The following is a 103091-nucleotide window of genomic DNA, read 5'->3' as shown; positions in this document are numbered from 1 at the left end:
ACTTCATGACTCATGTAGGCCTAATGTTGTTGCGCTGAATTGCCTCTATGTGTCGCCAACTGACAAAATGCAGCAGAAATGTGCGTAAGACAGGCATTTAGTTTGCGTGGAGAACCGCACTTTCTGACGAACGTTTGCGTGAGAAGTTGTTTACGCAGCCTTTTTTGTGCGTAGGCAAGCTTTGTACCTACATGAGGCCCCAGGTGCGTGAGTCGTTTCTGTGTCATTGTGGAACTCAACCATGTTTTTAATCTTCTCAGATTTGAGAAAGATCGCTCGGAGGAGGCCACTGAAATAGGTAGGCTACGCATATCTCGTGGTATGCATAATAGTCAGAGGGACGGAGAGCGTTTTTGTTTTTTTGATAGGATTTTGCTCCAAAACACATCTTAACGTATACAGACAGACTTTCGTTGACCAGTTTAGCAGCACTACAGAGATATTCTATACTCACATTTACCAGTGAGGCTCTGCCTCCTTTTTCTCAACCACGGTTATCACACAATGGCTAAAATAATTATTTTTCCATCCAACTAATACTGTTAGCGTGCAAGCTATAGGCATATGCTTTGAAATCTTTGCTAGACTTGAATCGTGTGCACAAAGTTATTGACAGCAAAGGGTTATGCTCTTTCTCTTTAGGTTTCTCTGATAGGTTAGAAGGAGGGGGCTTTGTGGTAAAACATTAGAACTCAGTGTTTCTAAGAATTGCAGTTACTAACTGCAGATTTAAGGTTTGCTTGATATGATGTATCAACAAAAAAACTTGCAAATAAACACAATGTACTTTCTGATGTAAGCTACAATATTAGGCCCAATTACTGCCAATAACAGTCATGTTTTGAATAAATGTATGCAAATAGTGCTTTTAAAATGGAACCATCTTGTATGGTTCTTCTTTTTTTTTTTTTTAGCTTCCTGTTGCCTTACATTAGATCCAGGAGGGCCTGATCAATCAGTCAGACACAACGCACGGCCCTTGGTGTTCTTGTTTCGGGCGGCATCACAGTCCGTCTCCGGTGGACTCTGTGTGGGGCTGGCCGGCAGCAGACCCGGTAACAGGGCCTGGGGCTGGGCCCCCTCCGGCACCAATGTCTGGCTGACATTGCCCCCGTTGGCCGTGCTCGGGTTCACCAACCTGAACTTCCTGTTCAGCGGCTTCACGGCCCTCAGGAACTGCCTCTTGAAGGTCTCGCTGAGGGTGATGTACAGGAAGGGGGTGATGCAGCTGTTGGCGTAGCCCATGCTGATAGCGATGTTATAGGCGTAGGCGAAGGCTGCGCTGGGCTTCTGCACCCCCAGGTGCACCAGCTGCAGGATATAGTACGGAGCCCAGCAGGTGAAGAAGGCCAGGCAGATGGCCACAGCCATGCGGGTCACCTTCCTGGTCCTCAGTCTGAGGCTGCGGGGGGGCAGGGGAGCCACGTTGGTGGCCATGTGCTGCAGGATCTTGAAGAACACCAGGCAGATGATGGCCAGCGGTAGCGCAAAGGCCAAGAAGAACTGATAGAGTGTGAACCAGTAGGTGGCGGTGGCAGGGTTGGGCAGCAACAGGGCGCAGCCCACCAGCCCGCCGGGCAGCGGCATCAGGCCCACGTACATCCACACGGGGATGATGGTGACCAGGGACAGCGCCCACACCAGCCCGATGACCAGCGAGGCCGCGCACGGCGTGCGGACGTAGTTGAAACGAATGGGATGCACCGTGGCGAGGTAGCGGTCCAGGGTCATGGTGGTCAGGATGTACGTGCTGACGATCTGACTGTTGGAGTCCAGCACCGTGATGACGGTGCACATGGTGGCCCCGAAGTGCCAGGCGCCGTTGCCCAGGAGCTGGTGGATCAGGAAGGGCATGCCCAGGAGGAAGAGCAGGTCCACGATGGACAGGTTGAAGATGAAGATGTCGGGGACGGTCTGCTTGGCGCGGCATTTGGTCTTCTTCAGGATGGTGTAGATCACCATGCAGTTCCCCAGGATGCCCAGGAAGCAGATGATGCCGTAAATGGTCGGGAGGATGGCGCTGCACTGCAGGGCCGCTTTTACAACTAGATACCAAGGGTCAGAGGTCAGATTCAAGGTCAAATGATAAACAGCTTATTCAATTGACTTTGGGTGGAATCTGATTTTCAAATGTCCACAGTCACTCTGTATGAATTGATCTGTTATTTTTTATTTATCAATGTATCGTTCATTCTTTGTTATTCTACAAAAAAACGTATGTTAAAAATCCAGTGCCATATGGGTCAGGTGTTTTATTATCCGTGCTTTATGGGTTGCCTCAAGGAGCCAGCTTTATGGTGCGTTATTCTCAATTTATTTGTAACCTTGTATGTCTTATTAGAAATAATGTGAGGGTTAGGACATGGTTAGAAAAATAAAGATAAATTTACACGATGTATGAGTGCTTATTTAAAAGCATTCTCGTGGAATTGATAGCGTTGCTGCTATCAGTAAAACACAGTCAAGAGAACACATTCTTGAATTTCCCCTTGGGGATCAATAAAAGTATCTATCTATCTATCTATATACATGGCACTAAGACTATTGCTCAAGGATACCTCCTGAGTAATGAAATAAGAAAACGGAATAAAAACAAACAAACAAATACATATAGGCTAGGCCTACATTATTACATAAATGGACAACTTCACTCAAATGTAGGCTATGTCCTATATTATACCTTCAGGGTGCAGGATGATATACAATTACATAGAAAGCATTGTTTAATATGAAGGAATTAAATAGTAAGTATTGAAAAATGTATTTACCCTGCGGCGAAATGGTTGTGTGCGACTATAGCGATGTATATGATATAGATCTAAATGAATGCTGAAATTGAGAGAGACTTGCTTGTCTCTATAACCTACCTGTGGTCAAATTAGAATATCGGTCAGATATATTAACCGAAGAATCGTTGAAGAAATCCATCAGTATTTCCAGGCAATATTTCCAAGACAGCATAGGAATCTATATCAATAAGTTGCCCCAGAAAACGGTGGTTGAAGAAAATGTTTTAATCTTTCCCTCTTCGGAACAAAGTTATTCTGGTCGAAAAACCTGGGAATGAAGTTTATACGGCTCGGTTGTTGTGGCGAGGAGGAGCTCCATCTCAAATTGGCACAAATGTTGCTGAGGTGACAATCTCGTCCTCAGAATGAAAGAGAACGCAGTTGAGTCTGCGCTTTATACAAACTGGGTTTCTTTGGCGCTGCCTGAAGATGTCAAATTTATTTTCTTTCTAGAACCACTTGCACTTATACAACCTTGTTTTCATTTGCTACTTCTTCGGATCTAGCCTAGGCTACATTTGAAGAACACAGAACATAAATCCGTTAAACTATCATACCACATGATCTAGGGATGTCTATGATCACATCTCATCCCATATGGCGATCTGGCTCCTGTGGATTACAGCGCGTCTGAAGGTCTTCCATAACGTGCGTTACCGCGCTCTGCCATTAGATGGCCTTCATGCCCTTCATGTCTACAGACGCACCTCGTTGTTCCCCGCGACCATATTCAACCGGGCCTTGTGAAACAGACTGCTCTGCTCATCTTTGAGTCATTAATTTACTGATTCTTTAACAAAACATAACTTGGCTGGTCAAAAGCCTTACATAAATAATTATTAATTATTATTATTATTATTATTATTATAAAGGCATTCACATCGAACCGTAGATCCATCTAAAAAAATCCCCCTGATTTTGACAGGGTTTCTATGTCGACCCTTCTTCACTTAATGGCCTAAGGCAAGGGCCTAAATAGCTTTTCACTTCCCCTCGAAATTGAGTGTCATTCAAAACCGAAACATGTTTTTTAGGGAATAACTCTTGCTCAGTGAAAATAAATGTCATATTAATGTGATTGAATGTAATTTTACTTAATTCACAATTAATTAGACTCACAAATGAACTCAATCAGCAGATATAATATATTTGCATAGATACTTTTGCCGCACTTAGCAACATGTTCATATCTGTGTGTTTATGTTGGAGAGCGAGAGAGAAAGAGAGAGAAATGTTAGGGTACAGGAATGAAGAAAGAGAAAGAGTAGAAAGAGTCTGAATGAAAAGATTATTGACTAGCAATGAAAAGAAACCCAGGTTGATTTGACAAGCCCTAGGATCTCAGATGCACACCGTGGACCATGGGCACCGCACTCAGCCTGACACCAAAGATAGAAATGATGATCACTGATACTGGAAACACCTATTCAGCCACATAAAGTGGCTGTATAGTGGATGAGTAGGGTGGTGTTCATTCAGTCACCTATCTCAAGTTTTTCTGTCACCATGGAAATACTATTAATCACTGCAATATTCTCAAAACTCGGGTAGTGAAAGTTGCCTATTTTCTGAAGCACCCGGCCATTACCAAATAATCGTTCATATACAATCCGTTTCCTGTTCAAATAAATCATAAGCATAAGATATAATTCAAAATATTTGTATATGCTACGTGAAATTTCCTGTTATTGGTACCTATTCAATTTCATGCATTAAACACAAGTTATCTGTAGCCCAGTAGTAGGACATACCAGAGTGCTGGTATCAGGATCTGTCTGGAACACACCAAATGGGCCATTTCCATATCCATATCCACCAAACACTATGTTATTTTGTGCATGTTTTTTATCTTCTACAAACAAAGGACACATATGAGATGTCTCAAAGGTCTTACATGTCATGACAATCATTTTTCAGGCCACAAAGTTTTGTTTCTGAAAGTTTGGTTTCTGATTTATAACAACTATATAAAGCTAATAGCTAATAATAACAGCAGCCCTATTAACACCAGTATAATAGGTTTCATCTGCTCCACATTGCTGAGCAAGTGTACCATAAGCACTTATTCTTAACGTGACCGGCCACATTCACAATGTTCGATGCTTGTGTTGCAAAACTTGATCTGAGTGATGGAGGGCAGAAAAGGAATAGGAATCCTGTTATCTTGTAACTAGCCTTTTCGAAGGAAACAGACAGCAAAGAACCTTGGTCTACAGCAGTTTAATGAAACATTAAACTGCTGAAATGAATGAAACACTTGAAAGTAAACATTTGCCAGAACAGTAGGCTATGTCAGAAGGCCCAGGGGGAATGAGCTACAAGATGTAACTTTTAAAAGTCCAAGGATGAAAAAAATCTATACTGATATGTACGTAGTCTTCACTTTTGATTTGATCTTGAAGAGCAACTTCTTTCAATTAATTTGGGTTTTCACAGATTTTTTTCAACATGGTCTTGAAGTGTGCATTCAATAAGTTGGATGAAATTGACTGGAACAAAGCTTAGACTATCAATTTGACTCCCAACACAGAGGCAGAGGCCCAGCCTTATGTCTTTGCCTATCAGATATGTTAAGTTAGGATTCACAGAAAGCTGATATATCTGTTGTGGAACGATGAGCGGATATGCTTGTGATCAGCCCACCCATGCCGGGAGTATCTTGCTGTCCGAACATGATTTATACTATCTCTGGGTTAAACAAACATACTTTAATTAATCAAGAACAAGTATATTGAAAAAGTTGCAGCTGACTAGAATGAGATTCAAGCCAATATAAAAAAAACATTTCAGAGATGGCATTAGTCTCCCCAGGTAAGGTCGACTTTTATCAGAGAGCTCTCGACTACCCTGACCTCTGACCTGTGTGTGCATGCTTCTGGTCCAATGTCAGTATTGGAGACTGTTGGTTCCACAGTGGATTTGAATAGAAACAACTTTGTTGTACCATTGTGTGATTTTTAGATTTAGTGTTTTTAGAATCCTGTTCGTTGCGAGTAGTGTTTGATGGTGACAACAGGTGTTTCACGGTAGAACAGGACATTTATGTTTACATTTAGGAGATTTAGCAGATGCTCTTATCCATAGCGACTTACAATAAGTACATTGTTCAGAGGAAAGAGAAACATTATATTGCTGTCGGAACAGTAGGGATGTTCATAGAACCAAGTTCTATGACAAGCTCAGAGGATTTTAACCGATCCGTCAGATGTACTTAATGAATACTCACTTCTGCCGTCTGGTAGGCAATACAGGGTTCCACTCTGTAAACTGAACCGTTTTAAAAAGTAAATTGGGGTGGGTTGAGCAGGGATCTGGATAGTACCATTGTTGTCATCAGTCGAATTCGATGTAATTTAATGGGCATTTTATTTCTGGATTCCTGTCGTGTTGTTTCTTAAATATGCATAATCTTCTTTGGTCTTTAACAAATGTCCTCCACATGTCGTATACCTACTTTTCCTCTGCATCTGACACAAATTAAATGATATTGCCATCATATTTTCATGTGCTAATTAATTCAGAAAGATGTCAAAATAATCATAATGTAAAATGTTTTTGATCAAAATGTGTGATCAAAACAAAGAGCAGGTTTAACCAGATGTTTGGCCCTCTAGCTTTAGTTACTCCATCAGTAGATTTTTCACAGCTCATCCAATGGTGTTCTGTTCAGTGGTGTTCTGCTGACTGAATATATATAATGAACATTGAGTAAGCCTAATATATGTCTATATAGGGCTTGCGCGCTACACCACGACGTTAACTTACATGATCGCAATGGATAGCATCAGACCACACACACACACACACACACACACACACACACACACACACACACACACACACACACACACACACACACACACACACACACACACACACACATAAAATACGGTCTATGCGTTTGATCCATGAATGTTCCTTCCTTCATCCCATAACAGGCACCTCTCTTGTAAAAGAAATTTGAATCTCAATGAGTCTAACCTGGTTAAATAAAGGATATAATAATTATAATAATCCCTTTCCATAATAAAGCGCACGAGGAGGGCGTGGGAGTGGGGATGTGTCGTCACAGGTCACGCGGTGTTTGCCTCCACAACAGCAGAAGTGTGCAAATATGGCGGGCGACGGGGAGTCGCTTGAGTCTTGGCTCAGTAAGTATATCTCTAAAATGATATCTGTGTCCTATTGCATGACTACTTCATGTAATGTGTTCCTTTGCCTGGTTTAAAACAGTATTTTAAAACGCTTGGACTGGCACCTCAAGGCTGTCACGGTCAGATCCAGTGATTACCATCACTTGTCAGAATGGGACAGACGCGGCTAGGACCGCAAGCTCCTCTGTGTGAAAACAGAAAGATGCGGCGATGCCAAGTGATGGTCCACGGTGTCGGTCCTATTGGCCTTTTAGATATGTCATTACAAGTCGCGAATGTCAGCTAGCGATAGCAAGCGGGGCTAATCTGGCTGACATGGGTGTGTGATCCCACCAAAGCGTCCGCCTAACGCTCACAGTAAGAGCATCCGCCGACGTTTGTTTAGGATAAAATGTGGAGGAACCAGAAACTGGGTTGACTTGATGGACATAGACGAGGTGCCTGTAGGCCTTTACTGAACAAAGAACAACCATTGGGAAGTTGAAGAGCTATAGGGACATCTGACGGGAATGACAGTGTATGATGCTTTTATTAACTTCTTATCTTAATCATTACGGGTTGTGTCTGTAAGTGTATATGCGGGAGAAACAAAGAATGAGGGGCGATTTTTAAAGCATTGCCTTCTGTTGGTCAATAGGTGTCCTGTCTGATTTGTTGGCCGTTTCCCCTTTTTATTCAAAAAGCCCCAGTCAAATGAAAGCTACATGATGAATAACCCTGTTTGATTATTTCCAGACAAAGCCACCAGCTCAGCTAACCGACAAGAAGACTGGGAGTATATTATGGGATTCTGTGACCAGATCAATAAAGAGCTTGAGGGGTATGGGCATCTTTTACTTTATTCATAAATAATGTGTCAGATGCTTCCTTTTCCAGCAGAGAAATAAATGGGGAAATAAACATGAACTATATTATACATTTCCCACTAATTGTGTGTATGTTACCTGAGGTAACAAGTTGTGGAAGAAGTTTTTTTTTTACACTATCTATGCTGGGAAGCTGATATAAAATGTGCTTTGCTCATTATAAAACAATGTCTTCCCTGTATGTCATTGTACAGTCCACAGATAGCTGCAAGGCTGTTGGCCTACAAGATCCAGTCTCCACAGGAATGGGAGGCCATGCAGACCTTGACGGTATGGAGCCTAACTGCACTCACATGGTCTTCCTGGGGTCACTGCCACTCAATCATGTTATGGTGGTGTGCTAGCATGGGGACAGCTGCAGGAATAAGGACATAGTTGTTCTAGACAAGTCCCTAGGGTGGCTTTTAGGATAATCGATCATAAATGAGTCATTGCTATGACAACGTAGCCTATCTTGGTCATGTCTCATGCATCGTAGTTGTTATTGATGTGTTCATACTTTTGACCACCTGGTATTCTGCAGGTCCTAGAGGCTTGCATGAAGAACTGTGGTGGAAGATTTCATAACGAAGTTGGAAAATTCCGCTTTCTAAATGAACTGATAAAGGTAGTTTCGCCCAAGGTGAGTCCCATTGTTCAGTTTTCTTTAATTATTTCCAGCGGGAAAAACAACATTCAATGGGTTTCCAATTGTTCTAAACAAAAACGCTGGCTGCAGAGAAAATGAAGCCTAGAGCAGTTTATATGACAAAGGTTTGATTGTTTTTCTCCTTTCAGAAAATTAAAAAAAAAAAAATTAAAGTGAACTATTTTTCATTTTTATTTGTACAAGACACTTGGACATGCTTAATCTTGGCAAGCAACATTTTACAAAGCAGTTTATAAAAAAAATATTCAGGTTTCCATGGTTATTGCTGTGTTTTATCATGTTAGCAGAGCGGACAACTTATTCTCACCTTATTTCACTGTGCAAGACCACAGCTATTTGACTCAACATCAGCTCAAGCATGTTTGCTTGATCATGCACAGATTTAAAAATATCTGTGGAAAAACTGACTGTGTAATACTTATATGTGCTTGATCAATTGAAAGACTAGGCAAGACAAACTTTTGTCACAGTTTCTTAAGTGATTTTGTCATACAGAAATAACTAAAAGTAGGTTTTCATGGCCACTGGAATCATTTCCTGAAGCTATTTATAACAGTGTTATTCATGTCCATGTTAAGCACAGTCATAGATATAATACTGGCGACGCTTTCTCATCCTTTGATAGTTATATTTCTAACCCTTCAAATTGTTATGTTTTTTTCAGTACTTTGGTGACAGAATATCGGAGAAAGTGAAGAATAAGGTCATTGAGATTTTATACAGTTGGACTGTCTCTCTACCTGATGAAGCAAAGATCTCAGAAGCGTATCAAATGCTAAAGAAGCAAGGTAAGCATAGAACGGCTTTAACTAATTATTATTATTATTATTAACTTTGGCAGTGTTTTGATTATATTTAAATTGCGTGGGGAAGTGGACCTGTTGTTGTCAATCTTCAACTGAATGAGGATGTGTTTTGATTTCAGGTATTGTGTCAGTGAACCCAGAACTCCCTCATGACAACACACTAATACCTTCACCTTCCCTGCGGCCCAAGAATCCTTTTTTTGAAAATGAAGAGAAGAGCAAGGTAGGAATTATTTTATCAAACATAACCACATGTGCACATTACACATGGATCCAGTTGTATATTTAAAAGTTTACATGTGTTTCCCTCTGCAGTAATGAGTCGTTTTAGATTTATGTAGATGGAAAGTCTCTCGTGGGCTCATTTGTGCTACGGTTACTGGCATGTCCTGACCTAAAGAGGGCAGACCGATGGTGGGTTAGGTTTGGATCAAGTTGATGAATAGCTCATTGGTTGTTTTCTGTCAAGGCGTGGGGGCAGAATTTAGCTTGGCTCTGCCTGAGCATAGTTTCTGTGGGAAACAGGCCATGAGACTGACCTGACCTTTGATAACCCGACTTGATGGCTTGATTGATTTTGCTGCCTTCTATAGAGATTAGCAGAACTTCTCAAGAGCAAAAAGCCTGAGGACCTGCAAGAGGCCAACCGGATCATCAAAAACATGGTGAAAGAGGTCAGCACTGGCATCTAGCTGGTATTAAAATTCTACTCATGATTGCTTAAGATTTTTCTGTGTAACTCCAACGAAATGGCAGATAAGGCGATTGAAAACGATGTATGTTACTTTAGAGTGTCTGTCTGGCTCTAGTTAACCTGCCTTTTAAATGATAAAAACAGGCAGGTGAATGAATGGATGAGTGAAGGGTATCTATAAGTTGAAGTACTAGTCTCCTGTGGGTCCTCCTTCCAGGACGATGTACGGGCCCAGAAAGTTACAAAGACGAACAGAACACTGGATGAGGTGGACCACAGAGTGAAACTCCTCAATGAGATGTTGAATCACTTCAGTGAAGATGTCTCCACAGATGGGGACAAGGAGATCATCAGGGTTGGTCTCCAAATATAATTATTTCACTTCATCTGTATTTTTTTTTATTATTTGTAGACAAAGCAAAAATGCTTAAAATGTTTGAAAATGAGGAGGCTCACAGGCCGCTATTGTAGTGAAATATAAACCCCATCAGAACTCATTTATACACATCACATTTTACATGCAGACACTATCATTGAAGTCATTATTTTTAAAGGAATATTCTATTTAGTATTGTTTGTCCAGTTTTAATTGTCTGACTTGGCTCTAAGATAGTGCTATTGGGAACATGTCTGATTATTATTATTTTTTTCTTAGGAGTTGTATGGAGATTGTGATAAGCTAAGGCAGACCGTTTTCAAGCTTGCCACAGAAACGGAGGACAATGACAATAACTTGGGTAAGGAATAGGGGAAATCCCCCCTTTTTAATGACTATAGAATAAGATTAGTATAAATTGTCCCAAATGCACAACACAAGATTTACAAATACTTCAGTTAACTCGATAAATGCACATTGCACTCATACCTCTTTTAGGCCATGGCATATCGGATTTACTCATTTAAACAAACAACCAAAGCAACAATAAGAGCATACAATCGGACCAGGCTATTGTCAGTACAATCAGCGCGAGTGTGTGTGTGTGTGTAACAATGTTTTCTTGGAGTGTTTGGTGGCTCGGACGCTTGTCTTCACCCTGTTGCCTTCACCCTGTTGCCTTCACCATCAGGGAACATCCTGCAGGCCAGCGATGACCTCTCCCGTGTCATTAACTCCTACAAGAGGATTGTAGAAGGACAGATCATCAACGGAGAGAAAGAAGAACATTTGACTCGTATGCACGTTTTCGGTCCTAACTAACATGACCTGAAAGGTGGTCCTTTGAATGGCACAAATTGCTGTAGTCGTACATTATGTACATTAATCTGCGGCAGTTGTATAACGCTACACTTAAACCAGTGCTTTTGGCGTGCGTGAGTGCATAAGCGCATGTGTACATGTGTGTACGCGCACGTGTGTGTGTGTGTGTGTGTGCGTGTGCGTGTTAGGGATGGGTCAGAATATTCGATTATTCGTTCCCAAGGGTCAAAGCCGATTTTTAACATTTGGACTGTTAACATTTTTTTCAAATAAACAAGAATTAACGGACGGAACTAATGTTGGTTCTGTAGCACTATTTTTTTTTATTATTATTAATCATGTACAGAAAAACAATATACACAAGCATAAATATTAATATATATGCATACAACACAAACACTGATCACTGTTAAAGTTTGTTTTTTTGCGATATTAAGTGATTTCTTGCCGATGATCCATGGCTGCCTTTGTGAATGTCAGCACACATCGAATAATCGATTATTCTTTCATACCACCCACTGATTATTCGACCATGAAAAATTTGAGTTATTCACATCCCTAGTGCGTGTGTGTGAGTGCGTGCGTGCGTGTGTGCATGCGTAAAAACAACCTGATGTTGAATCTCATGTCCTCTGTGCCAGGCCACAAGGCAAAACAGTCGGAGGTCCTCATCGATCTCGCTGGCCTGGACCCCCAGGGCCCTGTGGCGGCCACCTCCAGCCCTCCGCAGGCCCCGCCCTCCTCCCTGTCCATCCCTGCAGACCTGCTGTACGGGGCCGCCGCCAGCCCTGGGCCCCAGGGCTCCTGCACGGCAACCTCCGCCGCCCTGACGCTGCTCGATGAGGAGTTGTTGTTCTTAGGTGAGGACAAGCGAACCTGAACTGGCTGACCACATTGAGAGAGACTTGGCATCACTAAATGGACTGTGGTGTTTTCTACTTTGGCTTCATGGGATGTGTGTGTATGGAATTGTTGGCAGGTATCGGTGACCCTGCCCCTGTTGCAAGTCAATTGACCGGGACTAGACCTGAAGCCCTGGATCATCAACTGACATCCTTACAGGTTGGTTTAGGTTTATTTTTCAGTGCCCATCGTCTCTTTTAGGGAATCTTTTAGGGGATTAATAAGGTTGTAACCTTTCTTTGCTTATATGTTGTTATATTCAGTATTCATTTTTATTTGTTTCTCTCCCAGGACTCCAGTCAGGATTTTGATCTCTTCGGCCCGGTCTCACTTCCCGCCCTGCCCTCCTTCTCCACGTTCCCAGTGTTTTCCACCAGCCTCTCCCCAGGGGCTCCCCCGGCCCAGTGTTCCCGCACAGCCTCCACCTCGCACCACTCTGCTGTCTTATCTGCGTCGCCCTATAACACCCAGTCGGCCAACACCGTCCTCAGCCTGCAGACCTCCTCAGCCGCCACAGCATCCCCTGCTGGCCGCCAGTCATACTGCAGCACCTCGTCTCTCCCCAGCTATGCTTCAGCAACATCATTCCCATCGCAGGTCACAAGTGTGCCTTCGCCTCATGCAGCAAGCGCTTCCCTGTCTCCCCCAGGCTCAAGTAACGGCATTCTGCAGGATTTGGACCTGCTCGACCTCAGCAGTCACAAAACGTGAGCCATTAAAAACTAAACGTATTTAAAATATGTATTTAAAACTCATTGCACAGTTTGTAAACCGTTGCTGTCATCCAGAGGCCAAACGCCAAGTTGTGTGTATAAAGGTGCTAGGCTGTTCAACAATGCTGCATTTCCATTAGGGCAGGAGTTCCAGCCAGAACCTTTTATTTCTTCCATTCTATATTTATCTTCTTGTCTTCCACTGCGCTCAGTACAACTGGCATGCTGGATGTCGCGGGGTTGCTAGGAGCAGCTCCCACATCCTCCTCCCCCATGCCTCTTCTCCTGGGAGGGGTGCCAGCAGGACCTCCTGTTCTCCCCCCCGCTAAGAGTCAGGCCGACGACAGCCCACTGTTGCGCTCACTGTCTCCGGTCCTCACCCCGAGTCAACCCAGTCCAGGGAAGGGCCAGGAGATCTCCCTGTCCAGTGTCAAGGTCTCTCTGGAGGCAATCAAACCAAGTGAGTCATGCCTTGGGTTTCTGTTCAATGATTAGAGGTGAAACGATTCTCTGTATCTACGTTTTGTTCAGTCAGAAAATGAGGGAAAACATTTCTGGGTTATAGTAAAACGACTACAAAGAACACTAAGCACTATGAAGGAACTCTTCTTAATTTACTTTCATTAACTAATTAAACTCCAAAATATGCGTTTTGGGTTGACCGTTGTACAAAGGAGAGCAATGTTACGATATGTAGTGCGCTACATATCGTGTCGTTGTACTTTAAGTTTTGCAGACGCTAAACCCTACATAGACTTGGACATCAAGATAATCTGCTGCTTCACCATCCACACACCGAGTGTGGAAGAGTGGAAGAGTGTACTACAAGGCACTTTCAAAAATGTAAGATTTCCCGTCCGGTACACCGAAGACTGGGGACTGGGGTCCGCGACTGGAACTGTGGACGTTTGCATCGCGGATTCGGTCTCGGTTTCAGAACCATCACAACTTATCAATGATTTTTGTCCTTGCCCTGACTTTGCTTTTGTCTCCTTGTTTATTTCGGCATTCAGGCAAAGTGTGCCCGGTAACTGCTTATGACAAATACGGCATCCGAGTTTTGCTCCACTTTGCCTCCAACTGCCCACCAGACAGACCTGATGTACTTGTGATGGTGGCATCCATGCTCAACACAGCCCCGCTGCCCGTCAGCAACATCGTTCTGCAGGCTGCCGTCCCAAAGGTACACACAGGATGTGCACATCCACATTTCATTATTTGTCAAATAATAAGATATAGACGAATACATGGCTGGTACTGTGTGCAGTCTCTTGATTTGTTTCGTCCTCTCTAGTCTATGAGGTTGAGACTACAGCCTCCATCCGGGACAGAGCTAGCGGCATTCAACCCCATTCTACCCCCTGCTGCTATCACCCAAGTCATCTTGCTGGCCAATCCACTCAAGGTACTGGAGTCTTTCATCCATCACTTCACCTATGAATAGGCTTTGTAACATAAGCCGTTTTCACATATGTCCTCATTCACACTTATTCATACTTGATTCCCGATATGCGGACATCGGTGTCGCTCAGACATCAGTAGAATCTCCGGCTGGTTAAGGGAGGCGGGCTTGCAAGGGGCGGGATATGACGTAGGGTTGAGGTTCACAAGAGGTGGGATTGGGTTTGTTTTGGTTTGACCATAGACAGCACGCAGGCAAAACAGGCAGAACTCATCGCGATCATCTTAAATGTTGCTGCAGCGATGCATATATTCCGTTGCATCCACAACATCTGCATCGATCGATGAAAGATTGGAGCATGAGTGAGACAAATAGAAGAAACAACGAACAAGAAAGGCGTCGCAAACGACTGCGTTACCGGAGAAAGAGAGCGTCTTTTTGGCATCATTTCACATCTAATAAACACTGGGACAAATGTAGTTGTTTTCTGTGTTTAACTGAGAAAACAGGGAGTGGAAGGACGGGACCCTATAATGTTCAGCTAACTGTTATATATAATTGTTACGAGTGTGTGTGTGTGTGTGTGTGTGTGTGTGTGTGTGTGTGTGTGTGTGTGTGTGTGTGTGTGTGTGTGTGTGTGTGTGTGTGTGTGTGTGTGTGTGTGTGTGTGTGTGTGTGTGGACGAGGGAGGAGAGCGAGCGGTAGCGTGAGTTTAGTGAAGTAATGAACAAGTCCGGTTGTGTCTGTGCAAACGTGTACTGTAAAGTTAGTGAAACTAAGAATAAAGTACCCAGCCTGTCAAGAATCGGTGGCCGCTTCATTCGACCATATTCAAACCTATAAGCAGACCCACTGCCGTTACCCCCGAGAGAATATCGACCCTGGAGGGAACGTCTCCCCTGTGCTCCTCAACTACGGTCTGGGAGCCGACAGCCGGAAAGGTGTAACATAATAATAAAAAAACATTTTCTATGTACGCGTGCAGCTGTGAACTCATGTATTGTAATTTATTGTATGAAGTGTACTTAGAGGTTACAATAAGACCTATCATTTAGCGTTCACCACGAATGACTGAAGAGCAGTGCCACATTAAAATATTTTTTTAACCATTCAGCTAACAGGCAATAGGCTGATTATCTATTAGGGTGCGGGTGTCACTCAATCAATGACATGCAAACGTAGACCGAAGCGTCATCAACACGCCCACTCAACTGGTGTGAAATGCCAATATCCTACTGCTCATTCACATATAAGGTAACTAGCATTTCCGCCGGCTAAAATACTACCACAGGGGTAGTCTTTTTTCAGGAGGTCCAACGTCAGGATATGTCATTCACATAATACGGCCCGTTGGTAGAATAGCGGGAGAATAGACGGTTGTACGTCCATATATGAAAGCAGCTATATATTCTCGCAGTGCATTTCACTCACAAGCTGATTGCGGGCTATGCCATTTATTTTAAATCACCCTCAAATGATACTAAAATCATACCTACAGCATTTTTTTAAGTTAATGAATACTCCATTGTGCGCATCTTTTTGTTGTTGTTTTTGCAGGAGAAGGTGCGGATGAGGTACAAGTTGGCGTTCACGCTGGGCGAACAGCCGTGCTCAGAGGTCGGAGAGGTGGAGCAGTTTCCCCCTGCTGAGAAGTGGGGTGCTCTATAGCCCGGCTCTGTGTTAGAAGGGCTGCATTGTACCATTCTGGAAACCCTAGCAAAGCAGAACTATAATCACAGCTTAGAAGTTCAAGACCTTTGTAGGCTCATGGTAGTGTCCACCTCCACCTCTGGGAGGGTCATTCGAACAGATCATTGCAGTGTTTTAGACCTGCTTTAGGTCCTTACTGTGGACTTGATTCAGATGTCACCACAGTGCCAGTGCAGTAGTTACAGTGGCGAAGATCCACTTTGGGAAATGGCTCAGGCAAAAGGTTTCACACAAAAACAAAGCTCATGCTGGACTTCAGTTTAACTTGTTACGTTATCATTAGGTATACTGTATCATCCACTTGGCTAATATTCAAATGACATCAACCATTCATACTGTAGGTCATTTATACCCTTTTTTGTGACCAACCTTTGGTCTAGCGCATCTTGGTTCTTTTAACCAATAATTGGTAAGAGAAGAAATGGTCATAAGCATGGGAAAAGGCAAGACGTGAAAACTGAATTTGCACATGTTTCTGCTAATGACATCAGAAGTCACTTAAAAAACTGTGATTCAAACAGACTAAGCTCTTTTTTACTGACAGTACTCAGATGAAAATAATCAATAAGCAGCAAAATTGAGGTCTGAAAAACTACCATTCTTACTTCCAGCACTGGACCTTCGGCGGAACCTGTATTTCTGCAGTGGGAAGCAGGACTTTGATATGACTCATGAGGTGCGTTGTTGGGTGGGTATGGTAGGGGTAGGATGGCTGGATCTTGATAGTTTTGGAGTGAGGAATATCACCCATTAATAAACCTGTGCTTGAATTCATTTTTACCTTGTTACCGTATGACTCAGATTGTGGGAGACTTTTGTCCTTTTAACAATGATGGCACAAATGTATTTAGAACGTTGAGAAGCTGAAGAGCAAGTATTTATTTGTTTTTGTGTGAGGATTGTGAAATGTATTTTCTTTTCTTTATTGATAGTATTGTTTGCTCAATTCTTACCTAAATGCTTGTGTCACTTTTAATATTACGCTCATGGCAGATCTGGTGGTGCTCAATGTCGAACAAACAGGTCAATGAGAAGTATTTGATATTATACAAATCAACCGGATTTACCTGACTTAATTTGTTTGTTCAGCAAAGAGCTTGTTGCCAGACCTCTAACTAAATAATGTGTATAAAGTCCTCCTAAATTGCCCTTATTCAATATGCCCTCTCTAATTGAAAACTTTCCTCTGTCGAAGAGTTATTTTTTGTGCGAATAAGCCTTGGTTTCATGTCATAACCTCGGATAATTCTTCATGTTGTGGCTCTCCTTTCAGACCTGGCAAATTTAGAATTAAAGATAAAACTGACATTAGTGTTTTTCTGACATGCGTTTGTAAGTTATTGATATATATATAATGAAAGTTATTACAGTATTTATTTCCATAGGCCTACTCCTTAATTTAACATGTGAAGTACATATTTTTTTAAAATAAAAATGCATGGACTATAATGTTTGGTTGTACAATCATTTTTAAAAATGCATTTTACAATTAACACGTAAATTATAGTTATATCATCAAATGTAAACATTAGATTCTCGGTGTCGTGAAAAGCTCCGCCAGGGCAGGTCGGCGCAATTAAATGCTTTCACTGCAAGTCTTGCACCGAAAGCAAAGTGGCGCTCATCACCACAGCGCAGCCGCATCAGGACACGCGCAAGCACAACAGCAGCCATGGCAGACGAGAAGCCCAAGGTGAGGAGATGGTTTCCTTTGAGTATTGTTAATGCTTTAGATTGGCTGTACTAAAGAGTGCATCGAGTGCGTATGCTTAGTGGCGTTTTAGGACAATGGATTTAATTTCAACAATTTGGTTTTTGGGAAATCACCAAACATTGTGGGCCAGATCTAGCTGATGCTAGCTAGCAAGCGGGTTAGCCGAAGGGGTGAGCTAGCTAAGCTATTGCAGCTACTATCCGATCAGCGTGCTGGTAAAGTTCCTACGGTACTTTTCTGAAGTTAAGCTCCCTGGATTCAGGGGCAATTTGTTCAGCCTGTTTCATTGCATCAGTTGGCACTTATAGTCGCAGTCAAAATGAATGAATCTGCATTAGGAAATGGCTAATGAATGATACCAGGCCATGGCTAATGCTAAAAGGCTATAGCTAATGCTACCTGGCTAATGGTACAAGGCCAGCAGTGTGCTGCCATCCTCCCAGTCTGGAGAGCGATCATTGCATTCACTGTAAGGTCCCTTTTAGCGCTTTTGCTGAGATTTGATCTATTCGGACGCAGGTATGCACTTTCTTCGTTCTTTGTCCTGCTTGGATATTTTCGCTTTCCTAATTGTCTTTAGACCAGACACTTTCTTCTGTTCGCAATTAAGAACACGCATGCCATGCCTAACGTTAAACCTATGTTGTGTTCCTTGCAGGAGGGAGTCAAGACCGAGAACAATGAGCACATCAACCTGAAAGTAGCTGGACAGGACGGCTCTGTGGTTCAGTTCAAGATCAAAAGGCACACGCCTTTAAATAAACTGATGAAGGCTTATTGTGAACGTCAGGTATCAAGATCTGTTATATATGTTTATATCTCCGTCAATTAACCATGGAGTTGCATTTGCAGATTTGAGCTATTGTAACTTAATTAGTCACAGGTTAAAAGTTTTACTCTATGCTCCTGGCTAAGTTTGAATCTAAGTCATTTGCATGGCGTTTGCTTCTGTTAATGGATTCATTCACAGCATTTCTCTTTTCCATACAGGGGCTGTCATTGCGACAAATACGGTTTCGATTTGATGGCCAGCCCATAAATGAGACAGACACACCTTCACAGGTATGTGTACCGTGTAGAAGTAATTCTCTGATGGGCTGGTTTAATTTGTAATGAATGTTGTGGTTAGGTTGGTGATCTTATACTGTTAAGTCTATAATGGGCAGGCTTCCCCTGATGCTGGTGACATGCTTTGCTCGGGTCCTCTTTAATTTTACCAGCATTAGCGCCAGTGCCACACTCACACAGAACCACAACTCTCCTGTCAAAGTCTTGTCAAAATGGTACCTGATTGGCAACAATCAATGATGCATTCAATGTACAAGCCAAATAGGAGAAGGAAGGGGGGAGAAGAAGGGGACAGGGGGGTAAATTCCTATAGTCAAGCGGGTGAATTTCTTCATGTGTCTTTTCTTTATTTCGATAACTTGAGCTCATTACACAGCGTTACAGTAGCATCCAGGGAGACTTCTAGAAAGTACATTGTCTCTGTCCGATTTCTAGACCTTTTTTACTAGGCCAAACGTAGGTCAAAGATGCAATGGGTCGGTTACTTCTGTGTACCAGGGCACAGGGAGCAGACCTACCTGCACTAGTTTAGTCCTGTTCCCTGGTACAAAATAGCAGACACAAAAGAAGTGTTATGAGCCCTTGTTTGTACTAAAAAGCAGCATAGACTACTGGCATCAATGAGATTATACTATACAGTACTTTTTACTCCTCCTACTGCTTTTTAGATGTCAATATACAGCCAAATGCTAGGGCAAAGGGCACCTTAGTTTGTATTCTGTTAAGTGTCTTAGTTGGATAGGTATGCTAGTGAGAAGTTGTCCCATGCTCGTTGTAGATTGTTGTATAAATAACATTGTTCTAAAACTGCTTTAAACTAAATCATTCTTCTTGTATACACTCCATCTTTTCTTTCAGCTTGAAATGGAGGATGAGGACACAATTGATGTATTCCAACAGCAAACGGGAGGCTCTTCTATTTAAAGACTTTCCCCCATCAACAAACACCCATGCCTGCATTTCCTTTTTTTTAATGCCTCTTCCTTTTGTCTTTAAATCTCCATGACCAGCTTTTCCATGACCATGCGTTGGAATCCTGTCACCGATACTCATAGGCTGCAACACGGGTGGATGCATTTCTATTGTGATTTTTTTGTAATGATAGTGGATAGTGCACAACTTGTAAGCTGCATTCAATGTCATGTGCTGAACATCTAAAAAACTTTTCTTGGTGACATCAAGCATAGACATTTTCCTAGATTTTTTTTTTAACAATACTACTCATGCCATATAGCTGTTGGTTAAATTTAATGGTGTTGCTGTTCTATATGCCTGCGTTTCAATTTACTCACATTGGTGGTTGTTTTAAAAAAATGTACAATTGGAATAAACTGATTTTTTTTAATAAAGTTACTTGTTTGTGTTTATTTAGATGTTTAGTCGTTGAGCCTTGCTCATCCTGCATGACACTGCATTTAACGTAAATGGAGTAATTATGTCATTTCTCAATTACCTAAATCTTGTCTGTTTTATACTACCAACATTAAGTAATTGTCATGCCTTCCATGTAATTGTAATAAATGGTATATCGGTCACTTGATGTCAGTATTCTTGTCTATGGGTTTAAAAGCATTCGCCACTAAACTCATTAGACCTCTTTTGCGACCCTAAATAAACAATCCAATCAGAGCCACGCTTGAGGCAGCGGTGTCCAATGAACTCTCCTCACCGCGTTCTGGTGGGCGGGACTCACCGCAACACCCTCTCCACGTTGTCCTTCGCCCGAAAAGCCAGACTACGCAGCAGGTTGATGCGTTTTCAGTGCTGTCTGCCAGTGTAGATAATGAAAGGCGGGTTATGAAATTTTAAATCACGGTTATTTTATCTTTCCGTTTCAGAGCTCTATTAAAAAATTACGACAGAATGACGACGACCACGACATTTCAAGGGTTGGAAGCCGGTACCAAAAGCAGCTCCAGGTATAACGATATTGTGGCACAGACATGTTTGAGACGGTAGTCATCGAGATTAACATGCTGTGCTTTGAAACGTATTCTCGGACTTAACTGTTGTGACTTAAAGGCCGTTGCTATAGCTCAAACTGCATTGCTAAATGTTTGCAGTCCGGGATGCTGGATAAAAGCTTGCACCGCACCTGCACTCAGCGCGGCGGGCCACTGGTCTCGCCTAGCGCGCCTCCATGCGTCTGCTCTCCTCTTTGTGGTGCATGGACATGGAAGTTGCACAGTTAGCTTGCGTTTGCTAACTGTCCGGGTGCCAAACGCGTATTAAACCATCTACATCGCATGTCTATGGAGCACCTTTCAACGTTTTGGTGATGGTCACATTGCATGTGATCTCCATCATCTCACCCATCCTTATAGATGTGTAGTAACGTCTGCAGCTAGCGCCTGCTAACATTGATTGTATTGTTGGGTGGGGCCCCTGTGGATTTCAAATCAGTTTTTGTTGCGCGTTACTAGTCCACTATTACATTAATAATCATATTATTATAATATACACTCAATACCGTGTTTGCACCATAAACCAACACATTAGGTGAATTTATTAATTCACGTAAACATCCCGTTGGGATATATTGGCGTTTGTTTGGGTTGATTATTGGTTGTCGTGCGTCGTTAGGGCTGGAAGTTGTATCTGCACCTGCTCAATGTAGATTTGTCATCCATTTATATTCCTGAGAAGAAAGGATCTGTGTACATTTTTAATTGTCTTCACATGCAGACCAGGTATACCCCCTCAAATCCGAACATGGGATGCATTTGCAGTGACTGTATTCAAATGGATCAGGTGCACAAAAATGGCAGCCCCTCGGTTGAGGTTCTTGGGTTGGGCTCTTTCTGTATGTTCCCAAGTACAGAGGGGGGGGCATACACATTTTTGTTTGACATTAAGTTGTTGGTAGTCCCAATATTTGAAGATCAGCTCTCAATGAGTGGATCTGCTGTGTGTACCACCAGATTGAGATTGAGCTAGCAACCAATTCTCACCATAAATCTTTCAAAAATACTGCACTTCTCCAGCCCTCACGTTCCTGTTGCTGTACATGACTAATGGTTACACATAATGCCCCTGACACTAAATTTGGTCTTAAGATTTGGTTATGATTTGGAATGACCTGTAAAGTGTGATCAGTTTCCCTGGGGATGGGACTGTTTACTTGAGTCTACACTTGGGAACCACAGGTGGTTTATCCTAGGTATGATTGATGATCATTTTGATGTCTTATATTATTTGCATGTTATGTGAACTCAAGCGTTTAAACTAAATCACAACCTATTGACTTGCCCCTAATGAGGCCAGACCTGCATTATGGACCTTTTCAGTCACTGCAGCCATTAGTTCTGTCAAATAAAAAAGTAACTTCTTCTCCCACCCTATGTGACAAAATGTACATTGAGATTATGAACCACACAACCGTCAACAAAAGAAAAGCATGCATTGGCTTTGTTTTATGACTGAAGCCAAGATAATGTATTGCAGGAATGATAACATTAAAAGATTCCCACAATGGCTATTCCAAAAAAGTAAATGAGCGCAAGTAAATAAATAATACTAAATAAAATTCCTGACACTGAAGCACTGCTATGGAAAGAACACGGATAATGGCAGGCAGCCTAGACAAAATATATGCTACAGTCCAAGCACTAGTGCTGTTCCTCATTTAAACAGCAGGTGCTGCATGGAGCCCGCTTTTGAGATTCTTATGGCCATTGTGTTCCTCTTACCTAAAGAGAGATTTGATTGATTACAGCTTTTACTGTACGATGAACTTGTCGGACTGAAATTTGCTTGATAAATATGTACAGTCTATTTTACTAAGCTCTAACTAAGCTCAACCTAATGACCCCCGCATTGTGTGCCTTTCTCTCTTGATTCTTTCCCTATTTCAACCTCCAGAGTTTCAAACCCTCCAGGGGGCGCGTCAAACATTTCTTTCGGCACAGATGAGGACAAACCACCTGTACGGAAAAATAAGATGGCCTCCACTGTGTTTGCTGAGCCAGAGGACCCCTATGCCCATCGAAGGAACAACCCACCCGGTACCCTTTCTACGTGTGTTTGTGACGTCTGTGTCTGTAAATGTGCCCTCTCCTTCATTGAGTTCCAGAAGAGGGATTAGATACAAATAAAGGGTCACCGGCACCGCATAATCAGCATAGTTTGTTTATTTCTATTATTTTCTCATTTTGAAGAACAGGAAAATCTGTATCGCACTGATTGTACACTTATGTTTTTGACCAATTTCAAAATAAAAGCCAACCAGTGCATTTCTTATTAGTAATTTCAAATGTTTGCAGTCAACAAGCTGATACATAATATTCACTAACGCAATCATTTTATTGAACAGATGTTACAGTTTATAAGAAATTCCATGGCCTGCATTTGGCAAGTCCCTCTCCCAGCAGGAAAGCACTGGCTCGTAAAGGGGGCACGTTTGTCGGTCGGTAATTCCTGGGAAATATGAAGCACAGCTGGGATTGTCCTATGAACTCTATTGTATCATCATGTATCATCATGTATCACCAGCGATTGTTATTTCCGAAGCCTCTCCTTGGTCATTTATTAGAAACTGACGGCGTTTATGAGAAATGGATCGAGAAAGAAGTAGTATAAAGTAGTATATTAGTATAAGTATTTAGCAAGTCAACATTTTCAAGCAAAAACTTTTCCCCTTGAGCTCTGTTAACTGCTGATTAACAGTCAAATATAAATCAATTGATCAGATAAACAATCAATAGAAGTTTGAGGCCCTAATTTGGCCTCAAACTTTAAAGCTTGGATCAGACTACATCATTTCAGCCAGATTTGTTTTGGACAAATTTCCAGCATCAAAGCCGACTACAACTTTGGGAAAGACTAACGTGGTCCTTACCCCTTATAGTGGGACAGTTGAAGAATACCCTGATGGTGTCCAAATCTTGGTATTTTCCTGCCTAGTTTGAAAACACCAAGAAGTATTCCTTGACGTTGACCATTAGGATGGCCAAGGGCTCTCTGGTGATATGTTAACATGGCGAAGAGGAAGAGGGATGCCGTCAGGTGGAGCAACAAAACCAAAGAAAGGACGCCCCATACTGTCCTCTTCGTGACCGCTAGAAACAGGCTCACAATCCTGAATCACACTGCCATAGTCACACGTAGCGCTTCTGTTGCCATGGTCAGCAATTTCTTGGTTCTCCTCCCTGCTGACCTATGAAAGGTTGTGAAAGGCAGCATATCGGGGGTCGGGGTGATACTTGTAGGGTCTCCCGGCCAAGACTCTAGTGACTGTAGCAATGCCAACCGCGACCCCTAGGTAGCTGCCAAACTGCACCTAGGCAGCTGCCACACTGCACCTAGGCAGCTGCCAAACCCCACCTTTCTTTAATAGGTGGGGTTAATTACCGTTTAAAAGACAATGATACATGAGCTGTATTGTTGCCATGTAGGAGCTCTTTTTGAGTGAGTGCGTTTTGATGGCTGGTTTAACCTGTGCACATAGATTAGTCAATGCACAACAGGTAGGCAGCCTTAACCAGCCCTAGAGTACAATCAGTGTGATTTGGGCCAGGTGAGGCTGCTCAAACCAGCCATCTACCACACACAATCCACAGTGACCATTGTGAAAGGAAATAATAGTGTAGTCCAGGGGGGTATTCCATCAAAGTCGCTAACGAAAGCGGCGATTAGTTGATTAAGCCTGGTTAGAACTAGCGCCAACTTCCACTTGAGACTAAAGCCGTTCCATCAACGCAGTTCAGCCGCGCATTGCTCAGGTTAGTTCAAACCAGGCTCACATTATCGTGGATTACACGCGTTCACGAGATATGTAACCAGCCCAGAACCGTGAATGTCGAATCATGGCTCAAATGTCCGAAAAGGACCGAGCGGGATCTTTTCCAGCGGCGAACAGAAGCTGCTTGTGGAGGTCTATGAGGAGTACACGCATATAATAACTCAAAAAGGGAACACCGTAACCATTAATAGAAACAGGGAGGCTGCCTGGCACAAAAATCGGCGATCTGTTGAATGCATAAGTAGTATTAAGCGTAACATATTTTAATTTAATATTGACCATGGATTTAAAAGCAGGGAGATAGTCTCGAGTTAACGTGTCGGACTTGTACCCGGTCGTCCGGGGTTCTATCCCCACACAAGTAGGCTAATATAGGAAGCATTACTAGAGAAATCAAATAACTTTTCATGCCATTTATTTTCCATTTCTTTGAATATTCTTAATTAGGTAATTAATCAAATTAATCAAATTAATAAAGGGAATTACAAAATGAAGCCAACGCCAAGAATACTACACATTAGAACTCGGGTCGCACGTATCACAGGGCAAGTGCTAGACCATTCACCCAGCCGCTGATTACTGATAACGCGATAATACATAGATTTGTGTAAAAATGTGTTGAACAAATAGCCACAGTAATAATAGATAGCAATTCATTGAATTATTTCATTTGCGTCATTTAATCTTAGACCCTTAGTGAAAATATACGCTGTTTGTACTTCATATATGTACATTTATGACAAAATTGTGAGGACTGGGCTTGGCGGAACCTTCTGATGGTACAATTGTTGCTGACAGATGGATTTCTCTGAAACACCGCTCAAGTTAGCCTGACAGTTAATCTGCTCCCGACCAGGTTAGTTTGGTCGGATAAATTGCCATGGTTACTTAGCGGAGATTCCCTTAAGTGACGTTCATGGAACGCAACTCCAGCTGAAAGAAGCCCGGCTTTATGTTTAGCTTGATGGTTGTTTGGTCGGATAAGTTGCCATGGTTACTTAGCGGAGATTCCCTTAAGCCACATTAATGGAACGCAACTCTAGCTGAAAGAAGCCAGGCTAAGCAAAATAAGCCCGGCTTTGGGTTTAGCTTGGTTGATGGAATACCCCCCAGGCAGAAGAGGTATGTATTTGTCCCTTGAGTCAAAATCACACTGTAAGAAACCCCCTTCAGAGCCTCAAATAATATTTGTTTGCATGATGTCAATGGGAAGAACACAACAGCCTCTGTTCATAATGATATTAATTAGTGCTGTCAAACGATTACAATATTTAATTGCGATTAATCGCATTAACGTCATAGTTAACTTGCAATTAATCACAATTAATCACACATTTTTATCTATTCTAAATGTCCCTTGATTTATATTTGTCCCATTATTTTTTCTCATTTTAATGTTCAACATGGAAAAGTGGATTGGCTTGCTTTGTGCAAATGTTTGTTTATTGAAAACAACATTGTAAATAATCTCTCAGACAATGTAACACTGTCCATCAATAAAAGGGTAAAAAAATCGATGCCGTTAAAATGGGTTTGCGTTAACGCCGTTAATAATACGTTAAACTGAGACACATTCTGTGACACATCTTTTTTTGACCAACCTGTGATTCAAATCTAATCATTTAGAAAACACTGATGAGCTTTATCATTGCACCATTTTCTTTTTACATAATACTTTAGAATTTACTTTCATAATTACAATGTAGGCTTTTTGGGAGTTGTTGTTTGCTCAGGGTAGCACACAATGGTCCATAGATAATGGTGAGCAGATTATAGCTGTAAGCCGTTGCCAAGCGGCATTATCAAAAATGACGGTACGATGACGGAGGTAGACAAGGTAAACAAAAGGCTGGAAACCCCATGATGGTGTAACATGTCGGTGTTAATAGGAGAGGTAGGACAGAACATTGTAAAATCATGTCATAATGTTATAAGGACCGGTTATCCAAATAAACAAATGCTTATCACTCCTTAGCTTGAGGGCATTTTTCTGTGCGATCAAAGTCTGCAGCTTTAAACAACATTACCACAGGTTTATAGTTAGTTAGTTAGTTAGTCTGATCAGTCAGCATTTCAGAAGAAATTTTAACTACACCTTTGAGCCACAATCAGTACGTTTACATGCACAGCTTAATTTGATTAAAGCCATAGCTTGACTATGCTCCTCAATTGGACAACTGCAATTGTCCGCGTATACATGGCGGTGAGTAAATCGATTCATTGGCCGAAGCGTGTCATGCCCCGGTACGATAGGTGGCGCTGTGCCCATTTCAACTAGTGGTAGTAGAGCCACCGGTTGACCTCTTTACGTCACCAGCAACAACAAACTCGGCATTCGAGAAAGATGTTTTCAGTAGAAAGCTGTCAGCTCACTTCGGGTCCATATAATTTCTCTGACGCTCCATTGTTCCGACCTCTCGGTCGTATGCCGACTCCTCCGGCTGCTCTGCCAGCGGAGGAGTCCGCATACAACCGAGAGGAACAATGGAGTGTCGGAGAAATGATATAGACCCGAAGTGAACTGACAGCTGTCTGCTGAAACATTGCTTTCTTAAATCGAAGCGTAGTGTGTACTGAATGCATGTTGATGATGATACACTCCTTATAGGGGGTAACTGCATTGGCACGACACCGGCTTCCTCCATCTTCTGCGCCAGCTTTTTAAATAAATCGCCGACCCAAACTGAGTTGACAGCTGTCTACTGAAAACATATTTCTCCCGCCAGAGAAGCCCCTCCGCCTGTACGTATACGGCATTCTCCGCCGCGGCGCAATGAATGAATAAAGATCGTAAACACGTCGGGAGAAAAAAACATATATTTTGACAGATGTGCCTTTGACAGATGTAAAGTTACTACTTTACAACCTTGTTGATGACCCACATTTAGAAAAACATGTACTTTTAATTCAGCCTTGGGTGAAATCGAAGCGTAGTGGTTGTGTGCTTCCACCTTTAATGAATGCATGCCATGCGCGCTCCCGCGGCCGGGACACAATTCTTGTAGAGGGTAACTACATTCACCGGCTTCCTCCATCTTCTGCGCCACCTTTTAAAATAAATCGCTGTTTCTCGTTATCCCTTATCTGACGGCGACAACAACAACAACACGACTATCGTCTCTGTCTACTTCCGGCTCACGGCCCCGGGAAAAGATCTCGAGCATGCGCAGAACGCAATTCAATGCATAATCCAATTCGACTCCGTACATGCACACTTAGCTCGACTATGAATCGCATTATCTAGGGGTCTTAATTCGACTATGAGTAACCCAATTCGATTCGAGTATAGCTTGACTAAGGTGTATACATGCATTTTAGTAATCCAATCATAGTTGGACTAAGCCAATAAGTTGACTTTCTTGAGTGTCATGTAAACGCACTGAATGAGTTTCATTTGACTTCACTTGCATACATTCAGCCCTCAGTAGCCCAGTATTCAATCTAGTAGAACAACCAACAGCTTTAAGCCTTGCGTAGGTTTTTTCAGTGACGCAATAGATTGTAATTGTGGTCTAGTTATACAATCCAGACTGTGTTTTTGGGTGACATAAGATCACCAAAATGTTCCCCCCATTCCTGTTGCCCTTTCTAACTATGCACCCTCCCTCCCACAGGGGGCAAGCCCACGGGGGTTCTGTGCGGTGAGTCCTCTGCCCCATTGAGAAGAGGACTGAACCACAACGCCAACCACTCTGCAGATCCAGCCAGCATGGTATGGTCATGAACACAAGTAGCTGTTTGTGAACCACTGGGGATGGGAAAATTAAGTCAAAATTACCAAATCTTTTGTAACATGACACATAATCAGGCCTGGGACTTAATTAAAACAGCACATGGTGGCCCACCAGCAGTAGCTTTTCAAATCTTTCAAATTTCTGGGCTAAAATACAATGACATCAATCACATCGCATTCTTTAAATCTGGGTTAAACTCTCAGCTCTGTTAAATGGAACCTTTTAATGTTTAGTTTGTGAGGGCTGTTGGCATGTGGTATGTTTATGTTTATGTTTCTCTGAAAACAAGTATTGTCTCTGTTTTAGGATGTGGAGAATAATGTTGGTGATGCAGGTACAAATTTTTATTATATTTGTATTTCTTTTTTTCTAGGTGTTTTCACTTGTGGTTGGTTTAAGCCTATGTACACTAAGACTATCGGGCGTGTTTTTATTTATCTGAAATAGGTTCAAACGTAGTCTATTGTTAAAGTAAGTGTTAACACTAACAAGGTCAGGGTATACACATTACATAATGAAAACGGGTTGCACCACTCAAACTAGTTCTTCACACTAGTTACTAAATAGTTCTACCTGCCCCTAAGCAGGTGGCAGGCAAAAAAAAAAAAAAGGTACCTGTGTGCACTGTGCAGAACCAAGTGGCGGCTGCATGTTTCAACATAGGATACCTTGAAGCAACTTATTACTCTGATTTTTGACAACACAAAGCTTTTCTACACCACACAGTCCAATCCGATTGTGCCATGTAAATCAATGTCCTCTCCAGTCTCTCAAACTGCTATTTTGAAGAGAACTAATAGTAACTCAGGACTTAGTATGTACTGGGACTACCTTCGTATGAAACCTGTCACATCTGATCCCAATGTGACATAGACCTGACTATCCTCACCTGAGAGTTACTGTGTCCTGGTGAGCTCACATGTCAAAGGTTAAATGGAAATGAAAAGATGCGTCCACGTGTACACGGGTCAAATATTGTGCAGGGTTCAGTCTGCTGATAGTCTTGACTGAGCTTTTATATCTTTTAGCAGAGCTTACAGTATGAACACTGACCCCGTTTTACGCCTGGCATTAACAACATACAAAAATAACCTGGCATTTAATAATCAGGTTGCTGAGACCAACCTGATTATCTACTTAACTTTATGACATGGCAATTGCCGAAGAATGCACACTAGGTTATCAGAACATTGAAAACAATAAAGTAATTTCTCTACGGCCTGCCATCCTCAGATCTTCAGATATTTTGCAGAGAATCACCTTCTAGCATCCAAGCTTAAACTGCCTCAATCTAGCTAGTACCTTGGTAATGCGTCCATGACAAATGCTGCAGGTTTGATCCTGTTGTGCTTGTGTGCAGTCCACAGTACAGAACCCGAGGCCATCTCGGAGCCGCCCAAGGAGGAGCCCCCGCTGGCAGAAGCCCCCGCAGCTGGAGCCACGTCTGTCCGCAGGAACCCCCCAGGAGGGAAGTCCAGCCTCATCCTGGGTTGAGCCACAGCCCGCCGCCCTGCCTGGCCTCGTCTCAGACCCCTCGTCCCGCTCTTTATTTCATATGTATATGGCCTGCTTGTTTTGATACGAACATGTTGCAACCCCTTATGTGTCCCTCGGAATCTCCCCGGATCCCGCATCCCTTCCAGAACCATGCACCGCGCTCAATGTTTTGATACCTCCTTTTTACATTTTTATTTTGTATTTAGTTGTTATTTATTGATATATTTTCAGAAGCACTTTATGTATCTTGATGTGTGAAGCCTGTCCTCACGGTGCGTTAGAGCTACTGGACAGGGCCTGGGGTTTACATTACGCGTGTCTTCTGCCAACTAACCCCAAAAACGAACCCCAATATATTTGTAGTAACTGCACAAGAGCCAAGTTAAGTCATGTCAACCTGCTCAAAACGTAAAGAAAGAAAATCGACCACTTAGTCCATTGCGTTTTTGCTGTTTTTTTGCACCATGTTTAAACTTGTTCCAACCTGCATGCGTGCGTGTTATGTTGTGTATGAATGTGAGAAGAAGAAGAAGAAGAAAAAACTGTGACAGTTTAATTTCAACTGCTGGATAACTTTTGTTGTTTTTTTGTTTATAGTGCATCTATGTGGTTTCATTGCATGAAATGAGACTTTTCTACTGGTGTGTGTTCACACGGTAGCAAAAAAGACATTAATCGCTGTCATTCTGTCCTCCGTTTATTAGGGCCCATGTAAAGTGGGGAAAGGGAATTGGCCTTTTGTATTTTCTCTTTCCCCTAGAATAGCCTATTTTAACCTCAGTGCCAGTTGTTAATGACATGTGTTTTTATAGGTGTGCCCTAACTATAACAATTGGTGCCAGGGATGTGTGGTATAGGCTACAAAATCAAAACTGTGTTGGGTTTCCCAAAAACGCCCTCAAAACAGCATTACAATGCTTGTCCCTTCATCACAATTAATTGAAGGAACAATCTGCCAGAAATGGCTGAACGTTTCTGGAAAACTTAGCCCGGATTTGACAAGTGACCTTATGACACCTCAGCCTTTTTAAGTGTTTTCCCTCGCCTCCAAGAATGGTCTTTTGTTCCTCACCAACCCAAGCTCATTGTTGGTGCAACACTACTTTGGTAAATTGTCTGTGATTTTTATGGTACGTTACCTGAGGCTTACAAACCAGAGGTCGTTTTCATTCCAGCTTGTGTCAGTCTGTCACGGGCCATCAGTTAATCACGAAACGCAACAGGTTAATAATGAGGGGTAAATGAAATGTGGCGTAGGTAAAGAAAAGTACTGTGGACTCTTTGCATCCTATGTCAATTCAATGCTGGATGTGATCATTACAAAAAAAAGATTGGCACGTTGAAAAATAAATGTAATTTCTGATCAGCATTTCTTTCATCATGGAGCGTTTTGTGTTATAATGGTTTACGACAATCCCTCTGCTAAACGGGGGCAGGCTGGATGTGGGTGGATACTACCGTGTTCATAACGAAACCAAAAACAAAAGGTTACAAAAACATCGGTCATCGATCTCCACACGAACGGCTGAGCGGGTGAGTAATGGTTCTACTATGCAAATTACACTCCAAATTCATTTTTGCAGGCAATACGCGCAATATGCGCAACTTTAATCTTTTATAGTATTAGACATACTGAGCGCCGTTTATGGGAACTTAAGCCTGCACACAATATTGAGCCACAAATGAAAGAATGGTTGTATTCTAAAGTAAACTTTAAAGTAAGCTCTCAACGACTGCTCTGGCTTTTCCTGGCTTACTCACAAACTGCATGGGATTCAATGTAGTGGTCAATACTCAGCCTAAGGGCATACTTATGCATACTTATACCGATATGACTAATCTGTCCATAGAAGGCATACCTTTGTTGCAGAATTTCCGTGATATTTACAGTATATATGTTATTTTCTATCCCAGTCAAACACATTGAGTGGATTGGTGGCTTGTTTGTAGAAATGGAGAAAGGGACATCGTGCCACAATGTAGAGTAGGGATTGCGTAATATTTGTTTATGAGATCCATACAACAATCTATCTGCATGATACATCTTTTTATTATTGTTGTCCTTTTTCCAATGCCAACTTTTAGTCTTCCAGCATTGCCTTATTATTTTATTTTATTTTTTTACAATTTTTTCACTAATGTCACAGTTAGATGTGGCTGCAAATAATGGTACAATGTTGGTGGAGAGAAAAATCCAAAATGCCTATTAAGATTTATTGTTTCAATCTAGGAATACTGCTTCTATTGAACAGAGATCATGGCCTCTTGGACATGCTTGCTGTTCTTGACCCTTTTCTGCATCATTTCTGGTTGTGATTTCAGTAAGTTGATATATTTCCAATAAATAACTTTAAAGGTCCCATGGCATACTACTTTATGGATGCTTTTATATAGGTGTTAGTGGCCCCTAATACAATATTTGAAGACTCATTCCCGAAACTCAGCCTTGGTGCAGAATTACAGCCACTACGAGCAAGTCGTAGTGGAGCTCTATATCTAAATAATATCATATTATATATAGATATAATATATATTATCACGGCCAAAAGCTGTGTGTGCCTCCGGATGATATTATGAATCTCAAAAGACTGCGCCGAGTTCTCTGACGTCTCTGGTACTTCCACAACGAGACTCGTAGTGGGGGTTATCTCGGCCATGGTTGAGAAGGAATTGGGGGAAAGGAAGCTTGCGCCATAACACTAACAGCAGAACGGTTATCCAAATAACAAAGAAGTGTACAACACTTGCGTTACAGTGTGTGTATTCACACACACATGTGGTGCTCGCACGGTCGTAGCTCATTGTTTCATTGGCGGGCCAAATTCTAGTCTATATATAATTGGCTCATTCATTAATTCCCTCACTCTCCTCCTCAAGCTGGTGTGTGGTGAGCGTTCTGGCGCTGATTGGCTGTCGTGCATCATCCAAGTGGGTGCTACACATTGGTGGTGGTTAGTGAGGTCCCCCCTTCACTGTAAAGCGCTTTGAGTGTCTAGAAAATCGCTATATAAATTCAATTAATTATTAGTCACTGGGGGACCATAGGCAGGCTAGGGGAACTCATATTAATGGTCAAAAACCTCATAAAGTGAAATTTTTATGCCATGGGCCCTTTAAATATGTTCAATAAATGTGTATTAAAATATTTTCATGTATATAATGGATTTATAATACTTTATAATACTTTATAATACTAATATAATATGTGTTCTAATTTGAAGGTGTTTTTGTACATCTGGAGTGTAACAAGGACAGCCACGGACGGTTAGGCCAGCAGTCATTACTCGAGTGCATTGTGAAGGGAAGTGTACAGATCGAGAGGGTCGAAAGGATCATTTGGAAGAAAGAAAAGACAGCTTTAATAGAATACAAAAGAGGTATTAACCTCACATCTAAACCAGGCTTTACATTGGCTGAGCCACGTTGGAATGAGACCAACTTGAATGTCTCGATGCTTGTGGCCAACACCATGATGGCAGACATGGGAAAATACACATGCATAGTGGTCACCAATCGAGGCCATTGTTCCAGCTCAATCACCCTCGGGCTCTCAGGTGGGTCTTATCACTGAAGTATAAATATTGTGTTTTTGGACGACGAGCTGTGTGACTTGAAATTAAAAAAAAAAAATCATAAAAAGAGGCCAAAAAACGTCCAGGTCTTTATTTGTCTTGAGAGAAGCTCCTTCATATAGTGGCTCCATAGCAAACTGAAAACAGCATGAGGATCAGTGCATAGTTTCTGAGCAAGAGTAAAAAATACCCTCTTAGAAATGTGCCACACATTTTGTTGTTAGAGATATTCATACCAGACTAAGCAAAATCATGGATTCACCCCATTATGTTTTCTCTCTTCAGCCACCGATAGCAGTCCGACCACCGGAGTGACTGAAAACCCCCAGAAGGATATGAATCAATTCTGCGAAGATGGTATCTGTAACATTGAACCTTACTATGAAGGTAACGTTCTCTCTGAGGTCTTCTCTACCCTAATATTATGTTTACCCTTAAGCAGAGGCGTAGCCACGGGCGGGCCTGGACGGACCTAGTCCCGCCTAATTGTCAGTCTTGCCCGTCCAATCAGAGGGCTTTCCTTCGTTTATGTTCACCATCTAAAAAAGGTGCGCAAGTCAGCACTCCGCTGAGAGCTCAAGAATCAGTCAAATCGCGAACAACCGGCAGCTCCTCCCCCTCCCCTCCTGAACGTTTCTGTGAGAGCCCTCCCACTATACAAATATAAGAAATAAAGAAATATAGCCATTATACATTAGGCCTGTCTGTCGGTCGAGGAGGACTCTATCTCTCTCTCTCTCTCTCTCTCTCTCTCTCTCTCTCTCTCTCTCTCTCTCTCTCTCTCTCTCTCTCTCTCTCTCCCACTCTCCGATGCATGGGTTCATGCAGTTTTGCACGAGTTTAAAATGTTTCTGCGTAATTTGTCAGCTGTGATCAAATGCCTTTAATAAATTCCACCTTTATGTCATAAATATAACATGCCTTTGATTAGTGTTTGTATGGTGCATCTAATCTAGGCCTATCTTATGTTCAATCAAATTGGCTTTGCCCGCCTGTTTTTTTCTGTGCCCACCCATGTCGGCATTTCTGGCTACGCCACTGCCCTTAAACCAGATTTTTATTACCAATTACACTCATGGGTATGTTTCATGAATTAGCTGAGGGCTGAAATAAATACAACTCTTTGCAGGATTTATGCTTCATCATTTAAATGAATAGGGTGCTAAAAAATGGTGAGAAAGTTACATTGCAGGTTGAAGCTATTGATGAGAGGAGTGGGACAACAAAAGAGCATGTCACATACACATCTTAATCTTTACTTTCTTTCAGCTCCAAGTCCAGATTCACGATTGGCCTCCAAAGTAGTCCCCCCTGTGGTCGTGGTTTTAGTGATCATAGGACTGCTGTTCTTCCTGAAAAGACAATGCAATAAACGTAAGTAGCCTACTCTTCTTGGCCTTTCCCAGAAGCGCGTCACAGGATAAACAGCTTGAGTAGAGCTATCAAGCATAGATTGGACTTTGGAGCCAATTACAAAAAAATAAATAAAGGAATGAATGTTTGGGTTGGAATGGAGTACAAGGAACACATTGTTGCGGGTTATACCTTAAAAATATGTTGCCCAGCCAAAACAAGTCCTGTTATTGTTGGATGTCTGCCATGAGAAAAGCTTTGAGACAAGTCAAGCAGCAGATAGTTGGGTTGTTCACGGAAACCAAAAGTAAAGATGTAAATCTTAAAGAAAATGTTGTTTATATATCATGGGTTGACTATGTTGATGGTCTTGTGTTTTTATAAAGTTTTTATATTGAAACACTGAGATTGTTTGGGGGTGTGTGTGTGTGGGGGGGGGGGGGGGGGTATTTAATGAGAGACTGATATAAGGTATAATTGGATTTCCATGAAAATGTTAAACCTACTTTTAAAATTGGTTAAACTATTGGTTAAACATTTGAATGCTTAAGCACTATACCACTTTCAATATAGCTACCTTCTGTCTAAAGAATAAAACATATATTTAGAGCAGAAGAGATGACATCAGTGTATAAAGTGCAGATTTCATCTCCAGGAAAACCAAACCAATGAAAACCTACAGTTATTAATTTCTGTGATAGAATACTTAATATGTAATGTCTGATAAATGCGATAAAAAAATGCCACCTCTTCAAGCAATCTTTATAAACCTGTCTAGTCTATTATCTGAAGGGTCACTGTGAAATTTCTCACAAATATCGGGCATTCATTGATGATGTCGGTAATTTTATCACCATGGGTGTATAATAACAATATATTTTGTAAATATATGCCTACTGTATCTTCCCTTTTTCATAGGTACACATGCAGAAATTCCCACAGACAACAAAGTTCTATGTAATGGTGTGTTCATTTTTCATTATTATTGTTTTTATCACCTTTATTTCTTAACATTTGGTAAATAGATGTTTATTTGCATATGATAATGATAATACACAGACTAAATAATGAAAGTTTTTTAAGTTTTCAAACAATAACTTCACAAAGACAACAATGAATAGCTTTTAACTTTAAGATCAATGGATCAGGAAGATCAATGGGCAAATCTGTCTGCAGATGATGTTATTCACTTTCAGCAGTGGAAAAAATACGCTATTGTGCAGTTAGTTCTTCATTGTTCTAAATAGTTGTGGTTTAGCATGAATGGTGCCCAACCGGTATCAACTGCCATCTGGCAGAAAGTGAATTGCATCACTGCTGGTAGTACTGGTTTATATTACTTAACATAGATAGCCACACTACCTGCCTAGTTCATCTGAACAGGATTAATGATGGAAGATTTGCTCAGACATATATGTGCTCTTTGCAGGCGAACATCAACCAAACATGGTCTGAGGGACTGTGCCAAACTGTTGTCAATTGAAGACAAAGAGAGAGTGAGAGTTCCTGCAGGAAGAGTTACATTTAATGTGATTTTGCAAATCAAGCTAATTTCATGCAGCATCCAAAGAAATTCCTCACTTCTACTCAACTAACTAATTGTATAGTGTTCTGCCTTTATAACACTGCCAACATCCCAAGGGTGTGTTGACACGGCTTGATAGCACAATAAGACAAGACAACCTGCTGGAATCCATCAAGCATTATTGTGGACCTTGTTTCCTGATTCGCCCCAAACCAGTCCCAAATCTTCTAATGAAATGATTAAGCTAAGTTGAAAATGATCTCTTTAAGCTAAAGAGGATGTATGTTACGATGAAGAATTAGAGAGATACAACATAAATGAACTGATGATGACATCTGCACATCTGCATCTGCACAATAATTATTTTTACTAACTACTTTCTACAAATCTTTAATAGGCCTACTAAAATACCAGACAAATAAGTTTGTATAATACTAAATGTAAATACTTAGTAGGTACAACGTAACATCAGTCTATCTACAAAAACATTTGCACTTTTCACTTTTTTTAATTTTTTTTAAGGATTTTGTTTGGATGTAAAAGGAAGCATTTGATGCTATTTTTAACACTGTGATACTATTTTAACACTGTTTTAATGCCAGCGTGTGTAGCAAGCTAAACGCCTGGTTTGACCTTCCAAAACATTGGCCATACGTTTGTATAATACTAAATGTAAATACTTAGTAGGTACAACGTAACATCAGTCTATGTACAAAAACATTAGCACTTTTCACACATTTTTTTTATTTTTTTTAAGGATTTTGTTTGGATGTAAAAGGAAGCATTTGATGCTATTTTTGAAACACTGTTTTATTGTGAGATGACCTTTAAGGACAGAGATGTAAATACTCCATTCGCCACAAATGCAATAGCTTATCAGGAATAATGAATGGCATGTGAAATCAGTTTCTGCAAGGTTAATTAGATAAAAACAAATCACTTGACAAATGACTTTTGTGAATGTTTAATTCATTAATTAAACAGATGTAAATATTTGTATATAGGGTTTATGATAATGATGATGGTAATCCCGTACCTCCCCCCCCACCCCCCCTGTCAACAATTCCGCCCGCGGACCCTGTTATAATGTCCCCAATTAATGTTGCATTTCAGCGTTAACGCGTTGACGTGCGTCTTGGCGCGGTAACCCTGGCGCATCAACTCCGGCAGATCGCAATCCCGCAACCCCCCCCCCCCCCCCCCCCCTCCCCCCGGTCAACAACTCCGGCCCGCGTCTTTGTCCAGGTCTTCAATTTTGGCCCACTGTACAGTTTGAGTTTGACACCCCTGGTCTAGGGGTTTTGATTGCTCTGAAATGATAACCTTCTCAAGACTATAGTTACAAGAGGATAATTACTATTATCCGAATCCGAGAATCCGACTACACCTACACTAGGCTACGTCAGTATGCGAAGAATGGATGTTATGGACCTTCGTCTGCTGTGATGGAACTATAATGTTCAGAAGATGGACTACTGTAGAATGCTGTATCTGCATTGCATTGACAGGTTTTGATTGGCCCAATGAGCCACGTAGTCACGTGAGCATGAGAGCCCTGTTGGTTAGTTGGCTAGTGATGTTGGAACTGATAACATGTAGGTCCTACTAGCTGTGCAATGATTAATAAACATAAAACTCCATAAGAAAGCCTTCGTCTGAGCTATTCAACAACTAGGCCTACTAAAAGAGCATTTTAGATATTTTGCCACGTGCGTGTTATTATTACTGTGTTGTTTCATGCAGGCTGGACAACCCAGTGAAAAATACCACTTCATTACCATAGTTGGAATTAAAATAAAGAATAATTTAATAAAGGCTCCCAGTCACAAAAGTGAAACGAATTAGTTTTCACATTGTGAATGGTTGCTCACACTCACACTCCTGTCCACTTATATTTATGGACAGAGATAACAACATATGATTGTATGATAATAATTGTCATGTTGATCATTTGTTGTGAACGGGCGAATTCTGCATCACTTTAAATGTTCCTGCCGCAAGGAATTGTTGGAGAGTTCCCTGCCAGTCCAGTGAAACTCATCGGGGCAGCTTCTTCTTCTTCTTTGACGCTGCCTCATCCTGCTGGTAGAGAGCGGCCAGAAGCAGAGGAAGCTGGCGCCTGACCTGCCTAAACCTTTTCTTGGCCCCCTAATAAAGATATTAAAGTCTGTTCGATTGAACGGCAGAAATACCCTGGAAATCCAGAGTTCTCACAAGAGCACAATTTGAAGTTGCTCAGCGAGTCACTCTGGGAACGAGTAATATACTCACTCCCCGATTCCCCTGGCCCCATTAACCAATCACATCGGTGTGTATCTGATATAGGCGGGCCAAAAGCGTTGCTGTTTTACCGACCGGATACGGCAAGAGTCTCTCCAAGGTGTAGAAAGTGATTTTACATTTCTTTTACCTGGTGTGCAGCCACCACGTTCTGATCAGAATAGACAGAGGGTCAGCGGTGGCTTCCATAAACAAAAAGGGTGCAGTGAGCTCCTCTGCCCTCCACTGAGCAGCGGTCGAGCTCGGGCTTTGGGCTCATCAGAACCTGCTCAGCCTAAGAGACCTCACCTGCATATCGCATGCGCCCAGAACTTTGGAGCGGACCTCGTATCTTGCGGTGGTACCTGCCGAGGCGAGTGGCGGATACATCCCGACGTTGTCAGACTGATCTGGCAGAGGTTCAGGGGGATGGCTCAGGTGGACCTATTCGCGTCCAGAGAGAACCCTACTGTAGGACACGGTTCTCTCTCAGCGAGCAGGACCTTCCCCGTTGAGGGTAGACCCGATGGTGCACACGCCGTGGCCACGGGCTCTGTGGTTTGCATTCCCGCCGCTTCAGCTGATTCTTTATTTGTTTCGTTGTGCGTGCACAATGAATTGTGGATCCTCTCCCGTTGGACTTTAATCAGCTTTCACTGTAGAGGGAATATTGGAATGAATCACTGTGTCACGTTTGTTGGACAGGGATAATACCTTGTTCATTGAGGAATTGCAAATTCATACATAACTGTGCGTTATGGAAGCATATATGTAGTAAAATTCAAATGGCAATGCAATTTGCAATTTGCAATTCAATAAGTCATTACATTGTGCAATTGACAATTCATTATGCAATTTAATAATGTAATTTGTAAATACGTTATTCAAAGTGTATTTTAATATGCAAAGTGACAATGAAATCCTCAATAAAATTTGCAAAAGTTATAACAATAAAAATAGAATAACATTTTGTCAAATTTTTTGAGTTCCTTTATTCAAATTGAAAAGCTATAGCGTCCCCGTGATTGCAATGCACTTCGCCACGCTCCGTGTGTTGCAAAATTCAAATGACATTTCAATCCGCAAAACACTTTGCAAATCGTTTTGCAAAACGTTTTGCAAAACGTATCAGCCAATCGCGTCTGGGGGGGAACTTACGTCACTTGCTCGTCAGACCAGCTGATCATCCACGCACATTGCAATTTATTTATTTATTTATCCCGCAGCAGCTGCCAGACCGTCTTTTCCGCCATTTTCAGTTATAATTACGTAAACTCAGGTAAACCATAGACCTATTAAGAGTCAAATCTGGCACAATGCTAGGCATAGAAAATAAATTGCAACGTGCGTGGATGACGTCACTTCATGCGTGGATCAAGTGACGTAGTCCCCCCCCCCAGACGCGATTGGCTGCAAAAAGTGTTTTGCGGATTGAAATGTCATTTGAATTTTGCAACACACAGAGCGTGGCGAAGTGCATTGCAATCACGGGAACGCTATAGCTTTTCAATTTGAATAAAGGAACTCAAAAAATTTGACAAAATGTTATTCTTTTTTATTGTTATAACTTTTGCAAATTTTATTGAGGATTTCATTTTCACTTTGCATATTAAAATACACTTTGAATAACGTATTTTCAAATTACATTATTAAATTGCATAATGAATTGTCAATTGCACAATGTAATGACTTATTGAATTGCAAATTGCAAATTGCATTGCTATTTGAATTTTACTACCATACGTGTATGAGGAAGTTGAGTTGTTGTGGAAGTCCCGGAGACGTCGGTTAACCCGACGCAGTCTATTCATAATATCATCCGGAGGCGCACACATCTTTTGGCCGTGATATATTATATATAATTTATATATTAGGCCTATATTATATAGACATTTAATATTATATGGTATTATATTGTATATAGAACTCCAGGAGTCGCAAACGACAACGATCACTCTCCTCTGTTCTCCTCCATGCTGCGGTTCACTCTGGACTGCAGGGAATGGTTGGCCGGTTGAACGCTGATTGGCTGTTACGTTACGGCACCCAGGGAAGAACGCTGATTCGCTGTCATCATGCGAATTTCGCAGCAAAGTTCAACTCGAGCGAAAGTGTCGCGCTGCAAATCCTCGTGAACGTGCTCGCCCGTAATAATCTGTCGCTGTGCAAGTTTTATCAGGCAAACTTTGTCGTGCCACATCTTTTGCCCGCCAACGGTGCTTCATGCCCATTCATTGTCAACCATGACCGAGATAACCACCATTGCATGTCTTTACCTGTTGTGGAAGAGGGAGAGACGTCGGAATGCCTGTCGTTTATGGGTTTATAATATCATCCAGACACACAGCTTTTGGCCGTGATATTATATATTATATTATATAGATATTTATATATTATATGATATTATATAATATCATATAATATTATATATAGAGTCCGGGAGTCGCAAACGGCAGCTATCACTTTCTCCTCCATAGACCTCTGAAGAACCGCCTCCGAGGCTCCGGTTCCCTCAGTCAAATGTCTATGGGAAATAACATGGGGTTTTTGAATGATCGTACATAACAAACTCTGTAGGTGGCGTAGAAGTAAAAGCTGCATCACGTTTTGAACTACACACATTTTCCATCTAGTTTCGACTGGCTTTTTGGATTGTCGGTGCCGTTAAAGTAGTAAACGATTATAAATGCTATTTTAACGGCACCGACAATCCAAAAAGTCAGTCGAAACTAGATGGAAAATGTGTGTAGTTATAATGTGTTGTTATGTACAATCATTCAAAAACCCCATGTTATTTCCCATAGACATTTGGCCGAGGGAACTGGGAGCCTCGGAGGCGGGACTTATTCTTCAGAGGTCTATGCTGCGGTTCACTGCGAGTGCAGGAAACGGTTGGTCGGTTGAACGCTGATTGGCTGTTACGTTACGTCACTCAGGGAGTGAACGCTGATTGGCTGTCATCACGCGAATGTCGCGGCAAAGTTCAAATATTTCAACTCGAGTGAAAGTGTCGCACATCCTTGTGAACGCGCTCACCCATGACAGGGTGATGCCACGCCACAAGTCAAATCTTGCTGCAGGTTTTTCTAGTGACAAATCGCCTGATTCGCGTCTCTACGTTGACTTTCTATGGAGTCGTGTTGCCCCATCGCGTTTGGTGTGAATGCACAGTTGCCGCAGGTTTTTCTAGCGACAAATGTCGCGTGTTACACGTCTCTTGCGGTCACGTGACGGTCACGTACCCCGCGCATGGGGTGTCGCACCGCCCTTTTTAAGACGTGTCTGATGGCTCAGATCCGCACGATTTTTGTCACTTGGCGTACGAGCGGACAGACAGACCGGAAAAACCACAGAGAGCAAGTGTGCAAGGCGGCCTGTGAGTGGCTGGATGATGGTGGAGAGAAACAGCCAGGTTTGGGATTGTGGACCAAAAAGGTGAAGTTTTATTTCCTCCAAAACCAAGGTCCCAAAAATAACTAAACAAAAATAAGTCCATTAATTACAAAAATAAAGAAATGTTCCAAAACACGAAAACGACTGTAGCATTTAATCAGCCTAGCAATCGTCTAACAAAACTACCGTGTTCTCTCGTACCTTTTCCCCCAGTCACAAACTGCGACTCCCCTTAAATAAGACCACTAATTGGTTGCAGGTGGACCAATCAAGGCCAGTTAGGCCATAACATTTACCAAAAGGGGACGTTCCCTGGCCAGTGGCACCCCTAGTGCTCCGGAAGTCCAAATATCACGTTAAAATATGATGTGAGGGGAGAGACAGGGAGAAGGGATGTTCCCCTTCCCACAGCAAGAATGGATGATTTTGAAGAAAGAGTTGCTGAACAAGTGCGCCTCTACAGGAGTCTGTATGATACGGCGATGAAGGAACACAGGAACACACTCAGGACACAGAACATTTGGACAGAGATTGGGAAGACGTTGCAGAAAGATGCAGACATATGCAAGAACATCTGGAGAAGAATGCTTTTTCTAATTTTGCACTGTGTATTTTGTAACTGTGTGGTTGATTGGACATTGCATTTTCAACATTGTCTTTTTGAACTGTGCGTCTACGTCTATGCACAAAATAAAAACATATTTTGGAATGTAGGCCTACTTGCTTTTGTTATATTAAATTTACTTGTAGTAGGCTGATTACAAAAACGTTGTCTAAGCACAGGTGGTATGTGTCTGGTGATCATACTGGCTATAGAATCTATAACTACAGGCCCATCAACTATTGTAATGTAATGTGGCCTCCGTAATAGCAGATTTAATATTGACTACGCCACTCTTGATTGCAAGGGTGAGAGAGTCTGGTGATCATACTGGCTATAGAATCTATAACTACTGGCCCATCAACTATTACTTAAGCACAGGCGAGACAAGACTGCGCCTACTGGCGTGTCTCAGATCCGCAACTATCATTAAACTTTATGAAAGCAAGCGCAGGTTGTTCGGTCAGAACAAGACAGCAGGTTTGGGTCTGCTCAAAATGGTTTTATTATCACTCTTCCGACGCAAATGTAGGCATTTGGTTTCTACAAACAGATTAACTAAATAATGAAGAAAACAAATCAACTGATATGTTGTCAACAAAAAATCAACAAAACTGAACCCCGCAACTGACCCCCACAAATCGTATCAGCTTTCTTTTAAATATGGGCTACCTTTAAAGTTAAAGTCCTGAGCAACACAAGTTGTAGAGAGAAAAATAGAGAGAGTGACAGTTAACAAGACAAAGTCTCAGACGGAGAATAATTGCATGTAGTCGCTGTGGACTTTGTGCAAGTCTGAACAAATGTTATGTTGTTGCAGGGCGGGAATTGAAAGTCATTTACCGGCTTATCAACAACAAGGTTGCAACTCGTTCAATATGCCATTCAGTCACACTTACTCAGTGCTCAACCACCAATGCTTTAATGTGCCCGAAACCCCCGGGGGAAATTTGTAATATATTGAAAAAAAGATCGTATCGATCGTAGTCATAACGAAACTTAAAAAAGGGAAGTAAAAACGTGTTGCGCTGAAAGGGAACGCTTGGTTCTTACAGAAGGAGACGATAACTTATTTGACTGATACTATTCTAACTTGAACTAGTTTGTTTGTTGTGATTGCGTGTTAAAATGCTATGGGCTTGAGGCTTTAGACCGGACGACTCTACGTTTTATGTAGGATCAACTGAGTGAAGAGGTAACATTTCTAAAGTGTGCTCTTTAGTGGGGTATCGCCTCCAGCAGCCTTAGGCTGGATTGGGTAACATCGGGCAGTTGTATTATATTCAACAGACTCACAAATACACATAAGGTGTGTAAGAGTAGCCTACACTAGAGATGAAGCAAGGTTGAGGTTAACAGGCTGTGTTTGTGAAGGTAATAGCCTACTTTATTATTTATATTGCGTACAAGTCATGCTATATGTCCTGTATTCATAGGCCTACCTACTTTACAAAGTTTGGAAATGGACTCGTCTAATATTCAGCTTATATGAGTTTGAGATTGTGAACAATTCTTTCATATTGTGCATATCTATTTAGTATAGGCTATTCATATTCATACCTCATAGGCTATTCATAGCCTATTCAAACCTCATTGATATCAGATGGTCACTCGTTATCTGTTCATTCGACGATGTGTTGCTCAGAATCGTTATCGGTAACGATAAAGTGGGATCAGTGCAACCATAAGAGATTTAAGACTTGACTTGGACTTGTGAGCATCTCTGGCTGTCAATCAACTTTGTCAACGCAATTAAAGGCTAAGTTCTCCTTTTAAAGTATATAGCTTGCTATATACTAAATAGCTGGTTAGAAAATCACTTCTTTGTGTGATAAACGTTGTGGGGGAAAAAAGACGGTACCTTGTAGACTGAGTGTCCGTGTACGTCAAGATATGTTTTCGGTCAAAATTACTCTACTCTCTAAATTACACTACTTATACCGATTAATGAAATGAAGTTGTTTTTTTATGTATCAATATAACCATATTCCATATTCCATATGTGTTGTAAACAGTGAGGGCAGGCCTAATTGATTCAAATGTTAAACGTGTGTATCTTGTTGACCAACAGATGGTAGAGACATAAAGAAGAAGGCTAAGAGCTGTGTGAATAACCCTACAGGGATCATGGCCTCCTGGGGTGTGTGCTTGCTGTCCCTGATCCTTATCTGCAATATCACTGCTGAACAGGGTTGCGGTAAGTTGGTATATTTACCAGAACTAACTTTAATAAATGATATGTGATATATAATATTCATATATATAATGTATGAATAATACTCTGATCTAATTGGACCATTTATCTTTGCAGAATTTGTAAGTCTGAAGTGTAATGATAACAACAATGGACGGTTAGGCCAACAGTCACTATTGGAGTGCATTGTGGTTCTTTCACAAGAGGCACCAGATGTACGGATAGAGAAGATCATATGGAAGAAAAAAGGAGCCCCTTTGATAGAATACAAAAGAGGTGAAAACCTGCCAGGTAAACCCGGCTTTACATTGGCTGAGCCACGTTCGAATGTGGGCAACTTGAATGTCTCGATGCTGGTGACCAACACCAGGATGGCAGATGTTGGAAAATATACATGCCTAGTTGACACCAATAGAGGTCCCAGCTGTCCCAGCTCAACCACCCTCAGCCTCTCAGGTGGGTCTGGCCAATCGGCTATAAATAAATATATATTGTGTTTTTTGACGTCAAGCTGTGTGACTTTAAGAGAAATGCAAAGGAGGAGAGAAGATATTAATAAAGATATGCCAAAAAAAACGTTAAGGTCTTCTTTAGTTGTTTTGAGAAGAGCTCCTTCATATAGTGGCTCCATAGAAAATAGAAGATGAGAAGAGGAAAACTGAAAACAGCATGAGGATCAATCAGTGCATAGTTTATGTTTGAGCAAGAGTAGAAATACCCTTTAGAATTGTGCCACACATTTTGTTTTTAAGAGATATTCATACCAGTCTAAGTAGATGAAAATTCATGGATTCACCCCATTATGTTTTCTCTCTTCAGCCACCGATAGCAGTCCGACCATCGGAGTGACAGTAAACAACCAGACGGTTTCGACGCCTTCCTGCAATGATGGTCACTGTGAACGGATAATCGGTGGGGTTGACAAACACGGTAATGATTTGACACCTAGCCACGAACAGGACGCCATTGTTGTGGCATTTCCTTTATAAGATATTCCATTTAGTACAGATGAGACTTCTTAAAGCAAAGAAGCACACAATAGTTGTAGAAAGTACCTATTTAATGTATGCATACACCAGTCTCCTTTCTAGCAGAGTGAGCCCTGAGCACAGTTTCACAGAGCCTTTTAAAAGTTCACCCCCTCCCCACAATACTTTTTTTATGGCCCTTGATTATGACAAGCAGTTTTTAATGGCAGCTAATGCCCACCAAACATTTTGACAACCATGATAGTGAGTCAGATCATATGGATGTTGTGTCTACTGCACCAGCCATTTGGACTCCTTCCAACTCCATACTATTCACATGTGTAGACTACAATAGCAGTGGAGGCAGGGAAAGAGAAGACCATTATAACGTTGCACTTTACTATGCACTTTACTAGGTAAGGTAGGTTTTTATTACCAATTACACTCATGGGTATGTTTCATGAATTAGCTGAGGGCTGAAATGTGTTTGAAGAGAATGTCACATGCACTAAAAACATCTTAATCTTTACTTTCTTTCAGCTCCAAATCCAGATTCGCAATTGGCCTCCAAAGTTGTCCCTCCTGTGGTCGTGGTTTTAGTGATCATAGGACTGCTGTTCTTCCTGAAAAGACGATTCAATAAACGTAAGTAGGCCTACTCTTCTTGGCCTTTCCCAGAAGAGCGTCACAGGATAGGTGAACAGCTTGAGTACAAAGAGTCATGTTGCATGCTATCGTTTCTGGACAAACTAGAGCTATTCTTCTCGAGGAATGCATCTGTGGGTTGGAATGGAGAACACGGAACACATTTTTTTATCTGCTGATTAACCTTAAAAACCTGTATGGCAACTCGGCACAGCCTAAGCAGAAGTTCTTTGTTCCTGTTATTGGTCTGCCATGAGAAAAGTATTGAGACTAGTCTCAATAACAACAGATAGGCGGGTTGTTTACCAAAACAAAAGTAAAGATTTATGTCATAAAATATTTACTTTTATGACATAGGGGTCAATTGGATTTTATGACATCACGTATCCTGTGATTTATTTCTGTGATAAATTAGTTGAACTCAAAATTTTGGCAGAATGCATATTATGTAATGCCTGATAAAGGGTCTTCAAAACATCTTTATAAACCTGTCTTGGGGGGTCTGGTCTATTATCTGAAGGGTCACTGTGAAATTTGTTCCAAATATTGTGCATTCATTAATCAAGTTATTTGACGTGTCATCTAACATTTTTTTTGCCATGGCTGTATAATAATAATATATTATGTACTCTTACTGTATCATCCCTTTTTCATAGGTACACATGAAGAAATTCCTACAGACAACCAAGATCTACGTAATGGTGTGTTCATTTTTTTACTAACCCTATTTCTTAATAGTCAAGGAATCATTTCGTATAATTTGGTAAACAGATTCTTCTTTACATATGATACTAATAATACACAGACTAAATTATGTCTCTGTAAATATTTTATAGAAAATACTAAACTGAAAGGTTTACATTACAATATGTTTAAATTGCTTCTATCCAAAGCAAATTACATTCAACCATGAAACATTCTTACAATGTACATTTAACCATGAAGATACTACCCAGAAAATTTAAGAAGAATCATGCAAGTACATTCAATTCATTGAATAAGCTAAGTGATTCACTATAGAAACTGGAGATAAAGAAAGTTGTATTCGTTTTTTTCCATGGTGCTGTGTGGTAGGAAAGACAAACCAAAGCTCCTTGCTGGCTGCCGGTATTACATGTGATATTACACAGTGTTTAAAGACCTCACTAATAATGCATACAATACAAGACCAGCACATGTCACGCACACAATGTATTCACAAGGAAAATTAAAGTGTGTAGGCATACAATTACAATAGCTCAGAAGTACAAACAATAAAAAAGAATGGATTTGGAAGATCAATGGGCAAATCTTTCTGCAGATGCTGTCATTCATTTTCAGCAGTGGAAAAAATACGCTATTGTGCAGTTAGTTCTTCATAGTTCTAAAAGGGAGGTTCTGGTTTAGCCTGAATGTTGCCCAACCGGTATCAACCGCCATTTGGGAGAAAGTGAATTGCATCACTGCTGGTAGTACTGGTTTATATTACTTAACAACATAGTTAGCCACACTACCTGCCTAGTTCATCTGAACAGGATTAATGATTGAATATTTGCTCAGATATATATGTGCTCTTTGCAGGCGAACATCAACCAAACATGGTCTGAGGGACTGTGCCAAACTGAGAGTGAAAGTTTCTGCAAGAAGGGTCAAGTTGAATGTGATTTTGAAAACAAAACTAAATTCATCAGTCATGCATCCAGAGAAATTTCCTCACTTCTACTAAACTAACTAATTGTAAAGTGTTCAGCCTTTATAACACTGCCAACATCCCAAGGGTGTGTTGACACGGCTTGGTAGTATAGTAAGACATCCTGTTACAAATCCATCAAGCATTATTGTGGACCTTGTTTCCTGATTCGCCCCAAACCAGTCCCAAATCTTCTAATGAAATGATTAAGCTAAGTCTAAAATGATCTCTTTAAGCTAAAGAGGATGTATGTTATGATGAAGAATTAGAGAGATACAACATAAATGAACTGATGATGACATCTGCACTTAAAATGAGCATAAGGATTTTTTTAACTTAACTACTTTCTACAAATCTTTAATACTAAAACTAAATACGTTTGTATAATATTAATTGTAATTACTTACATTGTGATATCAGTCTTTGTAAAAAAACACAAACACAATGTCACAGTGAAATCAGTTTCTGTTTCTGTTTGTTGTTTAGGTACAAACAAATCAACTGACATTTCTGAATGTTAAACAAAATGCTTTGTACGTGTATGTGTGTGCCTTTCTGTCACTGCATTTATTTGTTTGCAATAATAATAAAAAATATCTATTAAAAAATGTATTTTGTAACGAGACATCTGTGTAAGAAAGGGAACATTTAATGTTCCCTCATTGGTCATTGAAACAGTTTGTAAAAGGCTTTCAACAGGATTGAGTCCAGACCGATCCACAGAGAGCAACAGAATTTGAACTTGCAAGATTGGGATGGTCTTACAGGGATACACATACAATGCTAGAAGTACACATTCGCCCCTGCTTACATACATTCACACACAGAGGCCGGTCACAACTCACTCTTCAGGATCAGTAAGATTATGTCTCAGTAAAGTATACCTGGTGCTGACCGCCTGAGCTAGCTTCACCCAGGCCACTGTATCTTCCTCCTGTATCTCTCTCTTCCTCAGGTGTGCCATCATCTCTGATATCCACAACTTCTCTCAGATCGTGCAGTGCATGGGAATGGAAGGATGGTTTATCACCAGGCCAGTCCTATGATTTGCATTTTGAAGTTGAAGTTGTGTGATTAGGTCTATCTTAATTGTTGAGATAGACTTACAATTCATTGTAAGGGTACAAATGCAATTTATGGTCAACGTTCATTCGTGCCTCCTTTACACCTTTCATGACACTTATTATTTGTAAACAACCACAATGAGGGAAAATACCTATGTCTATCATATTCATCTCTCCTGGCTTCACTTAAACATTTGTTCCAAATTTGATTTAATATTAAATGTATATAAATATACACGTATTCATATGGCGGACAAATGGAGAACACAAATCGTGGACTGATGATGACAATTCTCTATTCTATTCTGTGATTTTGTTCTGTTTTTCTTATTTTAGAAAATAGCAAGCGTGACAATTCTGCGTTACGGGAGCTGGATTTTCTAGCAGTTAGCGAGGATTCCTATCTGAGAGGTTGTGTTCCACAGCTCACCTTACTTCACCCTGAGCAAGGTACCTAATACCTAGTATCAAACCAGTAAGTACCTCTGAAAAGAAACATCTGACAATTTATTAAACAGTCAAATTGTTTGCAGGGATTAGAAGTGGAACTCCCCTGAAACACACTGTGCCCTCTTTTGTTTTCTCGGAGTTGGTGCCTCCTCTGTCACACCTGGGGGATGGGAAGGAACGTCACAATGGTGGAGAAGCAGCTGTGCTGGTCAGAAGCCCTGTTCTACTGCAGAGGCTTTCACTGGGACCTTCTGAGCCTCAGGGCTCCAAGGAGCATGCAGCTGGTGGCTGATTGGCTGATGCCCACTAACCAGCCACCCTTGGGTGGGCCTGAGTAGGTTTTCTGGTGTTGTCCAGCCCTTAGGTGTCTATCAACTAAATTAGTCTGTCCTTATGGTCATCTGTCCATCCATCTGACCACCTTATCTTCTCAAAAATAAAAAAATAAAAAAATAAAATTAAAAAGTGTAATATTTGTCCACTTTCTACCAGGTAACTCTCTTCTTCTAATGGATGAAAGGCTCATAGTCCCCCAGCTATCTGTATATGTTTTATAGGCCTAGTGTCAGTTCTACATAGTTTTGTTAATGTTGTGAGCTTGTGGAATATATCGTTGTGCATGTCATCATTAGAATATAAGGGGATAATATCTAAGAACTCAGTGCTATAACTTGATTTCTAGTTGCTATTGTATAACCATATATGGTGAACTCAAGTTGACAGAACAGACGGAAGGTTCTACTCTCAAGGACACATACTTCTTCATACAAATACCCAGCAGCCAACCAAGCAAATAGTGTCCATAGAGATTTGAATATCCAAATGGAACCCCTTTTCAGGAGGGGCTTAAACACCAGACAAACGAAACCCTTATCACAAACAATTTCTGCCTTATTGGTCACTCTGGAGATTGACAGGTTAAATGATTTTGCTCTGTGATTACGTAGTATAATAACAATAAACAAAATAATATTTATACATGTTTCGTCCATCTTGTCTTCAACCAAAGTGAAGTGTTCTCCAGGCCACGCCACTTTATGATACAACATTTATTTAATATGAAAGTATTCTGTTACTGCTTAATATGTTGTTGCTGGACTGGCACAGCAAAGTAGGAACAGGATTAAAGAAAACCAACGCCGTAAACTCCTCTCCACCTCTCTCCTCTCCTCTCTACCGTCGGGAAGTTTGGAAAGGAACGAACGCTGTTTTTTTGCCGTGAGAAATTGGATGTGTGGCGTGTGCGTGTGTAAACAGGCAAAAGCGTGTGTCACACGGTGAAACCGTGAGAGTTGGCAGCTCTGGAGCAGCTTGTTTCGGTGCAAATGGGAAATCCATGGAGCGTGAGAGTGAGAGCAAGACCTCTGGGACAGTCAGCAAAGATCGCATCTGTCCAAAGCGCGGCTGCCTGAGCAGGAAGCTCAGTCGTTGTCATTACGAAACCGAAACGAACAACAAAAAGTTTCAGCTTGGATCATACCGAAGGCGAGCGAGACGACGAAGGTAATTTATTTGACTGATACACTAACTTTAACTTTGTTTAGTTTTTTGTGATTACGTGTTAATAAACCCTACTTAATGTTTTATGTAGGATCAACTGAATGAAGGTACTTTTAGAAATAACATGTCTAAAGGTCGCTCTTTAGTCTGGTAGCCTACTATAGCCTCCAGCAGCCTTAGGCTGGATCGGGTAAAATGAAATAGGACTAGTAGCCTACACTAGAGATGAAGCAAGGTGAAGGTTTACAGGTTGTGTTTGTGTGAATCACCTGTAGGCTGTGTCCGGGTTCACGTACGCAGGTGACCGCGTTCACCACAGTAGATTTTCGGGCGCCATAAAGGTTGGGTAGGCCTACTATTAAAAGAGCGGCTGTCAGTTTCTCTTGTTTGCGCATGTTGATCGCAGACAGAGCGTATCACAGGCGAAACGATTACAAGTGATTATATGGATGTGTATTATCCATACAGTCTACGGCAGGGGTCAGCAACCTTGTCAACATGCAGTGCCAGTTTGACATTTTCTCGTTAATGAGTGTGCCATAAGCAACAATTCTAAGTATTAAGTTGAATTATGACACCGTGACCAAAAACATTTACAGAAGACCTGGAATTGTATTATTTCCATATAGTCCACAATCATGCATCAACATTTGAAGTGTTTTTGTTGTTGTTATATTTGCAAAATGGGCTTACAAATTATAATTTCATAGGCCTATATTCCATCTCAAAACACTGCTTTCAGAAACTCATTCAAAAACATATTTGCACTGTAAGAAATGTAAAAAACAGAGACATTATATGAGAATGGTGGAAACATCCACATCAATATCTTTAAGACATGTACAGCTTTGCAAAAACCATGTGAAGGCCATGCATACAGGCCACTTGCAACAATATTTTAAATATTTTCTTCTCTATTACTCGCAACATATACGTTTAATAATTATTAATTTATCCCATTTCAGAACACTGCTTTCAGTAACTCATTTAAACATATTTGCACTGGGAGGAAATGCCCAAAACAGAATAAAGTGCAAAAAAAATCGGTAGTAGCCTAATGATTATGCTGCCTCATTGTAGCGGTGAAAAAAAAATAAAAATACGATTTTTATTTTTGATTATTATTTTTTTGTGTGTGTGCCAATGATTATGCGGCCACGTGCCAGTGGTGGCACGCGTGCCTATTGCCGACCCCTGGTCGACGGTATTATGCGTTATTGCTCATTTGATTAACTAGTCCAAACTAAACTCTGTAGTGCTCTGTGTTTGGGGCCTGGCAAATTCTGTTACAACTTTTTTTAAAGGCACACAACGCCATCAGATCCGTCAGCTCATAATTTGCATATCGCGGAAACGAAGAACCCTGATATAATCAACTCACTTTGATTATAATAAAGAACTTCAGATTAATACATTGAACAAACATATTGTAGCATTTGCGGCCCGACACTGCAGGGCTAACTAGCTAGAATGAGGAGGACACAGAGTGGCTGGCGTTTAACCGGAGAACCAGTCTTTATTATCCTTTCCGTACAAATTAACTACGGGGTTGGAGGAGTACCCAAAACCTGGTGATACCGAACACTGGCTAGCTGTTCCCGCCCCCTCTCCCCACTGGCCTATCAGGCTGAACTAGGGCAACTCCTTCCCCCCACAAATTCCCCATCAATCCCTCCATAGTCCTGCTGGGTCGCTACAATATACTGAAAATACACACAATTTATATTTAAAGGTTAACTCGGCTCCTAGAATTTTAATTTTTATGTGTGTCAGCCTGTATTTTAAAGAAGGTTTGGAAATGGGCTAGTCTAATATTCAGCTTATATAAGTTAAATTGCATACAATTCAGGTATGTTGTAGCCTATGTATCCATTTATTGTATTCATATTTCACAAAGTGTGGAAATTGGCTATAGCCTTATATTCTGCTATTTAAAGGGGTAGTTCAGAATTTTAGACATCAGACCTCATTTCCAAGTGAGCCAGTGTGTTATTTATCATTGGAGACCGTTTTCAACACTTTTCGGATTCTGCTAGCCTGCCAATGAAAACAGTCTTAGTATCCACTCCACAGTACACTGGTGTACTGTGGAGTGGGTAAGACTGTTTTTATTGGCAGGCTAGCAGAATCCCGTCAACTTGCGCTAGCCTAGCACCAGCGATCTATGCAAATCGAAGGACTGAATGAAAAGTGTTGAAAACGGTCTCCAATTAAGCAATCTTACACAAGATGGCATTCTTGAATGTCATTATTGGTACGCGAAGCACAGCTGTAGGAATGAGGCGCTTGCGCCGAGTTCCGAAGTCCTGTGCTTCAAGTATTAATAATTAGTATCAATTTATTAGTATCAATAATGACAATGACATTCAAGAATGCAATTGAGTGTAAGATTGCGATTCAATAACACAAACCATCTTCATTATCAACAATATTGTAAAATATTTTCATATTGTGGGTTAATTTGCCCTCAAATTCAAGCTTTCTGCCCGAGTTCATCTCCATCAGAAAATAGTTCCTATAGTAACGATAGCCGACTCTTGGTCAGTTGAACGTTGTTATGGAAACTAGGCTCATGAAAGTAGTTTCGGCTAGTTAGCGTAGCGATACTTTCTGTAATTAGGCACAATCTTTTTGTCCGTTCTTTCACCAGGCATAAAACACGCTCGAGAATGGGAATTGACCAATCGGAGTGCTTGCTTAAACTTGCGTGTTATTGAATGACAAATAACACACTGGCTCACTTGGAAATTAGGTCCAATGTCCAACGTGACTATGGGGGAAGAAAGTCTAGTACATCCAGCTGAAGCACTCTAAAAAGTATATCTTTGAAAAGTTGAAGTAAAGCACTGTTTTGAATAAGTCTGATTCCGATTTCTGCTTTAGCGACGGCACTGTACTTTTGTGTATTATTATATAAACTTGAAATTGTACTTTACTACATTGACCTGCTATTCTTATGCAAATGAAAGCGCTTCAATTAGGTTTTCCCGTCTAACGTCATGACGTAGACGTTTATTTGTTGAACGTCAACGTCTTTTCCAGCAAGATTTTTCTAGCTGAAGCTGCCATTTTTTCTCCTCGTCAATCTCATCGTCCATGCGGTCAAGGTCACTCTCAAAAACGGTAAGTTTAATGCAGACAAAGTCATGTTTTACAAATTTTAATTGTCAGATAACAAATGTTCTGCCTGTATGGGTCGAAAAATGTACGTCTTACAGGACAGTGAGAGTAAATGCTAGGTGAGTAACTTGTGCAAGTAACTTGCACGCGGGGCTCTCGTGGTGTACAGCGTTACTGAAAGTAGTTTTAAGCTAACGTATGTCATACTGTGTACTGGTTAAGCTGCTTATTTGCACATTTGCGCGGATACATTTAGGCTTACATGTGTTTGGAACTGTGCTGCGTGCACTCGCAGTTCTGTTAAGACGTGGGTGGGGGTGGGTGTTTGGGTGTGTTTCTGCCGCCACCATCTCCGTTAACGTATTTAGTGAGACACAGGCGATGAGAGAGGGTGCATGAGAGTGGTGAGTCTGGCCGCTAATTAAACAACACCACTGCTCTGCTGCTATTCCTTTTAGCATGTTTGCTAGCGGACAGTTGGAGTAAACCTTTGGTCAGTACCTTGCGCGTGGTAGTCTTGTGGTGTAATACCGTTACTGAAAGTAAACGTAAGTCATGTCGTTTACTGGTTACGCTGCTTATTTGCACATCAGCGCGGATACTTAAAGACATTTATTTTACGGTCAATCGAATTGGAACTGGATTTTGCGTTCTGCGCATGCTCAAGATTTTTTCCGGGGGCCGTGAGCCGAAAGTAGAAGGAGACGGTAGTCGTGTTGTTGTCGCCGTCGGAAAATGAGAAAAGGCGATTTATTTAAAAAGGTGGCGCAGAAGATGGAGGGAGCCAGTGTCGTGCCAATGTGGTTACCCCCTATAAGAAGAGTATCCCCGGCCGTGGGAGCGTGCATGCATTCAGTGCAGGTGGAAGCACACAGACATTACGCTTCGATTTCACCCAAGACTGAATTAAATGTACATGTTTTTCTAAATGTTGGTCATCAACGAGGTTGTAAAATAGTAACTTCGGGCACATCTGTCAAATTAATGTTTTTTTCTTCCGAAGATCTTTATTCATTCATTGCGCCGCGGTTGAACTGACGGGGGATATTCTCTGATATTATGAATCTTAAAGACTGCGTTGGGTAATCTTGGCCATGGTCGAGACATGGTGGTCGGAGCGGAGGGTTTGTTAATTTTTTCCGAAATAAAGTGACGTCGGACTAGTGGGATAGCGTCAGAGAAATGACATGAATCGATTTTCTCACCACCATGTATACTCAGACAATTGCAGTTGTCCAATTGAGGAGCATAGTTGAACTATGGCTGTAATCGGATTAAGATGTGCATGTAAACGACGAAGCCCTGAAGCAGCTGTGTTGTGCCAACTGTGTCCCTCTTTCCCACATTTGCGGAAATTAACCTGATTGTCAAGCTTGACACTGAATTGAAACATCACCACTCCCTTAATATTAATGCATTTCTAATTTGCTTTTCATGATTCTTTCCCTGATTGGTGGTGGTTACATCAGCCCAGACACAACTCATCAAATTACCCAAAGGTAAGTTAAACTGCAGAATTAGAGTGCTAAAGACAGTGGTTTTATGGCTTTAATGTGACCGTGTGTACAGGACAGTGTGTTCTGAAGGGCACCAAATGTTTGGTCATACCATCTGAACTGAAATCAATTTCAACAGTTAAGGTGGAGTGCAGGTGATATTCAAACATGTTGTTCTACAACTTGTTTTGTTAATGTACTCGTAGTAATCAGGGTAATCACAGACAAAATGGCTTGCATGTTTGCCTACAGACAACAAGAGGTGGTCAACCAAGAACCCAGCATTCAAGACTTTAAAGCCAGGTGGCCTGCCCTGTTCCATCAGAAAGAGGTATGGTAACAATGGAACTGAAATGACTCTTGAATTGAACACTGTTTATTGACAGAATTTACATATTCAGTATTCAGGCTTCAGTGTTTACGTTGTTAAAACTGAGATTGTATGTGAGGTAATTTGCATTTCCTTTTTATTTATTCACTGTCATTTGTTTTAGATCAATGCAGAGTTCCTGAGGCTCATGGCTGTTCCTCTTGAGGATAAGTTATTTTCCCAGTTAGACATCCACTCAAGTCAGCTAATCAGAGTCATCCGTGCCAAAGGTGGATCAACACGCCAAAAGACTGCTGACATCATGGACATTTTGGACCAGGTACATCTAGAGCATCAAAAGTAACAAGTTTCCTTGGTTGCTTAGAGGGTGTCACAGTACCCCTATCTATTAAAGATGCATCATCCGGGTTATCTTAGCTCCAGCGCCGGTAGCTAAGGGGAGCAATAGCGTGCCTCCGTTGGCAGCAAGAAGATGAACTAAACTAATCACTAAATGCTCCTGTTTATTTACCAAGTTATGTTATGCTCATTATTTCTGGCACGTGTTATTTTTAGAACCAAATGCATACCGGTAGGAAACCGCATGGGATGTAAACAAGACGTCAGTGACTATAAGGAGCAGAAGAGAGGTTGCTGTGAAGATCCAGAACCGTATAGATTTGAACCAGAATAAGCAGAGGAGCACCTAGATGTTTTGGAAGGGGAGCTGGTGAGGAGAGAGGCTGAGGCTGCTGTACTGAGTGGATACGTGGGAAAAAGTTTCAATAACTGCCGGTTGAGTGACAACAGCTGGAAAATCATCACTTGTTTTAACACAATCTGTTGTACTGTCCTCTTCGTCAAGGCTTCCAATCGATGGCAGCTCCCAGTCTACTCAAAGGCACTGGTTTTCTGTCGGCAGGTTGACTAGCCCCACACCGACACCGCTAATGACTCTCTCCACGTCCCCAGGCTGTTAACCAGCCTCTCCTCTCCCGCTCTCCTTCCAAAACATGTAGTTTCTACTCCGTGGTTCAAATCCATACAGTTCTGGATCTTCACAGCAATCTCTCTTCTGCTCCATATAGTCACCAACGTCTTGTTTACAAACTGAAAAGCCCATCTACGTAAGTTTGTGTATGCCCGCTGTGCTCTCCTACCGCTATGTATTTGGTTCTAAAATGACACAACGTGCCAAAAATCACGAGCGCAACATAATGTGGTAAATAAACGAGCACACATGCGTTTGGTGATTGGTTTAGTTTTATCTTCTTGCTGTAAGCGGAGGCAGGCTACATGTTCCCCTTAGCTACCGGTGCTGGAGCTAAGCTAACCCGGATGAGCGACCTCTGCCCCTAACTTCATTAAAAATGCACACACAGTTAAAGGGAAGGTTTTGTTGCCTTATATTGAGCCGGTGAGTGAGGCAAAGTGCTAAAAATTTAAAATATTCCTTTAAGTTTTAGGAGTAAGGACACCTTCCTTCAGAGATTTTGAAGATTAAATTAATTAAGATTTTATTGTCCTAGACTGAGTACATTCATCTTCGAAGGGAGTGTGTCCTGAAAGCCCTCATCTTCCTCGGCGAGGATGCAGATGACTTGATCAAGGAATATCGTGTAAGTTTCTACAGCAATTTTCATGTCAGCTCCTCTCATCATATTAATCCTGTAAAACATACAGACATTTTTGTCAACTAGAGCTACTAGTTGCGTAGAGCGTAGAGCTACTGGTTGCGTAGAGCTACTGGTGAAAAGGTTAGTCTAGTCCTGCAAAACATCAAGACACAAAGTACTTTGACCCTGTCATGATACCACACACACACACACACACACACACACACACACACACACACACACACACACACACACACACGCACACAAACACACATCAAAACACACAAATTGACACATCTAAACACAGACACATCAAAACATGGAAAAAAGGCTGCCAGAAACATGGAAAAAGGCTAACTTTCATTTCACACTGGTATTCTGATTTTTAAACTGTGAAAGTGGTGCCTTATACATTTATTTTCATTTCCGATGTTCAATTACAGTGTAACTGTCCACTGGCTATAGCTTTTTGAAACGTTTTTCAAAATACAAAGTGGAATGTTGAGATACTAAGTTGTTCAAGTAGTTAATTGTCATTACAAAGTTGAAATATTGAGTCTTGAGAACTTACAGGATTTTCTTTTTTCAAAAACTGACGGCTGCCAGAATCATTGAAAAAGGCTAAAGTACACTACAAACTGGTTGCCAAAACTGAAGAAGGGCCTTTTATTTATTTTATTTTTATTTATTTTTTTGTTACTACTGTGTCTACTGTTACTACTACAAGCTTTTGCTGGTAAAAACAGGTTCTATATGGGAAAGTTTTTGCTTGCCAAAACTGTTATGCACTTTTTATGCATTAGTCTTGCAATTGTTAAAATGCATATTTGTTCAAATGGAATTGTCCTTTAAGCTATCCTGGATGAGCGACCTTTGTCAACTACTGCATCAAAAATGCATGCAGTTACAGGAATGGTTAATTCAAAATGTCTAAAATCTACATTTGTAGTCTAAACTGTAATGCATGTTGTGCATATGTGTTCAAAGAAAAAAGTAAATTTAAACTGTATGCATTTAATGTGAAATGTGTTGGAAGATATCGGCATGTTGTGTTTTATACTTTAATATAATAAAGTATATTAAAAAAAACAGATTTGAAAATGATTTTTTCAAAAATCTAATCAAATATCAAAAATTGATTTTATTATGTTGAACAAACTTACATTTCACATTAAGGTTACTATAAAAATATTTTTAACCTCAAGTCAGAATATTGGGTTCTAAGGAAGCAGTATTTTACTTTAGGGTATAGCAAAAAATTTAGTTGGAAAACAAGGACGTTTTAATTTGTTGTGCATTCATTTTAAGTTTGATTGATGCAAATTGTTTATTTGAAAACTGACATATTAGTAATTCGATCTGACTTAAAATAATTGGGTTAGTCTAACTTGCTATTTCTATTTGAATAAACTTAATTCATTTACGTGTTACCAATTGAAGTGATTCAATTAAGTTGATCGAACTATTTTCTTTTTACAGTGAAGAAGGCTAAGAGCTGTGTGAATAACCCTACAGGGATCATGACCTCCTGGGGTGCGTGCTTGCTGTCCCTGACACTTATCTGCAATATCACTGCTGAATCTGGTTTTGGTAAGTTGGTATACTATAAGTTAACTAACTTTATAAATGAATAGAATAAATATATCTAAATATCATATTTTCAAATATATAATGTATGAATAATACTCTGAACTAATTGGACCATTTATTTGCAGCATTTGTAAATCTGAAGTGTAATGATAACAACAATGGACGGTTAGGCCAACAGTCGCTATTGGAGTGCATCGTGGTTCTTTCACAAGAGGCACCAGATGTACGGATAGAGAGGATCATATGGAAGAAAAAAGGAGGCGAGACCGCTTTAATAGAATACGAAAGAGCTTCAGGCCTCAAATCGAAACCACGCTTTACATTGGCTGAGCCACATAACATCCACTTGAATGTCTCGATGCTGGTGACCAGCACCATGGTGGCAGATCATGGGAACTACACGTGCATAGTGTTGACCAATAGAGGTGTTTGTTCCAGCTCAGCCCGCCTCCGCCTCTCAGGTAGGTCTGGCCTATCGCTGATAATAAATTCTAAGTGTTTTTGGAGAACAGACCCTGGAGCTTTCAGGCCAATGCTTAATCTGAATATTTATATAATGTGAACAAACTGAAAACAGCTTGAGAATAGTTAGTGATTTCCCTCTCCATTTGCTTTATAAATAGCTCAACTTTTACTTTCAGTTACTTGAGCCATAAACAAACAGATAAAATACTTGCCAAACAGCACTTATCTGTGTCATAGAAATGGTACTAAGTGATATGTAAATGCACTAATAAGTAAATTAATTCACCCCCAACTTATGTTTTCTCTTTGCAGCCCCATATAGCACTCCAGCACTCAGCCGCTTCAGTAAGAGCCCTAACCAGAAGGTAGCCATGACCCTTTCCTGCAACGCTACCGGTGGTTATCCAGAAGGGAAAATCCGTTGGTTTGACGAATATGGAACAGATTGGACCCAAAGCTCCCAACAGAACGTTATTAAGACAACAGATGGATGTTTCAACCTCATCAGCCAGCTGGACCTGCTTACAGGCTCTGTATTCTCCAAGTACAAATGTGTGGTCTACAACATCAAGGAGGACAGGGAAGGAGAGGCTCAGTATAGCGTTTTGGTTGAAGACCCTCAGTCAATCCCGCATGAAGGTAACCAATGTTTCTCTCAGAGTCCTTCTCTACCATAGTCTCACATATCAGATTTAAGATTAATAATCTAGAGTCTGTTAATAGTAGCTAATAACTTGGTGGATGGGGCTTTTTACTTTCCTTCACTATTTCAACCAATCATGTTGCTGGATGTGGGGATCTGTATGCAGACAGTAATAGGCTTAAAACAGAACAAACTTGGCCAGCACTAGTAGACTTTTTCCTGGTGGGAAGACAAGCGTAAACATCCTGTGTTCCTTCAAATCTATCTATAACCTCATACCATTTGTAGGACAGATGGGGTTTGTTGTGGCAGACAGATCTCTTCCATGAAATAATTTCCCATGACCCTCATGTTTTTTTTCCTAATTAGCTTATGTTTGAAATTAATGCAACTGTTCATACCTACACTTAACTGCAACTGTGGTTGGATGGGTTTTACTGTGCATTCACACTGCACTTCGCCCCGTGACACGTTTCAATGCAAAGTGAACGTAGAGACTCGTATCGGGCAAATTTTTTTGTCGCCGAAACCCGTGACAAGATTTGATTGACAGTGCAACATTTTTCCACGTCAACGGCGAGCGCGTTCACGTGGATTTGCAGCGCGACAAATTCGCTGAAGTTGAAATATTTCAACTTTTCCGCGGCATTCGCGTGAGACAGCCAATCAGCGTTCACTCCCTGTGGGTAACGTGGGTGAAGTAACGTAAAACAGCCAATCACCATTCAACCGGCTGGGCCAACCGTTCCCTGCACTCCGCAGTGAACTGCAGCTTGGAGGAGAAAGTGATTGTTGCCGTTTGCGACTCCCGGAGCTCTATCTATATATATATAAATATCTATATAATATAAACATATATATAATATCACGGCACAAAGCGGTGTGCGCCTCCGGATTATATTATTAACCCATAAACGATGGGCATTCCGACGTCTCTCCCTCTTCCACAACAGGTAGAGACACGCAATGGTGGTTATCTCGGCCATGGTTGATAAGAATGAATTGGCATAAAGCACCGTTGGCAGGCTAAAGACGTTGTCAGACAAAATTCGCTGCGCGACAAGTTCGCCTGACATAACTGCACACATAACTGCACAGCGACAGATTTAGATTTGTTGCGCAGCAACGTTTCGCCTGTTCGTGCGAACAGGCGAAACGTGTGTCTTTTGGTGTGAACGCGTTATTCTTTCGATGCAATTCATTTAAAATGATGGTCTTATGTGTTAAAGAAAATGCTACGCACACTAAACTGATAACATCCCTTTTTTTTTTTCCAGGAAAAACACAAAAATCTGATTTGGCATCCAAAATCGTCATCCCTGTGGTCGTCGTTGGAGCAGTGATCATAGGGCTGCTGATAGTCCGTCTTCTAAAACCACACTGTCAAAGTAAATACTCCTGTTTTCCAGAAGCATATTATAGGCTAGACCAACGGTGTTCTGCTCAACACTACATATATTAACTATAAGGCTTGTAACCTGTGATGCGCCGCCTGACACATTCTATTCCATCGCGTTTGTTGCTTTTATGCGCTGTGCGTTTCTTCCTCATGATATTATCCAAACTGCAATGGACAAGCTGTCAAGATTAATTCCAGAGTCAGTGTGTCTCAACATGCTGACTCTTGCGCCTTCACAGACAGGCATACAACCGCCTTTACTTGCTCTTTTTGCTTCCCACGGTTGATTCAGCTTTATACTAACAGCCAGTTAAAATAGGATATTGTGTGTTGTAAAGGGACACATATACACAGACACATACACCAGAAAAGGAATCAGATACTACCATAAAATAGGCGCAGAAGAATAACTTCCTTTATTTATTTCCTGAAAAAACTTTCCTGTTCTTGGTTGAGAACAACAAGGAACAGCTTGTTCCTTGTTGTGCTTCTTTAGTGAGTTATATTATTCTGGAGAAAGAAATGCATGAATAAGAATACATATTAGTAAATCAATAATAAGAATGCTATACTATGTTGACTTTTAGGACTAATATGAGGCTCAAGTTATCCGTTAATAAATTAATTACTGAATAGCAATATGAACACGAAAATAAGTATTGTATACGTTAATGATGCATGTTTGATTATATTTAGGATCATGCAATTTTTGGTTTGTTTTTTGTCTTTGTCTGACACACATTAAAATGTGGTTGGTCATTTCCCCCTTGTGACATAGACTGGTAGCTGTCTATGAATCCCTGTTAGAAATGACAATACAAAAAAAGGAATTTGAGAAATAACATGCTTACAGTATCTTATCTTGTTCACAGGTTCCCATCAAGCTATCCCAACAAACTACGAATATGGTTATGAAGGTGTGTTCGTTTGATTTGATCAACATTTGTTTTATTTCATTATATAATATTAATGTCTAAGAAGGACTTAAGACCTCACATAAAATACCTCTAGTGAAAGAAGGCATGTGACAACTAGATACTCTTTGTTTTTAACAAACAACCCAAGACCAAATAAGCTTTTTACTGTGTGGAAATTTTAAATAAATGGGGTAAACTTTCAGCAGTGGAAAAAATATACTATAATTCACTAAAGTTCTTCGTCGTACCAGCAGTGAAATTCATCACTGCTGGTATAAACAACACTATACATAGCCGCACAAACTGCCAAGTTAATCACAACAGGATTTCTGGTTGAAGATGTATGTGCTCTTTGCAGGTGAACTTCAAACCAAAACCATGGCTGAGGGAGAATACAGCAGCTGTGTAAGACCCCAACCCTCAAATGTATGTAATGTATAGTTCAATTCTATACAGTACAAATATCATTTTGAAGTAAAATCAAAACACTTTCAGATCCATGGGTTATTTACACTGGCTGGATTTCCCACATGTCTTCCATGAAGCAATGAATGTTCATGGATTCAAATAAACATATTTGTGATGTTATGTCAAATTAATGAATAATCTTACAAATAAGCAAATGCTAAACCACTTACTCCATGGAAGCAAATCACTGCCATAATGTTTGGAATTTTATAAGCTATTAAGTTTTCTATATGTAAATATATACACCATTGAATTCATAAAATTGTAACCCTATACTTTGAAAACAAGGTTTGAATGTATTTGTTTTGAATTAAACTGTTTGAAATTCAAACATGGAATTTCAAGTTGGACCATTTCAAAAACACGATAAAAAAGAAGAAGAAAATGTTCACTCAAAATACGATATGTATATACTGCCGGCCTATCAGAGTGTGGTCTGTCAGTCATGTGATTTAAGAAAACTGATGGCCTACAGGCAGAATAACAGGGCTCTGGTAAATTGTCAGATTGACATATAAGACAACATGACAGCTATGATGACAGCAGTCGGTGTGATTCCATTCAGTCTTGAATGCTGAGGCATGTCCTTAGAATTCCAGGCTACTGCAGTTCGAATTTTCATGGCTTGAATTTTCTGGTCAGTATTTTGACCACTTGAATATGAATAATGAATATCTTATTTAGAATATCTGCAACTTTTAAATATATTTTCATTTGAAACGAGAAACTTTTTTGAAATGAGGAACTGACCGGAAAGAGTCCACCATAACTGAGGTCAAAATAATATAAAGATAAATTAATAAGGCTTGGCATAAATCACTTTGCCAGACTTAATACCAGGAAGTGAACTGAAAACGTGACTTTACACAGTAGAGACATAAAGGACACTGCATACTTAGTGGATTAAACCAACTGAGGGGAAGAACACAAACATCAATAATGCAACCCATTTATATATATATAACACACACATTAAGTGTTAAGGCAAAAGATTTCTTCTTGCATTTTAGTTTTTCGTTTTGGTTTACTATCTGAGGATCATATCCCCCTGCGAGACAGATCATCCTGATGTCACAAGTTCATATTAACTGGCTGGTCGCATGAGAATAACATCATCCAGACATAGCTACTGCTGAAATGTGTATGCCTGATTTACTTATTGTTGATGAATGATTCCATGTTATGCAGGCTCTTTGTACAGCAGGCAAGTCACAAGGTACTTTTTCACATGTGATTAAACTTACATTATGTTTGTAGGTTGATATTTAACATAAATTTTATAAAATTTATATTTTTTTACACTTTCAGTTTATTTTTTTCTGCAAGCTCAGTTTGATTTTTTCTTTCAGTTGATGGATTGCTTTTTCTTTCAGTTTTTGTTGATTTAGTTTCAGTTAACTATAATCACACTGATTGTGACTACATTATGGCATGGGCCCAACTCTCTCCACAGCTCTCTGCATGATATTTTAACACTTGTCATTTGGTGATCAACGATTTAGTGTAAGAAAAAAAAGATGATTCTTTTTTTTTTATTTAGGAGATGAGCATTTAGTCATTTTTATCAATGTGATCAAATGGTTTCATGTTACATACATGATTTTGTGCTAATTACATGAATAAAGACTTTCAAGAAACAGATATCAAAAATTAATTTGCAACAAATGCTACAGGCCACTAGTTTGTAATGGTGTGCCTTTGACGCCGTGACATTTTGTGGGCTTTAAGACATGATCTTATCCTCGCAAGACCATCCTGATGTCATATTAAGTTCATATTCACAAGTTCATATTAACGGGCTGGTCGCATGAGAATAACATCATCCTGACATACCTACTGCTGCTACTACTGAAATGTGTACACCTGATTTCCTTATTGTTGATGAAGGATTCCACGTGATGCACGCTCTTTGCTACATTTCAATAAATATTTGATAAATAAGTACAGCACGCAAGTCACATGCTCCGACTTTACTTTTTCACATGTGATTACACTTACATTACATGGAATTATAATAACCTACTAATCTAAATGCAAAACTGAATTCACTCATTATGTTCGAACCTCCACAGAGACTTAATAGTTGTATATTAGTTAAATGACATAGAAAGATTATTCAAATTAATCAACTGCACCTGCGTTTTAGCACAGCTGCTTAAATACAGGAGAGGGACCTAAACACAAATAATGATAAAAGTATCTCTTATGAAACCAAATCCACGTTATCATTATATTATATGACTTTGTGTGCAGTGCAAAAAAAAAATAAGAAAAAGTAAAAAAGTTGAAAATTAAAACATAAGAAAATAAGTGTCTGGAACACCAGCCCTCACGAAAAGAGCAGGCATAATAAGCCTTGGCCTAAGCCAAGATCCATATAATATTAGTTGTGAAAACAGTTTATATTGATATTGTTTCTCCATTTATTTTTATTTTTTGTTTTATCTTTAGGTGTTCCTTGTCTTTTCTCTTTCAGTTTTCGTTTGAAAGATCCCATTCTATTTAGTTTCAGTTTTTGTATAATTTTTTTAAATGTTCACTTTAAAAAAAAGTATCCTGTTTCCGTTCAAGTTATTACAGATTCCAACTTGTTGAAATGATTGACCACCAGTGCACTCACAATAAAACAAGAAAACAATCGTAGTTTTTATACTTTTATGGAATAATGACTAGGCCTACTGCAATTGTGTGAGTTGTACATTACTCAATATTATAACATCGTAACTGATAATAACAGCTATAGTCATTATAAATTGTGGCCATCAGTGATTTTAAAGCTCATTGAACAAAGCTGAAAGTCGCTTTTAATTTGAAAAGTGTGATTCAGTCGTAGTTTTTTAACACAATATTGCCACTTCCAGTTGGCTCGATGAATTTCCCAGAAACTACTGCGTCTCCGTGAAACACAAAACTCATCACAGTCGATGCAGCGCCGAGGCAACAGCGCCCTCTTCTGGCGATGCACGGTATGCGATGGACGGCTGGAATTATCCAGATTGCTACCGAGGTTACATATTGGATACGCTAGAGGGCACTACAATAAATGCATACAATTATTTTCATTTGAGGACATATTACGATGATAGGCCTACTTTAGTATTCATTTAAACGATGTCCTATTCAACAATGCTCAACGCCAAGCTGCAAAGTGCATCTCAAAAGACTTACGACCACACATGCACAAATAGATAGTCTGCGCGCAGTTCAGCCCTGAAACATAGGATCAATATGTTTTATGCAGGCCTGTATGTAAAAACCGTAGACCGTGGGTCAAACACAAACAAAGTGGGTTTGGCTGATTTCATGTTTATTAATTAGAGCGATCAGGAAAGCACGACAATATAATATCACGTTAATATATAATATTTGGGCCTACATTAGGATGGATATAATAGCCTAATATCTCACTCCACATTCTCGTCTAAAAAAAAATTGCCTATGGTGACGTCATTCTTGGAAAATACCACTTTAGGATTGGCGCGTAAAAAAAGCCCATTAGTCCACGCGTGCCGCTCGTGAGCTCCGACTCTTGATGTACACTCGTGCCACGCGCGTGTTGAGCTCCGTATAGGTTTGGTCCGGCGGCCGCACGCCACCGTCTGCTGGGCCGAGGTCGAAGCACGACACACGAACGGTCATACCTAGAAGAGCAGCAAGGTGTCAAGGGCAAACTCGAGTTACTTTCTTCCAGTCCAGGACCGCACCGTTTACTGCTGAAGTTAGCGAAGTTCCCTGAACAATGAAAAAGACTGCAAATTCAGGTAGGTCCATGTCATTACCATCCTCACCATGTAGATTCAAACCTTATTGAAACACGTCGTAGGAAACGAGCACAAGCTGGGCAAGGCTTGTGTGTCATTCTCAAGTGAGAGCTATTATATAATAGTATATATAACACATAGGTATTCATATTATTAAGGTAGGTATAGATTGTCACTTTTTATCGTGTAACAAATGTTGACTTTTTATTTTATTTTATTGTGTCTTTCAAGCACAGTAAATGCCTAACAACCAACAGTTAGATGGAACCCGTTTTTGACTTTTACCAGAAAGGTTGTGTTTCAAAGGGCAGTCTTGTTTTGTATTTCAAGCCCTATCAGTTAGAGTCTGTCTTTATCGTTTGGTGCTGTCATCCAGACACATGCACAGGCAAGATAAAGATTACTTATCCACACACACACAAACACACAATCAAAATATGTGATGCGGAAATAGTGTCAATATTATGATTCTGTTTTATATTTGCATATGAATTATGCCGTGGTTATTTAAGACAAATGTCATATTCATCACTTAATTGTATTTTTGAAGATCCTTTTATCAGTCGAGCCAGTAAGATTAACTCATCCGAACGTACTTCTCTCTACACGCTCTTTTTGACTTCTCTATTTGACGTTCCACTGTGTGATGTCAACAAGCAGAAGGGCATATGGAGGCCAGACATAACTTAGCACACCTTAAGAAATGTAATGTTTCTTGTCACCCAAATGCCACACACAATGGATATGAATCCTGCTGCTAGTCCAAATGTTGTTTTGGTCCACCATAGGGCCGTGTCCTGACCTTAAGGTGGCAGAACATGTGGGAGTGGGGAACACATGACGGCTGGAAGCAACACGGAGCCAATTATTGTTTGTTGGATTGGATTACAGAACAAATGTGTTTCCTCTTTGTGTTCAGTCATAGCCTACTATAAACCTGCTAGAGAATAGCTTGTTTGTATCTTTTTTTTTTTTACATTGCATTTGTGTGTAATGAGCATCACATGTTCAGGAAAGATAATTCAGATTCAGGTTCAGATCAGCGTTCATCAGGTAAGTTAGTTGAGTCTAATGGTGTGTTCCAGGCAACCCGTAACTCATGTTTTCACAACCTTACCCGTGAAAGTGCCCTGGAACGGCAGTCAAACCCGCAACTCACTGCCCGTGAACTCGTACCAGATCGATGTACTCCCAGTTCCAGCTCGTAACTTACGGGCTAAAGAGTGTCCCTGGAACGCAGCATAAGACTCCTATGCCGTCAGTCATGAAGTAAAGAGATCTAGACCTCTAGACATATTCCATATTTTCATACTTGAGTACGGTACAGGGACACTTTGCCTAGTGTGAGTGCGCCCTTAATGTAATGACCCTGAATGCAGCGTCAGTCACATGTTTAAACCACGTGGGTCAAGATGAGTAGAGCACGCTCCAGTCATCAACTACAAAAGAGCAGCGCAGATACATGGATTAGCTCACCTCGTTCCGGCCACTTTAACACACACACACACACACACACACACTCTCTTTATTATTCACGTGTGTAGCTCTTCCTCTAGGAAGAGGCTTATGCATTTAAAAAAAGTACTCAGACGTAAATGTCACTGCCAATGTGTTGTCGCATTGTATGAATACTATTTGAATGTATTGAGAGTTGTGCTGATTTTAATTGAAATGGCTTACAACCGTTATAAAGGAAGAGTGAACCGACAACCGGTCACTCAACCAGTATCTCAACGCCAAAGCGCCGCACATAACCTGACGAGCATCTGATTAGATGATCCACGTTTCTCTCCTTGTTATTGTGGCTTGTTTGTTGAATATACCACCTTATATACCACCTTATTTCCTCTCCTCATGTATGTTTAAAACCTCTGATGAATATTTGATGAGTGTTTTTTTGTACAGTATTCTTGTACTAGAGATGAGTTGCCGTGGTGGTGTTGTCATCAGAAACCTGGGGGCGATGTTCCCTAGATTCAGGCAGTGGGCCAAAGAGGCTTGTTCTCCAGCCCAGATCATCTTCAGCCCCAATGGACTGCATGTTCTGCTGTGTGTGCGTGGCGTGTATGTGAATAGTTTGTGTGGTAGTTGTAAAGAGACCCTGGACGAACATAGAGTCACCGAGGAGAAAGCATCTTTCTCCCTCCCTTTCTCCCTCCGTCCCTCCCTTCCTCCCTCCCTCGCCCGCTCTGTCCTTTCTATTCGTTTAGCCGTCTTCCTACGCATGAGAGTGTTTCGGCCTCCTGGTGATGAGGTCATCTCTGAAACAGGCCTCTTTTAGGTCCTCTTGTTGGCTTCAATAGCTGCTTTTCTCTTGCTAGTAGGTACTTGGGGGGGGGGGGGGGGGGGGGTGTATTTGTATGGACTTATGAATCATACTCTTATGGTCCCTGATGTCAACTTTCCAGATTTCAAATAGTTCCAGACTTCAAATAGTGCTGAAATAGGGCCACCTGAGCTATTATAATTTATACGATCCTCTGACCAGGTCTTGTGTGTGTTTCTGTGTGTGTTTGTTTATGTGAAACATGTCTGCACCACTACCAGACGGATCCATAAGTTGACTAATGTACAGTGCACGGTGTATATTTAGATCAGCTGTGATCAGGGTGACCAGTTTTGGGACAAATGCTGAACCGTCCATCTCTCCCCTGGATGTTAGACGAACCGCGTGTTGATCCCCAAGGGGAGACGGAACACTCTGGTCCTGGGCTCAGAGCTCCAGCTGTGAGGACACCTCCTGCATGCATCACCTGTACCACAGCCGCGGCCATGCCTTCTCCCACGCAGGGGAGCCAGCGGTCGGTCCCCGCGGCGGCCCCAGCAGATGCAGGGACTGAATGCTGCTCTTTGTCCCACCTCCACACTTTGTCTTCAGTGAGACACACTAGCTCTGTTCCCGTCTGCCAGGGTCCTAGCGCCTGGGCCCGGACCACCGGCCCACATACAGCACCGGGAGCCCAGTGCACTCAAGCCCCCGTCTGGGGAATGGGCCGCTGGCTGGTGAGCCACCGTCTGAGCTCTCCTACTTAGCTTTCTTGCTTAGCGTTCTTACCCCCGCTGCTGGTTTAAGCCTTACCTCACCGAGTTCCATGTGGTTCCAGAGGATTCTTGGGTCTTATTCATAGTGGTGATGAAAGATTGCAATGAAATGACTCACTCGCTTGGCTAAAGTATCCCCAGAGGGATTGCGTAGTGTAGGATAAAAGCTCAGATTTAGACATGATCTAATAAGTTATTGTCTTTATATAACTCTATATATTATATCTCTATACACCAGCTTACCCTCTCTTGCTGTATAGAACGTGACGCAAGACTCTAACGGGCCAATTCATTTCTGCTCACAGTGGAGATTCCATGCTGATTAACATTCAGCTGTGGGCTGGAAAACGTTGACCCATGTTTTAATAGAGAGGCACACAGACACACGCACACACAGACACACACACACACACACACACACACACACAATCTTCATCTGCCATTGTGTAAGTGCAGCTATTAATAGTGATGGGCAATGGAACAAGTATGATGTTTCAGGCCATCAACAAAAACAAGAAATAAGTAATAAACAGTGAGTAGCATATGGTGGGAAATGGGACATGTCACTATGTATTTGTTTGGCTGTCTTGCATGCACTAATGTGTGTGTGTGTGTGTGTGTGTGTGTGTGTGTGTGTGTGTGTGTGTGTGTGTGTGTGTGTGTGTGTGTGTGTGTGTGTGTGTGTGTGTGTGTGTGTGTCCAGGCCTGTGGATGTAGACATCAGGAGCCTGGCATGCTGATTACAGAGGTCCATAACCACAGGAACTCTTTCCTCTCTCTCTCTCTCTCTCTCACTCTCGCTCTTTCTCTTTCCCTCTCTCTCTCTCTCTTTCTCCTCTTTCTCATACCCACTCTTTCTCTCTCTCTGCTTTCTTTATTTCTCTTACTCCCCTCTGATCCCTCCTCTCCCCTTCTCTATCTTTCTCTACATCCCAGATGCGTCCGTCCCACCAGACTCTGGATGCCCATTCATTCAGACCAAACGTCTGTTTGGGAATACCCCATGCTGTAACACAGCTAATGAAGTGTTGACACATACAGCTGAGGGCTGTTTTGAGTAATAAGGGAATGTGTGGGTCTGGACACATTTGGACACATGAAATTTGGATTATGGGTCAAGTGAGATTATAGGTAAAATCAAAGGATAATACCGCTCTAGTAGTACTGATCTTTATCGTCTTCCCATGCCATACTCAAACATCCGTTACCAATATAATTGTCAAATGTCAAAATTACTTCCTGGTACCAATTCTGCCTTAAGAGAGCATTTAACGCCTGCCCAAATGTAAACAATGGCAATATAGCACTTTTGTCTTTGGTTTCATCGATGAAGTACTCTTATCACAAGGACCAAAGTGCTGCATCACTAATGATTACATTCTTGTCAGGCGTGTGCGTGCCTTTGACAGAATCGGTTCAAGTAATTGTGACAAATGATATTAGTAATGTTTTTTTTTTGTAAAACCAGGACCTTTTAAATAGTGCAGAGGTCTGTGAGTGATGAGCTATGGACACAAGCAAGTAATAATATTAATAGTTATGTTTTCATTATTGTTATTCTGCTCTTTGATTGACTGCTGGATGGCTTGCACATCTCCAGCGGCTGGGCAAGATGATTGGACGATGCAGAAGCGTTAAGGTCACACACTGCTGTAATGATGTAATGATGACACAACTTAACCAGGGCTCACAGAGCCCTGGGCCTGTTCTTGTTAAGCACATTGTTCCCAGAACATTACATCAGGGTTCAATGTTATGTAACCTAATATTTATATAATTCACTTAATTCTACGGTTGGTATCAGTGATGTGAATCACCATTGGTGATTCGTTGATTGACAGTGTTGTGCGGAGAAGAATTAGCCTGATATCAACTGACTTTCTAACCATAGCCTGGGGAGTGTCATGCCTAAAGCCCAGAGCACATGACTATTTTTGGTACTGACCCAAAATAGACAACAGAAAAGATAAAAGAAGATAAACAAAAAAAGCATCCTGCTACATTCACGCTCTGTGTGCTTTTGCTCTGTTAAAACAAGATGATTCTCATTGCTTTATTCTTAGCCATCACCATGAATTGTGGTTCAATATGGGCTTAGCGCAGGGCAGGTCTCCCTGATCGCCCTCCTTGTGTCTGAGCATATGATGCGCTGATGTGAAGTACTGTCCATTTCTGTTCTGCTGGCTGTCCAGACCTGGAGCAACAGCACAACACACTAACAAGCAGGACCGTGTTTGTGTGTGTGTGTGTGTGTGTGTGTGTGTGTGTGTGTGTGTGTTTGCGTGTGTGTGTGTGTGTTTGCGTGTGTATGTTTTTCTGTGTGTGTCTGTCCTCATCTTCTCTCCCTTCCTCCACCTCCTTCTACTCCTCCTCCTCCTCCTCCTCTCCTCTCCCTTGTCCTCTACTCCTCTCTCGTCTTACTCCTTATCTTCTTTCCATACATTTAGCCCCTATCTTCTTCCAGCCCAGCCCCCCCTCCCCAAACACATACACACTCACCACTCTGACCTCCCTTTTATGATTCATTATTCTTTCTCTGTCATTTTTTTTCTCTCTCACTGTCATCTCTGTCAGCCGCTGTGTGCCGTCTCCCACGGGCCAGGCCTCCAGTGTTGGCCTGTGTGCTGGCGTGTTTATCATGCAGAAGTTGTGTGGCTAACTTTAGCTCGGTTTGAGTCACGCGTTCTAGGATGACGGCGGACGTTAAAGTGCCCCCCCGGGGTTCACCCTCCCCTGGTGCACCATCGCTCCATGTGTGACAACGCACCGCTTTTAGGGCGTTGTGCGCTCAGTGTTTGTGTGTGTGTGTGTGTGTGTGTGTGTGTGTGTGTGTGTGTGCATGGCACATTTGTCTTCATGAGTGCACACATGACTGCCGTGGATGCATATACTGCTTGTTTTTCTTAGTATGTTTGTGAGAGAAAAATGGAGAGCAAGAGCAAACGAGAGAGGGAGAGAGAGAGATAGTGTTAGTAAGAGAGAGAGTGTGAGATATATATATATATATATATATCTCACACTCTCTATATATATGTATATATATATATAGAGAGAGAGAGAGAGAGAGAGAGAGAGAGAGAGAGAGAGATGTTTACATGATGTACTGTCATGCGAGAGGAATCTGCTCAGATAAGTGTGACTTTGTATATGTGCATCTGGTTTTAAGTGTAGGTCCAAATACACACTTTAGTGTAAGTGTGTGTGTGTGTGTGTGTGTGTGTGTGTGTGTTTGCACTGATGTGTGTCAGTGTGCGTGTGCCCATGGCGAGGTAGGAGGAGGGTGATGATGGACAGAAGGGCTGTGTTGGCAGACACGGCGTGGGGAGATCCTCAGTCTCTCCACCGCGGTGAGGAGGACCTCCATTAGGGCCGCTGTATGTGCAGCGCTCTATCTATCCTGGTCCCTGTGCGAGCTCTGTTTGCTCCACCAACTGCTGAAGTCCATTCAGCTGTGTGCTATGCTACACACCTACTATGGCTCACATGTCTTGTTTTAGAGCTGCAAAGCACCTTCAATTCAAACGCATATAAGCACTACGTCTACGTCACAAAGGCTTGCAATATTTTCGGGCAGGTTTGAGCATTACATTACATTTAGTCAGACAATTCATGAATACAATACAATAATACAATGGTTGATTTTGTATCCAAAACTCCAAAACAAAGAACAAGTTAATCCTACACAAATAATTAACCAAATGTTTATCCAGATAGTGGGTAGAATTGTATTTTATACACAAAATCTGAGCTACTTTACACATTATATACATTATACGGTGATACGATGCATCACCGTATTTCTCTAGTGAATACACTACATATTGTTTTTGCCATGTTTCATGCAGCCCTGCCCCCTGACCCATATGTTAATAAACATCACAGCTCATTTACTAGGCCTACTTATCGTAATTGACAAACACACTCTAAAGCACACATTTATACCAGCACAACCTATACATGTGGAACACATCAGTGTACATCCCCTCATGCATAACTAACCAAAACACTCACACTATTGGTGTTGAACAGTACAGCTACAGACTGCAAATGATAATTTCACATTTGCTTGTATCATTGAGAGAAATGCTTTTTGTTATCAAATTTGACATTGTGGATGTGCCCTCTAAATCGGGACCGGCCTCATGCACAATGCACCTACAGTATACTTTGTGGGTTTGTGTGCCTTTGCAGGAGTGTGTATCTCTATGTATGTGTGTGTATGTTTTATTTAAACGCAGCACAAGGTGCTAAGTCTATATGTTTGAGTGCATGTGCATGTGTGTGTGTGTCTGTCTGTCTGTCTGTCTGTCTGTCTGTCTGTCTGTCTGTCTGTCTGTCTGTCTGTCTGTCTGTGTGTGTGTGTGTGTGTGTGTGTGTGTGTGCCTGTGGTTGTGTGTATGCATGTGGTCATGTGTGGCGGTCTTTCTCCCCTAGCTTGTAGTTCAGTTCACTGTGTTCTGGCCAGCTGGACACGGGGACCTCTGGGTTGACTTCAGGGAGACAGCTGACATTTGTCCCCATACAAAAACTCTTTAATTAAAACATGAAAAGAAAAAATACATTTGTTTTCAAACTTTCCAGCATTTCAATCTTATGTTGTGCATGTGTGTGTGTGTGTGGTGTCTATCTTTGTGTTTTTGTTGAGTATGAGTGAGTTTGTGGCCATGATTTGTGTGTGTGTGTGTGTGTGTGTGTGTGTGTGTGTGTGTGTGTGTGTGTGTGTGTGTGTGTGTGTGTGTGTGTGTGTGTGTGTGCGTGCGTGCGTGCGCGTGTGCATGCGTGCGCGCGTGCGTGTGTGTGTGAGACCCTGCTTTTTATGTCTGGGAACTGAAGGGGAAACCTGCTAGCAGCCCGAGGAAACGTGGCTCTATTTTTAAACCTACGCTTTAGAAACCTATTTTCTACTCCTCACTCTTCCCTACCGGACACTACAGTACAGAGTACTACAAAACCAAACCTCTATTCACTCGCTCAAAGTCTGCTCTGTATGTTTCAGTCTGTTATACACAGAAAGAGATGCAGAGACGAAACAAGCGGAGTACATGTGTCAAAAGGAGTGCAAGTATTGCCTAGCATTACCTCCATGCATAACGATGCTTGGTCCACACCATCACAGACGTGCACTGCTGTGTTAACACTGTTGCTATCTCAGCCCACCCCAAACCCTGTTGGATTAAACCTGTTATCTTTGATCAAATCCCTTCCATCCAAGTGCTACTAAACCTCCTGATAAATGGAGGGTTTTTTACCTCAGTAAGGTTAAGCACTTCCTTTTTGATTAATCTTGTACTACTAACCTTTAAAGGGAACTTTGCCCGGAAATGTTGCTCTTCTTTGGTTAAATGGAGTGTTAATGTAGTGATGGGATACATGATGGCTGACATCATGGACATGATGTACAGTCCCCAGATCCAGATTCATTGTTTTGGGGTGTGTAAGATATTCAACACAGACAGTAAAAAAGAGCCATCTAGACAGGATCTGCATTGCAATACATTTATTCAGAGAGTCTTGCAGATTCCATTTAACTTGCTTTTGTAGACACCGAATGACACCAGGGAGCAATGCATGGCTTCCCAACCCCTCTCTGGGGTAGAGCAGGGTTTGAGAAGCGTTGCATTCATGCACCGGTTATAGAGTTGCGAGATGGATTCCCCTAACCAATCAGGGAAGAGAGGTCCTCATTGGACAGGACTTAGCCAGAAGTGGTCTTAATTCTAAATCGTCTCATTCAGATGCAGACGCAGTCAAGCGGAACAGTTTTGATCTATTAGTGAGCATATTACTCACTAATAGCTAAAGGATGATTATGGTATTTCTAATAAATTACACCCAAATGCTTCTTTAATCGTACCATGTCTTTGCGCAGCTGATCAAAAGGCGTATGGTTCAGTGTGTTGTTTATTCCAGTTTATCTCAGTACTTAGTCATGTACTTTGCATGCCAACAGCTGTCGATGAATGAAACAATGACTCCAAACAATGTGTTTGCCAGCTCCCTCCTAATTCTACTCACATCTCCGCTGTTCCTGACATCTTCATGGCCCGATCTTTCATTACACCTTCACACAAGTGTTTAGGATGCTTAATGAAGATATGCCCTGGTAAAAACACTTCTTAACACAAGAAATACTGAGTTTTATTGTAAGTAACATATTTTATCCTCATCCTGTGTTTAAGTGTGTGTGTGTGTGTGTGTGTGTGTGTGTGTGTGTTGGGTGTGTATGTGTGTGTGTGTGTGTGTGTTGTGTGTTTGCTATAGACAGATCGATAGGTCCTAGGTTTTCATGCAATAAGGTGTGTTATTTTCAGACTCACATTCCATATTAGTCATATTAGGAGGTGTACATAAAGCGTTCTGCTTTTGTTTTCTGGAGCCTTCTAGCAGTAAGCGGGTGATTTGTTCCTTGTTTGAAAATATGGATTCATTTCAAAGACGGACAATGGCTTTGTTGTTAATAGAGCAGGGCTGTGTGTGTGTGTGTGTGTGTGTGTCAGAAAGAGTGTGCATGTCTGTGTGTACAATCAAGTTTGTGTGTTTGTGTGTGTGCGTGGCTGTATGTGCGTTTGTTTTTGTGTGTGTGTGTGATTGCATGTGCATGTGTGTACATCAGTATGCCGGAGTGTGCATGTTTGTGTGTGTGCATATGTTTTTTGTGTGTGTGTGTTTGTGGGCGTCTGCTTTTGTGTGTGTGTGTGTGTGTGTGTGTGTGTGGTTGAGGTGTAAAAGAGTGCAGAAGTAAGAAACAGAGAGGGCGAACAAAATGTGTGTAATTATGACTCAATAATAAATAATGCGTGGAGAGGAAGTTACAGACGGGACAAAGGAACATGTGATATATGACTGCAGAGAGAGAGAGGAAGAGGGGGAGACAGAGAGATAGAGAGAGAGGGAGGGAGAGACAGACAGACAGGGCAGGGACACAGGAGGCAGAGGTCCATAAGACCAGCACATGGCTCTGAGACTCACCCACTTGTTGTTCCAGCAGATTGAAGGCATTAGAAACGTACGACTCAGAGAAACATAGGGGGGGGGGGGAGAAAGAGGAAAAGGAGGGAGCAGAGAGGGAGGGCTAGGCATGGAGCGACAAAGTGACTAAGTAAGAAGGGAAAAAAAAGGGGGAAGTCTCTGCAAACTAAGGGAGGGAGTGCGTAGAGGAGAGAGAGCAAGAGAGAGAGAGAGAGAGAGAGAAACGAGAAGTTACATGTGGCTATTTGAGGTAGTGATTGAGGAATGGAGCGAGACAGAATAGCTGGTAAGTTTTGAAACAATTTTTACAACATTCTAACTTTAAAATTGAGGGCTTTTCTTCCTTGGAGAAGAATGTGATTTCTTCCCCCGACCCTTGTTAAACTTGAGAGGAAACGGTTTTGTCGCCTGCTGAAGGAAGCAGTTGCCTGCCTTGATTTGACTTGCGGTGCTTGACTCTCTTGGGTCAGGCGACAGATGTTTAGACACCTGTCTGTCTGTCGGTCTGTCTGTCTGTCTGTCTAAGTACGTTTTCTGCCTGCCATCTCCCCTTTTACTCTCTCTATTACCTTACTTTCTGTCTGCCTGACATCTCTCTCTCTCTCTCTCTCTCTGTCTCTCTCTCTTCCGTCTGCAGCCCTTCCTGGATCATCTGATTCACCTCTGGACTGCATCATCATAACCAACGCCTATTCGTCTCTTCTCTTTCCAGACTCTCTGCTCTCCCTCTAAATGGCTCAGTGTGGAGGGTCTTATTTTGTCGTTAAAGAAACCGTTTTGTGTGCCGTCTCACTGAAGGGAATACACGCTGAGAGGCGATCAATAGACTTTCCCAGGGAGCCCACTCTGAGTCTGACAGCCACGGCATGAGGACAGCCAATCTTCCGCTGCGCAGCGCCAATGGCACTTTAATTAGCAGGAGGGTTTAAGACTTTGATTCAGGACTCTGTGAGGGCTCGGAGAGAGTGGATCTGTAGTCAGCGCGCTCAGACTCAGCGAGTTCAGGGAAGAAGAGGCTTGGATAAGCTTTGATTGACAGAGAGGTTCAAAGCGAGAAATGATAGGAGGGGGAGAGGGAGAGGGATAGAGAGTGAAAAAATAGATTGGGAGAAAGGGAGCTAACCAGATTGTGTTTATTTGACTGTGTGTAAGGTTTTCTGTGCGTGTGCATTTGCGCACGCGTGTGTCCATGTCCATATGGATGTGTACTTCCTCCACCACTTAATTTCCTCCTATATTTACTACCAGTGCGATGGCACACAGTGTTGGTGGGTGTCATTCACCCACACTAACCCATTAGATAGCTCTGTCGGAGATATCTCCCCTCTGACGGAGGTAGCTTTACGACTTTTTGACCAGATTAGAGCTTGGCATCAGGAAAGCTGCTAATTAGTTTTGGATGCAGTGGTGAATGTGCTGTCTAGACATCACTGGCCGACTGCTGTAGTTCTCCTCACCACTTGATGGCAGTGTTGCTGTGTGAGTGTGAGCACTGGGCCACCATTTCGCAGGGAAAGTTCCATGCATGTGAATGATTTATACTTCACAGAGAAATGGGAACGGGGATGCGGGCTGATTTCGGCAGGGGGTGACGAGGACGTCAGGGTTGAAGTGAGGTTGTTATGTAATTTTGTGTTGACGTGTTGCCATAGCTACGGGCAATCTTTTCAGATACCCCTCAGATGTTTTTGATTGCGATAGCAGCTTCAGCCAGGAGGGACGGAGGGCAGAGAAACACAGAAAGCGTCCATGTGCGTGCGCGAGTGTCTGTGTGTGTGTGTGTCTGTGTATCTGTGCCCTTGCGTGTCCATGAATGTGTGTATGAATGGACCTCTTTTATACCTCCATTGTGGCGTATTCCAGTTGGAAGGCTGCTTCTTAGTTCTGGATGGTTTCCCCAAGGGTGACTAAAGTGATGTAACGTGAATAAACGTGAGTCAACATAACATGAATAAAACGTTCATACATTACCTCATCCGTGAACATGATTTCTGCCTGATTCACGTGTGTTGAAGGCAACAGAAAACAACCTCCTTGTTATGGTTTTGATTGAGAGACCGCTAAAGGCAGAAATTACATATAATATTATATATAAGAACAATTGAACTACAGGAAGCCTGTTGAAGTTATGTTTATGATTATGTCTGTGTGGTCTGTTTTAATCCAAAACAAATGGCAATTTTCCAACCTTAAAAAGGACGGTCAGACGGTCACGATCCTGCTGTTCACCAAGGGGATGACTCTTGGTAACATTATCAGTCTTTATAGTAACTTTTAGTTCCAATAAATCCAGCTCATACATGTGGAGCATTGGTGTTCTGTAAAGTGCAAACATTTGGCTGATTTTTAGCTTTTTCTTTGAGAGGACAAAGTATGTGTCATGCAGTTTATGCATACCCTCTCAGCCATATTTTGCTTATGCACACAATACAAAGTGCTGATATATCCACCCTTCCAAAGTTTCTAAAGTGCACACAAAACACACACACACACGGCATGAACTCGGAGTGAGTGAAATAAAGGAAATCAGCCTTCCTTCCTGTCCTGTGATGGCGGCCAACAGGATATCCTGTATGAGTCAACAGCTCCATTCATTTGCCCCCAGCAGCCTCTGCATTGTTTGACATTATTTGTGGTGGAGGGGAGAGCCGCCCCGCCCTCTGTTCCCAGCGGGGGCTTGTGACAACTACACTATAAGGCACCGCCCCGGCCCAGGAAGCCTCTCTTCAGCACATGGAGCACATCCTTTTGCTATTGTTTCCCTCTGGATACCAGCATGCTCACGTAGGACCAAGTGGGTGAGGTCAAATCCAGTATGAAATCATCCAAGCCTCATAAGAGCACATGCACGTACTACTTATCCAAAACTGAGTTGAACTTCTAGTAGGTCTTGTGTTCTATGAAGCCTGGTCCTGAGTGATGAGGATTTAATGTGACATTGTCACTACAAAGGCTTAAGGGAATGGGATCCCAAAACCAGAGGCCTATAGGTTTGAGTCCCAACCCATAGCAGCCAGTGAGTATAAATAACACAGACGAGGGAGAAAAGTTTGGGGTCGGTGCCTGCAGATTAGTGTTTGTGGTTGTGTTGTTTTCATGTTGGTCCTGCGCTGACCGCACAGAAAAGCCTTTCAATGTGCCTCAACGTTATTATAGGCTTGCAGAAACCTCACAGAGGAAAAGTACATTAATCAACTCCACCTCAGCCAATCAACTATGTGGAAATGCTCACGTTGTGTTTTGCGTCGGTAGCAGTTGGTTTATAATAATAATAGGAAGAAGAAGTAGAGGGAGAAGAACAGTAATGGAGGTCTGAGGACAACAAGCAAAGCGGACAGTGAGTGAAGTTCTGCTGTTTCTTTATAGTGTGTGATTGTAATTACCGTTCATCTCCTACCTGTAATGAGATTACATGTGTACACAATGTCAGCTGTTAGTGTAAACAGAGTACAAAGCAAACACAGCCATCTGTCTGTCAGCGCTGGGTCCTGCTCTGCTGGTTACCTGCCTGCTACTTCCTGGCTCTGCAGCACTGTATTTACATCTTTTTACAGGTACAGATACACACACATGTGCACACACACACACACACACACACACACACACACACACACACACACACATATACACTCAGACAGACACACACACAGACCTAAATGCCTGCACATACACGTTCCAGTTAAAAGTCAGATCAGCAAAGCACATTCATAAGTGTACCGGGTATCCTCATAGCCAAGAGAACACACACAAAGCCACACACACACACAGACACACACAGTACACACACCGCACCAGATGTTGTTTTGGAGTGTTCTCCTCTGGCTCTCTGTACCTCAGAGTCCTTCCTGAGCATGTCTCCATGTTTAGATAAATACACACTGGCTGGGGTGGGGAGAGGGGGTGAAGGGGCGGTGTTTGGGTTTAATGAATGAGTGCGGGCCGTGGGGCTATATGGTTTATAGTGCCCCCACACCAGGGCTTTCCCAGGGGCACAGCGGGCCACACACCCTGCTCTATATGTGGATGGATTATGTGGGCCTATAGCGTGAACGCACGTGTCTTAGAAAAACAGATCTACAGCTGATGGTGGATGGGAGTATTGTTATTATGAATATGCTCCACCATATTGGTCGACTGCTAAAGTGAAGGAGCACAGGGACGCAGAGAGGAAAGGGAGGCACTCACACGTGTATGGACACTTATGCATGAATACGCATGGGTGTGCACACACGCACGCACACACCCACTCACCCACATACACACACAAATACACACACCTAGGGGCAGCTGTCAGCATGCCTGAGATCCATACGAGATAACCTCCTCCACAGAGGCACTTGTTATACAACACATAACAACAAGGTTGGTGTGTGTGTGTGTGTGTGTGTTTGTGTGTGTGTGCGCGTGTGCACAATTGTGTGTGTATGTGCGTGTGTCTGTGTGTGTGTGCACGTTTACGCGTGTGCATGCGTGTGCTTGTATGTGTGTGCGTGTACATGCGTGCAAATGTTTGTGTGTGTGTGCGTGCATGTGCTCGTATGTGTGTGCGTGTATGTGCGTGCAAATGTTTGTGTATGTGTGTGTGGGAGTGGGGTACATTGCGGGGCATGTGTTTCATTAGTGCATGGCCAACATTCAGGGGGGACCGTTGTGTCGGCCGGTCGCCCTGCTCCCCATCCCCGGACACCTCCCGGTGGGTTGATATTGTTGGTAACCAGACCACCACGTCATAAAGGGCACAATGTCCCGCTGACCTCCCAGGTGTCAGGGTCAGGGTCGGGGAGGGGGGCAGCAGGTGGGTCCGGGGCTGTACTCTGGTCCGACAGAATGCGGCTGTTCATTCTGACCGACACACACTCTATAAAACACACACAGCAGGCCACGGTATCCTACCTCCACCGGCAGGGCAGAACATAGCGTGCGCTGTTAGTGCACGTGGAAACAGAGAGGTGACTGTCAATAGGCTGAGCAGTGGAAGTTCATTATGCTCAACTTTTTTTAACATGTATTTTTACAACACAGGGTGTGGATGGTGTTTTTTATCTGGATCGTGTTGTTTTGATGTGTTACAAAAATTACTTTGAGAGTCGTGTGTAAAAATAAATGACCCCTGGTAATTAGGTACCAGAGGTCGAAATGGACATGGATGTGATGGGTACATTTGTTTATGCTTCTCTGAGCACTGAGGCACTGTACTGTTTTTGTATCTTGTTCCATAAAAATCCTGAAAAACGTTTAATTGCACATTGTAGTAAAAAAGTACATCGTAGACGGGCCCTTCAGCCTTAAACAGTCTCTTCACCTCTGTCATCCTTATCTCCTGGTTCCATTTCATTCGAGGCGATGACAGCTTCCTGATTGCCACTGGTTCAAGTCTTTCTCAAAATATTCTGGTCCTCTTTATCCATTTCCAGTGGGAGTTGAGATACTGACCCAAGAATAGAAGTCATCATTAAGTTAATTTCCTGTCATGTCATGTCTGGTTGCAAACAGGAAACCACCACTTTGAAAAATGCGTCAATAATTACAGCGATGGCATCTGAAACACTTCACTGAGGAACCCCCTGCTGAAAGATTGGCCGATAACAACCACTACAGCACCATTCTATTTCCATACCATCCGGTGTACAACTTACGACCACGGCCCCAATGTTTTACCACTTTACAGTATTTTTTCAACACCCTCTCCAATACCCAGAGCAACAGTCGCTAAATGAGCAACGGGATTTCTCAAGCGCGAGAGAAGTGAGAGAAGTGTAACCAGAGTCCCACATCAAACGCCAGCTCCTGTAGTTGCACTCCTCCAGAGCTGTACTAGCTTACCCAGTCTGGAAGACACTTCCCCCTCGCCTGCTAATACTGATCCACAGGGGACGAGTCAGTGCGACTCTGTTCCCTGGCAACCCCAAAGGCCACACTCTATAGACATCATGTCATCGTCCTCCCAAAGAAGGCTTTTCAGGTTTCTGCTTTTTTTGGTTGTTTTTTTGACGTTGTACTGCCGTCTAGCCATGTGAATGCACACCAATTATCATGCCATGGGAAGTTGTGGACGACGTTGTTTGCTCTGCAAACCGTGGACTCAAAAGTATTAACTGAGTGAAATCTCTGCACTGGCTTTGACTCTCCTAAGTGGAGGTCAGCTCTTGTTAGCTTTTAGTGGAATGAGAATTCCTTTCTGAGGGCCATTTTCAGGCCCCGGGCCCTGCCCTGGTAATGGAGCATTTCTATGGCGGGCTTGATTGCAGGTTAACTGGGCTTAAGAGACTCGCTGTTCACGTGCACTGTCAGACGCACTCAGAGACTAGGAGAGAAAATAGTACTTGATACACCCTTTAGTTGGAAATGGTTTTCGTGTGCGCCAAGTTCCATGCATGTGTGTGTGTTTGTGAGAGTTTGTGTCTGTATGGGTGTATGTATGAGCATTGCACGTCTGTGTGAACATGTCTGTTTATTTCTCTGTTGTGGAAGTGTGTGTCTTTGCCTCCATGTGATCGTGCCTTTCTATTTGTGTGTGTGTGTTTAATAGTCCTTTGCTTGTCTGCCGACACTGGACACACACACACACACTGGCAAGTTCAGGCATGCATGTGCTTATCGCCACAGAGGAAAGGGACAGAGTGATGGGGAGCTTGCTACGGGGTAGGGAGGATGGGGAGGAGGAAGATGAGGAGGAGGGAGAAGGAGGAGGAGGGAGAAGGAGGAGGAGAGGGAGGAGGAGGAAGAGGGAGGAGGAGGAGAAGATAGGAGGTGGCTTGTTTCATCCTGTCTCTAAAGTCTGAATGTAGTGATAAAGTGAAGTAGGAAGTCAGGACTGTAGCAGAGCTGCCCTGGACACTCATTTGAATCCTAAAGACTCAACAGAGAGACAGTGGAATTAACCCAATATGTCTGATATCGGGCTCAGTCCACACTTGGAAGGAATTGTATCTGACTTTCAAGGTTGGTATTTTGTTTGTGGATTCTTGTGTCTTTGTCGAATTTGTGATTGGTCATGACTTGTGTAACGTTCTGTCCTGACGCTGCCTCCACAAGCCGTTTTTGATGGTTTGACAGGTTTCTATTTACATGAAACAAGGATATGACAAGATTATGTTGACATGGCGTTTCATTTTGTTAACCTTTTCTTTTGGTTCACTTTGTTATCACACACAGTCCCAAAGTCACACACACACACACACACACACACACACACTCAAACAGCAAGTTATTCTCTTTTGTTTTGAGATGACATTATCTTTCCGTCTTTCTGCTATCTGTTGTCTTTTCATCTGTCCTTCTTACATCACTTCCTGTTTCTCTTGCCTTCTCAGTGCTCTCTTCCTCCAGCTGGTTTGGCCACTCAGATGTCAAACTCTTCTTTCCCAGAATGCTTACGATCACGTGTGAGCTAGGAAATACATAGTGGTGTGTGGAGGGGGAGGGGGACTAAAATAAAAGGAGAGGTCATACCATGGATAGATCCAGTATGAGGCCAAGGTGTGTGTGTGTGTGTGTGTGTGTGTGTGTGTGTGTGTGTGTGTGTGTGTGTGTGTGTGTGTGTGTGTGTGTGTGTGTGTGTGTGACTTTGTCAGCACTTGGCTAAAAGGTAGTGATTATTAAGTTGGCTATGTGGTTGTGACAGGTGAGTGTGTGTGATTGTGTAAGCTTGCACACTAACCATGTGACCTTAACATACATTCGACTTTTTACTGTTCTCTATAGTCCTTAGAAAAACCATTCCAAACCTTTTTAAGCAGCCTGTGCATTCAATCAAAAATATAGAAAATACATTCTGGAATCTCTTACAGGTGTGTCACACCTGTGACTGCAGAGACGACCTCTGGTCCACATAATCCCGCACATGATTCTCATTTTACGAGCAACGCAGCCTGTAGTGACTTCACGACTTGCCCACTTGCCAACAGATCACAGTTGTCATGTCGACGAGGGGCCATGACTTCCAGTCCGACTGTATCAAATAAATTTCCCCTTCAACCCTCCTCCCCCCCCACCCCCTTCCGTTGGCTGCCTTCGACCACCTGCCCCACCTTCCCCCTTACCCACAAACACCTCCTTCACCTGTGTCCGACCTCTATTACAGCACAACTCCCCACAGTGTGTAAAGTGTGTGTGTGTGTGTGTGTGTGCAGTAAATGCTGTTTCCCTGTAACTCGAGCGATTCTTTTCGATTCTTGATGGCCAATGGTGTAAATCAGTCGGTATGCGGTCTGCATGGGATTTGTATCGCTGACAATTGGCTGATGGTGAGTTTGGAGAGGCGAGGACAGGGATGTGTTGGACCTGCCAAGAGGTAGTCCTAGACAGCACAGAGACAAGCACTTCATAACCATGTATATATATATATTTGACTGCTTAGCTTAGCTTAGCTTAGTGTGAATGTATTTGTGTGTGTGTGTGTGTGTGTGTGTGCATGCGTGTGTCTGCGTGCGCGTGCATGCGCGCGCGCGCGTGTGTGTGTGTGTGTGTGTGTGTGTGTGTGTGTGTGTATGCATGTGTTTGAGTGTGTGTCAGGGAAAGCATTTTCCGTTCAGGTCCATGCACTCTGAAATGAACCCTTGGGTGTGGATGTTGCCATCAGATTCTCGGCTACTTTACCTGCTGAGAACCGACCATCCCCAATGAATGAAAACAGTTGACACAAGAGAGAGAGACAGAGAGAGAGAGAGCGAGAGAGAGGAAGGGAACTACCCAATAAATCTGAAACTGTGATCCTCCGCACGGTTCCTCCACATGAATCAGCCCCTGCCCATTCAGCTGGCATCCGCCAGCACCACAGCTTTTTAACAGCCTAGCATTACGCCTTTCTGACTGACCAAGCAGAATATCCCACAGTGTAATTCTAGCACTTTTTTGTTTGGCCTTGCCCATGTCAAATGGGGTTTTGTTTTATTTATCCTCCTCGGACCGCAAGGATTTTCTACTTTCTCCCGCTGTTGACACAAGCTCCACTCAGACATGCATATAGAAAAAGTTCAGTGGGCCAAAGAGGTTGTGTATGTTACACTGCTAAGGCTGAATAGTTGGGAGATCTTGATCGATTTCCTTATTGCTCGGGGCTGTAATTACGAGATGAGATTGGAGTTCAAGGCTGTGTAAGGACAATTTGGGTAAACTCTAACATACCTACGGAAGGGATTTGGTTAGAATACTAAGCAGAGCCGAGACTGAGCTTCTGTCTCTGGGTAAATGTATTTGGCAAGTGTCAGAGCTTTGGGCTTGATGCCCTATTTACATGTTTCGCACAAATTGGATCTAGAGTTTTGCTTTGAGTAACATAACTTTTTAAACTGAATTCCATTACAGTTCTGCAATATATTTAGTATTTTTGATATGATAATGAATTCTGATCTGACCTTTCAGACCAGGTCAGACCAGGCTGATCTGACCCTCAGACCCAGGTCAGACCAGGCTAAAACTAAGACTAGAAATGCAAACAGAGTTAAAAGTCTTCTTTATCTCTTTCATATTCACAATGTATTTTTTTTGGAAATATAACTCGAACACATTCAAAGGCTTAAGAAAGATCAGAAGTTCCTGGAAAAGTTGGTTTTATACTTGGCTATAGTTGTGTGGACCACAGTACAGCCCTGGCTTGCCTATTGACGGGTCCCTGCTTCTGTATTTTGTTGACACACTTTTTCCTTTCTGACTCTGCTGCTGTGACCTCTCTACGTGCTTTGTTACTACATTTATCTTCTTCTCTAATCTGGAGCCCTCCTCCCTCCTCCCTCTTTCTACATTTCTCATTCCCTTATTCCACTTATACTACTTTTTTGGCTGTATTATTCCTTCTTTCTTTATTTTAATTTCTTTATATTTTACCTTACTTTCTTTATAACGATTTATTTCTTTCATGCATTCTTTCATTCTTTCCTTATTTCATCATTTCTTTCACAACACATTTCCTTCTGTTTCTTTCCGCTCTTTTGTTACTTCACTTCTTTCCTTTCTTTCCTTCTATCGTACTTCCTTTCATTATTTCTCTTTTTCATTTATTTTTTCATTCGCCTCCTTGGTCTTCCTCTCCCCCTCACACCTGACAGAGAGGCTTCTATATGGGCTGAGATAGTCTGCCTCTGGGTCCGTCCTTGAGTCCTTCCAAAGATAACACTGAGAGTTACGGGGGCATCCATTAGCATGCAAGCTAGTGCAGAGATAGCCTACAGCTGGACTATCTGACTTGTTATGCTGTGTCATCGTGTCACCCCCTGGGAGCGCTGGGAGATTATTGACACTGGACCGAGATAGCTGACTAGAGAGAGAGAGCCTCTGGTCAAGAGAGATGGACACTAGACAGACCCGCTGCTAAAGAGTACAGCTGTAGTCAACCAAAGAAAATCTTGGTCGACTGAAATTCAACCAACTCTATAACCAATCGATTGGTTGATGGGGGGGATGTTTTGAAATATATACGTTATCTCTAGATGAACTCCAGTGCTCTCTACTCTACCTGCTAGCCTAAATATCACATAGGCCTAAGTGCGGAGGAAGTCAGTGGGTTTAATCCACTCTTGGTAGAGGCTGAGCTTTACTGTAATGTGGTTCACAGCAGGCGAGCCACGGAGCAGTGTTGCGTAGTAAACAACACACGTCGTAGTGGATTTTAGGTTCTGTTCTGTGATTATTAAATGGGTCCCAATGAAGGCCGCAGCCATTCGTGCTACGGTGCCAATTCTGATACGTTCACATTCCAGAACTTAACCCGTTCATGGAGCATCACTGACAACATGGAAAAATAGCGTATGCCCAACACTTTTAGATGATATCCCTTATACATTTGTGTGATAATTTTTAATAAAATACTTCCACACTTCGGTGACATATTCCTTAAGTTGGGTGAGTTCAAAGTTTTGACTGCCTGTTTTCTATTAGTTTTATAGTATTTTAAACCATATGATTATTAATCATAAACTATGGAGCATTGTATTATTATTGTTATTATTATATATAATTTTTTTAATTAATAAATAATGTTATTTCTAACCTATTGCTTTTTTCTTCATGAAAGGTACCCCAGCGATTTGTCCGACTAATGAGAATATGGTTAAACAAGTTCATATCGACCAACCAATCGACCAATCAACAGAACTTGACAGCCCTAGTAAAGCGAGATAGTAAAGAGAGATAGACAGACAGAGGGGTAAAGAGAGATAGAAGCTAGACAGACAGACTGATAAAGAGAGATAGAAGCTAGACAGACAGACTGGTAAAGAGAGATAGACGCTAGACAGATAGACTGGTAAAGAGAGATAGAAGCTAGACAGACAGACTGGTAAAGAGAGCTAGAAGCTAGACAGATATATTGGTAAGGAGAGATAGACGCTAGACAGACAGACTGGTAAAGAGAGATAGACGCTAGACAGACAGACTGGTAAAGAGAGATAGGCAGATAATCTGGTGACTAGACGATGTGTATGGTGGGGTACAGTGTATTTAGTCTTCTCAAGCTGATGAGTCTGGGAACTGAGAATCTAATAAGAGCCCTAAGTGGCCTGTTATCCTCAAGAAAATGTCTATCTTCCCTGTTTCTGTATCAGTTTTTGCTTGTTAACGTGGCGCTGTGGTTTGCAACATGGAAGCTGACATCCTCATGACCTATGAGAGTAAACCCAAAAACGATCATCTCGATATAACCCCCCCGCCCCCGGTAAAAACAAAAGAACACACACATCCATCCCAAATGGCCAATTGGATCATGCTCCTGAGCGTGTCCTCGCTCTGACTGCAGGCTCCGCTCTCTCACCCGTGCAAAGTTCACATTCTCACATCCGCAGCCGTCCCAAGACATTAGAGAAGACAGCAACATGTGCCATGACATATTAGAGTTGAACAGCAGCCTCCTGTAGCCCTCCCACCCAGGGGTTTTGAAGCGAGTGTCTCACCATACAGAGCACTAGTCTCCACGCAGTCGGACTCCGCTGCCTCGCTCAAACATCATGACGTCTGCAGACTGCAGATTCTGGCGGAGCTGCTTCGCTAGCTGGCGTGAGTTAGGAGGCCGCTACGGCCTTGGACTGCACATTGTGATGTCGTGCAGCAAATGAAGGAATGGGAGCATGGTTAAGAGTGGGACCGGGAGGCTGGCTTCTGGCTTGCTGTGGTTTGGACGGTCGTTGGCCTGCACAGCTCCCAAATCATTACTGTATTATAACTGTATGCAACAACAAAGCAATACATCTTTAAGCAGGACGGTACACATGTGTCTTTAGTGGAAAGCATCCACCTTCAAGAATATACATATTCTTACGTGAACTCTCTGGTAAATGGAAAAATAGCAAACTGCCTATTGAGGAGATTGCAGACTAGAAGCAATGTGAGGCGTGAGAACAGAAAGATTAAATTCCTTTTCAATCTCTGTTTAACATTTTCTCCTATTGTACACAATTGTGTGCCGCAAGTGGCTTGCTATTTTAACACCTTTCAGACAACAATCAGACACAGCACATTAGGCTGACCAATGGTAGCTCTTTAATCTCTGCATTCAAGAAAACAAAAAGTTACCGCAAAACGTGAAGCATTTTAAGCATTTGTTTAAGCATTTGAATGGTCCACTTACAAAACTTTAACCACTTTAAATTGAATTTTACTAGGGTGTCGTTTTCAATAATGAGATACCTCTGCCTTTAAACAGGTCTGAATCAATGCGCTACAGATCCAACATTATGAAAATAAAATATGGACATACCATCCATGACCACACACGTTGGTTTACACACAACATTTATGAAGCCCTACATTTGACGTGATGGGCGCCACCATTTCTTGTTTTTTTTTGCGACCTGCAGCGGAAACAATCTTGGAAACACATTTGGCACATTGAAGGTTGGAATTGAACGGCCGCCCTGCTGTAGTCTATGGCCAAAACTAAAAAATAATAAGTATCCACAGCGATGTTTATGCAGAATTTCCCCTCGCCCTCTCTGTTCACATTAAAGCTTACAAAATATGTAGCCTAGGCTGTGTTGGGAGACCAACCTGATGGGGGGTTAGCTGATCTGCAAGAATATCGCCGGCAAATTATGAAATGGTCATTCAGGAGGAGGGCACGTCTCTTCTCTTTGAAGTGTCGTGCAATGCGCCGTCCGCGACTCCAGTCCATAATGACGTTGTTTTCGAGTCGCAGTCGCGACTCATTTTCGAACTGAATAGTTTGCAGAACCCGACACAAACAATAATAGGCGTAATAGGTAATAGGCGAGAATCAGCCCCAAGAGCGCAATGAAAAGCTGTCGCTCCAAAGTGGCACGAAACTGGCGTAGTCTTTGCAGTCTATTTTGGTTTGTCTGGTCTATTTTGGTTTGTTTAGAAATATGCATAGGTGAAACCGAACCATACCAACATCTGTTTGTTAAATTGTAAAAACAAATGTGCCTGGTGCGGAACAAAGCAATCGAACTATAGGTCTGAAAGCGCCCTAAATCTAATAATTATACAGTATATGAACCCTGGTCTTTTGGTTGCATCACCTCCTCCCTACGTGTACTTGACGGCTTTCTGAAAGGTTTCTGGCAGAGAGGGCTTTCTAGCAGAATGCCCTGAAGCCGACCTCCTCCTTGTGCCATGGCTGCCACTTGATTAAAACAACGGTCATCAACAAGATGTTTCCATGACAATTCAAAAACAATACGCTCAAAGCAAAGCCAGCTGACTTAATCAATATGATTTGATGAAAGTCACAAATATTTAGTCACGTTGGTAGCTGTGGTACACGCTGTACAAACCACGGCAGGGTGTCCCGTTATTGGAAAAGAATGTACTTGGGCGGTGTAAGCAACCTCGGCTTCACCGCCGCCACATCACCACCCGCACTACGTTATTTTCCAATAACGGGACACCCTGTCGTGGTTTATTCCTCACGTATCACCACACTCTGGGCGGTACATGAGGACCGACACATGGAGCCGAGGGGGAGACGGCTGATGGTTTGGATGATATGAGAGCAGCCTTAGCCGCTAACGCTAGGTGACTTTAAATTAGTGTTTGACAGGAGCAGGACTTCCGTGAGGAGGGTTATGCTTGGTACTCAGTTTCCAGGGGTAAACTAGATTAGTATTAGAGGCCGATGCATTGTTGTGGTGATGCTTTGATGTTTTATTTTGTCTTTAGTTCTTTGTTCCCGCTAGCTGTCGAATTACATGCAGGCCAGTGGAGCCCACACATGGTCCATACCTGTGGCTATATTAGCATACACTCCGATGATATCAACACACATACAGATTGAGATTATATTGAGATTCACTGCTTTACTGACTACATGTAGGCCATCCAATTTCACAGCGAAAGAGGCCTTTGGGCTTGTGTGCAAGTTGGCTGGTGTAAACCACTGCAGTGTGTCATTTTAATTATTTTAAATCTCACGGCCAATGCCTTGGCATAACCTCCCCAATATGGAAGCCAATTCCAAGATGACTTTCCGCCTATGTGCATCCTGCCGTTGGTACAAGCTCATCCCTCTGTGACTTTGTCTTGGACAGATTTTTTTCATGCAATGACTTTGCAATGCTTTATTGTCTCTCTAGAAATTGTTTGTTTTATGGCACAAAACTTGTGTGTACAATTATTGCAGCTGTGTACACCACCCATATGTAGTTAACTAAAGGAACTACAGATGTACCGCTTTTTGTCTATGAACTGCATGTGTTATAAATTAAAACAAAACAGCATGAGAAACTTTAAATTTAGAGTCTATCTAGGTGGGGCTTTTCACGTATTTTCCAGCAATTTCCCAAACCTCAAACCCCAAGCAATTTATTTATTGGCTACATTACAATTGAAGTTCGGTTTTGGGAAGAGAGTCACATTTGTTTACTGCCTAATTAGTCAAACTTTATATGAATATTTTATAAATGGGTTCTTGCTCACCATAAACAATATTTAATCCTTTAATTGGTTGTATACCATGTGGTTCAACAAAATTACATTGTTATAGGATGTTGTGGTTTGGCATTAAAGTTCCTCCGGGCGGAATGTGTTTGATGACCGACCGTGGTTCACGAAGGACCACTGACCCTTGATTGAGTCTGTTTGGTTCTCACCCTCTCTCTCCCTCCGCTACAGCTCTGAAGAGGTCCTTCGAGGTGGAGGATGTGGACACCTCCTCCCACTCCCCCGGGTCCCGCCGGACCGCCAACTCCCCCCACCGCAACGCCATGTCCCCGACCAGCATCTACTACCGCGAGCTGGGCACCGCCAGCGCCAGCGCCTCCAACAACAACAACCACAGCCTCACCCAGCCCCGCTCCATCATGGGCGGCGGGGGCTCCAAGACCCCCGAGCCGGTGTCTCGGCGCTCTGAGCTGTCCATCGACATCACTTCGTCCTCCTCCTGCAGCAACAAGCAGCTGGACAACGTCACCAGCCCGGGCTCCGTGCGCTACCTGGGGAACAGCACCCTGAAGAGGCCCGAGGTCCTGGGACACTCCAAGTCCTCCGACCTCTCCGGGGGCCACAAGCGGGAGGTGACCTTCGCCAAGGCGTCGCCCGGAGACCCCGTGGCGACGCGCCGCAACGACACCGGCGGCAACCACAACAACAACGGCAGCAACAACGGCCCCTCCTCCGCTCGGACCCCCGAGCAGAACCACCACGCCCGGGGCCCCGGCAGTGACACGCGCAAGCCCGAGATCAGCGTTACCCGGGCCCCGCCGGCTGAGAACAACGGCCACCATCACCCGCACCCCCCACACCCCCCACACCCTAACCCCCACCACAACACCATCGTCACCACCTTCCGCTGCTCCTCCCCCAGCCAGGCGGGCCGCAAGTCGCCCGTCCCCTCCGACAGTAAGTTATTTAACGCTCTCACGTCTGTCCCTCTCGGGCTCTTGTTTGTGCGCTTGTGCACTCGCACTTAATGGAGAAGGGTCCAGGGTTCAGATCCAGTGTGTCTTCATGCAGTGTTCTTGCTCCGGGTTCTACGCACCTTGGGAGACATGCATGTTGGGCATTGGGTGAATCCAGTTCACATTATTAATAAATATTATAGCAATACAATGGTAAAGTAATAGGGTTGCACAGATTTTTATCTGACGGCTTGCAGATGGAAATTGGCTAGTAGCTAAATGTGGTTCATTGTGATAAAACATCTAAAATAAACTCAACTCAACTTGTCATTTGATCAGTGATCAGAGAATCAGTTTGTTTGTTATAATAGGCTGCTTTTATAAGAGTTTAGTTGAAAGAGGAGTTAAAAAGCGTTGGAGTTTGGCTCTTTGACTGTGGTTTCTAACGGATCCTTTGTGTGTGTGAGCACATCAGTTTGCATCTCGATCATGATAAATCAAATCCACAAAGGGAATTGAGTCTGTGATGTTAGAACATGTCTGTGATGTATGTATATGTTAATATGATGAGAAAAGGATATTATTGCTTTTGATCTGCTCAATCTACTACAACTTTGCCTAATGCTAGTTGAAGTGCAGAAACGTTCCCAAAAGGCTTCATGCCCACTTTGAAAGGGGCCAGACACGTTTTTCCGGAACACCTCATTGGTGTGTTTCCTTTCTCCTTGTGTTTCCATCGTCGTCTTCCTACCTCCAGCCCCCTCCCCTCCTCTCCTCCCCCTCTCCCCCGCCGTCACCCACCTCACCCTCACAGAGAGAGAAGGGAGACGGGACCTCTCCGAGTGTGCCAGGTCTCTGAAGTGGTGCGGTAACAGGAGAAGCTTGTGTGATTTAAGCCCAGCATTGTCTGCCTGTCTGTCAGCTGCCTGAGTTAACCTAGTCCACAGAGGTCCGTCTGTCTGTACAGCTGGCAGACAGTCTGCTCTGGGTGGGGCATCACTTGACACGTTGTTCCAGGGTCTGTCGATCAGGTGATGATATTCGTCTGGCGGTTTCATGGCTGCTGTGAAGGAGTTTCCATTGTGGTCATGTGAATGTGTTTTACAACAATGTGCGGTTGCGTTTGCGATCGCACAGATAGATTGTAGCACAGTTCAACAGGTCACCCAAGGGTTCGTCAGAACAAGTCTGCTGGACTCAAAGATAAATCTGTACTTTCTCTTTATTTTCTTTACGGCGTTGATGTCGTTGTCATTACGTTAATACATTCCATATGTTTGTGAGTAGTTTAGAGTAGCATGAGCATTGTTAACCAGTGCTGTAAATCTGCATTGAGCTCCCCTCGCCTTGCCTCGTGTCTGCTGCCCTTAATGTCTCTGCTTGCATCCATTTTCACTTTTTCCCATTGCATGCTGAAGCTGAAGTCATTGAATGCCTCAGACGAAACCCAAGCAAGGTGGCTAGCCCGTGCCCATTTGGCTTCAATTAGCCTCTGAGCCAAACCACGCGCCTGCACACATATGTGCATACACACTCGTGTATTCCCCGCATTAAATGTCAACACGTGCTATACACACATAGACACGCTCACGTACCAATGCTAGCACGCATGTGCACACACACACACACACATGCAGGCATGCACACACACATACACACAAACACACACACACACACACACACACACATACACACACACACACACACACACACACACACACACACAGAATGAGTACCTGCAAAACACTGTAACAATTCAACTGGATACCAGTTTAAAAAATAATAATGCGGCAACAACATAGACAGCAAGATCCCCACTTTCAGATTCCAGACTACAGTGAAAGATCAGATTGTTCAGATTTGCTCAATGTTGTGAACTGAATCTTTCCCAGGAGACAGATCATAATATAACCCACAGAAATGTATTCTGCCAGATCGGTGTATGGCCTGGCTTATATGTCCAAGGTGTACAATAACGTGACACCTAATCTGTTGTTGTTTTCAAACATTCTTCTCCATGGTGGGCCCATCGTTCCTCTTTACTTATGTCCCTGATGCTACCTTTAATATGGGCTCATGGGCGTATTGTCGTCCCCTAACCCAGTTTAAAGCATGGTTTTCTTACTTGCTACTGTCTTGGAAGACTGATATAATGGCTGTTTCTCTGGGGGAAGAAAGTGCTCCACATGCTTTGCTGAACCTCAGTGAGAGAAAGTGAAATTGTAGCATCGGTAATTTATCAATAACTATGTTAACCTTGCTATTAGCGGCATCGCCAAGTATTTAGTGAATGGTCTCCAAAATGGAGTATAATTATGGGTATCCTTTACAGTTAAATCAGGTAATTTGACGTTGACTCTTTCTGTTTTCAAACTGAAATGTTTTGTTATTTTGGGGGATATCACTTATCTAACGTTAGCAGAATTTAGCCCAATCACGGGCCGCTATTACTTGTTCTGTGTGAAAGTGTGTGTGTGTATTTGTGTGTGGGTGTGTGTGGGTGTGTGTGGGTGTGTGTGTGTATTTGTGGGACTGTCTGTCTGTCTGTGTGTGGTAACTTGCATTTGTGCAAGTGTGCGTATGAGTGATATTAATTATAATTTAAATCTAGCAGCACATGTCCTCAATCCCTTGTTAAAGGTTCCTCTGGTTCCCACTCCCTTGGTGGAAGGCAGACCTCAGTCATTTGCCCACAGATGGGGCCCCATTACGTGGTCTAAGGGAGGGAGAGAAGGTGATGCTCCCTCGTAACCCCCAGGGACCGTCAGTAGACCCCCCAGCCTGAATGAGCTGCATTGTCACACTGTTTACAAAGATTACATAGTCATAATAAACTGGTTCTTTCAATAAATAAAAATCTATAAAATATGGATCAACCACCCCCGGATTGTACTCTGCAACACTCTGCAAGTTATTCGATTCTTACTTGGGTTTAACTGTTAAACTAGGGTTAAACTGATAAACCCTATCTCCAGGCCTGATTAATAGCTGGGTTAGTTTATTGATGACATATGTATATCTATTATTCATATCTCTGAATATTAAGTACAGATGAGTTTAATTCCTTATCCATTCTCAAATTTCCCAAGAGAAAATGACATCATGCTCGCTTTGCACAAAGACATAATCCCATTCAACATGGTGGACACACACATATACATGCGCACACATTCACACACACACACACACACACACACACACACACACACACACACACACACACACACACACACACACACACACATCCCAGGCTTCCTTCCGTCCTCTGTCTAAGTTACTGTTTCCCATGCTGAGTGACTCACTGTGGTGCTCACTTCCTGTCTAAGTGGTCATGTGACCTAAATCAGTAGGTTTCTGTCCAATGAACTTAACTACTTTGATCTAACATCACTTGGAGCCATGGATGTTTAAAGAGTCAGTATGGATGGGATTCTGAACAGAGCATATAAACACACACACACACACACACACACACACACACACACACACACACACACACACACACACACACACACACACACACACACAGATTAAATTGGATTACGTGTAATCCCACAATACACATTTTATATTACACTTTTATAGAAATATAACCTTCCATGCTCTATCTCGACATATATATTATACACACGTAAATACTAACATATACTGAGGCAATAAGAAGTAATAAGTCATTCTTGGTTCGTCTCTGCCTCTCTTTGAACAACTTCTCCAGCGGCCTGTTTGAGTCAAGCGCTGCTCAAGGCAGTGTGTGGATGTGTTGTGATCGGTATCTGCATGTGTCTGTGGTGTTCAGTCAAACACAATGCTTTATCTTGACAGGAGAGACTGACCTTCATCAAGGCATCAAACACAAATCTGTGCTCCCTTCATATCTCCTTGCCATCTCTAGACAGCTGTCTGGGAGGCAGAAGTAGTAATACTACTAATACTACTACTAAAATATACTAATACTTCAGATACCAGACAGAGGCCAGAGAGGCAGCTCTGTGAGGCAGACATAATTATACTACTACTACTTACTACTACTACCACTACCACTAATACTACTTCTACTACTACTACCACTACGACCACTACTTATACTAGTACTTCCAATAAAGGGAGATATTTGCAGTTCTTAATTTGTGATATAAACTATTGTATACAACCATAATTTTTCTCAAAGTCATACTATACGGTTTTACGTTTTGATCGTACATGTGTGAAAACCTTTTAAAAAGCACAGAAGAACTGTGGCTAAAGAATGGAGTATTTGCATGGGTTGAAAGTGGTGTCTTAACATCACATTAAGAAAACATCTCAACACATTAATGTGAGTTTGTCTTGCTAATTAAATTACATTTGATAGAAGAAAGGTGGCAATAACGACTAAAAGTAGCTTTATTGAAGCAGACCTGTCCATGAACTGTTACCAGCCCAATTTGAGGCACAGATGTATCACACAGAAGTATAATGCATTTCTTTGAACTGAACACTGATGCTAACATTGTTATTTATTAATAGCATTGTTAGGTTTGAGTGTGAGTTTCGTATGTCTTATAACTTAGTGGACGTTCACTGCAGATGTCCAGCAATGAGAGCTAGCTAACACGGAGAGAGCTAGATAACACAGAGAGAGTTAACTAACACAGAGAGAGAGTTAACTAACAGACAGAGTTAACTAACACAGAGAGAGTTAACTAACACAGAGAGTTAACTAACAGACAGAGAGTTAACTAACAGAGAGAGAGTTAACTAACACAGAGAGAGTTAACTAACAGAGAGAGAGGTAACTAACAGAGAGAGAGGTAACAGAGAGAGAGTTAACTAACAGACAGAGAGTTAACTAACACAGAGAGAGTTAACTAACACAGAGAGAGGTAACTAACAGACAGAGAGTTAACTAACAGAGAGAGTTAACTAACACAGAGAGAGTTAACTAACACAGAGAGTTAACTAACAGACAGCGAGTTAACTAACACAGAGTTAACTAACACAGAGAGAGTTAACTAACACAGAGAGAGTTAACAAACAGACAGAGAGTTAACTAACACAGAGAGTTAACTAACACAGAGAGAGTTAACTAACAGAGAGAGTTAACTAACACAGAGAGAGTTAACAAACAGAGAGAGAGATAACTAACAGAGAGAGAGGTAACTAACAGAGAGAGAGGTAACTAACACAGAGAGAGTTAACTAACAGAGAGAGAGTTAACTAACAGAGAGAGAGGTAACTAACAGAGAGAGAGTTAACTAACAAAGAGAGAGCGCTGGGAAACTCATTGGCTGATTAGACATTGTTGAGAAAGAAAACAATTCCCTGATTTGAACCCAGCAGAAATGAGATATGGAATTCCTACCCGGTGCCTAAAATAATAAGATGAACTGGAAGTGAATTGGTTTTCTAATTGGGTCTGGTCATTATGCACCATGGAGCAAATGAAGCTATTCGTCTTTCATTTGAACTGACCTTCTGAAGGCGGAGAAAGGCCAGCCAGGGACACTGGGTGATTTGTCTCCATCCGCGGGTCATAGGAAAGGGCAGGCACACACACACACACACACACACACACACACACACACACACACACACACACACACACACACACACACACACACACACACACACACACACACGTTCAAATATACACACTCTCAGGAGAAGGCACACGTGAGCTAAGTTCTCTCTTCACATGTAAATATACAAATTAACACATGACCTTTTTTATTATACTGTGTGTCCTTGCTTTTTCTTTCAGTCTCTTTCCCAAACACACGCACACACACCTATGCACACCCACACACATAAAAACACACAAACGCACAAATTCATGCATGCATACACACCCTCAGGAGAAGGCCCATGTGAGCTAAGTTCTCTCCCATTCAAACTAAGTTGGACTGATCACAGACTAATAGTTAGCATTACCTGACAGCTCATTACTCAGAGGGAGAGGGGGAGGGAGATAGAGAGGTAGAGAGAGATGTTACAGTGTTGGTGTATTGCCCATCACATGTGGAGATATTGTCTAAGACTCGACACATCTCTAGTCTTGAAAAAAAGACATATACATATATAAAAATACATTTATACTTATCATGGAGCCCAGTGCTTTCCTTGGTAAGGTCTCGCCCACACTGCCAAGAACTACACTATGACTGGCTGGTTATGAGAGGTTTAGGTAAAGATGGTTAAGTTTAGGTATTAGGTTAGAGATGGGTATGTTTAGGTAGTAGGTAAGAGATGGTTAAGTTTAGATTTAGCCAATCACTGTGCGATTTTGGGCAGTATGGGCGGGTCTAAATATAAAAAGCAGTGGGATCCATAATAATACATCTCAGAGAGCCTGAGATCCTTAACTTGTATCATCTGACTAGCCTGTCAGTCTGCAAGCAAGTCCTTAAGAGGCCACTAGGAGGCACTGTGGGACAGGTCAAATGTGGTTGGAACCAGGCGGATGATGTCATGCTAAAAACGTTAAATGGTAAGAGAAGCTTTCATTTTTATTCTTCTTTTATTCTTGATAGATGTCCTGTATTTAATAGTAATGTGTCTGTCACATTTCTGTCTTGGCCAGGTTTTGCACATAACCTAGTTTTTATACGTCATCTGAATCTTTTGGTTAAATGTACATATTGATTCTATTGCAATTCTGTTGCTTTGAAAAATGGTTGACCCATTTGTTTGATATATGAATACACTTAAACTAACAGTTAAAGGAGAGACACATTCACTCCCTGCATATAATGCTTCTGGTCTCGGATGGTTTCACACAGGAAGCATGACTCAAATAAGAGTTATTCATTAGTTAAAAAATGTTCCGAGCTGAGTTATCTAAGATGAAAGGAAATTTTCCCCTTGTTTTTTTCCTCCCAAACACATACACACACACACACACACACACACACACACACACACACACACACACACACACACACACACACACACACACACACACACACACACACACACACCCATGACATTTCTCTCTCCCCCAACATGTGGAGCTTTCTGGCTCTGGGAAGTTACAGTTTACTTTAAGCTTCTGGTGAGAGTCAGGGGTTAAAGACTTTTCCCACCGATGCTGAGAGACCTACGTCCTGTTCTGTGGTCCCCACTACTCCCACAGCCACAGTAAAGATATGGCCCATCCTCCAAGCCTGCACACACACACACACACACACACACACGCACACACACACACCGGCTCCATTACACATGTATGTAGAGACCCACAGGTGCACAGTAAGACCTGCAGTGTGTTGACATTCATTCTGTGACAAATATGTGTCCTCACAGCACACACACACACACACACACACACACACACACACACACACACACACACACACACACACACACACACACACGCACGCACAAACACACACATACCCATACATGCCGATAACAGATATGCAGATAAGATACATATCTACAGAAATACAACATTAACACACCCAACAAGGCACATACCCAACACACACTCACTCACACACACCCACACGCACACACACACACACAGGGGGAGAGAGATAGTTGTTTGGCCATGGATGTGGAGGTTAGATAAGATCTGTTCTAATCTAGCGTCTCTGGAGGCAAAAGCTCCGTGGCACTCATCTCCTGTATCCGCTTGTCTCACTTTCCCTTCGTCTCGCACAACCATGACCGAACCTCCCGTCTCCGTGGCGGTGCTGGTGCAATCCCAGCGGTGGCTCCAGTGTTCTTTGTTCTAAATGGGTTTGAGTTTGTATTTAAGTGCATCGCATTGTGCTCTGGTTTACATGTTGCTCATTAAATATTTTTCCCCATGTGGGTGACAAGTGTGTGTGTGTGTGTGTGTGTGTGTGTGTGTGTGTGTGTGTGTGTGTGCGTTCGTGCCTGTGTGTGTAAATTTACCCATTTAGTCATGTTTCTCAGCAGATGGACAGATGGTTGTGTGTGCTACCATAGTACCATCTGCCAAACCGGGTAGTGTATGAAGATTGTGTGTGCATTTGTGTGTGTGTGTGTGTGTGTGTGTGTGTGTGTGTGTGTGTGTGTGTGTGTGTGTGTGTGCATGTTTGATGTGTGCATGTGCCTACGTATGCGTCAGTTTGGACATGTGGGCCCATCTGATGTTCTGTTTGTGTGCGGCGCACACAAGATACTCTTGCCTTTACAGCAGTTTTATGCGTGCGTGCATGTGTGTGCGTGCATGTGCGTCGTGTGTGTGTTTGTGTGGTGGACCAACAGACGAACAAAAAAAAGAAGCAGTTTTGTACTGCTTACAACACAGATTTGATTGCCTTCTAGAAGAGCTTTATTGTGCAGCGCTGGTTGTGGCCAGCTGGAGCTGAGACGGTTGGAAAGCTGTGGTCCTGGCCAATGATCTCACCGGACGAGGGGACACTGCTTTGTTATTTTTAATTTGGCTGACGAGGCTTGAGGAGTTCCTGACTTCAGTACACAATGGCTTAATGTCTGTGTGGACGGTGTGCATGTTATTCCCTTGTTTACTGCCACTTCCTAAGGCGGCATGCTAGGATAGCTGAGCATGTAGAAAGAGCATTGGATGCTCACTGAGCTGAGCCTAAGGGTAATGGTGCATAATGGTTAGCCACAAATAAATGCAATCTGAAGCAAATATTATGCTACTTTTTCTTTGGCCCATTCAAATTGAAAGCCTCCAGGTGGTTATGTTCTACGGCTCCATAGCTCTAACTCCCCCCTTCTCTATATTCAAACTGAAATAACATCTGACATCATTTCAGAGGAGTGTCGAACAGAGGGGCTTGATAGAAGAAGCACAGCTGAGGATTTGGGGGAAAGGGCAAGTTATCTCTAATGAGTTACACTGAGCTTGGAGAGAGCAGCTAAAATGACAGCGCCAGAGGAACGTTCAGCCCAAAATAAAAAAGAAAGCATGTTGTTCTTGTAGGAATTCTGAAAGACTAAAGTTTGATGAGTCATGTTTCTGGACACAGTTCTCTCTTTGTGCACAGCTCAAAGTTCTCACTCGTTGATCACCTACTTTTATGTTTATTTTATCAGTACAGTTTCAAGTAAAGTCTTTCCTTTCTCAATTCTCGTCTTTAACAAACGATTATTAACAACATAAGCAGACTGCTCAAAGAGCGAGCACACAGAATGTCTTTTCGGGGATTCATAGCCCCCCCGCCCATACAGTACTTCCCATGTTAGTCTGAACATTGAGCGAGGGGCCGGGGATTCCCCAGGAGAACGCTGCCTCAGAGCAGATCTGTTTACCCTGTCATCCGGGAAGGCTCCCGAGTTCACAACGTGGAGGGAACAGTGTTCCACTAGGGCCTCCCTCTCTGCCTCTGAAAGCCTCCTCAGCCACACTATCCGGAGATCTTCTGAGCCGCTCAGGCCAAAGGCATTGATTTGCGGGTGAACTATCTGTGAAATCAATTTCCCCACCAGAGCAGGGGGATTGTTGTTTCTGATTTGGTTTGTAAAGCCAGCTTGGGGACAAGAGAGAAAAAGAGACCACCAAAGACGGGTAAAAATGGCAGCAATGTGCGCTGAGATGAACCACGGGCCGGAGAAGGAACTCTGTGAGTATCCGCTGGATGGCTTGCGCTTCTTCATGCTGGGGGAGGAATGCGGGACTCCACAGAGACCGCAGTGATTTTTTTAAAATACTGTCTGCACAGGTGGTTCGCATTAAGGCCAATTATGTCAAGCCATGATGAATCCTCTTTAGATTCCCGCAATGGATGCGCAGCAACATCCCAAGACACCAGTAAACGTCTTCTTCTGTGTTTAATCTCAGGGGGAGGTCAACGCCGACGTGCTAAATGATTAGCTGGCGGTTGTACTTCTCTTCCAGTGAGCAGACTAGCTGGGTTCGCTGTGTTCGTGCCGATTCGAGTGGCCATGGAAATGGTGCCTTGGTTTCCAGATGTGCCATTGTTGATAGAGTGGTTGTTGTTTTGGAGGTTTGTGTATGTATGGAAGAACATCTGCTCTCTGTCTCCCTCTCCTCTCTCTGTCGCTGTTTTAACTGTCCAATTTGTCATAGATAATTGTTCCAGCGAGGAAGATTTGGGAGTTTAAATCAGGTGTTAAGAAACCATGAGCATACTTTTACACAACAAAATTCTCAAGGCAGATATTAGTTGCACTTCATCTTCTCCCTGTGTGTAGAATTCACCCATGCTTAGAGTTATGGCACCTTGACATTAATAGTAGCCTTGAAAAGTAAGTTTTTATAGGTTTGAACCATCGAGATACACAACGGTAGTTGTGTATCAGCTCGAGCGCTCCGCTCAACTACTTCAGCTGGATGTCTGGTACCTCCATCAATAAGAGCAAGTAAAAGTCGATCATCAAAGTCACATCTCTTCTCTGTTTTGGCACCGCAGTGGTGGAACGAGCTCCCTGCCGATGTCAGGACTGCAGTCGCTCACCAGCTTCCGCAAAAGACTCAAGACTCACCTCTTCAGAGTTCACCTAGACTCTGCATAGCCACCCCACCCCTCCCCTCCTACTTGTTGCATGTTGTACGTCTGGTCACTTAATGTATGCACTTAGCATCTTATCCTAGCTATCTTTGTTGTATACAGGAATGGATTAACCTAGCGATTTCTTGTGCTTTGCAATTGGTTCTATGAACATCCTTTACTGCACCAACAGCGATATATTGTTTCACTTTCTTATGACAAATGCACTTATTGTTAGTCGCTTTGGATAAAG

At 42.2% G+C, this 103091-nt stretch overlaps 9 protein-coding genes across 11 annotated transcripts in view; 8 read left to right on the top strand and 1 right to left on the bottom strand.

The window, feature by feature from the left end:
• Positions 1–951: 951 nt before the first annotated feature.
• mchr1a (melanin-concentrating hormone receptor 1a) lies at positions 952–5436 on the bottom strand (the record flags this gene model as incomplete). Its single annotated transcript, XM_084466004.1, has 2 exons — positions 952–2045; positions 5433–5436. 2 exons carry the CDS (start codon positions 5434–5436, stop codon positions 952–954), a joined length of 1098 nt encoding a protein of 365 aa, XP_084322130.1.
• A 1467-nt stretch (positions 5437–6903) lies between these two features.
• gga3a (golgi associated, gamma adaptin ear containing, ARF binding protein 3a) lies at positions 6904–17185 on the top strand (the record flags this gene model as incomplete). Its single annotated transcript, XM_084465923.1, has 17 exons — positions 6904–6940; positions 7679–7763; positions 8004–8079; positions 8333–8431; positions 9123–9246; positions 9384–9487; positions 9858–9938; positions 10176–10313; positions 10614–10695; positions 11026–11130; positions 11798–12016; positions 12136–12218; positions 12351–12766; positions 12985–13232; positions 13786–13955; positions 14067–14177; positions 15732–17185. The coding sequence occupies 17 exons, from the start codon at positions 6904–6906 to the stop codon at positions 15840–15842; spliced, it is 2289 nt and encodes a 762-aa protein (XP_084322049.1). The 3' UTR covers positions 15843–17185.
• Positions 17186–17446: 261 nt separating this feature from the next.
• On the top strand, positions 17447–20199 carry sumo2a (small ubiquitin like modifier 2a). The gene is made up of 4 exons (XM_084465138.1): positions 17447–17577; positions 18257–18388; positions 18589–18660; positions 19525–20199. The coding sequence occupies exons 1-4, from the start codon at positions 17557–17559 to the stop codon at positions 19588–19590; spliced, it is 291 nt and encodes a 96-aa protein (XP_084321264.1). The 5' UTR covers positions 17447–17556; the 3' UTR covers positions 19591–20199.
• A 256-nt stretch (positions 20200–20455) lies between these two features.
• On the top strand, positions 20456–30951 carry jpt1a (Jupiter microtubule associated homolog 1a). Its single transcript, XM_084466270.1, has 5 exons — positions 20456–20585; positions 22528–22670; positions 28021–28118; positions 28447–28474; positions 29501–30951. The coding sequence occupies exons 1-5, from the start codon at positions 20530–20532 to the stop codon at positions 29632–29634; spliced, it is 459 nt and encodes a 152-aa protein (XP_084322396.1). The 5' UTR covers positions 20456–20529; the 3' UTR covers positions 29635–30951.
• Positions 30952–31142: 191 nt separating this feature from the next.
• On the top strand, positions 31143–37734 carry LOC311340150 (uncharacterized protein). Its single transcript, XM_084465024.1, has 7 exons — positions 31143–31170; positions 31868–31958; positions 32859–33191; positions 33495–33596; positions 34479–34583; positions 35481–35525; positions 35992–37734. The coding sequence occupies exons 2-7, from the start codon at positions 31895–31897 to the stop codon at positions 36015–36017; spliced, it is 675 nt and encodes a 224-aa protein (XP_084321150.1). The 5' UTR covers positions 31143–31170; positions 31868–31894; the 3' UTR covers positions 36018–37734.
• Positions 37735–43358: 5624 nt separating this feature from the next.
• LOC311341268 (uncharacterized protein) lies at positions 43359–48426 on the top strand. 3 transcript variants are annotated; one of them, XM_084466168.1, is made up of 7 exons: positions 43359–43535; positions 44412–44537; positions 44652–44990; positions 45354–45464; positions 46043–46147; positions 46804–46848; positions 47708–48426. In XM_084466168.1, the coding sequence occupies exons 2-7, from the start codon at positions 44468–44470 to the stop codon at positions 47731–47733; spliced, it is 696 nt and encodes a 231-aa protein (XP_084322294.1). In that variant the 5' UTR covers positions 43359–43535; positions 44412–44467; the 3' UTR covers positions 47734–48426. The 3 variants fall into 3 exon arrangements, with proteins under 3 accessions (XP_084322294.1, XP_084322296.1, XP_084322295.1); XM_084466170.1 differs by having other exon boundaries at positions 43359–43714; positions 44463–44537; XM_084466169.1 differs by having other exon boundaries at positions 43359–43714.
• A 2163-nt stretch (positions 48427–50589) lies between these two features.
• Positions 50590–64795, top strand: LOC311340744 (butyrophilin subfamily 1 member A1). The gene is made up of 7 exons (XM_084465617.1): positions 50590–50833; positions 58852–58962; positions 59088–59423; positions 59740–60066; positions 61348–61458; positions 62342–62386; positions 62745–64795. The coding sequence occupies exons 2-7, from the start codon at positions 58893–58895 to the stop codon at positions 62825–62827; spliced, it is 972 nt and encodes a 323-aa protein (XP_084321743.1). The 5' UTR covers positions 50590–50833; positions 58852–58892; the 3' UTR covers positions 62828–64795.
• On the top strand, positions 50667–58823 carry LOC311341097 (uncharacterized protein; the record flags this gene model as incomplete). Its single annotated transcript, XM_084466003.1, has 6 exons — positions 50667–50702; positions 51106–51176; positions 55570–55777; positions 55941–56096; positions 57286–57375; positions 57946–58823. The coding sequence occupies 6 exons, from the start codon at positions 50667–50669 to the stop codon at positions 57985–57987; spliced, it is 603 nt and encodes a 200-aa protein (XP_084322129.1). The 3' UTR covers positions 57988–58823.
• Positions 64796–83463: 18668 nt separating the features above from the next.
• septin9b (septin 9b) overlaps positions 83464–103091 on the top strand; it is a 48152-nt gene continuing 28524 nt past the window's right edge. The window contains 2 exon segments of the mRNA XM_084466002.1: positions 83464–83568; positions 91687–92412. Of these exon segments, the coding sequence (XP_084322128.1) occupies positions 83514–83568; positions 91687–92412 (781 nt within the window). The 5' untranslated portion in view covers positions 83464–83513.

Source organism: Micromesistius poutassou (assembly GCF_964030765.1).
Source record: "Micromesistius poutassou genome assembly, chromosome: 3".
NCBI lineage: Eukaryota > Metazoa > Chordata > Actinopteri > Gadiformes > Gadidae > Micromesistius > Micromesistius poutassou.
This window is presented reverse-complemented; position numbering and strand designations above follow the sequence as displayed.

Excerpts from the sequence above, each read along its gene's own strand:
- LOC311340150 (XM_084465024.1), top strand. The coding sequence starts at position 31,895 with ATGGCCTCTTGGACATGCTTGCTGTTCTTGACCCTTTTCTGCATCATT. Across the intron at positions 31,959-32,858 it reads CATTTCTGGTTGTGATTTCA|GTGTTTTTGTACATCTGGAG; the intron begins GTAAGTTGATAT and ends TCTAATTTGAAG. Across the intron at positions 34,584-35,480 it reads GAAAAGACAATGCAATAAAC|GTACACATGCAGAAATTCCC; the intron begins GTAAGTAGCCTA and ends CCTTTTTCATAG.
- LOC311340744 (XM_084465617.1), top strand. The coding sequence starts at position 58,893 with ATGACCTCCTGGGGTGCGTGCTTGCTGTCCCTGACACTTATCTGCAAT. Across the intron at positions 58,963-59,087 it reads CACTGCTGAATCTGGTTTTG|CATTTGTAAATCTGAAGTGT; the intron begins GTAAGTTGGTAT and ends ATTTATTTGCAG. Across the intron at positions 60,067-61,347 it reads TCAGTCAATCCCGCATGAAG|GAAAAACACAAAAATCTGAT; the intron begins GTAACCAATGTT and ends TTTTTTTTCCAG.
- sumo2a (XM_084465138.1), top strand. The coding sequence starts at position 17,557 with ATGGCAGACGAGAAGCCCAAG. Across the intron at positions 17,578-18,256 it reads TGGCAGACGAGAAGCCCAAG|GAGGGAGTCAAGACCGAGAA; the intron begins GTGAGGAGATGG and ends TGTTCCTTGCAG. Across the intron at positions 18,389-18,588 it reads AGGCTTATTGTGAACGTCAG|GGGCTGTCATTGCGACAAAT; the intron begins GTATCAAGATCT and ends TTTTCCATACAG.
- LOC311341268 (XM_084466168.1), top strand. The coding sequence starts at position 44,468 with ATGGCCTCCTGGGGTGTGTGCTTGCTGTCCCTGATCCTTATCTGCAAT. Across the intron at positions 44,538-44,651 it reads CACTGCTGAACAGGGTTGCG|AATTTGTAAGTCTGAAGTGT; the intron begins GTAAGTTGGTAT and ends TTATCTTTGCAG. Across the intron at positions 46,148-46,803 it reads GAAAAGACGATTCAATAAAC|GTACACATGAAGAAATTCCT; the intron begins GTAAGTAGGCCT and ends CCTTTTTCATAG.
- jpt1a (XM_084466270.1), top strand. The coding sequence starts at position 20,530 with ATGACGACGACCACGACATTTCAAGGGTTGGAAGCCGGTACCAAAAGC. Across the intron at positions 20,586-22,527 it reads GGTACCAAAAGCAGCTCCAG|AGTTTCAAACCCTCCAGGGG; the intron begins GTATAACGATAT and ends TTCAACCTCCAG. Across the intron at positions 28,119-28,446 it reads CTGCAGATCCAGCCAGCATG|GATGTGGAGAATAATGTTGG; the intron begins GTATGGTCATGA and ends TCTCTGTTTTAG.